Source organism: Argiope bruennichi, chromosome 8, assembly GCF_947563725.1.
Source record: "Argiope bruennichi chromosome 8, qqArgBrue1.1, whole genome shotgun sequence".
Classification (NCBI taxonomy): domain Eukaryota; kingdom Metazoa; phylum Arthropoda; class Arachnida; order Araneae; family Araneidae; genus Argiope; species Argiope bruennichi.
The window spans coordinates 119948324-120080082 of record NC_079158.1 but is presented as its reverse complement, the minus strand read 5'-3'; the positions used below and the strand labels follow the sequence as shown (position 1 = coordinate 120080082).

General features: G+C 30.8%; 3 protein-coding genes across 3 annotated transcripts; 2 read left to right on the top strand and 1 right to left on the bottom strand.

Moving 5' to 3' along the window:
- The first annotated feature begins 8340 nt into the window (after positions 1 to 8340).
- Positions 8341 to 22319, top strand: LOC129980743 (probable glutamate receptor). The gene is made up of 8 exons (XM_056091124.1): positions 8341 to 8370; positions 10813 to 10916; positions 13562 to 13649; positions 16015 to 16170; positions 17975 to 18122; positions 19754 to 19998; positions 22159 to 22267; positions 22306 to 22319. The coding sequence occupies exons 1-8, from the start codon at positions 8341 to 8343 to the stop codon at positions 22317 to 22319; spliced, it is 894 nt and encodes a 297-aa protein (XP_055947099.1).
- A 16691-nt stretch (positions 22320 to 39010) lies between these two features.
- Positions 39011 to 53898, top strand: LOC129981737 (uncharacterized). Its single transcript, XM_056092705.1, has 6 exons — positions 39011 to 39228; positions 43532 to 43584; positions 45175 to 45279; positions 47902 to 47949; positions 49407 to 49463; positions 53717 to 53898. Exons 1-6 carry the CDS (start codon positions 39063 to 39065, stop codon positions 53792 to 53794), a joined length of 507 nt encoding a protein of 168 aa, XP_055948680.1. The 5' UTR covers positions 39011 to 39062; the 3' UTR covers positions 53795 to 53898.
- Positions 53899 to 64289: 10391 nt separating this feature from the next.
- LOC129981503 (nose resistant to fluoxetine protein 6-like) lies at positions 64290 to 105208 on the bottom strand. Its single transcript, XM_056092360.1, has 15 exons — positions 104782 to 105208; positions 99924 to 100096; positions 97914 to 98016; positions 96011 to 96110; positions 91107 to 91315; positions 90805 to 90981; positions 84278 to 84371; positions 82076 to 82168; positions 80071 to 80233; positions 75884 to 75963; positions 72391 to 72537; positions 71811 to 71937; positions 70826 to 71000; positions 68014 to 68156; positions 64290 to 64924 (listed from the first exon to the last, which is right to left on the bottom strand). Exons 1-15 carry the CDS (start codon positions 105119 to 105121, stop codon positions 64805 to 64807), a joined length of 2244 nt encoding a protein of 747 aa, XP_055948335.1. The 5' UTR covers positions 105122 to 105208; the 3' UTR covers positions 64290 to 64804.
- Between the last annotated feature and the right edge of the window lie 26551 nt (positions 105209 to 131759).

Below are 131759 nucleotides of genomic sequence, written 5' to 3'. Positions count from 1 at the left end.
TCCAAAATTTAATATAAGCAGTTTTTTTAAAAGATGACTAATTACTAATTCTAAATTAAACAAATATTTTGAGCTTTTGATTTTCATCTTAATAAGGAATAAAAAATTTAACTTGTAAGAAAGGATAATCTCTGTTGTGATGATTGAGTGTGATTCATGTAAATCAGCTATAGATATTATTTTGTTGAATTATAATTAATTATATTAATTGTAGTTATTATTTCTCATCTAAATTATAACCGAGATTTTCTGCAGATATTAAAAAAGTATAATTCTTATTATGAAATCTTTTTGTTTTGTTTATGGAAAATTGTAATTAACTTTTTAACTTTTGTTCTAATTATTTATTATTATTCTTAATTTTTATTTTATTCCCTTGCTAGACTGTATTTTCCTAAAAGAATATAAGGAAGCTGGCGGGGTAGGAAATTGCTGGTTTGAGCATTTTATATTTTATGACTTTCATTTTTTTTTCTTCTTTTCTTGGTAGTCTCAAGTAAGGAAGAACTTTCAAATACTGCCACCTGATGCCATATCATTTTTTGAGAGTCTTTTTGATGAAAAGGGAATGATTCTGTCCTATCACTCTTGCCATTTCTTTCTAAGAGAATAATTCTGTATTTTAGATAAAGTAGCAGCACACATCAGTGTTTGACTTTAACTTGCACTTATGTGTATGCAATTGTGGTGTATTTGTGAAAGCATTTGAAGAAACTTTTGAGTGATTGTGATCTTTTTTTCTGTTTCAAAATTTTGATATTTCTTTTGAAGTTCATTTCTTTGGAAACATTTTTCTACAGTTTGTCATATTCAAAAGGTGTGGGTGTAATTTTATCAGTTTTATAATGGCAATATTTCTAAGTATCTTATTGCTTGAATAGGAAAAGTTCAGAACTGAGAGGTTCTTAGATAGAAACATTACACTTAATAAAAAATTACTTAATATTTATAATCTGCTATCTAATAAGTATTTATGCTGGACTTTTAAAATTGCAAAAGTGCACATGAAATTGTCTAGATGTAGGAAATTATTAAATTAAAAATAAATTGATTTAAATACTGCAATAATTTTATAATAAATAATTAACTTTTGAATGAAATGCAAAACTTTTTCTTGTGGTCATATTATTGTTTCACGAAACACTGAAAAAGATATTAAAGAAATTTTTGATATGCAATTCTTAAATACATATCCTCAAAAAAATCATATATGATTAATTTATTTTTGATGTCCCAAATGTAATAGTTGTTCAGCATAAATTTTTGATGGCAATACTATTTCGACTTTTAACTGTTTGAATCTTTAATGCAGTTCTTCATTCATGTCAAAGAAAGTGTTGACGCTCTTTGCTAAAGGTATCCAAAAGTAAAATAATTTAAGTAATAAACATTTAATATGAATTTCGGTTGGATTTAAGAAGGAAGGCAACTCCTGAAGTTTTCTTGAAGGTGGAAGAAGTATATTGTGAACATAATTGTTGATATTTTACAGAGTTGATGCAGGGATGTCTTGCGTCTCTAGGCAAATACAATTCAATCTCTATTTTTTAATTTAGAATTACATATTCACATGCAAGCCTTACATAACATATTTGTACATAAATAAATTTGATATTAAAAATGTCTTTTTAAAAAAATTGATTAAACATATATAGTGGAAAAAAATAAAAGCTATTTTTTAATAATATTCATTATTTTATGTTTTAAATATCAATAATACATCAAAGTGATCTTATGTACTTTTTTTTAAAATGGGTGGTGGTGGCTCCATTTTATTTATGTTTAGTTTTTAATGTATAAATAAATCATAATTTATTTAATGTAAAAGTCTGATGAAACAGATAACATTTCCATTTGGTGGACAAGCGCCTTTATGTGGATATCTAATATCTCTAGTCAGTGCTATTTTGAAGCTGTATAAATCTTATTTCAGTCATTAAACAATCTGTTATTAAGCACTGAATAACTTCTGCATTATTACTAAATCAACTTTGTGCAGATGTTTCAGTTTGCAAAGTTTTTGCTGGTTTATAATAGTTTTCATAGACAAGCAAAAAAAGTTCAAAAAATTTTGTCAAAAGTACAATTAGTATGCAATTGCTGTGGTAAGTATTCTGAAGCAACTATCACATTATATATTCTATTTCACCTTGATAGAAAACTTTTGGTGGGGGAAATTGAGAAATTGGAGCAATTTTTCATTGATGGCTTACCATTTTCTTCACTATCCATTCATGGTTTTCTCAGTATTTACTTTTGTATACTTTTAGACTGGAAACCCTGTATTTGAAAATAGGAGTTAAATGTGATATTAGTGCTGTGGTGCACCTTGTAGTCGGGGTCAGATTGAGGGCATTTGATCCTGATTGCACAATAATACATTCAATCATTTTAGATAAATTGATCTGTTGTAGCTTACTGAATATTTGTGTTTATTGCCTTATATTCAATATAGAATATTTTTATATAGTGCAATAATACCCTGTCGTTTCATATTTTTCTGCCATGTATTGAATATTTTATTTTGTCTTCCATTTAATTGTTATTTATTTTAGTTATTTATCATTGTATTTTATCTTACTTTATAAAAATACTGTATTACTGTTTAACAATATTTTTTGATGTTTTGTTTGTCAAATAATTTTATATTCAGTTTGTTTTCTGTATGAATTGTACCAAGATATATTAGGGTTCTTAAATACATAGAGCTTATTTTAAAATTTTTGCATGTATTATTTTTTAAAAATACAGTCATTTTTTTTCCAGTTTATTTTCTGATAACAGTCAGTAATTACTTTATTAGTATTTGCTTGAATTTAAAAAGGCTGAATTTTGCTGAAATTATGGATAAATGAGTATTTACTTGAGTAAGGATTTAATTCAAATGCAAATTTTTGACTTATAAGGAAACTCAATAAGTATTCATTTTGTAAAAAAATAGATTTCTTTTTTTAAAAGGAAACAAATATTTGTCTTAGTTTTGCTTTTAAAAAAATGTAGAGATTCAAGAAAACTCTGATTCACAAACCAGTATACCTGGTTGAAAAGTATTATCAAGGATATGTGAAAAAACTCCTCTTGGATTGATAATTGAGAGTGGTTCTTTACATTATAATTTTTAATGTTTTTTTAGTAATCATATAAAAATGTTATAGCATTTCATGCAATCTTTCATTCTAACACATGTATGAATTTCATAAATTTCATACAGGCCCAATTTCAAAGTCCTTATTTTGCATAATTTTATAATACTCTTGAAATGGTTGGTTCTAGGTTATCAGAATTTCATTCTGTTTGACCAATTTCTTTTACTGTATTTAGATAGAAATCTAAGTCTATGTTTTTATCTTGCCTGTCCATGTTCTGTGCCATCACCATTAAATTCAGATTTCTTGTTATAATTCAATTTTAGAAAAGATATGCTAATTGTGGTTTTGTATTTCCAAAACTGTGAAATATTTGAATTGTTATTCCTTTGATGTATAAAATGCAGTCTGATGATAATAATAATAATAACAATAGTAAAATACAGATGAAAGTCTAATTATTTTACAACAAAAATAAATTTTTGTTGTAAAATAATCAGAATAAAATCTAATACTAGAAATTTTACTGAATTCTGAGCATATTGATTTTGTGTGCTGCATTTAAAATTCTTCATGTTACAGATGGAAATTTCATAGAAAAATGTTAAAAAGTTTTATATTTCAGTTGAGGTAGATTATAAAATTTTATGTTTGTGATTGCTAAAATATTCTAAATTTTTATTTTAATTAATCTTATCTGAATTTAAATTAATTCAAACTAAAAATATTGAACTTTGAATATACATTTATTCCTTGGTATTATTTTAAACATCTAAAAAACTTAAAATTGTAAATGGTTATGATTATTTATTGAATAAAAGGAAAATAATTTGATATAATATTTCATATTTTATAACAGTATTGCTTTATATATTTGTAAAAACATAAATTAAAAAAATATTCAAAATTGGATAAAAGAACTTTGTATGTTAATCTCAATATATTTTTAGATCTGAGACAATTTTTTTTAATACAGTTAATTTTGACTTATTATTATGGATTCCATTTTTATTTTAATGCCAATTTATTATTGTCTTTACTAGTTTTTACTTAATTATAGTGAGTGATTTGAACTGATAATATTTATGAATGCTTTTGAAAAATATTTGTGCCAAGTTTCATTTGGAGTAACAAGCATTGCCACACATTCACAGCTATGATCTGTATTAGGCTTTGCACCACCACAACTAGTCCTGGCTTGAATGTTTACTCAACTTTAAAATTTTACAGATCTCTTCTGATGTCTGCAAAACATTGTAAGACTTTATTCTATTTTGCATTTTGGACTGAAGTAGATAGTTACCTTCAGATTATAAGTTCAGTATACAATTTTTATCTTGAAATGATTATATGGTTAAACTTAAGAACACATGTGCGGTGGAGAAACTTGAATATTTTCAAGTGATTTAATAATGAATTTAACAATGTTAAGAGTTAACAATTAGAGACCATTTTAATGCTTGTCAAAAGTTCCTGGGACTTGGCAATGACACTGTACTGTATTCTTAAGTCTAACTGATTAAATTTTTACTTCTTTGAATATATATATTTTAAAAGCATTTTTCTGTTTGTTGTATTCTGCATTTTCATGCGGCTGCCAAATGTCTTTTGTAAATACTGTAAATAATTTCTATTATTTCTTCTCATTTCTAACAGTTTGTTGTTATGCATTATTTTCTTTTTTGAATTTTATTTCTTGTTGTTAATTTTAGAATATTTTAAAATAGTTTTATTTACACATATTTTTTGTTAATGTATTTGTCTGAAGATTATCTGGTTCTAAAATTTTGCCACAGAGTATTGCACGCATATTTTAAATGCTTATCTATACAAAACTTTTAAATGTTTATTCTTCAAATCTGCCTTGAGGCAGATTACATGGCAATAGCAAGATTTGAAATTGTTAATAAATATTATCACACAATTTTATAATGTGTTATTTTTTCTCTTACTTCTTATTGTGTATACATTCATTTTACAAGGTTGCAGAAAAACATTAATTTTTATAATATACACACAAGTATATGCTTGTGCATGGGGAGAACCAAAGAAACACGTCTGTTTACAATGAGGCGCATGAGAAAAAGTGTGTATTTACTTAGAAATTCTTATAAGGATATCTTTGATGTGTTGATTTAGGAAAAGGGAATCGTGCGTATTTTTGGAATGCCATTGGCATTATGCATCTTTATCTGTTTGCAGCAAGAGAATTATAGAATCAGCAACTTCTTTAGAGAGCATGTTAAAAATAATTAAGTAAAAATGTAGAATTTAGATTAGAAAATAAAAGAATATTTTAGAATAAAGTAATATGGGGTATTTTAAAATAAAAATTAGGAATTAATTAAGATTTAAATAGATTAAGATATATATATTTGTATAATGATATTTTATAGAGGTGTTGATTTTTAATATCTCGCAGTTTTGAGATGCCTGTTGAGTTTGTAATGCCTTGTCATTGGAGATTTAAATTTAAACTCTTAAACTAAAAATTTAAATGAGCATATAAAGTTTTTTTCTTTCTCATAAGCAAAGAAAAAGTTTTTTAATAGTTAAAGAACTTAACCTTCTGATTTTTAATAATCGCCACATTTTAGTCCTCCTTAAATCCCCTTCCCCCTCTTTTTTTTTTTTTTTTTTTTTTTGCCATATCGTTTCTCTGAGCAGAATAATTCAAAAACACAATAAGCTGATAGATTTTACTTCACGCACTCAATATTATAAGCTTTATTCTATTATATTTACATATTCTATTTATAAACTTGCGCTTGTAGTTTACATCTCCCTAGTGTAGTTCAAGATGCTCAGTTTATGTTCAGTTCTGGAGACTCTGCCAGCTAAATCATTTGCACATCTGGTTCTTTGAATGATAAAAGTTCAATAGCTTCGAAATAGCGACAACTGAGACGAAAAATATCTTCTCTATATAACGGAGCCTTAACGGTGCTTTTTGGTACGATGTACATGTCAGTGCAATCAAGTGTGGAAAGAGATATCTTCATACATAGATACACTGGACAGCCAAATGTGTTTCTTCAATAGATATGATTGGAACTACAGAGAGTTTCCGATTCCCGACCAGACCAATAATTTCCTTGTATGATATTGCAAATAAAGCAAGGGCTCGTCTGTTCTCTATTAGCTCAATTTGGCCAAACCACATCGTAAAGATATTGCCCTACGTTCAGAATATATTAACATCATAATATCCCTATTAGCACAAAATACCCAACAAAATTATTAGGATATCAACACGATGTTGATATCATATTCAGAATGTCGGACAACATCGTGGAGATATCTTACAATATCTTGTGCTAACAGGACAAAGAGTATAGACCTAAAAAGAATCGCATCCCATCGACATGTGTGCAAGTCCCAGAAACCTTTTCATTCCGGCGACCTCGTTAAGGGTCCACACTGCCGGACACATCACCCTAATTTGTGAAGAGTTCTATGCAGTGCTGATCTGCTGCGTAGTAGATGTAGACTTTCCAATTGCTATTGCAAGAAAGGATTTGTCGTAGTTTAGATGAGATTATCTAAGTCTCCTTGCGTTTAACTGCAAATAGTGGGCATTTGCTTTACTTTGAGATCTTTCTTTGTTATCCTTCATCAAATTGATTCTATTATTAGAAATATATATACAGTTTATTAATTAGAGAAAGGCCGAATTCAATAATCTTGTTACATAAGATTGACCCTGAACCGCTTCTGTTCTCTCAATAGCAGATCATTGTAATTCTTTAGATTGCTGCTATTGGTTATAAGCGAGGACCGAACTCGCAATGTTTGGGTTTGTAGCCGAGTAACATGACCACAAGACCAAAGAAATTACTCATGTCTCGTAGTTGTTATCTGGCTTATAAAGCGTCACCACAAGATAAACGATGTCGAGTACTTATATCTAAATAAGTGTTATCTCTAAATTTCATTATGCAGTTTATACTTTAAGAAACCACAAATACATTTGGCGCTTAGATTTGGCATGTAATTACTTCTTAAGTTGTAAGCATTCACAAGGAAAAATAATTTTTTAACTAATTAGAATGTTAATATTTTCCATCAATAATTTCGAGCAATTAATTGTATAAAAACCATTTTAACACCATTTTAAAATTTAAAAAATTAACCTTTCACTGTTACCAATTTTCTTTCAGCACAATGTTCTTTCTAATCTTAATAAATTTTTAAAATCATTTTAAAGTAAATATTGAAAAATTGTTTTTAATTTTTTTAGTGATTGCATTCGTTCATATCACACACACTTTTTTTTATACCAAATATATCTTTTTTTATGTGCATTTCTTTACTACTGTGGTTAAGAATTTATATTTTAAAAATAATATGGGAAACCAATGAACCAGCTGCCAACCTCAAACGCCTTTGTTTCACATAACCTTCAGGTGTCCATTGCCTTCCACTATCCTCACTTTTCGAGGGAAATCGAACCCTTATTTTTACAACTCTTTTCTACCCAAAATTAAATTATAACAATTTGTATAGTGATAGGTGTGAACTAAAGGGATAAATATAATCTGGGGAACATCTTTAGAGTGTCATGGAAATAAAATATCGTATTTATGTCAGTTTTTGATGTTGAATATAATAAAGGAAGCGAAAAAGCCATACAATGTCTTTACAATCATATATCCTCTCTAGGCCACTTAATTTAATTACTATTGGTGCTTTCAAAATCAAATTAGAAATCTGTTTCCATTATTTGTTTATAAAAATTGTTCTTAATATGACTTTCATAATTTTTCCGAGTTTTTAATGAAGAACGACTGAAGGATTTCTAATGAAGAACTACTTTTAAAGAGAAATAAGTTCCATTATATCATTTAGTGATAAATGATATAAATGATAAATGGTTTAAAAAAGAATTTTCATTCATCTTCTGACAGATTTTCCATTTAATGCAATCCATTATCATATTTCCAACTGGAAGAATCGATAAGATTAATTGGCAATTTTTATTAATGACCATGTCCATGGTTTAACTAGACTATTGATAAGTCAAAGCAAATATATCTCTTAAAACATATATGAATGATAAAAAAAAAGAAAACCTATTTTTAGGTATTGAGCGAAAATAAATATTATAAATCACTGTTTGTCGATTTAAAATGCTATCCCACGAGCTGTAGGGAAAGATGGAACGCGATTAATCGATTATATTAGTCATATTTTACTGTCCATGCTTTGTTTTATAATAATAGAATAGTCATAGCAATTTTTGAAGAAAAGGAGGATGACGGTTTATCGAATAAGGTATGCGCCGGTAAGTAGTTTATATTCCTAAAGAAATGTCTTTAGAATATTCTTAAATTTAAAGAAATGTCTTTAGAATAATCTTAGATTCTCTAAGAATATGTTATTCATGCATTCTTAAAGAAATGCCTTGAAATATTCTTGTATTCATTAAGAATATTGAAGAAATGTTTTTAGAAATTTTTAAAGATTACACTTAATATTCTTAAATAAGTGTCTTTAGAATATTCTTAATTCTTGAAGAACAGTTTTTAGAATAACCTTATATTCTCTAAGAAATATATTACTCATATATTTTTAAAGAAATGCCCTTAAAATATTCTTATATTCTTTAATAATATATTACTCATATATGAATACATATATTTTTAAAGAAATGTTTAACGAACAATTAGTCAGTTTTAAAATAAAATCCAATCTCTATTTCGTGGAATTTTTTTTAATTGAATTTTTATTGCAGTCAATTAAAAAAAGTATTTAGCTCAGTTAAATTTTTATTGCAGATTTCGATAACTTTGATACAATTTGTAATGCTGAATTCAAAATCCATTATATGCTAATCGATTTTTAAATGTTACATGCTACATTTTCTTAGTGATTGTTTAAAATTTTGATGCCTATAGAGTCGAATCTCAATTTAAATCTTTAACTTATTTTTTTCATTATATAATTGGATTTCACCTCGCGTTTCGGAAATGGTCTCAGTTATTTGAGAATTACCCATTTAAGAATCCATTCAGAGTTTTTGAAGTGCTTATGGATCATGCGTAATTTTTTAATCTAATTATAATGGGTTAAATGTTTTAATTTCATTTTATAGGTTTAAAAAGCGATAATTAGGAGACTCTATGACGTATATGCTCTACTATTAAGGGGTTAAAAATTTATAATTTCACTTTTAAACTTTCCATTATAGAGATAATTCTTTACATAGATTTTTGTGCAAAGCTATAAAAAGGAAAAAAAAAAGCAATAAAAATAGAAAATTACTTATTTTTCTTGTTGATTGTAGCATATATCTTAAATCATGAAAACATTTCTAATTCTGCTTTATTCAGGCACATTTTCTTTTTTTTTTGTGCAGACTTATTTTATACCTATTTAATATAAAGGAAACATCTTTTATAATCTTTTCATATTTTTGTAATGATTGAAGATTTATTATAATAAATTCAATATCAATCCGAATATCGAATTTATTGTAATAAATTCAATATTCGAATTTCGATGTTAATTCGGACTTCGAATTTTGACATTGAATTTTGTAATGAAGTAATGCAACAATTTAGCTTGTACAGCGCCAACTCCTACACACAAACACACAGTCATCTATATTAAATAAAGATAAGGATTGTTTTTTCATATTTGTACATAATTTTCACATGAATTTCATAAAGTGATTGGCTAACATTTTTGTGCCAACGTAGTGTATAGATCTTAGTATGAATCGGATTAACACTTGCTAAACTTATAAGCTGAAATTAAATTATTATCTAAAACTCTATGATTGATAAAAAAATGACACATAATCCGACACCAGAGAACCATCTAATTGGGAAGTAGAAAAAAGAAAGTAGATAAGTCAACCATCTGACTCTCCGACCCCCCACGAAGGCACACGAATTTAAACCATAAGGCTGAATGACCGGAACACCTCAACAGCAACACTGATGGGAACTGTAGTTGAGTTCTAAGGGCCATCACCGGCCACGGTACAACCTTCCCCGAAGGAAGTACATCGCGTCATAGATGAGAGGAGTCAGATTCCCCTCCTATTTGTGTAACCTTCCAGGGTGGCGAAATCCACCATGATGGAAGCATTTCATCATTTCGAGGTGCCTCCCCCCGAGGGATAAGGAAATAGATAAGGAGAAAAACGCTCTTATAATACTTTAAAACAGATATTACGATATAATATTTAAACCGTAGCATGCTATTTTAATAAAAAGGAAAGCAATTTTTGTATATTAAAATTTGGTTTAATAGCACTCTAGGTTTGAGACTATAAGATTGCTTTTCCAGTAACCACCAAGTTTATGCATTTAGTGTTCCTCAAGCTGTTACACGGACGATTTCATGTCGTTGTTTGTCATCATTTACAATTGCTTGTTCAGTCCAAGTATACCTTCCTTTTTAAAAAGTGGGAACTAATGTATTTTCTGTTTCCCATAGTTTTTCAAATTTTTAGATACAGGGGATACTAGACTTTCACATTCGTTAATTAGATTAGTTTCCCGTTTTCTTGTTACGTTAAACGTAATTTGAAATGCACTTCATCTTTTGTAATTGTGTTCCATCGACTAGGATGGAAAATGAATCTTCTAATTCTGGAACTGGGATTCTGTTCCCACAAAATTGTGGCATTACTTGCTATTTTTTGTTATTAATGTCTTACTTCAATATTACTTTTATGAATGTAAAATAATACTAATTTATAACTTTTTTTAAACAGTGGGTTCCATTTGTCGATCCAGTTTTGGGCAAAGACAACAAGTTCCATCTCGGTGGATATGCCAAAGACGCTTACGATGGAATGAAGATGTTTATGGATTTCGAGTCAGTGCAAGCCATATTATCGTTTTATCATTATTTTTTCATTCTTATAAAAGTGAGATCTCGATTTTATTTGAAACTGATGACATTTTAAAAAAAAGCATAAATACCTACAAATACTATAAAGGGTTAAGTATAAATTTTCAATAGTACCTTACCAACTCAAATATTTTGAATAGGAATATACTATTATTTACTCAATGAACAGCGCCGCCGAGTTCTAACTTAGCCTCGGGATGAAGTACCGTTTAACTAGCCCTTCCATCGACATGTAGTCTCTCCCTTCAAATAATGACTATATTGACTAATCACAGGATGTAAGTTTTTCTCGTTTTCCGTCCGAATCACAAATTATTGCCAAAATATTTCTTCTGGCAAGGATCACCGGAAGTAAAATCGAGACAAAATATTGCAATTTGGAGCAACCACGTACTCAACACTTAGTCATTAAACCTTCCATCTCTTTATTTCAGATGATGGACTTTCCTTTTTGGGCTTTGATAATTTCGCCTCCCCCCCTCTTGCAACACCCTCTTTTTGAGACTGCCATTAAATATGCAAAATGAGGTCATAAAAGCTTTATTTTAGAAAATTTAGAATGTATCAATGTTTTTCTCAAACCTTTTTCCCCCGGTAACCATATACTTATCCCGTCTGCTTTTTTAATATCCAAAATATTTCTTAAGTCCAAAGAATTGAGATAACTTAATGCTTTGTCCTTTCAAGTTTTATTGTCACCATATTTTCCCAGTTCTATCTTATCTGAATTTTTGAATAAATCTCAAAACCCAAAAGATATCGCAAGGATTTAAATCTGATGAGTAATAAGGATGATCTAATATAACAATGAAATTAAGACCAACAATTGTCTAAACAGTGAATAGGCAGTCGATAAACACAAAAGACCGCAGAAATTGGATGTTTCAACCAAAGCATGAAACTTATTGTTTTAGTCTTGCAGTCTTGATAGGCCTTTCTGAAATGCTTGATTCTTTTGAAAAGAGTTATCTTCTTCAGAAGGATGTATCCATAATCAGCCTACAGCATTACATAAATTTCCTCAAATTTTCATAAGTTTTATAAAAAAAATGCATATTGAATCATTATTCATAAATTTTTATCATAATCTAGAGCAAGGCTCCGGTTTGAACCAGAACTATTTCCGCCATGATCTATACGCTTGCCAACATGGTCTAATCAATGACGTGCTGTGGTTCGAAAACTATTGAAGCAGCCGAATTATTTTCGCGTTTAACAAGCTACTATCATTTACACAAGCTTAAAAAACTTGTAATAATGTAATTAAATTATTTCAAGTAAAAAGAGGCTGAATGCAAGAATAATTTTTTGAAGAAGTACTGAAAGGAAATATGACGCATATACAACTTAGTTACCGCTGGACTCACTACAGGATTCCAAACTTTAGCAAATGATTACATTCTTATAAAAAAATTTCCAATCAGTAATTACCCTCCCTTTTTTTGTGGATAGACGCCAATGTTTCATATTTCTTAAAGCCTCAAATGTGAGATTCCTCTATTGCATTGACATTTCAAATTTTATCGTTTTGACATTGTCTTTGTTCTACCTCAGTTGAACCTTTTTGAATCTCTATAGTCAAAGGATATCGTAACGAATTAAATTTTATGAGTAGGAGGGCTGATTTAATCTAATGATGAAATTACAACCGGAGACAAAACATAATACATAAAAACCAGATATTGAAGATAATATATAGAATTTTGGGATGATTTTTTGCACATAATTTTCCAAATATCAAATGTCTGGACAGAATCACGCAAAAAGCTGATTTTCCGAGAATCAATTCATCAAACAGCGAATAGGTAATTACATCTAAGCGGGTAATAGGTAATTAGAAAGCTCAAAAGACCACAGATGCTCGATATTTCAACCAAAGTATATGATTGAACATGATAATGTGACCGAGAAAATGATGAATTAAGCGTATGAACGAAATGGAACCTAAAGTGAGACAGAAAATTGAAGTATAAATTGTATAATCACATTACACCACAGATACAAGCGGCTGAAAACTTACAAATACTGAAAGAAAAAGCGATTCACTAGAAATCCGCTTTTACATCCATCCGCAAATACAAAGAAAATATAATCGTATTTTTGAAAGTTTGTAAGAAAAAACAAGTGGAGATCACACAACTAAACAGCGTCTGAGAAAAGAAAATGCTTACTGAAGCTGCGCTTCTCTTGCTTCTGTTAAATGCAAACCACTAGCTCAGATGATTGCTAATATTTCACTAGATTTTGTTCCGACAGAGAAAACGACTGATAATAACGGTAGATTAACATCATTTCAAGATCACTAAATGGTTCAGCTTCATATTTATTCGACAGAAAGCTTCATTTGAAATATATGTCCACATGATTCCAAGATAAACCTTTAAAAATAAACAAACAACAACAAAAGATTCTATACTACTTATAAAGCCATAGGAAAATAGAAATCTTGAGTATTGTTAATTTCTGAAATCAACAATCTGTTTTGAGTGTTTACTTTAAAACTTTAATTTATTTGAATTATAAGTTTGAACATTTAAAAAAAATCCTGATAGATAATGTATAAGTTTTCTTTACTTTCTCGGTTTTTCATGCTATGAATGTATTTACAGTTACCATGCTGAAATTCAACCAGATAACGTTTATGGTGCGAAAGTGAATGGAACTTGGTCTGGTATGATTGGATCCATCGTTGCCAACGTTAGTATATTTATAATTGTTGCTAATTGTTCTTCGTGTGATTCACACAGAGTGTGGCAGAATTCACTGCAATGAAGTCAATTCATGCTCATGCAATTCACAAAAAAGTAACTCTGTTCAAGTTATTTAGTCTTTCTCTGTTCGAGTGTTGAATTTACCACTTTATTAAAGTTCTACTTTTTGAATTGCTAAGAACAATACTTTTGTTGCTTGAAATAGTTGCTTCTTTTGTATTAAACTTTGTGTGCTAATATAATTCCAGTTTTTTCAATAATTGATTTTCTATTAATTTGCTTATGTTTCATTAGTTTCTTAATTTTGTATAATTTAATCAGAATTATTTTTTATTTTATTAGAATAAATTCTTTTTGTTAACGTTGCTAGTATTAGTATAACTTAAATTGAATTGACATTATTAAAATCTATGACATATTTAGTTAATTTAGTTATATTTAGACCATTTATTTATTTAAATTGGCTAATAAACGCTTCCATTAGTGTGTAGGAAAGAAGTAATCTGTAATTAAATACTTTACTATTTCAATTAGTGAAAATATGCCACTTTAAGCTACTTACATAAAGTTTAAACTGAAATCGGTAGAAATATTATTTTTCAAAGTTGAGGGGGAGAAAAGAGGCCCCTAGACTTGTATTGCCTAAGCACCCCTAGAAGGATTAATCGGACCCTGATATTGACTGATATTCACAAGAACGTTGTTGACAATTTTTAGAAGAATAGAATCAAATTGATTAACAAAATTTGTTTGTAACTTACCTAATATTCTGCCAGTAAATATGAGGGTTGCCCAAGTGAAAAGTGGACACTTGTGATTGCATCAGAACGACTGCAGTTATAGCAGCGCCACTGAACAGGGATATAAAGGGCGGCAGGAGGTGTGTACTGAATGCGGCGTTCAACAGTGAAAACTGTTCGCGACAGAGGAAATTGATCGAAAGTAAAGTGATGCTATACATGGATGCGTCAAGATCGGAACATCGCGCGGTATTACGGTTTCTGATTCTTCGATTGCCGTGGAATACTCATGATTAATTTACTGCCCCGAGGGAGCATTATCAATTCAACACAATATTGCAGTACTCTGACGAAACTACGGAAAGCAATTAAAGGCAAACGGCCAGGCCTTCTCACACAACAAGTGATCCTTTTCTATGACTATGTCCGCCCACACGTCTCCCGTGAAACCCAGACGACCTTAAAAAAATTCCTTTAAGAAATGTTTGAATACCCACCGTACATTCCGGATTTGATAACTTGTGACTTCTACATCTTTGGACCACTTAAGAGAGCATTATAGGGAAACGTAGAGAGAGACGAAGTGAAGGAATCTGTGCAGGACTTTCTCGAGAATCAGCCACCATCTCTCTACAGCAAAGACATAGACCTGCTACCTAAACGATGGTACCTAGGTTACAATGCCTATGGCGATTTCGTTTGATTTCGAATAAAGGTATTCTCTTCATTAAATTTGTCCACTTTTCATTTGGGCAACCCTTATAATAGGTGATAATGATCTGTGATATTTACTCAAGTGATAAAAGTGAATAAAATGTTGGCAGATTCAATATACTAGACATTTTAAACGAAATTAATTATTATGGTATTCAACAGTAACTTAGTCATACAAATTCAAAACCGTAGTTCATCATTGTACGGTATTGCAAAGAAAGTTGATGATTTGATTTTCCTGGAGTCTTGAAGCGTATAATTAACAATGATTATTTATCTGAGTACTTCGGAACCGGAGGGTTGCAGGTTCGAGACCCGATTCCACCGAAGAACCGTCGTGTAAGGGGGGTCTGTTGCACGTTAAATCCGTCCTGACCAAACGTCCTCCCGCTGGTGTGGAGTGGAGTGGAGAGGGAGGTGCCAGCTCAGGTGCCGTCCTCGTCATCCGACCGCTGTTCAAAATTACGAGGTCCATCCCAAAATAGCCCTAGTGTTGCTTCAAACAGGACGTTAATATAACTAAACTAAACTATTTATCTGAGTAATTTTAATATCTCATGTTGGTGTTCTCTGAGATGGTGAGCACTAGGTATTTTGTCAATCCCTTCAGTTCATAGTTACGCCACTTGATGTCACTATGATATCACAGAAATTAATTTCGTTTTCATTACAACTTTAAATTAAACAACGACTTCTGTAATCAAATATCAACTTAATAAAGGAAAATTAAATAATTTTAAATAAAAAAGTAGCTTCAGTAAATCTTTTGAATATGTATTTTGTTAATGAGTTGTTTTCAATAAATTATTAAGAAAAATATTTGCATATGACATATTGTACATCATTTTCATGATCTTAAGCTTATATTTAATATTATTTATTTTTACTGTGTTGCAGGAATCGGATATTTCGGGTCCTTTTTTCATAGACGAAGATCGATCTCTTGCAGTAGAATTTTCTGTTCCTTTGGCTTTTTCACAAATGACCATAGTATCAGGAATGGTGTCCAGCAACAGGAATCCATTTATGATTTTAGCTGTTTATTCAATACCGGTAAAATATTTTTACAGCATTATCAGTTGGTATCGTTGGATTTTAAATTATATCGAAATTATTGGTTTTCACTTAATCAAAAGAAATAACCAGTGCTTCAATTAGCAGTTTTCTCTAATGTAGCTAAATTGTATATTATATTTTCTTTTAGTTCGAAAATTTTCAAATGAATCTTGATTCAGTTATCTTTGCCATTATTTGAACTCTCCTTATATTGCGAATGGGCAGTAAGGGATGGGAGTGGGAAGTGTAGGATGAAGGAATATGGCAAAACAGGTCTCGTATTCTCTTAAATATTTTGTCTTTCTAGACGATAAGTACCAAAAGGTGATAATTACGTAATGTCCAATACACAAGCGATTCTTACTTCATATTTCTATTTTTGCTTTCGGCGCCGTTGACCACTACATAATATTCTTCTTCTTCACACCGGTGGTGTAAACTGTAGGTACACATTAGAAAAGTTTAGAAAAATACCTTTTTTTTTTTTTTTTTTTTTTTGTTAAAATTCAATTTGGTTAACTGCAAAAAAGTTGTTTACTTGATGCCAGTAGTTCAATGCGTTTTTAAATCTTTATTTAATTTTTTTTTTTTTTAGTCTAAGCTTTGAGAAGCAGTAAATCTTCTGAAATTTTGATTTATGGATGATCAGCAACAAGCCATTCTAGGAACGGACTTCTTGAAATAACTTACATTTGGCCAATAAAATAGATAAAACCGCATCAAATTTTTTTTTCAAAAAGTATTTTGTTGCTATTAATAGATTTAGGCGCTATTACCAATAATTATTGATAGCAGGTAACACTCAAAACCTAGCTCCTTGGACAGCGTTTTGAAACTAATATAAAATCTCCTACATTTGTCTCCTAAAATGGAGCGAAACATCTTTGATTTTGCTTATAATAAAGATGAATTTTTGCTTATATGTATGTCTAGGTGTTGATACCTCAGAGATTGTTTGAACTAGAACTATCAAATTAGGCACATATATACTATGGGGTATAACTTCCTTTTTCCTTGGTCCTTAGCAGCGAAATAAGAAAATTACAAAAATTAATTTAAAAAAATAAAGGTGAGCGATGAAAATGTTATATCAGAAAAATGCACTCTATACTATGATAAAAACACAGGAAAAAAATGCTTGGAGTTATCTGTAAAATTGGCAGAGATATTTGCAATTAAAATTACAAACGTTCTTTGCCTTGAAAAAAATTTTTTGTCTTAAAATTGAAAACTACATTTTCCGATATTGCCATACAATTTTTTTGAATTAAACAACAACCAAGTGACATTTAAGCTGCGAAAATTGTAGACAATAATAATAATAACAATCAAACTTGAAAATACATTTGGTGAGTGGGGGGAAATTTAGAATACATTTTTCAAATTCATAATTTTATCGTAAATATCTCCGCCAATTTTACAGACAATTCCATGAGATGTTTTCTATGTTTTTATTATGGTATAGCGTACATTTTTTTGACAGGACTTTCTGTACAATCTCTTTTATTTTTTGTAATTTTCTTATTTCGCAGCTAGGGGGCACTGTAACTTGTTTCAATAAATTGAGCATAATCGCTTTACTATTCGTACACGTTAGTCTCCTGTATATCCGAAACGCCGTTTTGAATTTAAAGCGCTAGAAAAGACTTTATTGATCACTCTAATATTCTCCATTTAATTATTTACTTCATTATTTATTTTATATTCTTAATTAATCAGTTTATTATATTATATATTTATAATTTAATTATCTACTTTAATTATTTTGTAATAATTATTCTTTATTCTATCCTTTTCTGAGGTTTGGATTATTTTGTTTGTGACCACACTCGCTATTTCTGCTGCTGCCAGCTTGATCTACAAAACCTTACCAGCTCCAGAGAAACGAGCAGTGCCAGAAATATATTCTAAATATTTATGGGCTTTTCAGACTGGTTTAATAGGAAAAGGTAAGTAAAAAATTACTCTAAAATTACTTAATAAAAATTAAAAATTGTTTAGGATTTTGAATAGTTTGTTATAATACAACTTACTGAGTATTGGAAAAAAATGAATGGAAAATGTGGATGCATTGATATTTTATTTCGTTCAATATTTTAATTATAAGATAAAGAATCCTTAAATTTCTTAAAATTTTTAATACATTAATACAAATTAAAGTAGATCTACCATCATTAAAGCATTTTCAGATTAAAAGTTGATGTATTTTAAAGGGAGACTTCATAATGTTAAAATATAGCATTTTAAACTAATATTAATTAATTATATTCTTAAATAAACATTATAATATGAAATAAATATGTTATATATTGAAATAAATAGTGAGAAAAACTACATAATTATAAACTTTGAGATTTATAATTGATAAGGATGACAAAAGAGCCGATTTTATTATGATTAATTTTGATTTTTGGGCATAAACTTTATTATTTTCTAGCTAAGTCAGGTTCCAGTTGTAACTGAGACCTATATTTATTTTTGATTAAAATTAGTATGATTGAAGTTTTGTAGAGATGCGCTGTGTTAAAAGACATTAAAACATTTATCTCTTTTTCGGAAATATATTTTTTCTCTCTTTTTTTTTCACTAAAAATAATTTAAATTATTTTTGAACTCCTTCATGAAATTTCTGTCGCGGGAAATTTATAATAAAGATTAATATGCCGCATATTAAAAGAAATAGCCTCTTAAATTTATTTTGTTATTTTTTTTAATTTAATGCAAAAATTGTTCCGTCAAAGATAAATCTATTACTTACAATTGTAGAAACCCCTGAGTTTTACAAACTCTGTTCAAGTATTTTAACTATTAAATGTTTTTATTTAACGTGACTTTTTTTATGGTTTGTAGCGATGAAATTTAATTTATTTTCTTTTACTAATGATATAGAGTTTCCAAACATTGTATATTTGTGTATTCTCGATGACAATGCACTATTATAGTGTTTAAAGATCTTAATTTTTAGTTAATCGATTAATATAATTAAATTTTGATTTTATGTAGGGATGCTTCTAGTACCGAACCCGATAAAAATATTTTAAAAATTTTATATTCTTTATAATAATACTTTGCACCATTTTTTAATCTTTAATAATTATAAATCAAGTACTTAAAAATATAAAATAATTAAAACTAAAGATTTAACATTTTAGAACTACACATTTTACTAATTAGAATGCGTTTTTAAAGACTATTTTCATTAAATTTATTCGATAATTTTTGTTTGTTTATTTTATTGGTGAAACTTAGTTTAATTGAAAATCGTTCCTCTTTTCAAATCTCCTTTCAAAAGTTTGTTGTAATCAAAAATGACTTCCAATATTTAAATATGTCATAAAAATATAAAAAAAAATGATTTCCAAAATTTAAATATGTCATAAAAATGTATAAAAATGATTTCCAATATTTAATAATTTAAAAATGGTCTTTTTAAAAATTTATTTCATTTATGGTTTCACTATTTATGTTCGTATGTATAACAATAAAATATGGGGAAAAGTAATAAAACACTTTATAAAATATGGACGAAAAAGAAAATTTATATATTAATAAAAATTTTAAACTTCTGCGCCAATTGCAGGTTTTGGTGAAAACAAAAGATGGTTTCTTAAGCACGTATGGTCGTCACCCAGCTTCCGCCTGCTCCAGTGTTTGTGGTTCATTGCAGTCTGTGTCATCTTCATGTACACTTACCAAGGAGCTGTTATCTCAGCCTTTGCCGCCGACAAACTGAAGCCGAGAATTTCAACTATAGAAGAGTTGCTGGAAGACAAGAAGATGGGCATTAGTACTGTCAATAATGCATATCCTATGGCCCTGTTCAAGGTGTGTATCATTTTAAGCATCTATCTATCTATATAAATCTCTTTTATTACTTAAAGTCAAATGGGAGCAGTCTAATGTAAATAAACCAACATAAAAGAATTTCAAATTGCTTCATTGAAAATTTTTACGGATGCATCGAGTTCAACGATTCGCTTAGTTTATTATTGGAGGTGCAAAATATTACTAAACATGTTCTGGAGAGTTTTCGTCGTATCACCAATAAATCCATTTAGGCAGAGGATAAAAAGAAATCAAGAAAAGGCTTTAAATAGAGAGCTTAATCGGGAGAAAAAATAGGCTTAACTGCCACGAGATGGATAATTGTTATGATTTAATTATGAAATCAGCAATTGCATAATTTAAAAACAGTTAATTTAAAAAGCGATCCCAAAAAAATTATCTTTTTATTGATATCATTTTCATTTCCGCATAGTTTCCTCCTTAAATATATTGTTATTAATCTGTAATGTTGCTTCCCAGCACGAATAGTTCCATCGTAAGAAAGACCGTTTTACGATCAACTCTATTCGATGCTGATGGGATGCCGGATCAGTAACCCCCGGGCGGGGTGACAAACTTGGCGACCGTTTGGCAACTTTTCTTAAACACGATAACAAGAGTACGTATATTCGTAGCAATATTCTTAGCTTAATTTGATACCTAATTGATATGATACAATGTTTCTAAATGTTAATGGAATTCAAATTCGACCATCAAAACATTTCAATAGCGCGCCTTTGCAAATTATCAACTCTGCAATAAGATTTTCAGTTGCACTTTTATTTCTCATTGTATACTCTTTTTTGATTTGCAGTAGAATGCAGGTTCGAAGACACTGAAGAGACATTTAACATTTTTAAATTAATTTTAATATCCATTCCGGGAAAGCATAATTATTTACAAGCAGAGACGCGGACAAGGCACGTCCGCCACAGCGTGGCACAAAAACAGAAGTAAGGAAAGAAAGAAACAAATGATCATTACTCTTATATAACATGGGATTTCCGGCCACGTGGCGATTGAATACACGTGTTGACCTTTGACAAGGGCAACGGAGGGATCATTTTCACTTGATACGTAGAACTGATTGCGCAGTAATTTTTACACAGCTTCATATGTGGAATGGGATCAGAAAACAAGAGAACACTTTAGAATGACCCCGACATGGGCAAAATTAAGCAAAAAATTTAGGAAATTAATTTAGATTAAATTAGATATTAAAATATTATTGCACATATATATATATATATATATATATATATATATATATATATATATATATATATATATGTAATCATATTTTAGCAGATGCGAAGAAGGAACTTTTGAAATTGAAAAACTGCTATTTATTTCAACACGAGTAGCATCATTTACGTATATGTTAGTATACATCGCGATACAAAAGGGCCGCGGTGGCCTGGTGGTAAGGTCTCGGCTTCGGAACCGGAGGGTTTTCAGGTTCGAGACCCGATTCCACCGAAGAACCGTCGTGTAAGGGGGTCTGTTGCACGTTAAATCCGTCATGACCAAACGTCCTCCCGCTGGTGTGGTGAGGGGGATGCCAGCTCAGGTGTCGTCCTCGTCATCTGATCGCGGTTCAAAATTACGAGGTCCGTCCCAAAATAGCTCTAGTGTTGCTTCAAACGGGACGTTAATATAACTAAACCAAACCAAACCAATCGCGATACAAAAGTTGAAGGAAACAAAAATTTTCCCTTCAGTGGCTTTACTATGAGATTTTAATAGGGATTTCATTGATATGTATAGTCTTAGAATGTTATAAACATTAAGGATTTTTATCTCTTCACTCGGAACGTGAGAAAATGCTGAATCTAGCTGTTTTACAGAGCGCGTGTAGAATTAATTCTTTTTTAAAAAAGTGGGAATTAGTTCAGGAAATAAGAGATCATTTTAGAATGAAGTTAACTGGAGCTCTTTTAAAACAAAAATTAGGTAATTAATAAAAATTTAAATTAGATTAAGATATCGGTATCTATATATATGTGTGTATCTATTTTATATGAACCATTTAATAACCTAAAAATTCAATAAACTGACGAACTAGCTGGTCGTCAAAGGCAGCTAGTTCTTTAGTATTATAATAAAATTAATTCAACTGACTTTTCTGCCTGTGATGTTTACCTGTGATGTTTTATATAGAGATTGGCGAATACAAGTTATGAATCTATCTGGTTCAGAATGGAGAATAGCCTGGAAAATCTACCTGGTAAAGGAATAATTCCAGGCTGGCTGGACGCGGTGGAAGAAGGTAAACGTGTCTTCATAGCTGATAAGTTCTGGTCGAAGAATATCATCGGTGAACGATTCGTGAAGACCGGGAAATGTGGCCTCAGAGCAACTGACATTGAATACGGAGCAGCTTACTTGGCTTTTGCCTTCAGGAAAGATCTCCGAATTGAAAGTGTCTTTAAAAATTTTAATAAAATGTAAGTGAAATTATTTATTTCTTTGTGTATAAATTCACATTTTTTGACAATTGTTTAAAATGTCTCTGAGAAAAATTAGAATCTTGTGAACTTGCCCATTCTGAAACCGATTTTAGTATATATTCTCATTCATTTTCTTGATATTACAATTACAATAATTGACAGGAACTGTAAATTACAACTGTAAAATATTATGAAGCAAATTTCTAAATGCTTCAAATAATCAAAATGGTCCGCTTTCTACAATAAGGTTCTCGAAGTTTCAGAGCTCATAAAATTTATTTTAACTTGAAGCCAATAAGTAAACACGAACGTTAAAAGCATCTCAAACAGGAGCAAAGACAAATAAAAAGTATGAAAGAACACATAAATTTATAGTGAAAGTGATTAGCGGGGCAGACGATTCGCAGATGATTAATAATGCCGTTGGGAAGAAGTTTGGATAAACGATCGCAGGGTTTTATATTGACAGAACAAAATAATGGAGAAACTATTCCGTAATGATTTGCTTGTTTCTTCTTTCAAGTGCTAGATAATGGTATCAATAATTATTTTTGCACAGATTTCTTTAAAAAAAATCTAATTATTATACTTTATAGTATTGTTTAAAAGATTTCTAAAGGAAAACTATCGTCCAAAAGTGAATATCGTTCAACGAATTTGATAGGAAAGAGCATACTTTACGGGGAAAAAAATTATAAAAATTCCATTTATTGTATGTACAAGTACTCTGACGGTTTTTTTTAAAAAGATGATTTGAGTCAGTTATTGCTTGAAAGAACTTCGACAAAACGGAAGGATAAACTATGTATACTAAACAAATTATAAAAGCAAATGGATGTGAACATCATGCAGAAGCTCTGGTGTGCTTATTGGTTATAACTTTTAACATTAAACCGGCTACTCAGACCCGCCTGACGGCACACGGAAAAACTTGAATGGCCGGACAGCCGTAACAGCAACACAGGCGGGAACCGTGGTCGAGTCCTAAAGGCCATCACCGGCCACGGTACAACCCTTCCCTTGGGAAGTACGTCCCGTCATTGATGGGATTCAGCCGATCCACACCTTTTTTTGTACCCACAGTGGCGAGAACCAACTAATGCCAGAAGCCTCTCATCTTCAATTATGAGTAGCTTCTCAGTGGGAGGCTGATTGGTTATAAAATGAATTGGGTGATACAAGTACAAATCAAATTCAAATCAAAGATGTAGAGAAAGTAGGGTGAAGTGATACAATTCTGTTGAGGTGATAAATATGTGTTTGGTAGTATATGGTGTAATTTAAGGAAGTAGATGAGCTGTTATGCATTTTAATAGCGAAAGAGTTCTAAGTAGATGTCCATAATCCCGTGAATTGTTGGCACACTTGTATAAAAGGTAGTCGATCTTTCGCAATGAACATTGACCGAGAAAGAGCACTCATAAGTAAGTTTCAGAAAGAGAAAAGTATAGCAGAGTTTTCAATATTTATAAAACAATTTATTGAAAATAGCATCTCGCTATTACTAAAGAGATAGTTTCTACTTTCTCGTATTTGTGGTATAGAGAAAGTATCGCAATTGTAAAAAAAATTCGAGATTTTGACGAATCTCTACGTTTTTGACCGCCTTGAGTTCGAAAAACACATTTTTGGAAAATTTTCGTCTGTCTATTTATCTGTCTATGACAAAGATAACTTAAAAACGATTTCAGTTAGTTTGATGAAATTTGGTATGCGATCTTTATATCAAATTGGCAGATTTCTGTCAAATTTTCAGCAAGATCTGTTCGGAGGAAGTCTGTCTGTCCGGTTGTTCGATTGTAAGTAAACACGATAACTACAAAACAAAGAGAGCTAGATAGATTCAGTGCACATAATTAACATCAGTAGTCTAACCACCTATCGAATTTTGAACCAAATCCATCAAAAGGTTAAACGACTGTCGGTCCGTACTTCCGGAAACATGTAAACACGGTAACTCAAAGCGCAATGACTCAAATATATCAAACATGTTACGTGATTTTATGGCTACAAGTGCAGTTCTGTGTCAAATTTTTGTTTCAATTGGCTGGGAAAAACGCATCTAAAACACAAATTCGATTTTCGGATACTGTTAACCGCATGCCAGGGATTAACGCTAAATATCTCACCAAGCATGATACGATAGACTTAGTAAAAATGCTGTATTCAAGCTAAAGGTTCATACTTCGTAATTATTGTACGCCAAAGCCATGCTCTGGGATAATACCTTTATTAGAGAACACGTGAGAAATTTTTGGGAGATACTGCCACTGGATAATACATGATAAATCCATAATGATTCACATTTACTTCACTGTCCTTATTATATATATATATATATATATATATATATAATTATTTTATGTGAAGCAGGATGCAGTTTTGAAGACATTGAAGATACTTTTCATTTCGTGACGTCGTTTTATTTCATGTTGAAGAAGCAGGCATATGTACAGGCGATGAGCACACAGAACGACACAGAAAAGGAATGAGTAAAAAGCTCTTGGACATTTTATCCCTGGTCTTATATAACCTGAGATTTTGATAGGGAAAATATTTCTTTACAGTGCTAATATATTATTAAGATTCTGATAGGGATTTATGACGCATGTCAATCACATGTAAGGGAAACACAGGGATCTTTTAAAAAAGAATGTGCTTACTGGACATTTTTTACCCCTTCATGCCGAGCGTGCGAAAGTATCGGCGTTTAGCCGATTCAGCAGTTTTATAAAGCTTATCTTGAATTAATTAAGTAGAGAAAGTGGAATTGGATCACGAAATAAGAGGATATTTTTAGACATATACTGCAAATTAAAAAGTTGCGCAAAAAAAGGTGCAAAATGTTATGAAATCGATTAAAATTTTCAAGGGATTAAACTTCAAAAAATACAAATTTAAATTTTTATACGGACCCGGTACAAAAAGATTCCCAGTGAGTAAAATGTGCCCCATCCTCTAATAAGGTCATGTACAAAATTTCAGAATTTTATCATGAAAACTCTCGAAGACATGTTAAAACAAAGTTGGTGAAGGGTCAATCACAAATTAAAATGCAAATGTTTACAGCTTCAGTGCAGATGACGCGACGCAGGAATGCATCATAAGAAAATTAAATATGCTTCATATCTTTATTTTAAATACAGATTTTAAAATCTATGCTTCCTGAAAAATACTTTAAAATTTTATATCATGAATTACAGAGTATAACTTAAAAATAGTATAGTCCGTGAACTTGTAAAAAATCTTACGTAATCTTTCATTAAAGTAATCTTCCCTTATTTCTACAAATTTTTAATACCTTTAAATAAACAAATAGCAAAATTATTATTTATTTATTCAATCATCACTTTATTTGTAAATTTGTGTACGGACCGTAAAACACGAACATCCATGATTTTTTCTCTTTGTGAACTCATATCCATGCATCGAAAAGTGGTTTAAGTCAGCATTTATGTGGTTTCATATCTTTGAGACTTTTTTATGATAAAATGCTGAAATTTCGTACATGACCTTATTAGAGGATGGGGCACATTTTACTCATTGGGAATTTTTTTGTACCGGGTCCGTATAAAAATTTAAATTTTGTAATTTTTAAATTTTAATACCCTGAAAACTTTAATTGATTTTATAGCAATTTGCACCTTTTTTCCCCCAACTTTTTAATTTACAGTATATGTCTACGATCAATATTTCAGGAATAAAAGCCGCGGTCAAGATTTTTGAGACGCCCTGTATATATAGATAACGTCTTTCACTTCTTCCAACAATATATACATATGTTCCAAGTTTTTATTGTACGTTATACCTGCTCGGTGAGACTCATTTTGTGTTGGTGAAAATGAGAAGCCACCTAATTCAGTAAATAAGTTCCCGCCTCTTTTCGAGACATAGTAATGGTGATGAGAACAGTTTACAGCTCAATTGTCTGCAGCGGGACGTACTTAAGAAGGGTATTGTGAATGAGGGACTATTTTCTACAGATTCTATTATCTATATTTTTATGTGATGCAATTTGGCCATTCAACAAATATTAAGACAAGGAAAGGGGAGGGGGTGGGGTAATATTTACGGTTTTATCATTATGAAAGCAATAATCAATAATTATTAGACATTAAGCTTGTTTTTAATATTTATATTTGCAATAATTTGTTTCTGATTCTTTATTATATCATTGGTGTAGTTGTGAAACAATTCCATCTACATGATCCTACGTAAATTTGTTTTGATATGCCTGATCCACTCGTATTTGTTGGAATCTTTTTATAAACACTTTATATAAGGCTAGAAAAAACAACTATATAGAGTTTATTTTCCACCTCCATTGAGTATATTAAGTTCTGCATTAGAATATTGTTCCATTTGATAGGCACAAGAGAGTGTGAGGGTTTGATAGGGGAGAGAATATGGCCTTTGAAAGTATCCTAATTCTTTTCTTTTTTTTTCCCCTTTCAATTTAGCATCCGGAGATTCTCCGAGGCCAACCTTCAGCGCCATCGACTTCTTACATCTACTCTGTACTATGAGATCTGCACAGGCGAAAGCGTTGTAGTAAAGGAACCGCTGAAACTCTTGGATCTTGTTGGAGCATTCATTATATTTGCTCTGGGAAACACATTTGCCTGTATATTTTTTGTCTTTGAAAATTCAAAGTGATCAAGAAGTAAGGATTAAACAAATGCTTTCTAAAAATATAATGTATCCTGAAATTAAAAATAAATAAATAGAAGTAGCACATTGTCTTGTATCGGCTTTCTGTACTGATTAATAAAACTTATCCTGTAAAATGTAAAGTAGCTGCGTGTGTGGTTATTTTTATCCAATGAAAAATTCTTGGTTGCCCTTTGCTTATTTAATTTTGTAATTCGACATCATACACACAGACACAAATACACACACACAAAACGGGGACGAATATCACATAATACTGACTTACGATAACAATAACATTGCCTTTAACCACGAGCTAGCTAACAGTGCCTAATTGCACCATTTTAACACAGAAGTCATGCTCAAATAAGGGAAGAAAACCACTCCCACTCATTTTTTTAATAAGTAGAATACATACAGCGCCATATATAAACAGCATTAATGAATATATTCAGGATATGAATAATTATACAAAAATAGCAATTACATATAACATAATTACATGAATGTATAGAGATGTTTTTCCTTCAGAGAATTTTTCTAGTTTTCGTGTTCCCCCTCCGCCTCATATACACATGACAAATAAAATGTTTCTAGAACCTGGTAAAGAATACTAAAATAATTGTTCAAACAATTTGTCTCTGATGCGCTTATTACTTGTGAAACGTGTTGCCATGCTATTATAATCTGTATTGCATTCTATATTTATAATCTGATGAATCCTTATCTGTAAATTCAATGAAAAAATAATAATGCTTTTAATACTCTATGTTATATTATAAACATGACTTTTTATGTGAAGCTGACCTACGTTTTGGAATATCTAATGTATTCATTAATTATAAAGGACATTTTATATCTTTGCTCGAATCATTCCTTTCGTCTTATCTTTTTAGTTTCAGTCTCGAGGATTCAAGTTTCTAACCACCAATTGTTGATAAGAAAGTCATCAGCAGAAGAAATATAAGAGTCACTTTGGTAGCCTACAATTCAAACGATATTTTAATTCCATTCTTCATCAATTTATAAAAATATAAATTTCAATTTATATTTAATGTTACCTCGAAAGATTAGCTGAGGTTCGTTTTGAATAAAATTTTTTGTAAGTCATTTTAAAATGATAATATTTATAGGTTTGTGTGATATGACCTGCAAGATGAAAGAAGAAAATGTTCAAAACTCTCTAAAGATTCGACCTTTGAACTTTGAGCTACCAAATTTGCCACATAATAATCTCTTGATAAGTTTTTGTATACTGATCATTATTACCAAGATCTGTTTGAAATCTCAAAATAGTATGTTAAATAATCATGAGTGTCAAATTCTTGGAAATGTTACCGGTATAACCGGAAATATTGTCCTAGTTTTGCAAATTTTTGAGTTATCACGACTCTTTTATGTAGTTTCAAAACCAAAAATCCACAAGTATTTAGCAAGTTAGACATGAAGTCTGGGAACTAATTTCACGTTTTTCTGTAAAATGCCTATCATGTTGGTACTATTTAAAGGTAATAGCAATCTTGGAAGCTTCATATTGCATTAAAATGGTTCTGTCACGGTTTCCATGATCTTAAAGAGGCAGGACAATATTATTTATTAGTAATGATGTACAACGCTATTGAGTTACGAAAATTTCATTAGGCCTTTTAGTGTTCATGCTTGACTTAAATAGTTTTCTTTGAATGCAGTGCGTGTACACTTATCATTCTGAAAGATTGTGAAATTTAAATGGGAAAAACCTTGCATTTAGTAATTTAGATTTGATCTAAAGACCATATGAGATGGAAGAATAAATGAAATGAACTTTGCCGCTGGATGATCAACCTTGCAGTGTAGATGAACAAAATGTAAGCTTTAGATAGGAGAACATTATGGCGACATGAGGATGTATAGTGTCCAAAAACTGTTGCTATAGCAATGAAATTTGAAGAAACGAATGCGTATTTTATATGTGAAAATTATGTTTATTTATCGAGATATTATAACGAAAATGTCCTGCATCAGTTTAACCCATATCGATCCCTAAGCAAACGATAATTATAAATTCCAATGAAAATATGAGATTTGTAGGATAGTTAGTGGACAATAATTACCATATGTCAATTTATAGAGATAATATCATAGAATTATCTGAAGAATTTATAAAAAAAACAGTATTCGGTTATCCAATGCTGTTACAACGAACTGAATTATTGAATTATCATAAAGCTGGAAGCTGTTTGTGAAGTTATTGAAAAAACTCGTTAAAATTTCAGTTTTCTAAAATTAAAAATCTTATGAAAAACCTTTTGTTTAGTATACCCATATTATGAAGAAATAACTACAGTACACTCCCGATTATCCGCGGAATCGGGTGGCGCGGCCGCCGCGGATAACAAAAATCGCGGATAATCCGAAAAAAGCTAAAAACGGGTATAGCAAAAGAGAAAACAGTCATTCCAACTTTGAAACATCCTTTTATGTACAATGAAACGTAAAATAAACAGCAGGAAATGTTTAACTAACGCTTAATATTTTAGTATATCACACAAAACTAACCTAAAATGCATTTTGTTAATGAAAACAGAAAAGTGCTTTGTATTTACGAGAGGCGTCAAGGATACACAGAAAAATGAATACATATATACTGTTTTAATACTGTAATGTGTTATGTAATTACAAAAGCATAACTGTAAAACTACACCTTTTTGAAGAAATCAGTCATTTGTGTTTGCTTCTTGCTTTGGAAGCCTTTTCTCTTTGCTTGGAAGCAAAATAGGCGCGGATAATCGGGAGTCTACTGTAATAACTTTTTTGTAAGTGCTTGTTGTTTATTTTGCAGCGCATTTTTGCAGTGCATTTAAATTTTTTTCTGTAGTAGAATACAGTTTTTAAATAAATAAATACATTATATAATTCTAGAGACAAAAAAATGCCCATTAGGACCATTTAATGACTTTCCCCTTATAACCTAAGTTACTTTACAGTATCGATATGATGCTTTAACTATATTGTAAGACTTTTTAAATATCAAATAATACCAATGGAGAAATCGTACAATATGTTGTGCTAATAGAGACTGAATGATTATGAATCGTTTCGTGTGCCGCACGACAATTTTATAGATAGTATGTAATCTATATTAATCATCTTATTAAAATTTTACTCACAAAAATAAAAATTTACACAGATGTAATTTTTATTTTTTAATAGTCATTTTTTTCTCTCATGATTCAATTCAATCTCCTTATTTTCTAGTTAATTTTTGGGGAATCTGCCCACGTTGTAAACAAAGCAACGTAGAATAGACTGGGTGGTTGCTCTATTATTGATCTAACAATGGTTGCGTGTCAAATAGAGGAAGTTCTCTACATAAACGGATGCTTTAAAACCATAATCCTTTGTTAAATATTTGTTATCGAAAGACAATATATTTTTTTTTGTTATAGCCTTAAATTCCACTAACATGAAAAACAAACTGTGCGCATAATTTTCTTTTTAAAGTATAACATTATCTCTTTTCGTAATCAATGACGACTGACAATGGAATAATAGCTCACAGTATCTCTGATTATCTTAGCCATTTGGGGGGGGGGGGGGAGTCGGGAGATTCGCTTGATATTTGCCAACACGTGGTAAAAGTTATTGATGATTATATTACATTTATTGAAGATTACATTACATTGCTTTGTAATCTGAAGTCTTTTCTTCTTGTTTAAAGGATATTTTAAGGATAAAGGACCCCAAAATAGGCGCACAACATTTGCATGCATCACGTGATCCCATGAACAGTCCCATTACCATATATTAAAAGAATTTGTGCGATAAATGGTTCGTTTCATGTATTCTATTCCATTTTTTATTTTTTTAAATTTCCATGGCTTTTTTTAGAAATCCTAACATGATCAGAAAGATGTTCTTTCCGTAATTTTCAATTTTATAATTTATAGATAATTTCACAGAATATTTATTCATTTTAGTGTTATCTTTTTATTATAAATTTTTATAGTTTTAAATCATAACATGAAACTGCACTAAAGAGCAGGAAAACTGGCATGCATATGCTAATAAAAAAACCATGCAACCAATCAGCGTAGCATGATGTGGTCGGCAGTGCCTACACAAGACAATAAGTGTTTAGCAAAGCTGTTAGATCGGTTCTTGTTGCTATAATGGTAGGTTATCAAGATTTAAGTTAAAGTTGACGCACTAGAGATGGGACAAAGCTTTATAGTGGTAGTGATGAAATTTGAATTTTCGAGTATGACAATTTCACGAATGTACCGTGAATATCGAATATCTTGTAAATCCTCAAATCTCCGACATCGTCGAGGCCGGGAAAAAAATTTGGAAAAACGGGATCATCCACGACTGGAGAGAACTCTTTAACTAGATACATTTCCAGTTCTTCTTCAAATTACAGCGGATTTCAATGCTGGGATCATCCACGACTGGAGAGAACTCTTTAACTAGATACATTTCCAGTTCTTCTTCAAATTACAGCGGATTTCAATGCTGGGATCATCCACGACTGGAGAGAACTCTTTAACTAGATACATTTCCAGTTCTTCTTCAAATTACAGCGGATTTCAATGCTGGGATCATCCACGACTGGAGAGAACTCTTTAACTAGATACATTTCCAGTTCTTCTTCAAATTACAGCGGATTTCAATGCTGGGATCATCCACGACTGGAGAGAACTCTTTAACTAGATACATTTCCAGTTCTTCTTCAAATTACAGCGGATTTCAATGCTGGGATCATCCACAACTGGAGAGAACTCTTTAACTAGATACATTTCCAGTTCTTCTTCAAATTACAGCGGATTTCAATGCTGGGATCATCCACGACTGGAGAGAACTCTTTAACTAGATACATTTCCAGTTCTTCTTCAAATTACAGCGGATTTCAATGCTGGGATCATCCACGACTGGAGAGAACTCTTTAACTAGATACATTTCCAGTTCTTCTTCAAATTACAGCGGATTTCAATGCTGGGATCATCCACGACTGGAGAGAACTCTTTAACTAGATACATTTCCAGTTCTTCTTCAAATTACAGCGGATTTCAATGCTGGGATCATCCACGACTGGAGAGAACTCTTTAACTAGATACATTTCCAGTTCTTCTTCAAATTACAGCGGATTTCAATGCTGGGATCATCCACGACTGGAGAGAACTCTTTAACTAGATACATTTCCAGTTCTTCTTCAAATTACAGCGGATTTCAATGCTGGGATCATCCACGACTGGAGAGAACTCTTTAACTAGATACATTTCCAGTTCTTCTTCAAATTACAGCGGATTTCAATGCTGGGATCATCCACGACTGGAGAGAACTCTTTAACTAGATACATTTCCAGTTCTTCTTCAAATTACAGCGGATTTCAATGCTGGGATCATCCACGACTGGAGAGAACTCTTTAACTAGATACATTTCCAGTTCTTCTTCAAATTACAGCGGATTTCAATGCTGGGATCATCCACGACTGGAGAGAACTCTTTAACTAGATACATTTCCAGTTCTTCTTCAAATTACAGCGGATTTCAATGCTGGGATCATCCACGACTGGAGAGAACTCTTTAACTAGATACATTTCCAGTTCTTCTTCAAATTACAGTGGATTTCAATGCTGGGATCATCCACGACTGGAGAGAACTCTTTAACTAGATACATTTCCAGTTCTTCTTCAAATTACAGCGGATTTCAATGCTGGGATCATCCACGACTGGAGAGAACTCTTTAACTAGATACATTTCCAGTTCTTCTTCAAATTACAGCGGATTTCAATGCTGGGATCATCCACGACTGGAGAGAACTCTTTAACTAGATACATTTCCAGTTCTTCTTCAAATTACAGCGGATTTCAATGCTGGGATCATCCACGACTGGAGAGAACTCTTTAACTAGATACATTTCCAGTTCTTCTTCAAATTACAGCGGATTTCAATGCTGGGATCATCCACGACTGGAGAGAACTCTTTAACTAGATACATTTCCAGTTCTTCTTCAAATTACAGCGGATTTCAATGCTGGGATCATCCACGACTGGAGAGAACTCTTTAACTAGATACATTTCCAGTTCTTCTTCAAATTACAGCGGATTTCAATGCTGGGATATCAACAAATATCAACATGCGAACTGTTCACGGAACCATTACTGACATGGGCTTTTGGAGTCGAAAGCCGACTGGTATACCATTTTGATTGAACCGCATAAAACTTTACTGGGGCAGCCACCACCTCCTTTAGACTGTTTGAGAACTTGAAATATGTCACCTTTTCTGAGGAATCTCCTTTATCGTTGTATTGGGACAAACTCATAAATATATGGATTTTAAAAGCCAGCCACCAGGGAATTTTTCAAACTATTGGAGTCTCTGGGAGGATATGGGGCATGTACAGTTAGCGCGATATGGAAGTCTTGATATGCCAAGAGACAAATATGATGAGAGATATGTAAACATCCTATCCATTTACCTACACCCATTCATGTTGGTTTCGCATTCCATTAGATTACGACAATTCCAACAGGACACTGCGACACCACACAGTCTTGAATTGGTGATGAGTGGTTCCAAGAACATTCTTTTGACTTTCATCAGTTACCTATATCCCTAACCGGCATCCTGACCTAGGGGGTAGCGCACATTTTCCCCTTGATCTGAGCGTCCCGGGTTCGAGTCCTGGTTCCGGAATGGTGGTTCTTTATCCTATGTTCTATCTGTGAGGTGGGTGAAAGAGCCCCCCACCCCACCCCTGTAAAATGGGGTTGTGCAATCGAGTGTGTGAGTGTCGTCTTCATGAAGGCTGATGTCTGGGTCACCCCCTAGACATCAGCCTTCTGCCCTCAGGTGCTCAGGGTCTTTACCCTCAGAAGCTACTGCACAAAACTTGGCTTAAAATCGCTGACTTATTCAGCGGCCTTGTTTATTACAGCAACAACCTAAATAACAACAAGTAGTAAAAGCAACAACTTAAATCCCTAGACTGGAACGTTATTGAATATATCTGAGAAGTCTTACAATGTATTGTTCCGAAGATATCTTCACCACATCCTACTCCTATTTGTATATTGTCTTGCGGAATTCATGATATTAATTGCCTACTAGATATCTTCAGACGTTAATAGAGTCCATGCTAAGTCGCTTTGTGACTCTTCTGGGTGTTTATGGGGGCACTATGCGCTCTTAGGCAGGTGTATCAGTATTTCTGGTTCTTCATTTCACGGACTGATTATTCAGTGTAAGACATAGTTTTATTAGGATATCAGTTTGTTTTTTCTTCCTGTACGGCTATATCTTGCTTTTGTATCATTTAAAGCCTATATACATATAAACCTACTTACCAATAAATGGAATGCTACTATTTTATACAAAATATCATTGCCAGATACTTTTTAACTTAAGTTATCACTTAAAAAAAATATTTATCATCACAATAGATTCTTGTACAACAAGATCAAAATGCCATGCGAAGTTATTGAGGCAAAACGGCAAACTTTCGGTTGCTGTGCAATTAACAGAATATTTAATTTACATTCACTTCCAAAAGTTGGCAGTATTCTTTCTCTTGTCTTCTATATCTATACTTATAACAATGTAGAATGTGTGTGTCTGTGTTGATGCTCTACAGGCCATACTGTTTGACCTATTGTTACTGAATCTGGCCCATGCATACCTTAGAGATCGGGAATGTGCACCTCAGAGCGATATTTTTGAATTTTTAATTAGAATTTTAATTAATAAAAAGTTAAGCGAAATTTCGGGGTTTATTCACGGTAACTTCCAAAATTATTATCCCACAAAAATGATGCTTATATCAATCTGAAGCTCAAAAAATTATCTTTTAAATAAAACTAAATTTTTAAACTATAACTTAAGTTCTTTTTTAAGGTTTACGTACACACTAGAAGATTTTCTTTAAAATTTTAACTTTAAAAATCCAGTTTTTTAACAGTAGGTCATTAATATATGTTTAAACTCCTTTCAGTGAGAAAAGAACCATATTACACTCATTATTAATTAATTAAATAATATTTAATGAGCTAATTAGCCTATTTTTTTAAAATATGATATCTTAAATTCTAATTTGTACAGACACACAATTCTAGTTGGAAATGATGCCTAATATTAGTCTTCATGTTGTCTGTCTCAATCAAGTTATAAAAATATATAGTTTTTTTAACAATTTTTTTCATCAACGATGAATAGAAAAAGCAAAATTTTTTCTGTCATTTTAACTTTTAAATAGATATTAAAAATTTATTTCTATAAATATAACTTTGATTGAGGCACAAAACATCCGCTTCCATTATTTCATACAGATTATTTTGATATATAAATCATTGCATTTCGTAAATTTCTTGTGGAGTTATGATTGTTTGAATGAAGCAACAGAGTGGAAAAATATCATTCTTCATAAAATGAGTTTAAAAAAAACCGTAACTAGAGTTTTTAAAGAAAGCACCTCAAGAAAAATAATTGTAACTCGAGAAATATTTCGAATATTGACAATATCTTGGTATCGTTTGAAAGCTAAAGGAGCAGAGGACATTATTAAGCAATAAAAAAAAAAAATTCGATATTTTGAACGATTTTCGAAGTTTCCAGTGTGTACATACACCTTAAATGAATTAAAAAATATCTTAAACATATTTTTCAACAATTTATTTCGGGCACAATAAATATAAAATTTAACTTGCACGTGCTCGTTACGCATGCATAGAAAAAAAAATTAGCTTTTATCCACCAGCATATTGATGAAACTCAAGTTAAAATGTAATTTAAATATTACTGCAAACATAGAAAAGTGTCATTTTCAGCACGTATATGTATAAAATGAAATAAATAAAAAATACGATATTTTTTAAAAAATAAATGCAAGACAAAGTTTTCTATAATATTTTACAGTATCTACGTTATTAATAAAATAAATCAGCTCTTTTTAAGGTAAACATGGTTTAATATATAGCCTTTCCATTCAGGGCCCAACGGCTAATTTGTAAACCTTTAATAATAGAAATACATGTGTTAAAATAGTCTAAATGAAGTAAATAATTATATTTTATAAAACTGAATGCTCTAATAAATTATATTTGTTTAGCTTTTATCTAGATCCTCTGTTCTTGAATCATATTTCACGAAATATTCTTGAGACATCAATATCTATACTTATATAAAGATCAGGCCATTATAAAAGATGTGTGTGTGTGTGTGTGTGTGTATTGGCGCTCTACATGCCAGACCATTTGACCTACAGCTACCAAATTTGGTACATGTATATCTTAGAGGTCGGGAATGTGCACCTGGGGCCCCTTTTTTGAATTTTTAATTAGAATTTCACTTACTAATTATAAACTAACTTTCCCGCCAAAAAAACTTCCATTTTCCCCACCGCCAAATGAGTAAGGCTTCAGTATTTTTTTTTCCAACAGTAATGAGGCTAGGGTTAACATTTTTCGGCTGACTATTTCAAACGATTCTATTTATTTTCTTAATGTTTGATGCATTTAAAATTAAACATTGTTAATAAATCGATCTTTCTGATTCATTCTGAAGTATTTTTGAATTAAAATAACACAGAATAAAGGAAATTAAAAATGTCTAATCTGCATAGCGTTACTCCAACCGGCGTAGAAAAATTCACGCATTTGCGTTACCGTAACTGGCGTTGAAAATTCACGCATGCTCATTGTGTTCTGATTGTTGACAATATTATCAACGGATGATTCTTGATTTAAATTATTTTTAGGTTAGTTGCATTCTTTTGTAATTAAATTGTATATATGTTAGTTATATATTTTTTGTATATGCTTATAGTTTTAAATACATCGTTTTTAAGTAGTTTTTTTAAACCTCTTTTCGACCTATTATTTTACACAATTCGTTTTATTTTCTTAGTGTTTGATGCATTTAAAATTAAATATTGTTAATGAATCGATCTGTTCATGATGAATCTGAGAAAATTTTGTTGACAAATTCTTGAGATATTACATAAATTAAGAAAGATATTCTTTAGTGCCCATAAAGTTTAAACGCTCAGTGACTCTGTTATCAGTAATCATATTATAAAAAAGTGCTTTGTTTCAGTAAAAAATATTATTATATTAATTGCAGATTAATTCTTCCCACTTTAATTTAAAGCATAAATTCTACGGGAGCTAACAGAAAATTAGAGAGATACATATTACGTTATGACTGAAGGCCTTTATAATATTATGAGTGAATTATATGACTATCAAAATTTGAAGTTTTAAAATATTTTGATGAAGAATCTATTAAAGTAGGAATTGCGTAAAATATTTAATTATTAAAATTTAAACGAACATTAAGATTGGCGAATCAGCTGGTCGCTAAAGGCGGCTAGTTTTAAATAAAAAGAGATGCACTCAAATCAACTAAATTCAGTCACTAACTGATTGATTTCTGAAAATTTGAATATCACTACTCAATAAAGACTGGCAATTGTAGACCACGGTATCGACCGTTTCAAAAATGATACAACAATCAGCGCCCAGAGGTTCTCAAGACTGATTTACCTAAGATTATAAAAATATTAATTGTTCTAAATTATTCTATTCAAAACTTCATAAACCATCAGATTTGATAGCAGAAGATAGAAAGGTTAATTAATTTATTTAAAATTTGAAAAATATTTCACAGAATATGATTCCTTAGGAACAAGGGACTGTTTAATAATTAATAATTCATAATTTTCTTCATAACTTTCTGAATTATTTATAGACTTCATAATTTTCTGAAATAATTTATAGACCGAAACAAAATAAAACATTGTTACTCACGCCATTTAAATCCTTTTAAAAGTTAAACTAAAACTGGATTTTATGAAGAATCTGAGGGGTTTTTGTTGAATAATTCTAGATATATTACATAAATTATAAAAGTTATTCTGTAGTGGTTTGCACAAAACCGTTCAACTTAAATGTTGAACGGTTTTGTTTTCATTTTCATACTTTTTTTTTAAAAGCTTGGTTTCAGTAAAAAAATATTTTTTATATTAATTGCAGTTTAATCATTTCCACTTTAATTTAAAGTTGAAATTTTAAGGGAGTTGACAAAAAATGAGAGAGATACATTGTACATTATGACTTAAGGCCTTTATAATAGTATGAGTGAATTATAAGAATATCAAAATTTGAAGCTTAAAAATATTTTGATGAAGACGCTATTAAAAGACGTAAAGTATTTAATTGAAAATTTTAACGAACATTAAGATTGGCGAATCGGCTGGTCGCAAAAGGCGGCTTGCAAATAAGTGTGCTATGTTTGGATCATTTTGGCTCAGCTATTTGAAGGCGGTGGCAAATGTATTAAAATAATTCAGTTTTCGGCCTCTCAGAATATTTTGATATTAAAAGGACAAGAAACGCTGTGCAACTTACCAGTAAATGAAAGAGATTCTGAAAATAACAAGTTATTATAAACATATTTTAAAAGAAACATTTTCGATCATGTTGCATTCAATACTTGTGATTTAAGTAAAACTAGATGCATTCTGTCACTTAATATAAGTTTGTATCACATTGATTTAAAACTATTTTATTTACAATTCTATTCGAATTAGAGTGTTTTTTTTTTCTAGTTCTTCTGTTACTTTAGTGAAGGAAGTACCATGAAATAGTTATAACTTTTGTTAGAATTTAAAAGATACTGTTTTGATAGCAAACTCACGTAATTGCATTGTAGGTCATACAAACTTTTGATTTCAAAAGTGATTTGTTTCAAATCGGCATCTCATTAAACAAAGCATTTCTGGACTTCCTGCAGATGCTCCTATTGTTTTCGACAAAATAAAAGTTAATCGATTGTTCGACCACTTTTGTCCAATGATTGCAATTACAAAGCAAACTTATATTTAGAACACGAAAGCCTATATATTTGCATTGCAAGTTAATAAAAATGTTCAAAAACTGAATTTTGACCCGAATTTGATATAGAATTACGGAAGAAAAAGCGTGACATGATGAAGCTTCTTGCGTTAACCTGCCTATTTACGATTTCAACGGCATTTGGCCCTGGCCCCATGATGTCGCCGCCAGCATCTCCTGAAATTCCTGCAGAATTAGAAGATTTTGATGAAGATGATGTTTATTTTTGTTGGTTCTATATAAATTGTCTCCAGTTTGGTATGGAATATGTTACAATAGTCTTTTCAAATACTTGCATTTGATTTTATTATATTGCAGATCGTCATTCTTTAAGATGGATAGTCTATCTTTGTAGTTCTGAAAATCTCATCTGTTGTAACCTTCAACTTCCGTCTACCAATAGGACTTTTTTTAAGTATTTACATAACGGATAAATGCTTAGAATTTTAGATGGGTTTAAATAAATATTGATTGAATAATATTTTTTCATCAAGTACTCGCTTATTTCCAAGAAAAATGCAATGCTTAGATAATGAATAACCACTGTAATGTAAGGCATGAGCTTTGGCGAAGGATCACGACTCATAAAACAACACGTATTTTAATTCTATACAGTATCGGGGCTACTAATAGATTACTTCTTTGGAATTGCACCTTATATTTTTATGAGAAAATGATTCATTAATATTAATGGAATATCTATGCAATAGTTGTGCAGGGACAAACTCAAAGGAAAAGAGTGATAAGTTTTCCGAAAGTTAGAACATCTGATATTTACTAACATAGCCCCCAGTTCAACATTGTCACGATATCTCACGATATTACCAGGTGTTTAGAATATGGAGCAACATCTTGGAAATATCGTGGAATATCTTGTACTAACAGACATATAATGTGAGATTAAGAAACGTTTCATGCTGTATTGTAGTAGCAGCTGTTAAACGGTCTGCTTTAAATGCAAATTATTGGGGACAAAACAAAGGATTAGACTCTTTAATTATATGCTACAGGTGTTGTCCGTAAAGTAAATATAAAATGGGGTGGAGAGCGTGTGAAAAGCTTGACAAATTTATGGATTTCATCTGTCCGAAATCAGGCAATTCATTAAAATCTGATGTAACCTAACCCTGTGGTTTTTAACCTCGTCTATCGAAGGTCTCTGCTACTCAACCATATGGTTTTAGCTAGAGTTAATTATTTATTTACTAGCTATTTATTCTTCCTTAAACGAAATTTTAATTTCAATACGTCACACAAACTTAATCACTTTCTAATTTAAGAAATAGATTTTAATTAAAATTATTCACTTTCTAATTAATAAACCGATTTTAATTAGAATTATTCACTTTCTAATTAATAAACCGATTTTAATTAGAATTATTCACTTTCTAATTTAAGAAATAGATTTTAATTAGAATTATTCACTTTCTAATTAAGAAACAGATTTTAATTAGAATTATTCACTTTCTAATTTATAAAATAGATTTTAATTAGAATTATTCACTTTCTAATTTAAAAAAATAGATTTTAATAAGAATTATTCACTTTCTAATTTAAAAAATAGATTTTAATTAGAATTATTCATTTTCTAATCTAAAAAATAGATTTTAATAAGAATTATTCACTTTCTAATTAAGAAACCGATTTTAATTAGAATTATTCACTTTCTAATTTAAAAAATAGATTTTAATTAGAATTATTCACTTTCTAATTTAAGAAACCGATTTTAATTAGAATTATTCACTTTCTAATTTAAGAAATAGATTTTAATTAGAATTATTCACTTTCTAATTAAGAAACTGATTTTAATTAGAATAATTCACTTTCTAATTTAAAAAATAGATTTTAATTAGAAGATATATTTATTTTTAGGAGTGTTTCGTTCTGTTAAAAATCTGACATGCAAATGTTTAGAGATTTTTAAAAATTAATGCGCACTATTGACTCATTTCAGTCTTTAAGCTTTCAATTTCAAATCTTTTTCTAGGAATTCTGTCTAAAATCCTTGAAACAATGTCATTTGTTCGAAATTTGTGATAGTTGCGAAATGCATGAAATTATTCAGAATTTTCAACTAAATTGTCTGCTGCTACATATTCTTATAAAACGAGAAATTTATTAGCTTTGCATTTATGATAAAATATTTATAAATGCTTTAAACTGGGTTCCTATATGCTCTAATAATAAAGCATAATATAGTGTGTATTTGAGTCTATATATGTTTTAGTGCTCTACAGGAAAGACCATTTGATCTAAAACTAGTAAATGTTTCACCTATATCCTGTAGAGTTTGGGAATGTTCTTCTTAGAGCGATTATTTTAAAATTTTAATTAATTAAGAACAAAGCTGAATTGAGAAATTTTTCCGCAATAATTTCTCAAAATATTGTTACTTAAAAATGATTTTTACATTGTTTCAAAATTAAAAATAAATTATCCTTTAATGAAAGTTATTTAATAGTGGTTCAAGTTTTTCAGGAATTTTGATGTTTTTCTAAAAACGTTTATTTTCCTAATTTCCAACGATACATTACATTGTTGTCCTGCCATTCAAATCGCTTTCATTTTTTTTCTTCAATTCCTACTATTAGTTCATACTCTCCCTATATATATTTGTCTATCTTCTTCAAATTTTCAATCGTTGATAAAATACTTTTTATTCATCCACTCAAGTTCAAATACATTTTTTTACATACTTGTAGTTACATACTTGATGTTAACACAGTTTTTTTTCAAATATTAATTCATTAATTATTAAATTTAATTCATTTTTAATACTTTAAACAGAGTTTTAGCAGTTTGTAATGAAAATTGAAATCTATAGGCAGTAGCTCAATCGGTAAAATGCAAGGGTTTTCTGTATTTTTCACGTGAAGGTGAAGAATGCGAGTTCAATTCTTGCGAACGTAGGAATTGAATTAAAAAATTTTTCTTATATTACTTGTTCATTAAATATTTAATCGCGTGATACTCTTCCATTGGAGGATTTTATTTAATATCTGTGTATTTTACAAGTGAAGTTTGATATTGCTAAATTTAGGAAGTAGGTGAATCACACATTTATGTTTCTAATAGCGCTTTGATGTGATGGAGTTGATCTCCATTAGAATGCTTTTAAACACAATGAATAGAACACATGTAAAAATTATGATAATTAAAAATAACACGGATTTAATGTCTAATTATTTGGCGATTCTAGAAGCTATATTTAAATGATTTAACTGAAATGAAATATAACCAATATTTCCAGATAATCGATCGTTCGCCAAAAGTGCTAGTATATTGACAAGAGGAAAGTAATGTTGGAAATCTTACAGTTTCAGTAAAAATGTAGATTTGTTGGAAGTCCACAGAGCTAAAAAAGAACAAGTACAACCGATCGTTTACTTATAGAACCATGCAGGCACTTTTCTATACTTTTCTATTTCGTACAAAATCTTATTCGAATTGAATTAGTGACTCTCAATGTATTCTCTGGTGAATGCTAATCATTATGGGTCTTGGAATTTTTAACTGCTAATTAATACATAACAAAGAGAATATACAAATGAAAGCTTAATTTTACCTTTTCAATTTTGCATTTTCTAAAGTCTGGAAATCTGCCAGGAACTATACGTAAAGTTTAAATACAAAAAACTTCTATAATTAGATTCTATGTTAATGAAGGAAATCTGTGATAATGAAATTTTTTTATACTGATTTGTGTATTAAATATTTAAATATCTGAAAAATATGTTTCAAAGTGATTTTTAAGTATCTTTAAATATCATACTCAAATAAAAAATAATCAACGATAATTCACGAAAAAAGAAATAAAAAATAAACGGACAAAATTTTACAGTTTAATTATTGTTGCATTCTGTTTTATTAACATGTTTGACATTCATGAAATAAAAATATTTAAAAAATATTCGGACCTCTAGTCTAAAGCATTGCTGCATGATTGCCTATTAAGTCTGATTCGTCTATCTTTATTTTATTTTTAAAATTTCATTCTTAATTACAGCATCGATCATGTCAACACCCAGAAACCTAAAATATGGTCGCAACGTACACGAGTATAAATTCATGCCCCAAAATAAAGAGAAATATTTTTCAAAATAAATTTGAAAATAATTTTAACATTTTATTAATATTATAGAAAAGAACGGAAATAAAAAAAAATATTTTTTGAATCTTTTAGTGGCGTAAAAGTAAATTTGTGCAATAATATGTTCCGAAGCTTCTGATGAAAAATGTTAAAATTTATATTGATTTTTTTCATTAAAAATTTAATAAGGATTTTGCAAAAAGAAAAAAAAAACAATGTAAGCACTTAATACACAGAAAAAATAGTTACGTGTCAGATTTGATAAATTTAGACTCCATGGTGTCTCCTCTGTAGAATGCTTAGAATGTTTTTTCTTCTTTTTTTTTCATTATAAATTTCGCATTACTCCATTCTCAGATATAATCGCAATTCATAAATAGTATATAAGCATTATTAAGCTATAGTTAAAAATGTAAATTAATGTTTGTTTACTATCTTTATTTTTGTAACAATAAATTATTTTCTTAACAGGTAAAGAGGAACATAAAAGAATTGAAACTTGTTTTGATCATCTTGATGAAGCGGTAATTTTTTTTTGTATTGAACACAGTTTTTAATTTGAAATAAAATATTGTAATTTTGCTTTGAAGTGCAAGAAGGATTAACAAAGTATTAGTATTTATCTTACGGTTGAAAAAAAAAATTAGAGGTTAAATTACTTTAAAAGAAGTTTGGGAAGAACGCATAATAACTATGCAACATTAACTTCTTTGATTTTTTAGTGTGTTGGCGATGTAAAATGAACTGCTAGTCTCTTCAAGAACACAACGAAATTATCTGAGAGTAAAAATTTAGTTAAAAGTTTTAAATTTAAAAGATCTGGTGAGAGAGGAAAATAGCAATTAGAGAAAACTTCAGAAATACTTTTCTCTAATATTGTGTCAAGACAACACATAAATTCTATATATCGGGATGTGTGTTCATATAAACTCGAGGCGACAGAGAGATTTAATTCTAAAAATATTTATGTGCTTTTTGGTTGCTGAAAGGATTAAAATGGCGAAACTCCTCTAACTTTTCATGATTAAATACTTTTATTTCTAAAATGATTCCTGTAAATATTAAATCCTATACCAAAATTATTAAGAAAGAATAAGGAAATGTATAATTTTTTGTATCTCTGTAATATACTAGATTATTTCGATAGTTTTTCTTTGAATTAACGAAATTTGAGGGTACTTATATTATTAAGTTAATTAAAAAATCTCAAGCACTCAAAACAGCCGTTATGATCTTATTGAATTTATTATATACTAACCTCCTACAACTACAACCCGTTTATCCATCATACTAATAGTACTTATTTGTCTCTTTAATTAACTTCAATAAAGGACAACTTATCTCAACAAAGGAAATTATTTTTTAAAATTATATTTATACAAGTATTCTTAGAGCATTCTGATTGGCTAATTGTGATTTCAATATGATAAAATAAATGAGTGCTATCTATTCAGTTTTTGCAGCTGGAGGTTTACGCTATCTCTCGATGTAGTAATATCGTGTGGTAGAATATTTAAAGGTCATGAACTTTCATAAGCAATTAAAATGTATAAATCTATATAATATTTTTGACAAGATTCAACTCTGTCAAAACTGACTCCTCTGTCAAGATTTTTCCCTTAGGGAATACAGAGAGAAATAATGTTGCGGAGATTTTTTTTTCTAAAATATAGAGGATATGAAAGACTGGTAATTAATGATGACGTAACTGAGATGCATGAGTTTTCATATAAAATATTGTCAGAACCGGTTCAAAAGTTGAGTGAACTGGTTCTAAAATATTGTCAGAACTACTTCAAAAGCTGAGACTGGTGAAATGGTTCTAAAATTTGCCAATTATTTTTAATACATAGATGCGTTTTCGAATGACAGAATTTCAACTTATCGATCTTTTAGAGTATATAAATATATACGAAATAAACTGAGGATTAATAAAGATATAAACTGAGGGTTAAGTGTATTACTATATGTGAACAGCAATTTTTTAAATATGTATTGAAAATCGTAAGATTATTCGCCTATGATAATTGAAAGCTAATGAAGTGAAATTCTTGTTTTCTGTCTCATAATTGTATTAGTAATTTTTATTCATAATTTTTTTATTTCTTTTGCAGGATTCAAAATTAATTTATTCATGGTATGATGGTGCTCTTCAAAATTATACAACACTCTATGATGGATTGTGGGATATCATTTGCATGGCGGAAAGGAACAGAAGGGTATACGATATTATATATATATATATATATATATATATATATATATATACACACATACACTAATATATCCACAATACTAGTTTGTAAAATAATGTATTGATTCTTAACAATTTTTTTACGCTTGATACAAACACAGAAACAGAATTCTACATTTTGTATATGAACAAATATTTTTTCATAAAAGTAAAAGTATTAGTATTTAAATCAAGATGCACTAGAAATTCCAATTACTCTGCAGATTCTTTATCTCCTATTAAACCTTATATGATGATTGAATTTTTTGCTAAATATGGCAATAAAATTGGATACGTACGAAGTATAGCAAATAATTAATAATTTCCCCTGTGAACTAAAACACTAAGTTTTTATTTTAGAATTCATATCTAAGAAGATATCTTGTATTTTTGTCTCACAGTAGCAGTAACTTAAACAATAATTTAAATATTTATAACCATGATTATTAGCTAAAAATGAGACATAACTAACAAATACATCCTACTGGATCAGTAGTTTTGTAAGCTCACCGCCATCTGTTATATAAATTTCATTCGTGTTGTGTTTAAAAATATCCGAAGCAGCAGCCGAAATTTTACACATAATAAACGTAATATTATAGATGCCAGATTTACGTACACGTAACTATAATGATATCACATATCTAGCAGATGTATGATATTATATCTAGATTATGGTCAACATATTATTACATATTATGCTGCATAATTCTCTAGAAACTGTATCACTTTATTGCATAAGAAAGGAGAATATTAAGCTGCTTCATAGATAATATGAATTTTATTTACCAAGCTGGTAAACTGGTAAGAGGAAGCGATATTTACTTTTTTTTTCTCTTTTAAATGCGTATTTTTTATTTTACATTTCCTAATTGATTCTGAAATGAAACGCGATTTACAGTGACAACCATTCTACAGCTTCTCCACCATTTAACATTTATTTTCAATTTGCGTAATAAACGCATTTGCACGCATGGACAGCGAAAACGAAAACGTTCTTCATCTGATAGTTTTCAAAAGAAAAACATTTGTAAGACATACCAAGATAGATAAAAAAAAAGAACTAATTGGTTACTAATGCTTTGCTTCAGTTGAAAATACGTCATTATCTCTTTATGGCATAATACTATGGCGATATTTTTTAATAAATATTGTTACGAAATTTCTGGGTTCGTTTGGATAGTGGAAGTTATATGGTGTGGAGAACGCTCAGTCAGCAGAGTGCAGTAGAAAAAAAAACAACGTTTATTTTCATGAAGACACACAGGACAGCAAAAAGACGACAACTATATACAGCACACAATTATCTTCAACCGAGACGTGCATACAACAAGATTCTACTGCAGACAGTAACGCACAGCTTTGTTCCGCACTAGCTTGACTCCGTCGCTGCTCTGCTAATCTCTGGAAGACTCCTTCTTCACCGTCGATTCCAACTACTCTCCACCTCAGCAGCTGCAGACTGACTCCTTTTATAAGTCTCAAGAGGCGGGGCTAGAAGCCTCTCAACCAATCAGGAACTTTCGAGGCGTATCTCGGTTCCTACTGGCCGGATCGGGAAAATTCTCGATGTTTCGGGTATAATCTATTTTGACGCCAAAGTCGCCAAATTTGTCGCCAATTCGCCAAATGGTCGCTAAGTTTGTCGCCAAGCTCTGGGACCTCCGACGCGACACTCGGACTCCGTCCAATACAGATGACTGTAAAACGATCCTTCTGATGATGGAACCAACTATGCTGGGAAACAGCATCACAGATTCGTAACAGTATCATAATATGACTCTTTTCCTTTCAAATATCAGATATCGCTTTGTTTTATGTTACCTTATAAACTTTTTATTTTAATGAAAAACTCTTTTCCTATTTTACTACGTATAGAAAGTAACACTTTCGAAATACTTTAGGTACTTTCTATAAACAGTAGTATATAGAAAGTACCGTTATCGTCAGAAAAGAAATCAAATTCAAGATTTTGTCGAATCTCTACGTTTTAGATCTCCCTGATTTCGAAAAACACATTTTTGGAAAATATTCGTCTAAAAATCTTTGTCTATGACAAAGATAACTCAAAACCGCTTTGAGCTAGAGGGACGACATTTGATATGGGGTCTTTATTTGTAGATTTGCTCATATTTGTAGATTTATATCAAATTTGGAGCAAATGAGCAGAGGACGTTGATCTATCCAATTGTTCGAGTATAAGTTAACACGATAACTTCAAAGCAAAGAGAGCTAGGTAAATAAAATTCGGGACACATATTTCACGTCTATAAAGTAGACACATCAAAGTTTGAGACAAATCGAACAAGATATTGACCGTCTGTCGATCTGTATTTTCAAAAATACTTAAACGCGTTAACTAAACAATGGTAATTTTTTTTAATAATATTTTAGAAACTGTTCATCATTGGTTTAATATGCACATATATTTTAGTGATAGATTCTATTTGCAGAAATTTTTCATTACTCTTACTTCAAACTGATTGCAGCTTATTAATTCTAGAAATCAAGATTCTATTCTTTGAAAAATATAATTCTTGCATTACTAATTATAATTATTCTAGAACGAAAGTTATTGATTTGATTATTTTTAATCATATTTTTTCAGGATGAAGGATTTAAGACTGTTGCAATGAAAAGCATTGAAGTCCCGTCAGTAAGTTAATATTCTCTATCTCTATCTATCTATCTATATATTATTTCGAATAAAAATTGAGAAAATGCTTGGTTTTAAAGATTAAAGAAAAAAAGAGGACAAAAAGAAACACTCATAAGGAGATTTTTTTAGAAGAAAATTAAATATATAAATCAAAAGAAGAAAAATACCTGCAATTTTTAAAACTTCAGATGAATCTCGGCACTATGTTGTCAAGGAATGTTACTATTTCTTTATTTTCATTCATTCTGATTACCTTTTTAGTTTGCAATCATCAAGTTCAAGTGCTTATTTTAAAAAAGTCTTAATTGTTACCTGACATGTTGATTTTGGGTATTAAATTAGCATTTTAAATCAAATTAATTTCATTTATTGCTTTTTCACCACTTGTGGATTCTAGCACAGCCCACCTCTTGGCGCCTTTTTGAATTCTTGGATAACGAGTGGTGATAACGTCGCCAATGTGGCAACCTAGACGGATTTTTTAAATTTATTTTTAATTAATTTATTTTATTTTTTATTATTTTTATTTTATTTATTTATTATTTTATTTCATTAATAAATAATCAACCTAGACGGATTTATTTTATTTCATTTTTTATTATATTTATTTTATTTTATTATTATTATTTCTGGTCTTCAAGTATCGTTTTTTAATTGAAAAATATTAATAATAATAACAAATATTCAATTAGTAGTCAACTTGGCGAGATTTCAAATAAGTCGCCAAGAGGTGGGCACATCTAGGATTTTACCTTTCACCAATATTTTAACTGACAAATTCAAAGTTCATTACATTTTTAAAGAAAAGTGGTAAAACGTCTTATCTACTTAATTTTCATCGCTGAAATGAACAGCTAATAATTTGTCTCCTATTAAACATCGTTTGTAAATAATTCCTAATCATGTAATATATATCACATTTCACATATTCCTTTGAAGTTTTCTTCTATACTGGAAACAATGTATAATAGTATCTTTCCATCCTTTGCGGGCCCCGGTGGCCTGGTGGTAAGGTTTCGGCTTCGGAACCGGAGGGCTTCAGGTTCTAGACCCGATTCCCCCGAAGAACCGGCGTGTAAGGGGGTCTGTTGCGCGTTAAATCCGTCATGACCAAACGTCCTCCCGCTGGTGGAGGGTGCCAGTTCAGGTGTCGTCATCTGACCGCGGTTCAAAATTACGAGGTCCGTCCCAAAATAGCCCTAGTGTTGCTTTAAAATGGGACGTTAATATAACTAAACTTCCGTCCTTTGCATCATGCGAACGTAATATCTTATCAATACAATGGTTAAAAATGAGTCAGGAAATGCCGTATAAACGAGTAACTTATAAATGTTGCTTTATTGTCTTTTTTACATTTAATTTTTTTATATCTATACGATTGCAATGTCTGATGGCACTATTGATCCGGTTATTTTGTCCAACTTCTTTTGAATCTCATTTTTTTCTTTTTGTAGGTTGGCTGTGAGCAGAGATACAACATGGACACTTGTGAACATTTTCGTCTCATGATGGTAAGCACGAAGTTATTATATTCAATGATTTTTTGATTCTTGTCATAGGTTTCATAAAATAATAATGATAAAGCATGCAATTGTAAATTTCTAAACTGTCTGAGGTAGGCGTGGATTTGAAAACGAAATAACCGAAAAAATGTTCTAAATGATATAATTAATTATATTTTATTTTGTTTAAATCAACATAAAATTTCGTGCACTATTTCTATTCTGTTAGTAGAATGTTCTTGCCCCACTAACAAAATAGTGAAAAAAAGAAAGAAAGAAAGAAAGAAAAGTTGTTACATTTTCCCACTGCATCATTCATCTCTTTCTAGAGCTTGCATGGCTTCTATACAATCCGTTATAGATAAAGGTGGATTGCATTCAAATTAGTTTTCATACAAAAGAGGAAAACTTCAATACCTTATGTGCGGTGATAGAGGGAATAAATTACAGGGTTATATAAAATGAGGATTACTTGGATATGCTATTCTAAGATACCAGTACTTCTGGTCAAAAATAGATAGGAAGGCTCCTAGTAGCTACAGAGTCCTGTCATAGCATCTGAAGTAGAGTGACCTTGTTGTTTCAAAAGGTACTCTATCAGAAACTGTCGTTGTAGTTGAGTTCTAATGACAATCACTAACCACGGTACAATCCATATCTTAGGTTATGTGTCCCGTCATCGTAGTGGAGGTTGCCCTATGTTGTAGCTACGATACCGGAGATTTTTCATCGCCATTTTTGGTGTGCCCATGGTGGGAGATGGAGCTCTTAATAAATAGAAAAGACTTACTGTTTGATCATTGCTATTTCTCAATGAAAACAACAACAACAATATATCGATGTATGGATTATTTTTCCAACCAAAAAATTATTTATTATGGCATAAAGGAATTAAAAACTCTTTTAAAGATTAAACTAAATGGGTACAGCTTTAGTCACGGTCGAGATATTCAAAATGATTAAAATATTTTTCCTTTTGTTACATAGACATTTTATCCTTTTTGTTACAACTTAATATTTATTTTTAGAGAGACAGACTGAAGTTGAAGCTCAGAAAATAAAAATAGCAGCACTCATGGCATTGCCAAAGTTCACAATTCTATGCAGGGGGGGGGGATGGAAAATACTCTTATTAGAGCGTATGCAAAAATGCTTCGGGAAAACCACTCCAGCTGGTTTTGAGAAAAATTCGAATAGATATTTCTGCGTTGCTTTCTCATGTATCACATTCGATGGGTTCTTATGAAACAAATAACGATCATCGCCATATGCCATTGCAAATGTCCGCGTATAACCTGATCTTCTAAAGACATTTACAGAAATTCAAAATCGATTTTAAAGTTAACAAATTTTAATTTGAAGCATAAGGAAAAAATTATTATTAGTTTTTGTAATGCACCTTTTTTCCAGTTGATTAATTCTTTAAGACGCTATTGATTTTGGCATTTCTTAACTTTGAGATATTGTTTGGAATCCTACAAAAAAATATTCTAACAAACTTAAAATTGTTCATGTCAAATAGCATAATCTGCCATCCTTAAACTATGGAGAATTTTCCGGAATTATAAAATGACACGTTTTGAAGTCATTAGTGATATTTGGAGTAAAGAATTTTCTTTAAATATGTCTAAAGAGCAATATCAAAATACAGTAGATTTTAATTGGCTTTTACACATTGAATGAAAAGAATGTTACGAAAATAAGATGTTTCCTTAACTTATTTTTAAGCTGTGTATAATGGATATTTAAACTACGAATGTAATTCGAAAAATAGGGTAACAAATCCTCTGACAGAAAACTTTTATTCATGAAATCAAACAGATTGACAAAGGTAGAAAAGTACTGGCATATATTATTTTTTCACAAAATCATTATAGTTGTTGTAGCATTTGTGCAATCGGTAAACCAATATATCGAAGGATCACGGATCCATATAATCACGGATTGCTGAACTTCAGATCGATTATAAAATAGTGATCTACTAAATGCTTCCTCATCTATCCAAAAAAAAAAAAAAATCACTTGGTGCAAGATGCGGGTTATAAAAATGATGTTCCAGCACACTCCATTGACAACACTGCTCCAAATTACATGCAACAAATCATATGTGGTTAGGTGTTATGCACCAATGATAAGACATCCTCCGAGAGTATTTCTAGTCGTTTCCTGCGAATTACCTTATTACACATCGTATTTTATTCCTTGACTAACCAAGGATATTTACCAATCGTATCCTTTATCCTTAATAAGAATTTTGGAGCTATATCTGAGAGTTAGCTGAATGTTGAGATCATATATTGTTAACTGAATGTTAAGATCATCTTCTCTATTTAGATATACAGGTTTTAAACTGACGGTACTGACGATACTCTGTAGCTCGAACTATCAGCCACAAAGCCACCAAATTTTGTAAGGGGACTATTGACACCATGAAAAAAGAAAGCCACGAAAAAAGATTTTAGTTCGAAAAGTTGCCGATAGGGGGAATGTGGCGCTTCTGATCTAAATTTTAAGTTTAACTGCACAATAAAATTTTAAAAAGCTACAGTAAACAGATAAATGAATAACAAAGAATTAATTTTTCCACAAATGGGCTTTATTCGAAAAAAATAACTTCTGTAAATGGTAGAAATTAAAAGAGGAGATTCTATTCGAATCATTTATTCTTTGTTCTTTTGTTTTTATTCAGAAAGAATTGCTTTCCCTGGGAAGACATCGGCTATTTTCAATATTACCTCCATTTTCTTGGACTAAGCATTGCATTCTGTACATCGTATTCTCTACAGCTGAATGCAACATTTCAGGAGGCATGTTCATAACAGTCCGTGTTATGTTTTCCTTTAAAACTGATAAGTTCGAGACTCCACCAAGATAAACCTTCGATAACCTCACAGAAAAAAGTCACATGAGGTTAGATCCGAGGAACGAGGTGGCCATGCAATACGCAAACAGTGACTAATGACTCTTTCTTCTGTAAAGTGATGGCGCAACAGCTGTTGTACGGATGTACCAATATGTGGTGGTGTTCCATCCTGCATAAAGACAATTTTATCTAAGCACTGCCTTTGCTGAAGTTGTGGGATAACAAAACTACTCAGCATATCATGAGATCTTAGAGCGTTTACGGAACAGGTCTGCAGTCCTGCTTGGGTAATAGTCTCAAAAATGTATGGCCCGATGATAAAATCTGCTGTAAAACCACACCAAACAGTTACTTTTTGAGAATGGGGTGGGATTTCTTGAAATACATGGGGTTGTTCAGATGCCCAAATTCTAGAATTTTGAGTGTTAATAGTCCCAATCAAATAAAAATGGGCCTCATCACTCAAAGAATTGTCGAAGGCCAAGCCTCGCCGACTTCGGCAAGAAATATCAAAGCAAAGGTTAATCGAAGATCATAATCTGTAGGTTTTAATTTATGCAAAAGGCTACTTTTATATGGATAAAAATGAAGAATTTTTATTAAAATTTTCCATACTGTTGAAGCACTAACATCCGGTTGTCGGACAACTCCATTTATGCTGCTATTACCAGCAGTGCTCGTCTAATTTCTTTCAACGATTGCAGTCGCAACATCTGTGATCGTATCCTCCGATACCGGTTTCCGTTCTCTACCAGACCGAGTTGCCAGAGAACCTGTTTTTTCAAATTTTTTTAACCTTGCTTTCACTGCATTAATTGATAGAGATTCTTTACGTAAATTGTTTCGACTTCTAAATTCGCGAAGAGCGGCCGCTGCATTGGACTGGTTAAGATAAAAGAGCTTCACAAGTAATGCAGGCTAAAGTGATACGCATTTTACAAATCCACTGATACTTTTTTCGATTTTCAATTATCCGCTTCTTTTTTCATACCTCAAAATACTGGCGCTGGTGTCGACTACGTAATCGGGATTTTGCATTTTGCAATTTTTCCCCGTATTTTATGCAAAATTTTAGCTGTCTTAAAGTGTATAGCGCCACATTTTCCCCTATCGGCAACTTTTGGAACTAAATTTTTTTTTTCGAGGATTTATTTTTCTTATGTCGTTAATAGTCCCCTTACAAAATTTGGTGGCTTTGCGGCTGATAGTTCAAGCTATAGAAGTCTCTGAGTACCATCAGTTTAAAAAAACACCCTGTAATTGGATTCTTACAGGGAATTTGTGAATTTATGACAGCTTTTGTCACTTTACTTTTTGAGCTACCCACGTATAATTTAATGCACTTATGTTTAATAAATAAAAAAAAAATATTTTTTATATTTTCTATTTGCATTTATAGGAGTGCACGACGGAGTTGTTCGCAGTTTTGAAAAAGGAAGGCAAATGCGAGCAAGGAGAATTCGAGGATGGAAGCTAGAGGCGAAAAAGAAGATCTCTGATCAAAGAAAGATGAGAACACGCCTACATCAGTGAATGTGAAGAAAAAAAAAATATGTTGCAATAAAATTTCTGCCCAACGTTTCTAATTTTTAAAAATATCTTATGTTGTCTCACATCTTGAAACTTTCGTAAAACATTAAATAATATGTTAAGATCTGGGTTGAAATTTACTTCAAAGTACCCCTTTACATCACCAAGCGAGTCAATAACGCCAAGTTTTCACATTAGCAAGTGAATTATTGGTCAGACAGTAGAATCGGATACATGGCGGACATTCACACAAAGTTGTAACTTTTTGTTGGCGATAAGTCTCCGAATGTGACAACCTTCTTTATCAATTTCTAATAACCCTAAAAGTGAAAAATTGATGCCTCAAAAGCGATAAAAGCCAATTTTCTGCCCGGGCATTTTGTGACTTCAGATACTTCAAACTAAAACAACACTACGTTATCAGCTGATGAAACAAACATTCGAAATTGGGTTGCTAGAAAAAAAATACTCAGCTTGCTTGTTTGGGTTACCATATTGGCGAGAAACTCAACGTGCACATTAATGTCAATTTAATACATATATTTTATTAAACCATGATATAAACAGATGCATATAAATTTGTCCGTCCAATTTCGTTTAATTGGTTATCTTCTTCCGTCGGAAGAAATGTAGGCAATACTATAAGGACGTAAATTTATCTTCTGGGCAATTCGAGATTTCCACAAATCTTCTCCTTCCCATAAAAAATGAAATCTTAATGCTTTCATAATATGACAACAAACGTGTTAAAAATGGAACCCCTAATAGTAATGATAATAAATAATAAAAACTCCAGATAGGAAAGTATGCCATTTTTAATAACACAGCTTAATTAATATATAATTTTTTACTGTAAAAAATCTTCCATTAAACAACTACTCTGTTCAAATATTCACTGTATATCTGTTGATAATTTTTCCTATATGCTTCGCTTTTTATTCTTATGAATACATCATTGTTGTTTAATATTTAAAAAAACTCAATGTTTGCAAAAGTATTGGTTTATTACCATTATTTATGAAGTGTGCAAAGAGAAAACATTCTAATCATGAAAAAATTTGAACTCGAGACTTTGACGAATTTTGACATACATTTTAACAGTCTCCCCTTACCTGAAAAACACATTTTTGGTACTATGTCTGCCTGTAAAAGCGATAACTCAACAATGATTTGAGCTAGAAAGATGAAATTTGACATGTCGCCTTTACACCAAATTTGTATATTTCCACCAAATTTTGTACAAAATCCAGTTACAGAAATTATGTACGACAGCGAATGAATACCATAATTATAAAAATGAAGAGCTAGACATATGAAATTTGGTTTACAATTTTAGCATCTGAAATATAGATTTATATCAAATTTTGAAGCTAGCGGTTTGATCAACTATCTATTTTTACATTTGTATGCATATAAACTTAAAGCAATAGTTATGTCAATAGTGGTACGCGGTAATTAAAAAACCCAACGACCTTGATAAATGAAATTTGATGCATGATTTTTTATTATAATTGCATTTCAGTGTCAAAGTTTGATTAAAATTATTATAAAAGAAAGGCGTTCCAGATATATTGTGGCTTTCTCCATTATAATTCGAAACACAAAACTAACTTATTCTGAAAATAAAAATTCGAAAAGTAATTGTGGTATACACAGCTTGTTCAAGATTCGCAATTTTTATGCTTACATTAACATCTGTGGAGTTTACAAGACAAAAATGTGAAATTACAATATCTTAAAAATAAAATTATAATTTTAATAACGCTATGATGTCATGGAAATGGTCTCCAGGTTGAAAGGTTCATGTACATATTGAACATAAATTAAGAAAATTAGTAGAACATGGCTTTAATGTTGGAAAATTTGGAGGAATCACAGATATTAAGTTATATCTGAAAACGCATGTAATCAATACTTCTGGCAAACCAACTAGTCGCCACAAAGTAACAGTTTAAAATAATTTATCTACCACTTTCAATGACTTAATAACTGACAAATGAAAGCAGCTAAGTAAGAAAATTACTAACTCACAATTAATAACAGTTTGGTTTACTTAAATTAACGTTTCGTTTTAAAGCAATTCTAGGGATATTTTGGCTTGGTCCTCGTCATTTTGAACGGCAGCCAGTTTCTGAAAACGACACATGAGCTGGCAGCCGTCTCTTCAACTTCCACACCATACCAGTGGGAGGATCTTTGGCCCCGATGGATTTAACATGCACCATACCCGCTTATACGGCAATATTTCAGTGGAATTGGGTCTCCAACCTGAAATCCTCTGCTTCCGAAGCCGAGACCTTATCTCCATGCCACCACAGTCAAAACTAATAACAAAGACAAAAATTTGACTTAAGTTCCAATATATGGAGACCAGTTTTCATTCTGTAGGATGTTGCGCAGAATTGTTCAAATTTTGTATCCTTTAGATACCTTCAGAAAAGAGCTGTTTCTTATTAAAGGTTCTTACCTGTTAAATAACGCTGGTGTCGATGCAAGTTCTTCGTATCCGGCAATTTAACTCACACAATCACTGGTGAGATTACGGCAAACATGGTTACATACATATCTACACCTAACTGAAGGCATAAATAAGCAGAGGTGAAAGTTTTTGAACTTTTCAGATTTTGTATGAATAACACCTGGAAAACAATAATTTCCTTTTCATTTGAGCTGATTTTTGAATTTTTAAAGTATCAATATCTGGGAAACAAAACTTCGTACATTTTTTTTGGTGTGGGGAAATCCTGTTTTCTAAAAGGAAACGTTTAGATATGAAACATACTGATTATGCATGAATATTTTTCAATCTTACCTACTTATAAACTGGTCATTTAAACAAACAAACAAAAAAAAATCATGAATGCACCGTTTTCTAGATACACGTGATAAATTTATATACAACGGTTTATAAAGTATATGGTTTAATACTTACGGCAATATCATGCTGAAAAAATATTTGTTGAAGAAATTATGATCATAAAGTTATTTCTGAGATTTAATTGAATGAAATACAACCAATATCTCGGCAAGAAAGCTGGTTATCAATAGAGGATATTATATCACAATAATTAATGAAACCGGTTCAGTATTTACAAGTGTGCTGTTTTCTGTGTACGTCTCCGCATTGTTTTTCTACCTGTGCTTCCTATTTTTCGAGGAGTAAAGAGGCGTTTTCCATGATCCGATTTGTTTTCCATCGTAAAACCATCGGATCATTTTGAAACAATATCCAGATTTTACCCATTTGTACTGTTCCTGAGGAAACCTATTACAATTCCATAGGATAACAAAGTTCCCAAGCTAGTGACTGTGAGCGAGCGATCTATCAACAATGTAAAGGTTCCATAAAGTTAGATTCACTTTGGGTTTAAATTCTTTTTTAAAAATATTTTTCAGCTCCTGCTTGTGTGCAAGATTTTGATGTGCCAAACTTTGAAAAGTATCTCATGCCTTTTCTGATGTTTCATTGACGAACGCTGCAGATGCCATAATCAATGATTGAGAAGACAAAGTCATAGATGCACAAACAACAAGGATAAAATAATACACAAGTGATACGTTCACTTGGAATGCTATTTTGTATTTAGCCCAAACAAATGACGTCATGCCGGAAAGAACGATGATAAATGAAGGAAACGAAAAATTTCTATTAAGATTTTTTTTTTTTTTGACATTTTCAGCTATGACATAAATGGTAAAAAAATTTTTGGCATCACTCACTGATTGATACTTATCAGCTTGATCAAGCAAATTCTCATAAAGAATTAGAATAAATCGACATGCGGGGATGTAATAAACTACGAACAAAACAAAGAGGGTGATTACGCTTAAGAAAAATATTTGAGAAATGGAAACAGCAAGAAAAAAGTGCAGTGGTAGCACCTTACATAATTTCAAAATCCAACTGTTCTCATAAAAAAAATTTTTCTTGCGAGTTCGAACCCCGGCGGCCGAAGATTCCCCGCGTGCTTGGTGGCTGACGCGCGTTAAATCTGTCGTGGTCACAAAGTCCTCCATGTCGAGAGTAATACCACTGGGGGTACTGGATCAGGGGTGATCGTTCTCTGATTCAGGTCTAAATTACGATCTGTGAATGAAATGCGTGAATGAAGTCCGCCCCGTAAAAAGGGTTGTGACGTGTGTGTAGCTAAGTCGTTCTCTTGGCCCTAGATGGCGCTACTATAGAAACAAGAGGCGCTCCCCCTCAGGCTTAAATCGACGGTCTTCGAACAGCGGGCTTGCCCATGGCAAGTGACATAAGAAACAACAACAACAACAACAAATTTTTTTTCATCATGACACAATTACAATTTGATTGAGGAAAAAATAAACTAAGTATGGAGGTTTTAGTTTTTTGAGATTCACAGTTGGCAACATTATAAATGCGTCGTTCAAATAGATAATAGCTAATAAAATCGCTCGACATTTTCTACTCATTAATAAAAATATCATAGAACTTACCATTTCCAAAATTAGTTGAGAATGCTTATCTTTTTTATCTGGCAAAAATGTCAGCCGAAAAATTTGTGAAGTAATTTTTGTAAATGTGATCGCAAACACAAAATTCCTGGTAAATCTTCTTATATTTCGAATTATACTCTGCCTTTTTTCAATTTCTGGCGAGTTGTTTTCTTCATTTCTAAGATCGTATACTTCTATTCCAAAAAGTTGAAAAAGAGTAAATATCAGCTTAAATTCTTGCAAAACACAATTTTTGGAAGTGTTATTTCTGTTAGGTTTTTTCGCAAATCTTTTCTTGAACAATACTGAAGCAATCCACTTTAACGTCTTCATTTATTTCACAAACAATTTCTTTTTTGTTCCTGAAAAGCACATTCAGCATTCAGCACTTTCTCAGGTTATTTTTATTATATATCCGGTTTTCACTTTCGCAAAAAATACCATTGATACCTGCTTGCTTAATCTTTCTAATTATGTAATATCATCGTGTCTTTCAAAGAAATTTCTTTTAACAACAGAAGCAAGGAATGAAAATATTTGCAATTTATGCACTTCTAAAACTTTTAACTACGCCAAAAAAAAAAAAAAAAAAAAAAAAAAAAAACGTGAGTTAATCCATAAATGGCGTCACTAGTCTGAGCCGAGGATATTGTTCATAAATCATACCAACACTTTCTAAACAACTTCAAGTAAAATGTTTGCTAAGCAATTTATACTACCTTTCTAGTTTATATCTTAATATTGACAATATATATGAATTAATGCTGCTTTGCTAAAATAGCTAATCGAAAAACCACTGTTTTTTCTTAAATCGATGTGTTCATATAGATTCAGTCAACACTTTTATGACTGATAATGTTTCCATTTTTGAGATTACATGATAGATTATTTCAAATGTTTCTTAAAAGTTCAATTGGGAAAAATATTAACTTAAATTGCTTGCAGTTTTAAAATGATTATATTCATTATAATAATATTGTTACGGAATTTCCGGGTTCGTTTGGATAGTGGAAGTTATATGGTGTGAAGAACGCTCAATCACCAGGCGGCAGTAAAAAATAAAACAACGACGTTTATTTACACGAAGACACACAGGACAGCACAAAGACGACAACTATATACAGCACAGAAGACGATTATCTTCAGCCGAGACGTGCAGCAACAACAGCATATAACAAGACAGACAAACAGTAGCGCACAGCTTAGTTCAGCACTAGCTTCACTCCGTCGCTGCTCCGCTTATCTCTGGAAGGCCAGTTTTTTTTACTGTCGATTCCGACTACTCTTCGACTCCACTGGTCCACGACTCAATTCACTGTCGGTTCACAACTACGACGACTCCACTGGTCCACGACTACTCTTCTCTGTCGCTTCCGACTACTCAATTCACCACTGGTTCACCACTCGACTCACCACCGCCCGGCAGCTGCGGGTGCTTCCTTTTATAGGTCTCAGGAGGCGGGGCTAGAAGCCTCTCAACCAATCAGGAACGTTCGAGGCGTATCTCCGTTCCTACTGGACGGGTCGGGAAAATTCTCCATGTTTCGGGTATAATCTATTTTGGCGCCAATGTCGCAAAACTCGTCGCCAAGTCGCCACAGGGTCGCCAAGCTCTGGAACCTCCTATGGAACCAACTATGCTGGGAAGCCGCATTACAGATTCGTAACAATATATAAGTAAAATGCGTCTTGCAACATACATGAATAAAATAGTTTTGTAAGGTAAATCGGTAGATCTACAGCTACCAAATATGGCAGACGGTTAATATTCTTAAGTAGTAGGTTGCTCTATTAATTGATTTGCAAACATTTTAATTATATTTTTAGTTAAAATTAAATCAAAATGTTAACATTTTCAGGGTTACTAATTGGAAAAAAATGATTCCCACATTAAATTAAAAAACACAAGCACAAAAAAAAAAAAAAAAAAAACTTTTCTGGATACTGATTTTATTTTTGTAAAATTTATTTCTCTATTTTTAATTAATTTAAAGAATCTTTTCTACAAAAATATTGTGCACTGTTTTAATTACTGCAATTCTGATCAAGGAGTAAGGATTATATAAATAAATAGAGGTTAATTTTTACTTCCTCGAATATGTAATATAGATAAAATATAATAATCGCAAAAAATTCGAGATTTTGACGAATCTGCACTTTTTATCTTTCTGAAGTTCGAAAAAACACATTTTTGGAAAATGTCTGTCTGTGACAAAGATAACTCAATAAAAATTTGATTGAGATGGTTGAAATGTGGTATACGATCTTTGCATCAAAATTGCAGATTTCTATTAAATTTTGGGCAAAATCTGTTCAGAACAACTCCATTTGTCCGACTCTTCAAATATAAGATAACACAATAATTACAAAGCGAAGAGAACTAGATAGATAACATTAAGTACACGGATTTAACATCTATAAGTGTAGACACCTGTCACATTTTGCGCCATATCCAAATACGAGGTGACTCTCTGTCGGTCAGTCATTTCAAAAAAATGTAAATGCAATAATTTAAAAGCGCAAAGACTGAAGTATCAAATTTGGTATGATTTTTTGTGACAACAAATGCCATTTTGTGTAATTCCCCCCCCCCCAATCAGTTGAGGAAAACGCGCCTAAAATACAAATTCGATTTTTGGATACTAATAATGCATGCCAAGCATTCATCGCCAAATAATTCGCCAATGATAGATATAATGAAAATGCCACATTCTCTCCAAAAGTGTTAATATTTCGTAACAATGGTGCGCCAATGGCATTCTCTGGCATGAAAAGTTTATTAGAGAGAATGGGAGGGAGTTTTGTTGAGACCCCTTCCACTGGATTGTTAAAGTGTTCACTAGTACTCAGACAGGCAGACAGACAATTTTTCTGAATGGATTTTGTTGAAAATTTAATAGAAATCTAGAAGCTTGGCTACAATTGCCACATACCACATTTCGTCTATCTGGCTTAAACTTTTAGAATTATCATGTTGACGGACTGCAGATATAATTTTTTTTCTAATTATGTTTTACGAGTTCATGGAAGTCTGAAAAGTTGTAATTCGTCAAAGTCTCAAGATCAAATGTTTTGCCGGTTACAGTACTTTTTTATATACTGCAAAGTAAAAATGTGTTTTTAACAGAATTTAAAAATTATTTAATGACTTTGCAAATATTATGTTCTGATAAAATGTAACAATATCCATAAGACAATTATTGATTATCATCTTTTAATGGATGAAACATTTAAATTTATCCCTTGTATCTTAGAATCAAAACATAATGGAAACAGAAATAATAGGACTTTCTTATACTTTTTTTCTTCATTGTGTTAAAATCTCAGTCATAAACAACAAATATCCGCAAAGTCGTATGCATGTAGTATCATCAGTCTTGTAAATAGACAAAATGACCAGTGGGTCAGAAAATTTGCATAAATTATTGTTTCAAACCTTTTATATCAAATGCTAGTCGCTGGTTAGCAGGAAGTATTGATTACATGCGTTTTCAGATAAATCATGTTCTATAACTCTATGCTTATGATTCTACCAAATTGCCTGACATTAAGGCCTCAAAGTGTCTTAGTTATGTTCTGTTTATCTTGTGCATGAACCTGTCTAATGGATAGAACCACGCAAGATGATATCGCTATTAAAAAGGTAAATATCTGGTTCATTTATCATCTAACTTCCGTGATAGTGTAACTTCACTTTTTTATTTGCTTCGTAAACTAATCAGATATTAAACAGAAATTTCCTTCTTTAGCTTTTAACAATGGAACAAAATTATGAGATTAAGTATTTGATATTATTAGTAAAATCATAATTTTGTATCAAATTTTCTATTTTAACAGGGCGGACAAAAAAAAACAACTTTTAAATTACATATTCGGTTACCTTTAATTTATTAGGAATCAAAACTCTAAATTACGGAAATTAAAAGTCTGAGAATTCGTGGCGCTCATGATCTCACTCAAGGGCCTCAATTTTATTGGGGAGGGGGGAAGGTAAGGGGGAGAATAATAACTTCACATGAAAGTAGGCGAGAAAGTTTTACTGCTTAGATATGTTATATTAATGTCCCATTTTAAAGCAATACCAGAGATATTTTAAGACGGAACTCGTAATTTTGAACCGGGAGCTCAAATGGCTCAGACGATGAGGGCGACATCTGAGCTAGCACCCACTTCCCAAGCTTCCACACCTCACCAACTGGAGGAAGCTCGACCGCAACGGATTTAGCGTGCACCAAAACCCTCTTACACGACGGTTCTGTGGTGGAATCGGCTCTCGAATCTGAAACCCACCGGTTCCGATCCGAGACCTTAATACCAGACTACAGCGGTTCTGAAAGTAGGGAAGAAAGTTTTGTTGAAACTACTTCAGCTGATTATTCTTCCGAAAGTTTTCGCCGTTACCAAAGTTGTACAATTTCAATACTTCTTATAGTATATGTTTCTGCATTCGCATTCATGATGAGTTTCTAGGCATGCGATAATGATTTATTTTTAACCTAATTTAACAGAACAGATTTATAAAAACCTCATTACAAATTCTTTGACGGTTATAATATTTTCTCTTTGTACGAGGAAAAGTCAAAAAGCAAATTGACAATTGAGAAAATGTACATTTATTCTAATGATAGAAAACTGAAAGATTCAGCATTTTCTCAGCATAACCACCTTGGACTTCAACGCACTTTTTACAATGTTTCACAAGTTTTTTGATTCCCTCGGAAAAGGGTTTTTCAATTGGATCTGTAACCAATTTTGCACCGAATTAAATGACTTTTTCATCGGTTTCAAATCCTCGTCCCGTAAGTGCTTTCTTCAAGGGTTCAAACATGCAAATCGTTTGGGGCCAGGTCTGGATTGTGTGGCGGGTGTTCCAGCACTTTGAATCCCATCTCCTGTATTGTTTCTGCAGGCCGTTGGGAAGAATGTGGCCGAACGTTATCTTGCTGCAGGTTGATAGTTTTTTGCAGTTTTCCCGTGGCGTTTGGATCTGATTGCAGGTTTAAATTTAATTCGCAACGCATCACAATAGTTCTCACTGTTCACAGTTTCGACTCTTGGAGTGAAATGAACGGCTAGTACATCTTCCATGTCCCAAAATAGTGTTAGCGTAAACTTCACCGCTGATGGTTGACGTTTAAATTTTAAACTTCTGTTGATGATTGGAATTATCAAACAAGCCTCCTAGCAAATAAAATGAATCATTGCCCTCATTTCCTTGATGCAGTTCAAAAAGGGAGCTGCCATATTTAATTGTTTTCTGTACTCCAACGAGTAACGCAAGATTAAGAGTAAGTAACTTGTTGCACGGAATTGTTGCCGACTACACTAATTCAGCGCTGGTTGTTAACAGTGTTACCAAACCTTAGAAAGAGAAATTGCAGATGTCCCATTACTTTCTGACTTTCCGTCGTATATGAGAAAAAAAAGGTTTAATTATTTCAACAAATGTTTCATTGAAGAAAGAGTTATCGTATATGAAACGAAGCCAATCTTCATTAAGACTAAGAAAAAATAGTCTTTGAAAGAAAATGCAATTGCAGCGATGCAAACGGTTTTAATTAATAATTGAAACAAAAACCTGAAAAAAATATATCTATTTGGTAATTTTTTTAAAGTTTTTTTGTAAGATTTATTTTCCACTTTGAAGCTATGCAAGAATTATTATGAAACGGATATTGTAATTTTGAACTGAACCCAAAATTAGAATATCCAACAGACGACGAAAGGAATGGATATCGTAATTTTGTGATATGGTCAGACGATGAGAGAGACACCTGAGCTATTACAACTATTCAAATTTGAATGCTACGCCATTGAGAAGAAGTTTGAATATACGGTGGAAATTTGAATGCTCTTTTAATCTCGCTGGATACTTTGTGGAATCGGGATTGCTAACTTGAAGTCTTGAAATCAAGGCTATGAATTGTAAAGCTTGAATTGTAAAATTGTTGATATGTATAAGTTATTAAAAGAACTTTATTACAAACAATCAATTTTATTGCAATAAAAACAAAATATTTACAAATGGAAAATAAATAAAACATGAAAGACATCAAAGCTTCATGTTCTTATTTTCATTTACAATTCCTTCTATATAAAAAGTGGTAAACTATAAATAAAAATTAAAAGAATATTCATTACAAAATAAAATAATATATGTAGACATTTTTTTTTAAATAGGAACCATTCGGGATTTGGAATGTGACCAAATGGAATAATGACCTATACAAACAAGTTTTAACATTCTGTCTTAACTATGATGTTATAAAAACAGTTATACATATCTATTTTAAGAAATTAATATTTTTTCATGCTTTTTACTTGGACGGTATAACATGAAACACTTTCGAGTAACACACAAAGTTCAAACAATAATTATACGTAAGTATAATTACAATAAGTATCACGCTTAATTATTTAATGCCAGTAAAAAAAGATTCCATGATATATATGATTTCAACACAAAAAGTCTTAAAATAAGTAGATTTGATGAACTTCAGGATGCAAACTTATTTCTGACATATTTTTCCAACCTTATCACAGGAGATTCAAACAACAAAGTTGTTATCAGAGCAGCAGTGTATGCAATTATAAGGAAACCTAGATAAAATAATATCTGAAAAAAAAAGAATTAAAATATTTATTAAAAATCGAGAAATAATAATTTTACCAAAATAAATTGCAGAAAACAGTAAAAAATTTCTGAAATTATTTCTTGAGACACAAACACGCACGCACGCACACGCACACACGTAATCTTTCCCATTTCATGCAGATATTTATGATGATAAAAAAGAATACAAAAGCATAGAATGATTTATTTTTTAATGTAAGAAATTTTAAGATTTACAAAAATATATTATTTAAATTTGTATAAATCAAAAATTCTGATCGAGTTCAAAGAGATTGTACGAGATAATACTGTTTTAATGCACCATAGAAGACAGAAAAATTTTAAACTGTAATTCAAAGCATTTGTTGTTGCCTGTGAATTTTTTTCAGTTTTAGTTACTAAAAACGTAGAAACATTTACATGATGAATAGAGATTAAGTGACAATGAATCTCTGATGTAAATGGTATAATAGCATCAATGATTTGATATGGTTTGTATTTAAAGTTTTTAATTATGAACATCAATTAATGTACAAAGCAGAAAGCGATCTCATACCTCCATATATAGGGATTGCAATACCGGTAGACCGGGATACCGAATACCGGTATTTTGAGCTATTTGTACGATTTTGTAATACCGGTATTCACAAGTTTAAATACCGGTTTTTCGGTATTTACTAGAAATTTTTAAAATTGTCTCCACTAAATGTTCAGGAATCGCCAACATAGCAAAATAGTATACGTTTTTGTCTTTATGTCTCCCTAACGGGAGAAATTAATGGCTTAATTAATTGCTTAAATCTAAATGAGCGAAACATGGATTATCCCTGAAAGAAAATATTGTATCCATAACGACTGATGGAGCAACAGTTATGAACAAAGTTAGAAAGTTGATTGGTGCAAATCAGCAATTGTGTTATGCTGATGGAATTCAATTAGGAGTAATAGATATCAAAAAATAAAGAACAGAAGAATCCAAATACGGTGAATATAGAAACTTCGGATTCCAACTTTGAAGAGAGTAAGAGTGAGAGTGAGTGATATTGACAATGAAAATAATGATAATCTCATTGCTGAAGATGATATTTCTAATGAGGATGAAATATTAACCAATCACGAATTGCTTCCTATAGTTTATAAAGTTCAAAAAATTGTTAAGATATTTAAACGTTCCCCTAAAAAAAATGACATATTACAAAAATATATACTAACTGAAAATAAAACAGAATATATGCTAATATTAGATTCTAAAACACGTTGAAACAGTTTACTCCTAATGATGGAACGATTTTTGAAACTGAGAAATTCAATCCAAAAAGCAATAATCGACTTCAACTCGTAAATTAATTTTTCAGATAGTGAATTCGACTCAATATCCAGAACTGCATCAGCTCTACTTCGAATAAAACTGACTGTTGAGGCATTATGTCAGAGAGATTCTAATTTATTAACAGCTAATGCAACAATAAATTTCATGTTGCAGTCACTGAAAGAACAGCACACATCACTATCTGAAGAATTATATATTACATTGAAAAATCACACAGTTGAAAGGCATACCGAAATAGAAAATGTCTGATGGTATTTACTTAATTATAATGATTTTAAAAATGAAAATGGAAAAGAAGAAAAGAAAATAACCAATTCAAATCTGATTAAGTTTATAGTAAATTTTCTTAAATGTTTTTACCCACAAACCTATACACATTCAGAAGAATACGGTTCACTTATCGAAGATTATGATGACATCAATGTCGATAGTGAAAATGAGTTGTCTCTTGAACAAAAATTAGAATTAGCGATAGATAAAAAAAATTTCAAAGAACCAAACTACAATACAGAAAACAGCTATATCAAAAACCACCCGACGAGAAATCGATTTAGTTGAAGATGAGGGATATATAGGTAAATACTTGGAAAAAGTATATCGCTCATTCCTAACAGTACCACCAACTAGCGTAGATGCCGAAAGAGCGTTTTCGACAGCTGGTAATTTTTGCACAAAATTACTTTTTAGGCTTAATGACAGTACAATTGATGCATTATGTTTTTTATTATCAAATTTCAAAAAAATTTAATAGTACCACAGACTGAATAGTGATATTTACACTTTTTTTATGATTTAAATAAATAAGATGTTCCTTTACTTTTTTGAGACTCTTTATATACCGTTATATTTTATAAGTTACAAATTATTTTTTGTAACATTTACACTCTCTAATGAAACTGGCAAATAAAACAAAGAAACACCTGTGTTTTCTTTATTTTTCTAAAATTTCTAATACCGGTATTAAAACCGGTATCCCGGTATTAAGATCTGAAAAATACCGAATACCGGTATTGAAATTTTGGTCCGGTATTGCAATCCCTATCCATATATGTACCCATTTCGGTCACTCAACGTTTCGACGGGTATGGCACATAAATTTTATTCGAAATAAAATGCAAGGATATTCATATTAAACGATTATGACATATTAAACATCTCTTGATTATGTTACATAAATGTTCGATAGGATTCATGTCGGGCGATCTAAGAGGTCAAGTCATTTGCTGGAATTGTACAGAAAGTCATGTCCACGAATATGACTCATAGTATAATGTAATCACACTAATATGACTCATAAGAATAATGTTGTATGAACTATAATATTATCACTTTTGCATGATAGATGAATATGATGCTACATAAAAAACACAGATATGACTCATAGTGTAATGTAATCACACTAATATGACTCATAAGAATAATGTTGTATGAACTATAATATTATCACTTTTGCATGATAGATGAATATGATGCTACATAAAAAACACTGATATGACTCATAGTGTAATGTAATCACACTAATATGACTCATAAGAATAATGTTGTATGAACTATAATATTATCACTTTTGCATGATAGATGAATATGATGCTACATAAAAAACACTGATATGACTCATAGGTATAATGTAACTACACTAATATGATTCCTTAATATAACAACTATTCTAATATGACTCATAGATAATGTCAGTACACCAATATGACTCGCAGACACAATGTAATCACAGTAATATGACAGATGAGAATAACATTATACGAACCACACTGGTATGACTGAATTCTACCATTCTTCGCACAGAGGTGTAATATCCATTCTGGACAATCGGGTGGACCAGGTAAGCACAATAAGTAAGACGACTCAGAGGAATCCAAACCTTCCATGACAAGAGGCTGTTAACGACACCTAGAAAGAAAAGTTTCCAATAAGATTTTTAAGATGTAAAAACAAATTACATATCATAAGTTATTTAAATCCTTTCGTAACTTTTATGCTCTATTTAAATCCCTTCTTTTATAATCAACTTTCTGATTATTACTTCAAGAAATTGCATTTTAAGAAAAAATAAAAATAATAGAAATGTTGTACAAATTTCTGAAATTTAATCATTTTAGAATTGAAAGATATCAACTTTCAAAAAGAATTTAGTAAATGCATCGTATGTGCTTGCTTTCCCCAAAATATATTTAAAATGATCAATACGTGTCGGTCGTAACGGCGACCAAAATACGCCAAGAAAAAATTTCGTCAAGTTGGCGAATTTAAGCGTCAATCTATATAGCATTTGATATACGAATTCAAAAATTTTCATAATAAATAATAATGCACTTGAATATATTTTTATAATTTGGCGTTATTTTTTCTTGGCGCTTTTCTTTTTCTTTTTTGGTTTCTTGGTTTCTTGGCGGTCGCCGTGAAAACCGAATTGTACCAGATTATCTTTTAGTCTATAAATAAGTTATCCATATATGAATCTGCTATTTGAAAAAAATATTTACCGTCAAGTCAAGACTATTGAAAACAAATGTCATGGTGAGATGTTGCCATGGAGTTTTGAGAAAAATCTGTACTTAATTACAATAAATTGTCCATTTTTATCTCATTTGTGAAGAAACTCATGAGTGACAAGCCCTTGTTTTGTCATTGTAATTCTAAATCTTTACAAAATTCGTTTAAATATAATATGTGTATCGAAGCTTAGTTACTTATACTTTTACTGCTATTTTAACAATTGAATAATTGGCATTTCCTTTGATATTTGCAAATGCATGCTTAAAATTACACAATATTGATTAAATTAGATACAAATGATTGATTAAATTCAATATTAAATTTCGAAAATTCAAATGTTCGTTTCCCTTCCTTTCTATTCCCTTCCTTTCTATTCCCTTTATCTTTACAATTCTATCCTACCTGAGTTAGAGAGAGTGGTGTTCTCCAGTATTTCTTGCATGCCCTCTCATAAATGTTTTATCACAGAGAACGCCTAGCATGGCACTGTCGTATAATACTTTCGAAATATTAATCTTTGTCGTGAATTTAGTAGTATGTCTGAATTCATCGTCTGATCATTGGTGAATTATTTGGCGATTAAACCCTGGCATGCAGTAAATAATATTCGAAAATCAAATTCTTCTTTTAGACCGTTTCTCCTAACGAATTGATAAAAAATATTGGTACTTGTAGTCATGTTATTGTTTTTAATGGCACTTATCATAGACAAGCCCACCGACTTAAGAAGTCATTGATTTTAAGTCAAGGGTGCGTCTTGTTTTTTCAGCAGCGCCATCTAGGACCAAGAATATGACTTAGCCACACACACGCCACAACCCTTTTTAAGGTGCGGTCTTCATTCATGCATTTCATTCACTCATCCACAAATCGTAATTTGGACCTGAACCAGAGAACGATCACTCTTGATCCAGTACCCCCAGTGGTATTACTCTCGACATAGAGGACTTTGTGACCACGACAGATTTATGCGTGTGCCTGTCACCACACACACGGAGAGTCTTCGGCCGGTGGGGTTCGAATTCGCAATCCCAGGGACGCGAATCCAACGCCCTACCAATCAGGCTATCCCGGTCCCACTTGGAGTCATAAAATCACACATCGAATTTGATATATTTAATTATTCGCATTTTTGAAAAATTGTATTTACTAGTCAATTCCTTGTTGAATTTGGCTCAAAATTTAATAAGTGTCTGCACCATATATGTAAAATGGGATTATTGAATTTTATAGATTTAGTTTTTTCGTTTTGTAGGTATCGTGTTAACTTATATTCGAACCACCAGAGTGAAATATGAAATATTCTGAATGAAATTTGCTCAAAATTTGATAGAAATCTACAAGTATCTTGTAGAGAATCACACACAGATAGATAAACGAATAGGCATAGTACGAAAAACGTGTTTTTCGAACTCAAAAATGTCTGAAACGTGTGGATTCATCAAAAACTCGAGTTCGAATTTTTTGACAATTACAATACTTTCTTTACAATTCGTATACGAGAAAATTATTAGATGAACTTCGGAAGGAGCGAAAGGGCCGCGGTGGCAAGGTTCTGAATTCGCGAATGGAGGGTTCTAGGTTCGATACTCAATTCCACGAAAGATCCGTTGTGTACGCGGCTCTAGTACACGCTAAATCGGTCGGGGCCAAATATTCTCCCGTTGGTGTGGCGTAGAAGTTTGGATGAGAAGCGCCAGCTCAGGTGTCGCCTCCGTCATCCAACCGCGGTTGAAAATTACGAAGTCTGGCCCCAAAATAGCTCTAGTGTTGCTTTAAAACGGGATGTTAAAATGACTGAAAAATCGAAAGGAATGACATTTAAAGGAAACTGCCCTGAATATACGGGTTGTCGACACGACATATATATTTAATTTTTGTTTGCCTATTGTATTTTAAGAGGCAATATACGATATATTGTCAATTTATTATTTTGCCCAACAAAATCTATAAAGAAGCTAAATAACAAAAGAGTTCTGCTCCACCCTATCTAATAAGCATATACAAATGGAATGAATGCAGTTGACAGCACAGAGAATCATAATAATATATAGGGATATTACCTCCTTGTCCAGTGACGCACACAAAAATAACCCAAGACAGTCCCAGTGCAAATCCTATGCGATTCAATCCATTATAAAATCCAGCCCCAACAGTAGAGAGATTTTGATGATAAAGTCCAAACAAACAAGCCAATGCAATTGCAGATGCAATAGCCCATCCAGCTGCTAGAGTTGTCTGCAAAAATTAAAATAAATTTAAAATTAATAAAAAAACCCAACTATCATGAATAGACATTTATTAATAAACTAAAAAAATTAACTTAATCTTTTTCCACTTTTCGAGTTTCAATTTATTATTCGCTGTTACAAATATTGAAGTAACTTGAAATCCATTTCTCTTTTTCAAATTCACTACTAGATGGCGCCAATAGTAAAGTACCAATATTTAGTAACATAAATCGTTGATACTTGAAAGTTGTAACGGCGCCAAGGAGCGCCAAGAAAAAATGTTGCCAATTTGGCGATTTATATTTATTTGTACTAGAGTATATTTTTATAATTTGGCGAAATTTTTTCTTGGCGCTTTTTGGTCGCGGTTAAAACCGAATTGCACCAAATAGTTTAATTGATATTTGCGTTCCAAAAATATATAAGTAGTACATTGTCATCAAGAACATCAGTGTATAAAATTTCAAAAAGCAGCATATCAAGAAGTAGGTCGAATATCAAACACACTTTCGTTTTTGCTAATATGAAATGAATCAAGTTAAGTAAATAAAAATATTAAATCTTTCTGGTGTTGATCTTTCAAATATTAAATCCTTCATTTTGGCTTTTGTAGATTCATACAAATGTCAATGCTTTCTTTTTTGTTTCATCCCATGAATAAAAAGTAACGGAGGAAAGAAATGTTGAGCATTCTTTTTGGTAATTTAGCTGCTTGCTGGAAGACTGCAAGATTACATTCATTTGGCATTAATGGCTGATCGTTTTATTTCAGTTCAATTCTGATAAATTATATAAAAATGAAAAAAAAAAGTCTTACCGATTTCAATTTTTGGGGGTTATTTTGCTTCCACTTGTACAAATAATAGGCCAAAACAAGACCCAACAAATAAGGTCCCACTCTGGTGTAAGGTTTGGTGTAGATCTTATCGAAGAAATCACTCCATCTAAAATGAATAAAATCTAATTAAGAACAAAAACATATACTTAAATTAAGGATGTTATTAAAACGGACGATGAAACGATAGTATTAGTGCATTGGCAATAATTTTAACAATTTTTATAAAAATTAATTGGATTTTAAAGAAAAGAATCTCTAGTTTGAAATATTATGATATGTTAATATTTTACAATTTATTCTAATGTTTAAGAAATTGTATTTTTTTATTTTTTTTAAATTATGTAGCAACAATAACGTGTACCAAACATTATATTATATTACATTATATACAAAAATTACATTGTTGGCAAACTGCCAATTGAAGTTTTCGGACTTGTAAGCTGCACATCAGTTAAAAAAAAAAATTCTTACGCATGTCTTTAAGTTGTGTTCGAAATTTTTCCATTCTACCGAGAAATGTTCAGATCTGATATTAAAAAAAAATTATGAACACACTTACCGAACTAAAAAGCCTTGAAGATCAACAGCTGCCTCCACCACATTACCTAATCCAGTAAATGAATCGTACACGAAAGTAATAGTAAAGGTTGTTACAAATGTAGCAACAAGGCCGATTCCAATGAGTGAATATCCTACTTTAGGCCATCTGTAGAGACAAGAAAAAAAAAAGCCTTTTAGTTGCTGACATTATTTTACATGTATAAGTTATTTAAAAATTATTGGTATTAAATTACATTTTATAAGCATGAAACTTTGCACTATGAATCACATTTCAATCTATAAAATATTGAAAAGAGCTTTGTAGTCAATGCACCAATGCAAACAGAATGCTAAGTCCAAAGACATTTTTTTTTTATTTTTCTGTAAAATAACATTTGCTATAAATTTATGGGAAGCAAATAAATATATATAACTTGTAATATATATATATATAACTTGTTGCAGATAAGGTTTTTTACTCAAATTAAATATTTAATAGTTTTGATATAGAATTTTATTAGTTTTTTTTTCTTCTTCTTTCAACATTCGTATCTTATAAAGTCATTTCCGGAAGTTACTCTAAACATTCTCTCTATTATATATATATATATATATATATATATATATATATTTAAGTTGGTAAATTCTCGTAAGCAACCAGAAGGAAAAACTGAGCCATCTATACTAGTGGCAGCATTTTTCAAGATTTTCTGAAATCTCGAAAATAGATTCAACAATTTCTCTGTGCCATACTCATGTTACATTATTTCAGAAAATTATTATTATTTTACCTTACGGTTTACTGTATGAACAACAATTTATGACTTACTATTACTTACAGTTTATGACTGTGCTTGTTTAGAGCAGCTATTTAAAATCTTTATTTCCACTATTACTGTTTGATTCATTTTTTCAAAATTTTATATTTCAGTATCACTTAATATCATATTTTCTCACCCCCTAATTTGTTCAAAAAAATTCTTTTTCTTTTGTAATTTTTTTTAAATTAAAATTGCAGTCAAAACCCACGCTTAACGAGCATCTCGCATAATAAGTGATTCGCATAATGAGCAAATAAAAAAAAAGTGACTCGCGTAATGAGTGATGATTCGCAGAACGAGTGATGAGGAGACACATGATAGATTAGCTTGATAGATTAACAATAATCTTCCAGAGAAATAGGGGTTGAAAGCGTGTAAGATTATTACTTCGTACTTTGAGAAGCATCACCCTGATACGGCAGTAGCTATGTGTGCTACAAATGTATATAGAGAAAATGATGTGTCAGTTTTGGCAAATTTTGAAACTCAGTCAAAAACAAATGCCTTTATACATATTTTTGAAAATAATAAATGTGCATTATAAATAATTAATTACGTTATTCTAAATTTAGATGATTATTTCCCCCCCAATAGAACGTATTGTCCTGTTTCTCATGGATTCCTATGGAAGAAATTGCTTCGTTTAGCAAGTGTTTTGCATTATAAGTTGCGGAAATGTATTATACTCGTTAATTGAGGTTTCTCTGTATTGATTCGGTTTGCTTGATTGTCAAACGACTCGAATTTACTTAATAGCTTTTCCAGATTTAATCCCTGTTTTACATTTTAATTCATTTTTTATAGTATGATTGCTATCAATTTATATTTATATATGAAATAAATGTTATTCATGAACATTCCGACTATTATTCTAAGATTCTTGTGTTGGTTTGGTTTAGTTATATTAACGTCTCGTTTGAAGCAACACTAGGGCTATTTTGGGACGGACCTCGTAATTTTGAACCGTGGTCAGATGACGAGGACGACACCTGAGCTGGCACCCCCTCTCCACACCACACCACAGCAGCGGGAGGACGTATGGTCATGACGGATTTAACGTGCAACAGACCCTCTTACACGACGGTTCTTCGATGGAATCGGGTCTCGAACCTGAAACCCTCCGGTTCTGTAGCCGAGACCTTACCACCGGGCCACCGCGGCCCATAAGATGCTTAATTGGGGGAAAAAATAGAAACACGTTAATGTTAATGAATCTTAACCCATCAGCTGCCACGATCCCTGTTGGGGGATTTTGGAATTTTACGTACACCATTAGGCGCCAAAAATATATTTGGTATGCCTGCAGTTTAGTTTCTTTGCAATCTATACAATATCAGTCAATATAGTTTATATACAATATATCAATATTGTGTTTAGCAGAAAATGTGTATTCTGTGCTTCGTTTCTTTACAGCAACCGAACAAATTTGAAGTTCTTCTATAAGTTGAACGAAACAGAATTGCCACAATTGAAACATTATAATTTTTGTTTCGTTTTGATATTATAATGAAATACCGTGCATAAACAGGTAATTTAGAGATCATAGTATTTGTTATTTACTCAGTCTTTTGTTTTTTTTTATTAAAATGATTTTAATAATCATTTTATTCCACACATTTTCAAAAATATCAAAAAACAATTTCAAAACAAAACACAATTTGAATACAGTTAGATTGTTACACAACTTTTTGTGCATATAACTTTTCCGGCCAAAAATTTAAAAAAAAATGTCAGTTAAGTGGTTAATAGAAATTTAATGAATCAAATCTCTTATTCAAAATATAGTAGCAAGCAAATTTATAGGGTTGAATCATTGGTTTTTATTTCATTTTTAAAATTCGATCTCATTTGATATGAGCTATGATAATGCACAAACAAAAAATGTATCTAACATCATCGCAACAGGCGTATGTGCAAATATATTTATTAAACTAATGAAAAGTAATGTAATTAAAAGTAATTATAAAAATTTAAACATTAAAATTAGAAAAAAATTACTGTTATAAAGTTGGTATCACTGAAAAGCAATTCCTTTCATTTTAAAATAATGTAACGTTAAATTTTGTTGAATCATAAACTTTGAAATTAAAAACTAAAAATGTACTAATGAATAATTTATTTTTAAAATTCATTCTTCTTTATAAGAATGAGTTTTAATGTAGAAAATAGTATTTAAAAAAATTAAATGTAGAAAATAGTATTTAATATCATTAAATATCATGTATGTAAATACATGTTATGTGTGTAAATACTTGTACTAAAATAACGGAAAGTATTGCCATTAAAAGTAATTTTAAATATTTATTAAATCCTTAGAATTAGAAGAAAACTTTTCACGGAAATAAAGTTGGCATCATTAAAAAGCTAATGCTTTTGGTTTTAATGTAAAGACAAATTTTGTGCAATGATAAACTTTGAAATTAAGAACTAAAATTATTACAATTTTTATCACTTTTTAAATTGAAAATATCAATAAATTTTGAAAAACGCTTTTTTTAATGGGTACTTATTACGCAAGAAGTAACTTTGTTCCAGGCTTGGTAGCGAGAAGTCTAACGGCCTGCCATGTACACTATTTTGAAAGATTATTAAATCATGAATGTCCCAATTTATCAATATTATTCTGGTTACAAACTTTACCGCATTGAAATGATAAGGAAATTTTTTTAAAAAAATGCACTGATTACATACCTCCATAGAGTAATTAGAAACAGGGGACTGATGATATAAAATTGCATATCGTTTGCCAGATACCATGACCAACTCATACACTATAAAGTAAAAAAAATAATAATAAATTTAATAATAATAAATAAATTTAAGGATTTTCAAAATGTATGATTCAAAAAAATTTTGTAAGTTTGCTTTTTCACACTTGCATTCGTTTAAAATGTGCATTAGCTGAAATAAAAATATTTAAATGGCTATATTTTTTTATTAAATAATATCATTTAGGAAAACATATCAGTTTCTCAACATAAATTTGATGTAAAAAGCTTATAGATTTTCAACTCAGTGCGTTGATGCCTGAAAATTTTTATATGAAGTATGATAAGAAAAAAAGTAACCATATAAGGACATTTTTAGCGGAAAAAGCTAGAACCCTAGTTATGATACAATAATTTGCATTTTCCACCAGTCTTTTAAGCTAATTTATTATTTTTTTTTTAAATTTTTGTTGAGGCATTGGAACAAAATGTTTGAATTGCATGCGCAGGATAACAAAACCCAAGCAATCAGAAAACTAAATGATTGGTCAGTGATCGCATTGCTGTGTTAGAACTCGCCCATAGTTTCGAGACGTATATATCGTGCTGGCGCGGCATCGAATTCTGACTATATTTTCTTCTCTCGCTTCTGAAGATTGTTTTTTTTTTTTTTTATCAGGGCGATCTCTTACTGCGATTTTGTGCAAACGATAGCTTTAAGTAATTTAGCCGAAGGGATGTTTCAAAATTTTCAACCCAGGTGGCACTAAGCGAATATATTTTAGGAATTTCCCATGAATCCGAATCCCCAATTCGACCTAGCCTGTGTTATAAATAAATGCCATGATTGCACGTTTGTGAGCCGATAGTGCCATATGACAGGCAGTGAACAATTACTTCCATTTAAATTCAGCTGTGACTAATGATAAAAAGCAATTTAAATGCTGTTGATTTGCAGTACAATATTCGGCATTATTCCGATGTCAATGGCTCTGAAAATCAAACAAAATGGTGTAGACTTGAAAACTGAATTTGAATCGGAAAATTCCTCTAATGAGCTCTCTTTGGCGACCACCTTCTTCGTCTAGATTATTAACTTTCTGGGCTGTTAAATATTAATGTGGAATGTATATTTTAAAATTTCAACATATTATTTGACCATGTTATTTCACCATGTTAAGATCAAAAACATGAATTTAATTGAAGGAATCAAAATAAATTATCATGCATACAGGTTAAAAACAAAAAATGAAGTAAAAATTTTTCATCAAAATTAATATCCAAAAAAAAAGCAATTAAGAAAATTTCATAGTATTAAAATATTTTACAAAATGTGTATAGATTTAAAACATTTATTAATAACAAAGAAAATACAGTAAATATACATACTGATATCATTAGAAAGATACATTGTTGACTAATTGATACAAAAACCATTTTTTCTTTCTCGTATATATAGTATAGAGAAAGAGTAATAATCGCCAAAAAATTCCACCTCGAGATTCTGACGAATTTTCATGCTTTTGACCTCAGAGAATTCCGTGAAGAAAAAAACATTTTTAGAGAATGTCCGTCTGTTTGTCTGTGACAAAGATAACTCGAAAACGCTTTGAGCTGGATGGTTCAAATTCGATACACAGTCTTTACATCTGTCAAATGTTGAGTAAAATCTGCCAACAGGAATCCTGTCTCTTTGGCTGTTCGAATATAAGTTAACACGATAATTACAAAACCAAGAGAGCTAGATAGATAAAATTTAGTTACATAGATTTAACATCTATAACGTAGAACCGTACCAAATTTATAGCCAAATCCAACCGGTCGGTCTGCACTTTCAGAAAAACGTGTAAACATTATTGCTCAAATTATTCAAACACGCAATGACTTAAATATGTCAAATTTGTTAAGGCATTTTGTGACTACAAGACCTGTTTTGTGTCAAATTTTCGGTTTCAGCTGGTTGATACAAACGTGTTTAAAACATAAATTCGATTTTTGGTTACTATTAACCGCACGCGAGTGATTAATAGCTAAAACACTCACCAAGGATGATACGAAAGATTCAGTCAAAATTCTACATTCGAGCCAAAAGTTAATATTTCGTAACTATAGTACGCAAATGCCATGGTATGCACTCTCAGGGTTGACATCTTTATGAGAAAATATACGAGAAAGTTTTGGAGTGACCACTCCTGATGATTAATAAATAGTAACTTTGGAAGATTTGATTATCATTTTCCATAAGTAAATCATAATGATTTTCCACCTAACAATGGTCAAGGCTATTTCCGCTTTTTAAACTTTGACGCCTATTTCTTGAATTATTTTTACATCTTTTTTCCGCTGAATGTACAGAAAATTTGGCGAGCCATGTTCAGAACAATTCTTATAATATTTTTCAGCTTCATTCATTAGCGAAGCGGTGAATTAAGTGCAGTTATAACAACGTTAAAAGAATTAGTGTGTATGTTCGTATAGTGATTTGCCGTATGTCCGTGTTTGTTCGTATAGACAGTTGCCATTAGGCAATATGTAATAAGGGCGATTTCTGTTCAATGTGCTTTAGCTTTTTAAATATATATGTAATGATATTTTAAAATTTAATATAAATAATAGTTAATAATTTCCAAATTTTTATCTTAATCTAGTCCATATAAACTTCATTTTAAAATTTCATTTTTTTCTTTTTTCCTGGTCTAATTTCTATTTTTTATTTAATTATTTTTAACACGCGCTCTAGAAAACTGACAGCTTTAGCATTTTCACACGCTGAGATTGAAGAGATAAAAATCCCTAATGCTTTGAACATTCTTTTAAAGATACCTAAGATTCCCCTTAATAATATATATATGTCAAAGAAATCCCTATCAAAATCTTATAGTACAATCATTGAAGGGAAGAATTTCTGTCTCTTTTTCTCTTGTGTCGCGATGTAGACTGACGCATCTTTTATGATTTTTTATTTCTTGTACAAATTATGCATCCCGATATGAAATAAAGTGATGTGATATATATATATATATATATATATATATATATATATATATATATATATATATATACCGGGTACGGCATAAATTCGTGCAAATTCAAAAAACATAATAAAAAAAGTAATGCTCGAAACAAATTGCGGTTTGCGGGAATATGTTCAGAGAGCCTTTGGATTTTGTTATTTACATTAAAAAAAGTGTATTTAGAAAGTGACCGATAGATGGTTCTCACACATCATACCGAGACGGTTTATGCAAATCAGGAAAACAGAGCATAGTAACGTTATAGTACATTTTATTTTAAAGCGTTCCATTTATACAAGCACCCATATTGCAAAGGCTTGTCTTTTCTCGCAATCTGCTGGCAACAACTAGTGAAATGCCTCTATTTTGTACGGATGCAGTTCCAAGATTTCGAGCAGAATGAGTCAGATCGACCTTCCCGGAATTCCTGTTACTTTACCTGCTCCACGTGCACTGCAACTCCCCGTTGAAGTCTCGGCTGCCACATTTCTCATGACCCTTTGGATAACAAGGATGCGGTCAGCTCGGACGGATGGTCTGCCACTTCGTGCACGATCCTCTAATCTTCCCGTTTCCTCAAAACGGCGAACTGAATTCTATATCCCATTCAATGAAATTGGGTTTTTCTTCGCCTTAATTCCTTTCACCGTCCGTAACTGTCGCCATGCTTTAGTCGTGGATTCACCGTTCTTATATAGCAGTTTCACCACTAATGCTCGACCCGGTAGCGATAGCATGCTACTCGCGTCGAATGACAGATCCATTTCCAGCCTTATGTTTTATAGCTATGCTGATTTGCATAAACCGTGTCGGTATGACGTGTGAGCGCCATCTATCCGTCATTTTTAAATACATTTTTTTAATGGAAATAACAAAATACGAGGGCTCTCTGAACATATTCCCGCAAACCGCAATTTGTTTCGAGCATTACTTTTTTTATTATGATTTTTTGAAGTTTGCTCGAATTTATGCCGCACCTGGTATATATATATATATATATATATATATATATATATATATATATATATATATATATATATATATATATATATATATATATATATATATATATAGTTCTAGATCAGAATCCATGACGAAGTATAAAAAATGATCATAATCAAGTTGTATTTATGATTGAAAAAAGTCTCAATTTTACCTGACCAGCTATAGCTTGAAAGTTGTTGATGTACAGCAAATTATACCACCAATTATCGTAACAGTTCTGATCATGATCGACGTCAGGCCAAAGAGGACCATCAGCGATGTACGGATTAACGAAGGTGTAAAACAGCATCACAATTGCGTACACAGGCGTGAGCCTGAAAAAAAAATAACAGGAGCAAATGATGAGATGGCATTAATGTAAGAAAAGACACGTTATTTTTAATCGTAAGAGACAGAGAATATATAATCATCAAGTGTTTTTAAATAAAAATTATGCAATTAATTATTTAAATGTACATTTCACATCGATATTGGAGCGCCATAATACTTTTTGCCCTTTTAATTTATATTTTTTATATCTCTGTACATTTTTAAAATTAATTTTACTCTTTTTCTTGTGTGAAAAGGTGAAATTTTTTAATGCATTCATTTAATTAAATTTAAATTCGAAACGTGTGAAGACACCTGGTAGAGAATGTAGCAATAAATTGATTTTAAGTTACCGTAATATTTATATTAATAAATTAGGAAATAATTTAAAAATTAAATGTAGAAAACAATTTGTTTCTAAATAAAATGATAAAGAAACCTTTAAAATGAAACTTGACAAAGAAATAACAACGTGATAAAGAAACTGAGAGTTTAATATTTGCTTTTTTAAGAGCAATAACTATTTGAATTACCCCAGGAAAAGAATCTTTTTAAACAATAGGAAGTTTTTTTAACCTCCCATTTAGTGAGAGTATACAAGATTTGAAGAGTTCAACACAAATATTTACTTGATGAATTCTTTCCTCACAAAGTGATCTTTCTTATTTATCATCATTCATAAGGTTTAATTAGATCAATGTTTTTTAAATATTCCATTGAATGAGAGGTTCACAAGATTTGAATTGTTCAATATAAATATTTGCTATATGAATTCAAGTAAGCTCTTTTATTTTGCGTCATTCATATGGTTTAGTTAGATGAATAATTGGACGGTCTTTGAACGCCATTCAATTGGAGTATACTACATTTGAACTACTCAATACATTTATTTGTTATATAAATTCATTATATAACAAATAAATGCTATGCAAAAGGAATTCGTTCTTTATTCCTATTTTGCGTCATTTATATAATTTAATTAAATGAACAGTTGAACCATTTTTTTTAATCTGTCATTAAATGGGAGTATACAAGATTTGAACTGTCCAAAGCATTTATTTGCTACATGATTTTATTCCTCACAAATTTTACAAATTACAAATCTCCTATTTTGTATCATTAATATAGTTTAATTAAATGAAAAATGCTTTTTGAAGTTGTGTGAGATTCATTTGGAAAGGACTTTGTAATGTTTAACATGGTCAGATGATGAGGGTACAAACCGATACCCTAAACTGCAAACTTCTATTTAGACATTTAATACACTGCTGGCAGCCATTACGCATTTTATGTGAGCAGAGAAAATATTCATTTTGAGAAAATAGCGCACCCAATGACTTCTTCAGCAATGTTTGATTGACGAAGGCAATCATTCTACGCAGTTTATCCTCTTAGTGGTTAATTTATCTCTTTTAGTTTATCTCTGTTATTACGTTAGATGGTAACCATTTAGATAACTTGAAACTGAGGATTTATTGAAAACCGTAATTTTGAGAAGTCCTTGAAACAATTTAGATTTTTATGAATACCACATAATTTGTATTACTGTGATGCACTTATTACTAAAAAATATGAATGCAGTAATAAAAATGATTCAATTTACTGCTTGTGATATATATATTATATATATATATATATATATATATATATATATATCCAGTTCAATCCTAGATTTTTAATTAAATATATATATATGACAACTCCCCGTGGAGATGTTTTTAATTAACCAGTGTCACAAATGAAGATATGTAACTAAATGTATGAAATATACAATTAAAAAGCAAATATTGAGCCATTTTGAGCTAGTAATGGATTCTATATGTCTGGAATCAGGCGATAATACTTACCTTAGATATCGGTGGACATAGAAATAAACCCATGGAATTTTTCCATTACTTTTAGCACATTGTTGAAAGAATAAATATGCAACTAAGAATCCACTGAAAGGAAAGATTATTTATTATTTTTTTATATATTCGAAACAATGAAATAGAAAATTAACTTACTGCTAGATTAAGCAAAAATTTTGATAAAATATTCAATTTACAAATTAAAAAAAATAATATATTTGCCATTAAAAATCCTCAATCTATACACTATAATTTTTCAAAAATGCAAACTTACATCTTCAACCTTTAAAATATACTTAAAAAAATATCTTTAAAAGCTTTAACTTAAATAAAACGAGGAATAACTTAATCGCTGAGAAAGGTTTGCAAATATAACTAATTTACGGAAAATGGAACCAAATTATATTTTAGAATTATTTGTAATAAATGCAACAGGTATTATTTTAAAGAATGTTTGGCTTTTTTTCAGGTGTAATAATCAATATTAATTCGCTTAAAATGTTTACATCGTATTATTAATGACATATGCTAGTTCTCAGTTATCAAGAAATGGTTATCAACAAATATAACGTGTTCCCGAGTTGCTTTGGATGAGACCAGATTCCACTTCAATTAAAATCGTTTCTGAGTTTGGATTTTATGAATAAATGCATCATTACATTTAACTTGCGCAATTCAAGTAGCAAATTCGGCTAAATGTTTATCATATTTTGAGCAAAAAATAATATTGATATTATAATCATATTTTCTTAGGTATTCTGAATATACAGATTATGTATTGTATTGATTATTTATTTGTAATTCAATGATCCTCCCATGTATTTTAATAGAAGTATTACACAAATCTGTCAGATGGAATATTATTTATGATTCATTTTCCAACTATTTTAATACATTACACTCCCGAGTATCCTGATCCTCCCGCTGGTGTAAGTGGAAATTTGGAGAGGGGGTTGCCTGCTCAAGTGTCGTCCTCGTCATCTGACGACGGTTCAAAATTACGAGGTCCGTCCTAAAATAGCCCTAGTGTTGTTTTAAACTGGGACGCTAATATAACTAAATTAAACTAAACCCGAGTATCCGGGCTAATGTGGCGGAAGGACTGGCCGGAAAACAAAAAGGCCGGATAGGGCAGTGCTCTATGAATTCCTTTATTTGCCTACCAATACCAGTAGACAAAATTTTTTATCCAAAACTCTCTGTTATAATACGTATTTTTTTAACTTCTTAGTGAGTACTAAGCCCTCTATTTATCTCAATGTGAATGCGACCGCGACCCGGTGAATCATAAAACTTGTCGAATTAAAATAGAAGGCTCTGTACTGGCAGTTTATGTATGTTTACATACTGCACTGCACGTTTCATGAATTTATTAGAGAAAAAGTGAGTTAAAGAATATAAACTTTTCACATTTTAACATAAACACTGTAATGCCCAACTTAAATGCAAGGAACATAAAGAAAACATTAACGTAAATCGTAGGCGTAATTTTAAAGAAAATTGACTCAAACTGACTTTATTTTACACTGATAAATGATTACACAGATACGAAAAAGTAATCCTACCATAAGAGTCAAAACTTACAGTTTTTAGGTTTTGAAAAATCCTTAAAAGATGACTTAATAGAGGCTTTGCCTTCCTCATTTAATTAAGATAAAAGAAAACTAGGCTGAATAGTATGGAAGCCGGATATTTAGGAATGTACTCTATTATTAATTAAACTATAACTCATTTCTTCATTAAATCTTATTTCAAGTATGAGATTAAATGCGTTATGAAATATCAAGCGTTCTCACCAAACTGGCATTCGAAGTGTACACAAAAGAGAGGGGTTTTCTCGTTGTAAAGACATTTAAAAATAAAAGGATCGAAACATTAAGGTTTGGTTAAGCCCAGTTTTAAAATAACATTAGACCTATTTTGAAACGAATATCATAATTTTGAGCTCCAGTCAGATGACCAGGACGACATCTGAGCTGGCATAACCCCCTCCAAACTTTCACACCAATGAGGTTAAGATACGATTAAGAATGCATTTTGCAATTTTGCCCAGTCATCTGTTTCAATGTTCTAAAGCTATTGAGGAGTGAACAGACTGAATTTTCATATCAAAAAGATAAATTTCCTAGATTAGTAGCCGATATTTCTGAAGAAAAACTGTAATTACTGACTAGAATGTAAAAGAAGATAATCTCTCACCTGAGCAGGAAGAAAGAATCAACCGAATAGAAACCATTCAAAATTATTTGAAAGAACCAGTGATCAACAAACTGAATAGTTTCAGCTAAATTTCCTAAGAGATAAAAGTAGATACATTTGGTAAGTTATGCATATACATAGAGAAAATAATGACACATAACATTTTGAAATGTTTTAAAATTTAAGAAATATTTTAATGTATTCGAAATACTATATAAATTATTATTAGTAATTTTATGCCTAAATAATAGTGCTTAAGTTTCAAACTAAGTAGAACCATAAACCGTAACTCCAGACGGGAGTCAAAATGATTCCACGCTGTTCACAAACTCTGATTATCACGGGTTTTTTTATGATTATTATTATGATTGTTATTATTATTATTATTTTGTTCTTGAATGCAATGATCTTGAATACAATCTCTTCAACTTGTTCTTTCGGCAATATGTTGGCAAAAATTTAAGTACGAACACGTGCATATAAACTAGTTATTCTTTTTCAAAGTTTATGTTGTTATTTATGGAGTCATTGACTCCATATCTCTGAAACTACTTTTATTTTGAATAATGCAAAAATAATAAAGAAATATTCTTAAAATAATGTTTTAAAATATCGTATAGTTCATTTTTATTTTAAGTTCCAACAGTTATTAACATTAGTGTCATTCCATAATATCTAAACGAAGTAAATAGAAGATTGTTTAAGTTTTTCTTATAACATCTTTCCAACATTTAATATTATGACATTTAACATTTTTAATAATAATATTTTTGGTAAGTACATCATTTCCAGAATGTATTGTGTTTCCAAAATAAATTCCACTGCTGTTTACAAAATACAAAAAAGAAAAATAACGATGGATTCTGTAGGGGCTCGCCACTAGAGCTGAAAAAATGCCAACGCGGCGGGAAGAAGAGAAACCGGTTCCACCGGAGATAAGGCGAAGAACACGACCTTCGACCCTTCACTTCATCTGTGGAAATCGAGCGGTGAGCGACTTCCTGCATCCCGATATTGGTGACCCGGACGTGATGGAGTATTGTGGTGGTAACTTCATAAGCCAGATAACAACCTCCGGAAAGGAATGTGCACTTTTGTCTAGAGGCTTTGTTACTCGGCTATAACCCTAACGTTGCGAGTTCGAATCTCAAACTTCCACATTGGTGACCCTGGTTCTGAACAACCGCATCCTTCGCTCAGCTGTCGTGGCTCCATCTACCGGCAGCAACCACCCACACACGCTCGCCGCCGCCTGCCATAACTTTTGGCTCGGTAATAACGTTCGTCGCCCACCATAACGCTTGGCACGATAATGACGATCGTCCCACGCCATAACTGACGCGATAAAACTCCATCGACTCACTGGTGGGGGAGTATTGTGGTAGTAACTTCATAAGCCAGATAACAACGTCCGGTGAGGAGTGTACACTTTTGTCTAGTGGCTTTGTTACTCGGCTATGAACCCTAACTTTGCGAGTTCGAACCTAAAACTTGCACAAGTCATTTTGACTCCATGTCTCTGGCCATATGAGGAAATTCATGTCTTCAGTTACGGGTTAACTTAGGTGGTATAGCGGAGAAGAGGGACCGAATGGGATGCAGGTAGAGACGGTAGCAACAAGAATTCTAGCTATCCCGATCTATCTTAACGTATGGGCTGATGTAACTAACAGAGTTGATACGACGTTTTAAAGAATGCTCAGTGGTTAACGTGATGGGCGGAAGCATGGGACACGCTGCAGTGGCCCAAGCTTCCACCCTTAATTTAAGAGGTATGACTCGTCAACAGAGTGGAAGTTACTGAATCCCACATCAATACTGTTCACAGAAAATAACGTGTTATCTCTTATCTAGCAGCTTCCGTTCGGATTGATAGGTAGGGTTAGCAATCCCTTTGCAATATTTATTAAATATAAAATTTATGAGATATGGATGTCTAGAAATAATGAAATGCCAAAAAGGAAACACTACATGTTTTGAAGTGATTATTTGGTATTTTCTTTCAAATTAAGCATAACATGATGCGTAGTGTATTTGAAACTTAAATCTTACTTAATCATCTAATTTAATTAAAATACACTAAAATTAAGTAATTTCAGCTCAAAATTTCGACATGGTTAGTGATACAAAATTGAATTTCAGAACTGATATTGATTTTCCTATTTAAATACATTTGAAAATTAAAATGTGAGTAGTTTTAATGCTTTAAATTTTTTCTCGCTAAAACCTTCGCAGTGGGTAATTATTTTCAAAACTTTGAACTGTTATTCATATTTTAATTGCTCTTCATCTTTTTGAGAGAAGGCGAGATAAAATTTGTGCTGAAGTTTCTTCAGAATTGTATACAAGTTTGAAATCAGTTTACCAGTTCGTATAAATTATTTATAATTACAAAGGTGATACTCCCCATTCTGCTTTAGCGTTGTGGGAAACCTGAGAGATCGAGTCGTTGTGGAAATTAAAATGGATTATTGTCATAAACGTAAGATAGCCCATAATACTACACTGAGCATGCTTTCAACCATCACATGAAGTGACAACCCATCATCGGAATGCAGTTAACTCAACTTTACATTTTTTTTATTTTACCCACAATGAAGCAAGAACCAATAACGAAATCAGGAATTTATCACCTTTACGTATGAGGTACTCTTATGTAGGAAAAGGCTATATCTTAAGCCCTTTTGGTCAATTTCCAAAAGTATTCAAATTGCATGGTACTTTTTACATTCTACTGCGTACTATTCTCAATTATTTAAGAACTTCTGCTATTTATTTTATTGTAAGAACAAACGAAATAGAAAATCTTCATAAAATAACAGAAAGACTGAAATGCAAAATGATAACATTAATATCACAATCATGCGGTAATTTGTGATAGTCGCTTGTCGCTTCTAGCACACTTGATAGTTGCATGCTTTAACATTTAACAGTACATTATATGTTTTCCTATGAAATTACGCTCTTTTTCATGCTAAAAGATATGTAAACCGAATTTTACAATTATATTTCAAATTTGAATGGAACGAACCTTTCTAGCCTTCATTAAACTATCAAGAGTAATATTTTTTAAGATCATAGTGTTTTCTCTTTGTACACTCCATATATCAGAACGCAAACAAAAGAATTAATATATGAACAGCGTTTTTTAAAGATTAAATATAGTAGTACTGGCCTAGATTTCTTATATCTAATTGTTACACAAATTTGTTATATACTTTTACTTTCTCGTACGCCGGTGTCCAGGCATAGGGGTAGCGCGTCTTCCCCGTATTCTGGGCGTCCTGGGAACGGGCATGGTTGTTCTTCCTCCGTTCTATCTGTGAAATGTGTGAATGTGCCCCCCTGTAAAAAGGGGTTGTGCAAGCGAATGAGATGTGTGAGTAGCTAAGACGTACTCTTGGCCCTAGTTGGCGCTACTAAAACAAGAGACGCTCCCTTGGCTTAAAATCGCTGACTTCGTCAGCGAGCTTGTACATGGCAAGTGCCATTATAAACAACAACAACTTTCTCGTACACAAAGTATTAAGAAAGCAGTTCAATCGTCATAAAATTCGTACTCGAGATTTTGATGAATTCCCAAATATACCTTTGGGTAAACCTCCTCGATTTCCAAAAATACTGTTACAAATCTGTAATTTTGCTATCCGACACGGCGTGCTGAGCTTGGCGACCATTTGGCGGCTTGGCGATAAATTTGGCGAGTTTGGCGACTACATGGATAATACCGGAAAGTTCGAGAACTTTCACGATCCATCCACTAATAACAGAGATACACCCAGGTACGCACTGATTGGTCTGCAGTTTCTAGCCCCGCCTCCCGGAACTATAAAAGACGGCCACTCTGAAGCTGCGAAGAAGAAGTGGTATGGATCTTCAGAAGTTGCGTGTGTGAAAGTCGGAGTCGCCGACCAGTAGAGAAACTGAAGGATTAGACAGCAAGCAAGAAAGCTGCTGAGCTATAGCAATTAAATGTGCTGCGCTATTACGATTAATTGACGGTATTTATTGTAGAAGAAAAATTTTGTAACAATACATTTTGGGGATTATGTCTGTATATCTCTCGGTTTGAATGTAAAAAAGATAACTCAAAAATGCTTTGAATTAGACAGATGAAATATGACATGCAGAATTAACATTTATATTGAAGACAGTTATCAAATTTTGAGCCAAATCCAACAAGGAGTTGATCGTCTGCCGTCAACCCCTTGTTAGATAACTTTCTTTGTAATCTCAGGAATTTGTAAACGTAATTTCAGAAATATGTCAAAATGATAACTCAAAAAGCACATTGACTTAAATGTATTAAATCTGCCATGTGGTTTTGTGATTACAGTTGTTCTTTTGTGTCAAATTGTAGTTCCAATTAGTTGGAAAAGTTGCGATAGACACACAAATTCAAATTTTGGATATTATAACCGTATGCTAGGAATTAATTGTCAAATATCAAATCATAAAAATGTTAAATTCACGTCAAAAATTAATACTTCGTAGATATTCTGCTCCTACAAAGCATTCTTTGATATAACACTTTTATTAGAATGTTTGACGAGAGTTTGGGGAGATTACTTTTACCAGTTATAATTGTTATTTACTTTATGTATAATGAAAGAAAATATTTCATATTCTATCCGAGAAGAAATCACGGTAATGGAACTAAGGTAAATATTCTGCTCCAATGTCCTGTAAAGCATTCTTTGATATAACACTTTTATTAGAATGTTTGACGAGAGTTTGGGGAGATTACTTTTACCAGTTATAATTGTTATTTACTTTATGTATAATGAAAGAAAATATTTCATATTCTATCCGAGAAGAAATCACGGTAATGGAACTAAGGTAAATATTCTGCTCCAATGTCCTGTAAAGCATTCTTTGATATAACACTTTTATTAGAATGTTTGACGAGAGTTTGGGGAGATTACTTTTACCAGTTATAATTGTTATTTACTTTATGTATAATGAAAGAAAATATTTCATATTCTATCCGAGAAGAAATCACGGTAATGGAACTAAGGTAAATATTCTGCTCCAATGTCCTGTAAAGCATTCTTTGATATAACACTTTTATTAGAATGTTTGACGAGAGTTTGGGGAGATTACTTTTACCAGTTATAATTGTTATTTACTTTATGTATAATGAAAGAAAATATTTCATATTCTATCCGAGAAGAAATCACGGTAATGGAACTAAGGTAAATATTCTGCTCCAATGTCCTGTAAAGCATTCTTTGATATAACACTTTTATTAGAATGTTTGACGAGAGTTTGGGGAGATTACTTTTACCAGTTATAATTGTTATTTACTTTATGTATAATGAAAGAAAATATTTCATATTCTATCCGAGAAGAAATCACGGTAATGGAACTAAGGTAAATATTCTGCTCCAATGTCCTGTAAAGCATTCTTTGATATAACACTTTTATTAGAATGTTTGACGAGAGTTTGGGGAGATTACTTTTACCAGTTATAATTGTTATTTACTTTATGTATAATGAAAGAAAATATTTCATATTCTATCCGAGAAGAAATCACGGTAATGGAACTAAGGTAAATATTCTGCTCCAATGTCCTGTAAAGCATTCTTTGATATAACACTTTTATTAGAATGTTTGACGAGAGTTTGGGGAGATTACTTTTACCAGTTATAATTGTTATTTACTTTATGTATAATGAAAGAAAATATTTCATATTCTATCCGAGAAGAAATCACGGTAATGGAACTAAGGTAAATATTCTGCTCCAATGTCCTGTAAAGCATTCTTTGATATAACACTTTTATTAGAATGTTTGACGAGAGTTTGGGGAGATTACTTTTACCAGTTATAATTGTTATTTACTTTATGTATAATGAAAGAAAATATTTCATATTCTATCCGAGAAGAAATCACGGTAATGGAACTAAGGTAAATATTCTGCTCCAATGTCCTGTAAAGCATTCTTTGATATAACACTTTTATTAGAATGTTTGACGAGAGTTTGGGGAGATTACTTTTACCAGTTATAATTGTTATTTACTTTATGTATAATGAAAGAAAATATTTCACATTCTATCCGAGAAGAAATCACGGTAATGGAACTAAGGTAAATATTCTGCTCCAATGTCCTGTAAAGCATTCTTTGATATAACACTTTTATTAGAATGTTTGACGAGAGTTTGGGGAGATTACTTTTACCAGTTATAATTGTTATTTACTTTATGTATAATGAAAGAAAATATTTCACATTCTATCCGAGAAGAAATCACGGTAATGGAACTAAGGTAAATATTCTGCTCCAATGTCCTGTAAAGCATTCTTTGATATAACACTTTTATTAGAATGTTTGACGAGAGTTTGGGGAGATTACTTTTACCAGTTATAATTGTTATTTACTTTATGTATAATGAAAGAAAATATCTCGCATTCTATCCGAGAAGAAATCATGTTAATGGAACTAAGCCTTTTCAACATCAGATGAATGATTTTTTTTTTTTTTTTTTTTTGTATTTGCTGAAATAAGTAAATTATAGAATTTAGCTACTCACTTGTAAGCATTCCGCAAAAGGCATAGGAGTGACAAAGAATAACCCAAGTCATGCTCAAAAATCGTATTCCATGAAGGGAAGGAAGTTGGCCTTCAGAACTTTCAACATTCAGTATTTTTTCGCCATTAGTAAAGACACAGAAACAGTTGAAAAAGGATTTGCAATTTTCTAACCATGCTGTAAAACAGAAAAAATTTATTTCCCACTCCGCATTAGTCATTGTAAAAAACTGATTTATTTTCAAGAATCTAATCTGTTATAAATGATTTTAATACATAATTTAAAAAAACACGTATATTAACCTGGCAATTTAGTTTCTTGCCTTGAATCATCAACCAAAATCTCAACAGAGTCCTTCCTAACCAAACCTGAATCGCCATTTATAGTCGGTTTACCATTGACACTTGCTGAATGTGCAGGCTCGTCGACTGGATCAGCTTTCGTATAATATTCGACGACAGTTATTGAACTTCCAATGAGAGCCAGAAGAGCAAAGAGCGAGAGGAAAGATCTGAAAAGAGCGGAAAGTAGCGGGTAAAATGCATAGAACTGAAAGAATACCGAAAGTTTTGTTGAAGTTATGCAATGAATACAAATACAAAAATAGAGAAAAAAAATGAAAGCATCCAAGATGCCCAGAAGCTTAAAGAAATTCTTGAAATTATCTAAATGAAAAATACTGCCACATTTATCATTATAACCAAGTTAAAAAAAAATAATGTTATCACTGTGCTTCACCAACTATGTCTTCAGAAACAATTTCTTCCCAAAAACTTAAATATGGATTTGGCGAATTTTATTATATCTTCATACTTGGCATGTAATACATTAAAAATGCGCCAATGATTGCTCTTCACAAGATGGTCTAAATTCATGGTTCAAATTTGGCGGTGAAGTAAAAAACAAAGACACGAATAATATTCACATAAGAAATCCAGGTCGCAATCTATTTCTTTAGGCATTGATGCCGAGTATTTTAATTCAATCGTAGCAAAATGTTTAGTTTTTAACTTCTACGCAAGTTAAGATATTTTAATCAAAATTTCATTAATGGTACATTCATTTAAAACAATCACAGGAATACTTGGTGGATCAGTCACGTGGCCACGCCGATCTTCCGATGTATCTAACATCGATTACTTTCTTTAGGGGACATCTGAAAATTCTTATTTACGAGACTGCAGTTGAGTCAGCTGAGAATCACATGGTCAAAATATTAATAGGTGCTGCACGTTATATTTTGCAGTCGTTCCATTGACGCTGCCAAGCATGTATCGCTGTTGATGGAAGCAATTTTAAACAGTTCTTGTAAACATTGCACTTGTCAACGAAGGCATGATTAAACATTTTGTGTTTCTTTTCATCTCTTATTTGTGTCACTTGCGCCCATACATTCCTATTACAATAAACAGTTGCTTTAAATAAATGTACCACTGTTGGAAACTTCATTAAAATATCTTCACTAGTGTAGAAGTTAGAAACAAGATATTTTGCTTCCTTTGAATGGAGTTCCTCAGAATTTATGACTGAGAAAAGGATTTCGACCTTGGTTTCTTATGTGAATATTATTCAAATCCTTATTCCCTACCTCCCCTCTAAGTTTGTACAATGAATGTGAAATCACCTTGTATAAATATAAACACACTGAGAAATTGATTCAGTTAATATACAGGGTGTTTATAAAGTCCCGGACCCATTTTGATGTTTAATAACTCATAAAATAATAAAGATATAAACAAACTTATGACATTTATTGATGGAATAACTCATATATTTTCCTTTTCAGGTTTGAATATTTTTACTTTTGTAAATATCGTCTGCGCGTGTGGTTAATTTCAGATAATTTCATTTTCCAGTCTAAATATCTGTACTTTTCTAAATATCGTCTGCTTATTAATTGCATTTTTCTCTCTTTTGTTTTTGTCAACTATTGCAATGTTATGTTTACTTCTGATGTGTTTGTTCTATGTAGTACTTTTGTATGTGATGTTTTATTCAAGCGGATATTAAGGAGAATGCATACACCACAAGAGAAAGCACAGATTTTATGGTGGTTCATAGAAACGAAATCGATAGTGCAAGCACAGAGAAATTTCAGAAGAATTTACCAAAAAGATCCTCCATCCAAAAACAGCATCTTGCGGTGGAAAAAGAATTTTCTAGAAATTGGAAGTATCGAAGATAAGAAACGTTCCAGACGTCCTTGCACAAGTGGTTTTGATGTTGAGCGTGTCAGAGAGACATTTTTACACAATCCTAGAATATCTGTGAGATCAGCGGCAACAGAATTGGATATGCCAATTTCGACGGTGTACAAGGTTATTAAGAAAAAATTAAGACTGCGTGCATACAAAGTTCAAATTGTTCAAGTTTTGGAGCCGAACGATAGACCTAGGAGGATGGCCTTTGCAACAGATATGCTAAGGAGGATAGAAGATGCTGCTGATTTTTTGAAGAGCGTAATGTTCTCCGATGAAGCATCCTTTCATGTTTCTGGCATTGTTAATCGCCATAAAGTGCGCAAATGGCTCAGTGGATGCCGACATGCTTGCCGCTACCTGGCGTGAAATTGACTATCGACTTGATATTCTCCGTGCGACGAAGGGGGCACACGTGGAAGTTCATTGACAAGGGTCATGAAACTTTTTGAGTCTATTTAACCATTTATGTTATTAATTTAAATCTATCTTTATTATTTTATGAGTTATTAAACATCAAAATGGGTCCGGGACTTTATAAACACCCTGTACTATTCTGATATATCCCATAATATGAATCAATGTAATTCTTAATCTAGATAATAAACATAACATTGACTCTTTTTTATGCAATATGCCAGAATATTTCATGCCTCTAACTTCATAAGTAGTAAATTTGAAGGAGTTAACTCCCTTCAATAGCCCATAGAAGAGGAAAATTCTGAAGGTGAATTAAGGGAGGGTATCCTTTGTGCACCCCCTAAAACATTTCTGAGTTCAACAAAAATTATAAAAGCATATCGTGAAGCATATAAAAGCATACCGTTATCATATACAAAGCCATCTTTGTGTCTCACCATTTTAGTCGGGGCTTCGTTATTACTTAAATAACTAATGTGCATGTATCAAAACATTCTTGATGGGCTATTTCTCAGTAGTTCTCACCGCATTATCTAAATGCTTCTCACTGACTCCATTTCGATAGCTCATAAACAAAGTACGGCATTATTGTATGTCCAGTATGGCATTACTTAATTTAGATCAAATATTAATGAAAATCATGCTGGAACATCCATATAGCTGACTTCTATGTAAAATGTACATCAAGCATAAAAATAAATAGACCTCATTATGGAATCATATATGCATTAAATATTCTTTTTCAAGCGTTTTAATACTTCCTCATGTTACCTAAGCCAAAGAAATTTAAAATCTAGCAATTCATTTAGGTATAATTTCTGTCTGATATGTTCGTTTAACCACTTTTCGGTGACAATAGAATTCAACCCCAGAACATAGAAACACGAAATTGCATAAATCGATCAATTTTGACAGTAAAGGAGTTGATTTTTAAAAAATATATAATGGTGTGTCAATTTTAAATATAACTTTTACGTAGTAATCTATCAACATTCAACCACCGTAAATATTTTATTAATATATTTCCTGATTCAAACAACATAAAAATATTTTTTAACATTTAAAATATTTTACCAATTGGAAATATTCACCCATCTTCAATTATTTTAAAAATGACTATTGGGCACGATGAGAATGGGTAGCCTAGACAGCTGTCACGGTAAATAATAACTGTAATAAACTGGTACTTATATATAATTATCGAAGATTACTCATAATTATTTTTAAAAAAATTGCGATGAAAGCTATTATCAATAAACACTGGTAATTATAGATAATCATCAATTTCTTATAGATAATCAGCGAGGTGGGGATATTATAAACTAATCGATAGATTTGATAAATATTCAATGATTTATTACATTTACCAAGTTTAGTGATTATTACGAATAATCACAGGATTAATTACATTTACCGTAACATTTATATTTGTGGTGAATAGCATATACGCCAGTTAACAACTACGCTACACTAGCAATTGCTTTTGTATATTGGTTATGTTACTGGACAGCGAACCACAAGATCCCAGGTTCTATCCTCGATCAATTCAATCCGCTAAATTGGTGACCTCGAACGATGAACCTTCAACCTTCGAAACAGCTGTTGTGACGCCATCTACCCATAGCAAACTAAAGTCGTCAGATTCACTTGACGCAGCAACAAAAATTGTCGTCACACTCACGTGACGCAGCATCAACACCCACACACGCTCGCCATAACGCTTGGCGCTAATCAACTGGGTACAGGCCCTTTAGACTACAGCTAAAATACATCACCACACAACAACCATATCGTTCATCTCACCTCCGACTCACTGGAAGGAGAGTCTGTGGTGAATAGCATATAAACCTGTTAACAACTACGCTACACGAGCATATGCTTTTGTATCCTGGTTATGTTACTGGACTGCGAACCACAAGGTCCCAGGTTCTATCCTCGCGCATCTCAATCCCCTAAATATTTTTATTTAAATTGCTTTGAGTTTCGCCTGCGATAACGTTTTAAACACTTCTTAACTTCTTTAATTAGACGGCAAAATATAATTAGAAATTTAAGAAGATCGTTTGATGTAAAAATCATAGATAATATTTGGTAAGAAACAAATATTAATGTTAAAAGGAAATGCACATTAAAAAAGAAAAAGAAAAAAAAATGTTTAAAACATATTCAAATAAGTTTACTGAGATACCATCCTTAAAATATTTATATGACATTAAGTTGTATAAAAAAGGATCTATTATTTCTATATGCAATGCCAGAGTCAACAAATTAAAATTAGAACTGCACAAGAAATCTAAAATACAAGGGAATAACAATGTATTAATATATATGAATTCCAAATACAAAAGATTATGAAAACAAGAAATCACACAAAAAAGCTTGTATGGGATGTTCTAACAGGCATAAGGCCACTTACCTTAACAGGATATTTAGCAAAATTTTTGTAATATTAATATCGTCAAAACACAATTAAATAATCTTAAAAAGATGAAAATAACCCGCAAAAATCTATACACATGCTTAATTAAACATTAAAGGTTATTAATAAGCAAAATAACATAATAAATAAGAATAAAAATGTAAATTACATTACGGAAATGGCTCCTGTACTCAGTTTTCTTGTAATTGGTTTGCAGGTTAGAGTCATATTACCGAATGCTGCCTCCATTAACTCTTCGGATGTGAAATCTAAAACAGAAAAATATACACACATCATTAATATATCAAGTATTGTTTTAAAATACGAGTATGAAAATTTTTTACAATTAAAAATTGTGTTAGTGAAAGACTAAAAGAAATCTTTTGGTTGATCAAAAAATAATTCACTTCCACATTTAATGAAATAATTGCTTCTTTGAATATAATTTAGATTTATATTTTGATCAAATTATAAGAAATAAGAATTTATACCACTGAACTCAATTTAATATATGAATTAAAATGAGAAAATTTATTAGATTTAGAAATCATATTTATTTTTTTGCCATTTAGAACTCATGATAAAATACTTAAATATTTTCAGATAAATTTATGATACTATTATAAATTAGACACATTTTAAACTTTTTTAAAGTTATAATTTAAACCGATTCTTATAAAAATATTTTGAAGTCTCAGTAAAAATTTTGTTGCATAAAAAAGTTCTGGCCCTTTGCAGAAAAAAAAGAGGGGGTGGGGAGAATAACAAGACATTAAACTCTTTCTAGAATTTTTATTATTTAAGTACATTTTCTCAAGATTAAATTTTTCCTATTCAAATTATCCATGCCTTATATCATATTTCATTGTAAAAAAAGTTTTAAAAATTTAAAACGCTTCATTTTCCTGAACTTTTTGATTACGATTAAGTCTCCATTATTTTATTTCAAAAATTGGTTTGTAACCAACTTCTTAAACAAAAAAATAAAACAGAATTAATTTTAAGAGTATTTCATGCTTTTCTCTTCAATATGGCTAAAGAAAAATGAAGGAAAAAGAAAATATGATTTATCCCCCCCCTTTTTTTTTTTTTTTTGGTTGATGGTAACTTTACAAATATTTTATAGTTATTTTAAAGCCAAATTCTATAAAACATAAACAACAAGAATTGAAATTTCAAGAATTCTACTTCATATTTATTAAAATTTAATGATCTAATTTAATTTACTCTTTAAAAAAAGAGATTTAAATATTTTTTGTCAAAATTCTTTTGAAGGCAACAATTTTTAAGTAGAAAATTCCATTTATATTATACTGACATAACCTAAGGCTTAAAACATGGAGAAAGTTATTCACTCAAATTACAAATCATTCATGCAGCACATGCTTTGTTGTAACTAATTATATTCACTTTTAAAAATATTTTTCTTGGAAAAAAACACCGGTAGATGTTAAATTTGCCTTGTATGGCGAAGCAAAATTTTGATTGATCTGGAATAGGGCAAGACTGCTCGTGTCATTCGATATAGTTACATTATTTCTAAAACTTCATATCGTTTTAGAGTTTCTTGTTTTAGAGTTTAGCATTACTTGACCTTCAAATAATGGCAATTAAAGAGAAGAGCAATCGGCCTGAATGGTTCCCCGGTAAAATTAGCAATATGCATCTTAGGAGCCAAGATCAGGATCCTTCTAGTTCTTTGGTTTCTGTATTGGAGACTATAAAAAACGAGGAACTGGTCTAAAGAGAGCAGTTGAGTGAGTGGGTTTTTTGAATGCTTATCTCAAGCAGTAATTCGTGTTGCTGTGATTGGTAAATAAAGATTAGTTGCTTACATTGATACTATTAATTTCTCGAAGTAGAGTCTTTATGTATACTTCGGCTGTCTTTTCGTGCTTTCTTTTGGAATATCCGTAGTAACTTGGACTTTTTTCGTAACAATATATACCAAATTTGTGATAGCAATAAGATCTCAAAGTCCTCATGGATACTCAAGTCTGTCTGATATTCAGTATAAGTATTTGAATCATTATATGAAATGTCTTTGAAAATTATTTATAGCGAATACTTACTTTTAAATTTAAAGTCTTTGAATATGCTTCCGAAGGTGTTGGCAATGGTTCCATTTGGATTGCAAGAATCTGGCAAGCAGACTGCATTAGATATAGGGAGTGACTGAAAATAAATCATAAAAGTGGTGTAATGATTCCTCGGATTATGGATGTGTTAAAAGCCAGTAGATCGAATATATGAAACTCCATTCAAGAGAAATAAACAAAATTTTAATCTGATGTGAGGTGAAAATAATATTAATTTATAACGGCGAATAATAATAGTTTCCTCATAGGGTGAAAATAATATTAATTTATAACGGCGAATAATAATAGTTTCCTCATAGGGTGAAAATAATAACAGGAATTTAATAATAGTGCAATTTTTTATCAATGTTGCACTATTTTGTAAAATGTATAACCCAAGAAGGATACTATTATCTTCAAAGAGAAACAGTTATTTATAAAAGAAGTTCTTCTACTATTCCATTTAATTAGAATCACATTAGACGCTAATGCTCCATTTGCTTATATTAGGGGGAATGAGGAACATTGAAGAATACTTTTTAGGCTCTATTTGTCTGTCTTTATATTACTAATAAAAATTAACTTAATAACAGGAATATATAAACATATTTGCCCCCAAAATATAAATATATTTGCATTATGTTATAAAAATTATGTATTGCAAAAAATATAGTTAACATAAATTTAGCAACTACAGAAATGAAAAGTAATCATATAAAATATGTATAAAATTAGTTTTAAAATTAAAAAAATAAGGAAAAACTATATCTGTAGAAGGACGAGACTCTTTATAATTTCATTATTATAATAATTGACGAGCAGGATAGGGTGATAATTGTAATTATTTTCTAAATTCCCCATTTCACAAGACAAAACAAACACGAACACGAAAATACACGACACTCACTTAGAATACAATCTAATAATGACCCCCAAGAAGGATAATGGGCAATATATCTTGATGTTGATAAGATAACGCCATCTATTGTATCAGAAGAGAAGGTAGTAGACTTATGAAACTGATACACATGGGAATAAAAAGGGCGTCACTAGAAACATTTTTTAAGATGATACTGGATAGTTTACTTGCGATAATATGTTCTAAAGTTATTAAGAAAGAGTGTTAAAATTTCTACTATATTGTCACGTAGATACTCTAGTGCGGAACTCAATGACACACACGAGAAATAGAGCTAAACCAATTTATTAACTGAACTCAGAACACAGTGACTGACAAATCTTCTGCTTTTATACTAGCAGGGAAAGTTCCAGAATACTTTCCTGGAGACAGTAAGAAAAGTCCAGAACACTTGTCTGGTAAACTAAAGAAAGGTCCAGTATCTTCTGGAACATGAAATAAAGGAAAACATAAAATCAAGGAATTAAATATTTACATATACTGTGAATCGCATTGTCTCTAGCGGGATTCGAACCCACGGTCTCTTGACCCTGAGACCAGCGCCATGACCATTAGGCCATGGAGGTTTGACTGCCTGTCTTCAATGCGGCAATATTCTAATTAAAAATATAAAGACTGAAAATTCCTATCATAATAAGTGTAAGTGTAAGTAAATGTTATTTCTCATATTTGGGTGATTTAGGTACAACTAAATTTTGAATAATTTTTTTAAATCATACATGTCACATTATGTATAACCCTTATTACAGAAAGCATGGCAATACATTATCAAATTACGAAGAACACTTTTTTTTAATAGTATATAGACCACTCCGATAGGTCAACTCTAAAAATAGATAAGCTTAAAGAATAGGACTAAACTTTTGTTAACTTTGTACTTCAAAATTTAGAAAAAAATATGCAACCAATTATCATAAAAAGAATATTTCTTCCAATATCGGCGAAGTTTTGGTACTGCTAATTAAATAGAGAATTTTAATTTGGTTCCGCTTTATTACGGTCATTGTTTAAAAATAGAACAACTTGGAGTTTGCAAAACACAAGTTTATCATGATTTCATTTAATTACGAAAAGAAGTTACTCACCATGTTATTCAAATTCACTGGAATTTGAAGAGTGCAGTATTTTCCACGGAAACCTCCAATCGTTGTACCTTCAAAGTTAGGAGCCTCAACGCCGAGGCATTCGTCATACTCTCCAAGCCACTTCAAATTGCCCAGCAAAATACCGCTTTCGGGTTTTCCAAAGGAATCCAACACTGAAAATGGTAATAAAAATGTATTAAAAATGTGTAAGAACATTTGGTTGTAAATTTTAAAATATGGTAAAGTTAGATTAAAATATCTGAAATTGTATTCCTAAAATTTTACCACGACTTATATCTAATTTAAATGTAGTTCCTTAAGAAAAATTTTCCCAACATATACTTTCTAAGGAATATTTCTAACTATTGCAAGTTGCCATATAATTTAAATACTAATTGCATCGTTCAAATTACAGTAATTTTAATTGAAAATAATATTATTTATAACATAAATTTCTTATTTTTCTCGTTAATATATATATTTTTTAATGCAAAGCTAAATACAATAGTTATGGGACATTAGCATTTATTACTGAGATAAAGACTCAAGTTCGTTTAGAAGCGATTACAAGATATTAATATTAACAAAAAAATCATAGAAGATCATATGTTATCGATTTTTGTATGAAAATGTCAGCACATACCAGTAAAAGTTGTGTACGTTTCAGCGTTGAATACCAGTTTATATGCGCACTGTTGATAAAAATTTCCATAATCAAAAAGATGCTCAGTTACTGTAAATAAGCGAAATTCTGACCGAAATATTTATTAATATTAGTATTATGTTCAAACATGAAATTAACATTCTGTTTTATATTTGCAATTCCAGTTATGACGCTTCGTACACAAAACAAGAGGAATGTTACCAATGTTAAAGCAGATCATAAATTTCAAACGATTTTCTTATTTCTATAAATTGAATTAAGTCTTGTTGAATTAATCTCGTTTGACCTCGTGCATGAAGATCAAAATAGTTATAAAAGTGACTGATTAGCATGAGGAAATAATGAAACCATAGGAATAATTGATATGGAGTTATAATGGATTTATAGTTTTTTTTATAAATCCATTTAAAATAAATTAAATCATTCAAGCAATAAAGAAAACAAAGCAAAGAACGTAAAAAGACAAATAAAATGGAAGTTAATAATTACTTAGCAGATAATGCTCAATGAAATATTCGAAATTCAATAAATTATATTTATTTGCCATAAGTAAATTAAAAGCTTGCGCTTGAAACTAAAATTTATCAGCTGATACGAAGCGATATAAGGTACGCATTTTTATGAATGTTAAGAGATAAAAAAAAATGGTATCCAATGTTTTGTTTTGCGAATGTTTTAGAAACAAAGCATTAATAAAAATATTCCGAATGTGCTAGATGGCATTCATTTCATTTTTAACCATAGTTCAACTTCAGTATTTTATCTGAATAAAAGAAAATAAATTTCATAGTGGTTGTGCATTGAATGGGTGGTGGATAGTAAAATATTTTTCAACAACAACGAACACGGTGTACGTTATTATAATTAAAAATAAAGGGTATACTCAATGAAGAAACCCACTTTGTATTCCTGCCATTACACAAATGATACAGTAATGTATTAGAATTTCAGCAAAAATTTGTTTGATCAATATAGATGGTCTAACAGTTTTCATGCGTGTCAAAAAATCAATATTTGAACAATTATTATTAATATTTAAATTATTAATTATTATTATTACTATTCCAACGGTATCCCATTTCTGCTCAGGAAATCTGTCGGCATTGTAAGAAAGAGATATTTCGGATGGTTCATTCAGGAGGGCCCCCATTTCCCACCGCGAATTTCAATGAAGTCATTTCTTTTGGACACTTTAGAGAAGACCAAGTAAGAAATTAATTTTATAAAATCATATAATTCTTATTATGAGTTGTTGTTATTCTTATTTGAAGTTGCGTGTATAATCAATATGTCTTTGTCACAGTGACAGAACTCAAACTATTTGGCAGCATATTGTGAAAATCGATCCACAAATGCTGCTGTCAACTGTGATAGGATGGCTTGCAATACTTGTGCCACATCATATAATGGAATTCAGGTTCTGCATTTATTGCTGAAAACAAATCTATATGTTGCAAATATTTCTATTATTACTTTTGGTGATATTTAAAGTTGCTTTTTTTGAAAAAAAGAATAAAATTATTACCTAACAAGAAAATTCGGAGAAACAATATTAGTTTCAGAATATTTGTTCTTTTCAAACGAATTTTTAAAATGTTAAAAGAGTTACAAATTTTGATCCCAACGCGGTATATTAAGTAACTTTAAACTGGTTTATCAGAAATAAAAACATCTTAAAAGATCTCGAACTAACAACAATAGAAGAGCATTTTAAAAAATTAAGTACCAAATACTACCAAAAACTAGATAGCAATAGCAATACTGCAATAAAAGAAATTCCAGTATACGACCCCAAAATAACAGAAATAGAAGAAGACCTAGGACGCTACTCCACTAAGTGACACACCAACCCAACACCTCGTCAGCATGAAAGTTCCCTGCCATTGTCCAAAGCACACTTTCTAATACATAGATATTAGCAACGCTAGGTAATATATTAATACCTAACAATTAATACAATTAATTCTTCTTATTTTTTTATCAAAATATTCCTCATAATTATTAAAAAAAATTATAATAACACCCTCAAAGTTACGTCCAATATATATTGTCTGTTACTTATCTATCAATTTAGCCGAATAGAAGATAAAAGGCCATCGAGCCTAGGAGCTTCTCTAAAAACCCCATATCATTTGCATTGGAAAGGACATTGCTCAGGAAGAAAATATTTTGTTTTCATTAATAAAATATATTTAATCATTGTCACGAAATCTTTATAAAACCTCCCTTATGACTTAATATCGGGCTAATCATTTAGATTTAATGGATAACTCAGGTTAAGGGGAGTCTCTGTCTCTATTCAGAGTGATTTTAAACTCGTGGTACAGACTTAAAGGAGAGATAAGGAATCAGTATATAAGGAATACGAATAACATTCACATATTAAATCTAGGCTGTAATCCATTTCATTAATTATGAATACAGGGTATCTAAATTCAACTGAAATAAAATGTCTTTTTTTTAACTTCTACACAAGTGAAGCCGGCGTCCTGGCATAGGGGTAGCGCGTCTTCCCCCGTGATCAGGGCGTCCTGGGTACGAGTCCCGATTCGGGCATGGTTGTTCTTCATCTGTTCTACATGTGAGATATGTGAATGTGCCCCCCCCATGTAAAAAGGGGTTGTGCAAGCGAATGTGATGCGTGAGTAGCTAAGACGTACTCTTGGCCCTAGTTGACGCTACTGAAACACGAGACGCTACCTTGGCTTAAGATCGCTGACTTCGTTAGCGAGCTTCTCCATGGCAAGTGCCGTTATAAACAACAATACCAATGAAGATATTTTAATGAAATTTTCAACAATGATATGGTGAGACAGTCCCTTGGTCCACCCCTGTCATCCGATTTATCGAACATCATTTTTTTTCCTATTAGTTTGAATAAACAAAAATGAAATGAAAGAAAAAACGATCAGAATATCTATTGGGAAAATAATTATTGACTCTGCTCGATTTTGATTGAAAACGGTACTAAAGACGCGAGAACTACCGATGAAAGCATTTGTATAAATACTATAAAATAAACGCATATTTTAATCCGCAAAAACAGTTTTATTGTTTTGGGCAATAAATATATAATGTTCAATATACGAATTTCTAATTGGTGAGAATCGTTTTCATTTGAAATGATCCGATTGAACAAGCTTTTAAGATAGTTCTTGAATAAATTAATTTGGAATAAATTAAATATTTTACAGATATCAATTTCTGTTCTTTCAAGATATTTGAATAAATTATTAAGAAAATCAATCAGAAACGTTTTATTGAATACTCAGCATCAACGAGTGGGAAAAAAAAATTATGCTGCTAAAGGCAAAATCCCATCTCGTTTCTATAATTAATATATTTAAAACTTTTACTTCAATTTAAATAACAGGATTTGTCATTAAAAAATAAATACTATGAAAATTTTCTTAAATAAATTTAAAAATTAAGAAAAAATAATTTTTTTTAAATTTTATTTTTAAATTATGGCAATGGAATGTTTGAAATATGACAAGATCAGAATTCGAAATTTCCGAACATAGTTCTATAGATGAGAATATGAAAAGAAAAAATTTTATAAATGGAAAATGATAGTTTAATTTTTTCTTATTCTTTAATAGCTTTCATAAATTCCATATAATTTAAATAAAAAATAAGTAAAATGCTAATAAAAAATAAAAATTATAACAATTATTATTTTAGAAATTTAATTTATTTTAGTAATAATAGCATACATCAGTCTTAATATTACAATTGTATTATAAAAATTCAAAATAAGCAATATAGTTCATAAATTAATTTTTTTACTTAAATTTGAATTACAATTTTTAAAATTATATTCTTGAATGAAAGCATTGGAAAATAATAAAATTCTAGAATGGAATAAGAGTTTTCAGAACTTTATCTCATCCCTTTTTAATAAAATCAAATCAATAAAGTCAAAGTATAAATGCTTTAGAGGGAAAAAAAATTGAATTCGAGTTTTAAAAAATGTAATTATTTTAGTTCCACATGATTCAAAACATTTACAAGCTAAGGTAAATATTTCTAAATAAAGCATTTTCCCAATTTAAATTTAATATTCGCAAATAGTTAGTACTAACATTTATTTGATTATTTAGCCTTGAAATAAGGCATAAATGGAAATTTTTAATACATCAATTACTGAACTGTTTAAGATCAAGTTAAATTCTGAATTGGCTATGTACTTACTTTTCAAAGACCATTGAGATCGTTTTTGCAAGCCATCATACACATTCTGTAAATCTCTTAAACACTTGCTTGATGAAAGCTGGAGAAATAATTGCAGCAATTTTGTTTTGAGTTCGCTCGGAACAATGTCATTGATTCCATTCAACAATTCTTTCTCCTCTTCCGAAACTGATTTCAAATTTTCAGATGTTTTAATATTCTCGGCGTAGTTATTAATCAATTTAACAAAATCATAATTTTGTGATGGATTATCAGTCTCAATATTTTGGCAGAGAACATAAGAAGAACTGCAAATGGCAAATATAAAACAAAGTAGAAATTTCTTAATGTTCCAATCCATTATGGGAATACGTGTTATAAGTTAAAGTTAAATAGAGTTAGGAGTTCCTTGCCTAAAATCAATATCCAAAAGACTTTACGTATTGGAAAACTGTTATTTAAGTAGTTATTCGAAAGTGTCAAAGAGTGATAAGATAGTGCATCACATGTAAATTGCAAACAATGAAATTTCAATTATCACTCCTTCGTTTCGCAGATAATAAAAAGACCTTGATTAAGTTCGATGGATTGTGAACGCAGAAATTCCTACAAAAGGATTACAAACGGCATTCTTTTACAATTTTGGAAGACAGGGAAAGATAGGTGTTCATATTAAATTGCGTGTTTAATTTTTGATTTTCTTGATTTACGTTTAATTAGATTAGACACTCCTTTGGAAATTATTTGAAAGGGAGTTTGAAATATACTTCGTCATTTCGACTTAACATCAGAGAAGGAACTTCACTTCACTTCGCTATTTGATTTTTTATATATCAAACTTAATTAATTTAAATTGCTAAAAATATTTTTTAATTATTATTAATAATTAATTTAAACATAAGACGAACACAGTTAACTATAAGTCGATTTTTTATTTCAATTTTTACATCACTTAGCTATGAGAAGAAAAATTTTCATAAAATCCTTATATAAAAATGTTAAAATTTAAATAGAGTTAAAGTTATATAGTTTTCTCCAATTCTAAAATATTTTCTTACAAACTTTTTTGAAGTTTGTATTCATAATTATTGCATCAATAAGAATAAATGAAATTTAAGATTTTTATAAAATGATATAAATTTGAATTTAAATTTATTATCTTAATTTTCGTATAATATGTGTATTAGATCCAATATTATTTAATGTAATTAATTTTCACCAGTTTCAACACTATTAAAATTAAATGCCAGCAAAAAGGTTCATTTATAGGTTAATTATCTTTCTAATATTCACTAAATGTTTTATCATATGCATGGATTTTAAAATATGAAATTGATATTAAATTATGCATATTTAATTACATGCTTTATACAAAATATAGAAGTACTGAGGTCAATTATGGAAAAATTGTGAATATGATCACTTCGACAAAATTAATAAAAAATGTAATCATTATTTCATTTGAAGCATCATATTCTTAAAATTTCAAAATTGACTTAACAGGATATAGAAAAAATAATGTATACACCAATAACAACTAAAAACATTGCGTACATTATCAAGTTTCAGTTTTTAATGTGTACCATTTAAGAAAAAACAAGCATTCTACAACAGAAAAAACATTCTACGACAGAAAAAGGAAAATTTCACAGTGAAAGCTATACAATTAAAAGGGCGTTACCATATGAGTAGAAGCTTTAAATTGTTATATTCCTTCAATACTATTACCGTCTTTGTTCACCAAGTGCGTCCAACGATGTCAATGTCGAAAAATATTTAAAGCAGTACACGCCTATTGAAGATTTGAAAGGAGAGAATAATTATTTTAAGAATCAACTCGATAGCAATCGATGAGTGACTTATTTGCTCGGCGAGGATGGGAGTTACTCTGTTTTGCTCCCCTTCTTTATGCCTGGATTTAACGCATTTGCAGTGTTCAACGTTTGAAAAGTGCAGAATTGCTCAATACCATAAAAAAATTTTATTTTATAAAAATCGAAATATTTCAAAATGATAAGAAACTCAAAAACAAAATGGTGTACGCTACGAATTTATAATTTTATTCAGTTCAATAAAATACACATTGAAAATAATTTGCGAAATTAAATTATTAAATTTAATAGTTTGAAGCGGCATGATACAGCTTGATAGAACATGCAATACACACATACACACACACACATACACACAGACAGACAAACACACACAGACAAACAGACACACACACAGAGAGAGAGACAAACAGACACACACAGAGAGAGAGAGACAAACAGACACACACACACAGAGAAAGACAAACAGACACACACACAGAGAGAGAGAGACAAGCAGACACACACAGAGAGAGAGAGAGAGACAAACAGACACACACACAGAGAGAGAGAGAGATTGAGTCAAAAAGAAATTATCACACTGGAATGCAATTTGTAAAAAAAATATATAGTAAACTTTATTCCAAAATCCAACGTATAACGAGACGAAAAAAAATGTACCTTACGTAGTTCAGATGAAAACAAGAATTATTTGAAAATGGCTAAATTCACATAAAAATATGATGCATGTGCAGGAAAAACATGAGAGATACAGTTACAGGTATTCAAGTCACATTACAACACTGATAGAATGTCTTTTCCTTTTTATTTGTGATAAATGTACAACATAATATTTACAAGTTTTCTGTATCGGCTTTACTTCAATGGGTATTAAAAATGTTGACCAATAAACTTAGTCGGTAATGATGGAAATTTTATTATTTTTCATGTTGCTAATATTTATTTTTGATCTAATTTGCTCACTTTTTTTCTTCTACTAATTTTTGCTTGAAGATGCAAAATGCTCTGTCTTTATGAACAACTTTGAAAATAACATAATTGTTTTAAAAGATTATGTAGAGTCAAATAGAAAATATTTTTGTAAACATACTGAAATCGTCGAATAATATCAAATTAACTAAAAATTTGGTTCTATTTCGCAATCATCTCTTTCTATTAACATTGTATACATGAGTGTTGTGGTTGCGTACACTAATGTTTTGTTCTTATGCTCAAACACTTAGCACGCATATCTGCGCTTTGATGATAATGGTCAGGAAAATTCCTGTTCTTATATTTGCCAATGCTGTAAATGGGTTAAGATCAAATGATTGTGATTCGATACTAAAGATCATTATGAGGTAAACTTGGAAGGGACATTTCAAAACAATCGCTACGGTACTGATCCAGAGATTCTCTAAATGATAGATATCTCCATTCGAATCCTCATTAAAAAAATACTGGTACTAGCTCGAATATTCTACAGTTTCGGAAGGACTGACTTTAAAATCTTCGAATTCTCATGAAATTCGAATCCTATATTCGAATCCTCATCAAAAGCAATATTGGCTCGAATATTCTAGAACTTTTATATCAATACAAACAATTTGTTCACAACTCTGGTGAACGACATCGAAAGTTTTAAATGTTTTAACCTAATATTGATGATAAATCGCTGTTGTTGTATACCTGACTTTATTGAATTTTTGTGCCTAGTAGATTGGTCAAAACTGCTTGACAGTTTTGAAAATGAACCATTTTGTGAAACTTCCAATTTAAGGAATGGATTGACACTGAAAATTGTTGAAATTTCGGTTGTAATTAAAGGGGACATTTTCTCAAGGGAAATTAAATATTTAATAGAAAATTTAAGACACATTGAACGAAAAGTTTATTTTAATTATAAAACAATACAATTTTGTTTCTGTTTTTGAAGCAATATTTATTTTTTAATTGCAGTACTGTTATATACAGTATTTTTTTTTAGTCTATACCGACTACTATTCTGATGCGATAGATTTCAAATTCATAACTCCTAATCGGTAATCTCAGAACAATTAATTCTTTGTTAAATCACTCCAAAATTAACATAATATGTATGATAATAGTTAGACATGAACAAATTCATGTCAAATCGTCAGTTATGTACAAAATACCAATTTTTTGTACATTTTTTTGAACAGATTCATTAATTTGGATAGAACACAAGCATTATTGTAGATGTTGTAACGATGTAAGGAATTTATTATTAAAGCAGATTCTCATAAGAAAAACATTCAAAGAAATTTCATTTTCTTTTGATTTATATCCATTTAGAGTTCTCAAAAAAATTTCATAAAAATATTTGAGAAAGGAAAAACTTGTATCAAATGATTGATTGAGTTTTTAATGAATAAAAGAAAGACCTTTCCCGAAGGTTCGTGGAGGCAATTTGATACTTGATGTGAATGAACTTGATGTGATACCTGATGTGAATGAACTTGATGTGATACTTGATGTGAATGAACTTGATGTGATACTTGATGTGAATGAACTTGATGTGAATGAATTTAATGTGAATGAATTTAATGTGATACTTGATGTGATACCTGATGTGAATAAACTTGATGTGATACTTGATGTGATACCTGATGTGAATGAACTTGATGTGAATGAATTTAATGTGATACTTGATGTGATACCTGATGTGAATGAATTTAATGTGATACTGATGTGAATAAACTTGATGTGAATGAATTTAATGTGATACTTGATGTGAATGAACCTGATGTGAATGAACTTGATGTGATACCTGATGTGAATGAACTTGATGTGAAGGAATTTAATGGGATAATTGATGTGAATGAAAACCAAAATAAATAAAAAAAATATAAAGAAAGAATCGGTATAGTATGGCGGTCAAAAGTATACTAATTTGATGTTACCCAGAGTTTATTGCCCTGCCTTTAATGCATAAAATGATAATTCTTAACAATTACAGTATTACAGAAGTTGTAAGAAAATTTATCAAACGTTTCCAAGAATTTAGATACAGATGTGCTGAATGAAGCACGTAACGTGGTGTAACACTCACCTTCAATATCAGCAAAAAGATAAAAAGGGAAGAAGACGTCGTCTCCTACGTTTTATTTTATTATCATTGCTAAAAGATATGAAATCCATTCAATTTGTTAGCTAATAACAACTACAAAAAAAATCTGATTTTGTTTGGGCGAAGACAAAAAAGCAAACAAAAAAAAAACGTAACTTCGGATGAAAGAATCCTTTTAAGACAAATTGTAATTTATTTTGTTATTGAAAAAAAAAAAGAATAGGTCTCACCCATCAAAAAGGAATTCTATTTTGATTTAGAAGAGTTTGATATTTCAAATACTTTTGCAAGATATTTAAAGTAATTCATTGAGTTGATTCTTTTGGAAAATGAATTGAAGTATAGAGCTCATAAATTTATATGGTCTTAAATTCCACGAATTTAACTGTTATTGAAAGGCGAAATGAAATTGAAAATTTTATGCGTCAAAGCTTAACTTGTGCTGGCTTTAAAATTTTTTTTAATCAGATACGCAGTTATCTCTATTTATACTAGTAATGTAGAAAAATGTGTGTGTGTGCGTGCTTGCGTGTGTGTGTATATGTGCGTTAGGCCTCTACAGAATACTTTGATTTACCTAAAGTTAAGAAATTTGAAATAACTATACATTGGAAGGATCGAATGTGCACCTGTTGGAGATTTCTTATATTAAATTTTAAATAGAATCATTAATAGTTGCGGAAATCTGAGGATTTTGTTTGATAATTTTTAGAGAATTTTGTAATTTCTGCACCATTTTCAAATTCAAAACCTACATTTTCTTAACAATTACCATAAAGGGTTTCCAGTCGTTTTAATAAAAATGAATATATTTGGTGAATTTAACAGACTTTATCATTATTATAATAGTATTTAAATCATTTTTATTATCGCAAGAAATATCTTACTTTAGGTTTTTTTTTTCATTTTTGAAAGCCAAGATATGAAGATTAGGCTTTGTTGCATATTTGTTTTCTTTTTAGAATACAGTTTTAATAAAATTTGGGAATTTTAGTTTTATTTCTGAGAAAATAACACAGTTTATATTTAAAAAATAAGCAGTGAGGAAAATGTAACATAGTGTATAAACATTACCTACAATCTCTCTAACTGAATGTATAAAAATCATTCTTTACCGCTAACAAAAGTTCTCTGCAATATTCTTTCTTTCGCCACAGAATATCCCCGAACTTGGAATCTCTAGGATTCCCTGTCGGTTGAAAGGATATACGTGGGAGTATTTATTAAGATAAAAGAAATACACATAAAAAGACAAAAAATATCAATATACACAAAAAAAGACATAAAATATGAATATACACATAAAAAGACATAAAATATCATCAATATACATAAAAAGTAACTATATACAATATTATAATGATGAGGGAGGTGTTCGGTGGGGAGTATGAGTAGATGAAATCTATTGAAGGTAATATATTCTGGAGAAGAGCTTGGTTGAAAAATGAAACGAAAATTTATACTGGGCTTGGGTCTGGAGAAATCAATTCCTCGTTCTCTTGTAGAAATAACATCTAAGGGATTAAACAAAAAGCTCTGATACTGGATATTTCACTCATTCACTTGTAATATATACTTTGAGATTCTGAGCAATAAAGATTCAAGTATTATTACTGGCTCCAGGATTGCTCATTTTTCAGGCTTGGGTATGAAATATGCATTACAGAGAATGCTAAAAAGTCTAAGGGAAAAAATGTTCGCGCCGGTCGTCTCTTTAAATCATCGTCAGATCTTTGAAATCAATTTACAAAAATAACCAACATCCTAATGTTTTCTTTAATTACATAACGTTAAGAATATTTAAAAAATATTTCGGCTTCTTGGTTTCAATTTCATAGATAATAATGCATTTTAAAGGCACTTCATTTTCTGGGGTTTTTTTTCAATGACAAGCGGTACTTCTCTTTTCTAAATCATCAAGTTTAATAGATAATGTATTTTAAAAGAAATTCGGTCTTTTAATTTTTCCCATCGCAAATCTGTCCTCTTTTCCAGACTATAAAGTTTAATAAATAACAGTATATCTTCTTCCATAATCACTTCGAGTTTTTTCGTTATTTTCAATGGCAAGTCATGTACTCTCTTCTAGACTAATAATAACAGAATAACAAGTTTAATAAATAACAGAATATATTAAAAACACTTAAGATTCTTAGTTTTTTTTTCAATGGCAAGCGATATCGTCTATTCTAGATGATCAAGTTTAGAGTTTAATATAGTAATATTGCCAGGGGATCTCTTCCTTTTTACTTACATTTAATATTAATCTTTATCTTAATGCACACGTTTCTCTGAAAATGAAATGGCAGAGCATCTTCATCTCGTCTTTAAACATGCTAATAAATTCACATTTTTCTATCTCGAGCAGTAGACTGATCTCCCATTCATCTGCAGCTTTACTGAAAGAGCTTTTGATTCGCCCTTAAATATTTCTTGTCAAGTTTTAAAGTTTTAGAAAGATTCAAATAAAAATTCCACTTGCTTTACGTTCAATTTTTTTTTTCTTATAATTTTTCCTTTAAAATTAACCAAATAATGGAGTATATGATTCCGACAATGGCTAATTTTTATTTTATTATTTGGATAAATTTGTTAATTTTACAAATAATAATTAATAGTTAATAATGGTTAATTTTACAGGCATAATTTTACAAAATATAATGAAGAAACAACTGTTCAAAAAAGAAGATAAAAAGGGATTATAAGAAAAAATTATTAATCAATATTCATGGCGATTTTCTTGCAGCATCTATTAATTATCATTAGATTTTTATAGATTTGATGTAATGCTGGTATCCACGAATGTTCATTCAATGTAATCGAAAAACATTTTGTATAAATTGTTATGGGAATGGAAAAATCTTTAACAAGTTCACAGCTACGACTCTCGCTTGATAATCGTACCATCTGTCTAATTAGATGACCTCTTTCTTTACTATCTCTTAACTATAATGGAGAAGGGCTATATAATAGATAGATGGTTCGTTGAAATTAGATAGCAAGTATGAATCACAGGTGATTCATGCGATAGTCAAGATTTTAAGAGTAGATCAGGTATTCAGAAGAAAGTCATTTTCACTACAGAGGATGAGATCAAATGCATCAATAGGGTTTTTTTTACAGTGAAATAAAATGAAACAAAGCCAAGCACTAGAAGAAGTAAATGCGTACATAGATTTAAAGGAATATAAATTTAAAATAGCGCAACAACGTTTTGTTAATGTTAAAAATGTTAAGAGCCATAATAACAGCATGGCAGATAAGTTGATGATAATTAAGACATCAGTATCAAAAGTGAATCTTTGGAGAGATTAATTTCCGTAATGCTCAAATTACTTACTATTTGATGTGATACACGTTTTGCGACGGGCTATTACTGATACAGCTGTATTATATGGCTGTTGAAAATATTTATTCCATTAAACCTGCTTTATATATTTAACCAAACTTATTTGTTTATTTTATTTATTCAGTATCATATAGACCCCATAGGGGCCTCCCTTTGAGTGTAGGATTTCATATTTTATTGAGAAAGAAAATATAATCTATGCCTGGTATATCATGAAATATGTCCATTAATTTTAAAATCATCCTTTATAAATATATCTGATTTAGAGAAGTCTTATTCTTCTCAGATTCTTGTATATAAAGTATGCAAACAGACAGTATCGTCAAAAAATTCGAACGCTGAGTTTGATGAATTTTCATGTTTCAGACTTCTCTGAGACCGAAAATACATTTTTGAAATTCTGTCTGTCTGTCTGTGAATACGATAACTCAGAAACCCTTTAAGCTAGATGGTTGAAATGTGTCATACTGCGTTTTACTTCACAGCTGCATATTTCTATCAAGTTGTATACAAAATCCATTCAGAGGGAGTCTATCTGGATGTCTGAATACAAGAAAAAAAGATAATTACAAAACACAACAAATTAGATTGATCAAATTTGATAGGCAGGCTTAGCATCTAAAATATAAATTCTTATCAAAATTAGAGACAAATGTGTGAAGAGTTGATGTCTGTTGGTTTATAGTTTTGCAAGCATGAAAATGAAATAACTCAAAAACGAGATGATTCAAATAAATGAAATATGATATATGATTTTCTAATTGTAATTTTATGTTGAGTATTGATTTCAAACGATTGGATAAAAGTCTCCAAAATTTATACTAGATTTTCTGATATTTATTTATTAATCGCAGCCCATTGACTAATTGTTAAAGCCAAAATCGACAAAGATCATACATTAGTTTAGTAAAACCGTTGGATTCACGCTAAAAAATTGATATTTTATAATTATTTTTTGATATTTACGTGTAATTAGGGCATATGAACGAGTTTCCTCCACTATATTAAAAAACATACAATTCTCATGTCTTTTTTTTTATAATTTCTGTAAAAGAAACTCTGCTGGACTTCACAACCTTTCTCAAGATCATTTCAAGTAGATTCATTTTCATGTAGATTCATTCATTTCATGTAGATTCATTCATTTCATGTAGATTCATCATTCATATAGATTTCATTCATTTTATGTAGATTTCCTCATTTTCATGTAGATTCATTCATTTCATGTAGATTCATCATTCATGTAGATTTCATTGATTTCATGTAGATTTCCTCATTTTCATGTAGATTTCCTCATTTTCATGTAGATTCATTCATTTATTCATTTTCATGTAGATTCATCATTCATGTAGATTTCATGTAAATTCATCATTCATGTAGATTTCATGTAGATTCAACCATTTCATTCATTTTCATGTAGATTCATTCATTTCATGTAGATTCATCATTCATGTAGATTTCATGTAGATTCAACCATTTCATTCATTTTCATGTAGATTCATTCATTTCATGTAGATTCATCATTCATGTAGATTTCATGAAGATTCATCATTCATGTAGGTTTCATGTAGATTCATCATTCATGTAGATTCATCATTCATGTAGATTCATCATTTATGTAGGTTTCATGTAGATTCATCATTCATGTAGACTCCTCATTCATGTAGATTCATCATTTATGTAGATTTCATGTAGATTCATCATTTATGAAGATTTCATTTAGATTCATTTATTTCATTCATTTTTATGTAGATTCATTCATTTCATGTAGATTCATCATTCATGTAGATTTCATTCATTTCATGTAGATTTCCTCATTTTCATGTAGATTTCCTCATTTTCATGTAGATTCATTCATTTTATTCATTTTCATGTAGATTCATCATTTATGTGGATTTCATGTAAATTCATCATTCATGTAGATTTCATGTAGATTCATTCATTTCATTCATTTTCATGTAAATTCATCATTCATGTAGATTTCATGTAGATTCATTCATTTCATGTAGATTCATTCATTTCATTCATTTTCATGTAGATTCATTCATTTCATGTAGATTTCATTCATTTCATTCATTTTCATGTAGATTCATTCATTTCATATAGATTCATCATTCATGAAGATTCATCATTTATGTAGATTCATCATTTATGTAGATTTCATGTAGATTCCTCATTCATGTAGATTCCTCATTCATGTAGATTCATCATTTATGTAGATTTCATGTGGATTCATCATTTATGAAGATTTCATGTAGATTCATTTATTTCATTCATTTTCATGTAGATTCATTCATTTCATGTAGATTCATCATTCATGTAGATTTCATTCATTTCATGTAGATTTCATCATTTCATGTAGATTCATTTTCAAGTAGATTTCATCATTTCTTGTAGATTCATTTTCAAGTAGATTCATTCATTTCATTCATTTTCATGTAGATTCATTTTCATGTAGAGGCTGTGATTGAAATTATTGGGAGGGGGGATTACTCCTGTTGATTTATTTCTATAATAATCTTATAACAATGAAGAATGCGTGTGCGTGTGTTGGCGTTCAAAAGGCGCAATCGTTTGTCCTAAAAATGCCAAATTTCGCCAAGATATGCTTTTAAAGATGAGAATTTGTGCCTCTAAGCGTTGTTTTAATTTTTATTAGTATTCTAATTAATTAAAAATAATCTGATTTTTGAGTTGTTTCGCGATAACTTCTGAAAATATTCCGGCACAAAAATATATTTAGTTAAGGCCTAAAACATTCTTTCTAATAATTCCAAATGAGTTGTTATGAAATTCTTTAGTTTAGATTTACAAAACTTTTAAACAAGTTTTTAAGAACAATTCACTACACAACATTCATTGTAGTGAATGAAACCGAAATCCTTTTCATCATTTCCTTAAATATCTGACTTCTTTCTATTGTTGAAAGCTAAAGAAGGATTCTATTGAATAGTTATGCAGTTTACAGGGCGAAAAAAAAATAAAGTTAACAATACTGCTAAATTCAGAAAAACAGATGAATTAAACATTTACGCTTTTAATAACGCCACAATATCATTCGCATTTTTAATAACTGCCGCCATTAGAAAAATTCCTCCACACATTAAACAGACTATATATAAGACAATTAAAAAATTATGGCTGTAAAGACAGTTAAAAAAGGATGCCAAACGCATGATTTTAATGTTTGATGTATCACAGATATGAAATGGCATCAAGCAATGTAACTGAAATTAATAGGGTGTCCCAAAAGCGGTTCTGAAATTATTAGGGTTTTTTTCTCATCGCGCTATAAATGGCCTTATCTAGCTCTGCTTGTGCAAACATGCAGGCTTATATATTAGCCTTCTATGTCATCGGTTTCAGTCGTCTCTACTACACCTCAAGCCGGGACAACACCCCAAAAAAGTTCTTTTGTCCCTTTGGTGGGATTGGAAAGGGGTAATTTTATACGAGCTCCTTCCTCAAGATGAAACAATAAATTCTACGAAATGCTGTCATTAGCTGGATCAATTGAAAGCTTCTATAACAAAAGAAACGGCCAAAATGAATGAACCAACCAGGCTTTGTTTTTCATCATGACAACGCAAGACTACCTATTGCATTAGTCGTAAGAGAGAAACTCTTACAGTTTGATTGGGATGTTTCACCGCATCTGCATACTTTCCAGATCTCGCTCCATCTGATGATTACTTCTTTATGTCCTTAAAAAAATATCTTCGCGATAAGCGCTTTAAATACGCAAAATAAAATACTGGTAGCCCAAAGTGGCTTGTATTTAAAATAGAAGAATTCTTAATGGAGTAAATTATCTATTTACCATATTAAAATGTTAACCAGGAGAAGGTCTAACCAACGTCGCACCGAGCGAATCAGATGATCAGAAATCACCAATGTCGATCACACAATATAAACTCTTCATAATATTGTATTCAATACTTTTGCATAATTTACATTACCCTAATTTTGCAAGCTCAAATACTTCCAGGAAACGAAGCCACTTTTGTCTGAACAGACCAGACAGGGATGTATGATAAGCATTATGAAGTTTGACAGATCTGATGACATCACCATTCGGCCATCCTGGGATGAAAGCCTGTCAAAAGTTAATGTAGATAATGATTATAATTTGCATATTTATTTTCAGTTTCTGCTGCAAGTTATTTTGGATTTTATCTGATGCATAGGGCTGCGGTTACCTGGTGGTAAGGTCATGGCTTTGAAACCTGAGGGTTTCAGGTTCGAGACCGGATTCCAGCGAAGAACCATCGTGCAAGCGGGTCGGGTGCATGTTGAATCCGTTGGGGCTAAACGTCCTCCCGCTGTTATGGTAGGAAAGTTTGAGGAAGGAAGTGCCAGCTCAGGTGTCGTCCTCGTCATCTGACCGCCGTTCATAATTACGAGGTCTATCCCAAAATAGCCCTAGTGTTGCATCAAAACGGGGCGTTTATATAACTAAACTAAAGTTGTCCGGTGCATTTTTACAAGAACGGAAAATAATTAATAATGGTTCAATTTCCAAACTTTTAATATGATTTTTCTAATAAAAATTATTATGGATTTGGCCAATGCCTTTTTACTACAAAGAATAATGATTACAATTCCCGTATTTTTTTATAATCTGTTTCGACTGCAAATTATTATAAATTTGTAATAAATAATTTTGTCAAAAAAATAATATCGGTGTAAAATATTTTTAGATGAACCAATTATTTAAATGAAGGTACTTCTTCCTGAAAAGATTAAAATAACAATTTAGTTAAAGGAAGAAAATAACAATTCGTAATGATTTTCGCTTCGGATATCTACAAAAAGTTCGCGCAGTTTGGCTAAGATATTATTATTTCACATTTATCCTTATCAGGATAAAAACCTTTTGGTCAAAACCTATTCTGATCTTATCATAGAATTGAACAAAGACTTTATAAGTGTAGCGACGTATGATATTAGAAAAATACCTAGATAAAATATTATCTTCAAATATTTATATAATATTTTTATATCAAACACATATTTATCATTACAATACACATGTACAAATTCATTAAATAGAAGACTTAGTGACCGTTACAGTATTCATCCAAGTTTCATGACTGATTTGACGTCACAATAATATGTTCAGTTCAGATTAGACAGTATTTCGAGTCAATCGATATAAAACAACTGTTACAGTTTATAGGATCAAGCTTGAAAACTGCAATTTAATAAATATAAGACTTTTTAAGACACAATAAAAAATTAGAAATTGTTAATTTAGATTTAATTTAAAGGAACTAAAATTTTTAATTCCATTTTTACATTTATCATTTAATAAATATTAATTATTTCGTTTTTTGTTTCACCTAGTAACTAACTGATTTTCCTTCCTTTATATTAATTGATTTTATATCTACTAAAGATAAAATCTAAGTTCTAAATTTCTAAGTCTTTTTAGCTCTTTTTGATCAAGTTCAAAAATGCAAATCAAAATCATTCAGGTTTCTATAAAACATTAAGACGGGGTTATTTTAAATCCTATATTTATAAATTTCATGTATATTTTTTTAAGAATTAGTTTTCATTAAAATTTCAAAATGGGAAAATGGCATTTTAAAACAAATGTATAAATAAAACATTTATTTTTCGAAAACCATTTACATTTCAAAAATACTGAACATTTTTTGAAAAAAACATTTGTATTTCAAAATATATTCTGAACAAATAATTAATTCAATTCTCTATGTTACTTTCAAAAACAAGAAGTAAGTCTTTTCTGCAAAATACGGAACTGTGATAAATAATTGAGAATTTTTATACAAGTTCGTTAATAATGTCTTCTTAAAAGGTATATCAAGACCAAAACAGTGCATGACAAAAAAAAAATGAAGCGGCACTTAAAAATAACTTTTTTTGAATTCGGTATGTCATTTCTAAGATAAGAAAGCATTAAATGGAGTTACGTTTTCTCAATTTACAGATATCATTCTTCAAGATGTTTACCACAGAATTTAAAAATCATTTGCAATATCTCTTTCATTGTCATAAAATTGATTTATTTGGTTGATTTGTAACCAGAATTTCTTTCTACCTAACTGATAGTATATAAAAATTTTAACTTACAGTATGAAGTCATTTCAAATTGAAGTGTTCAAAGGCTGTTTGATGTCTGAATTGAACTTTGAAAGGATTATATAATAGCAGTTATTTAATCACAATAAACTGAGATTGTCTGATATTCGAAATATTTGTTCTTGCTTTTTCTTTATTGGAAATTTTGTACCAATATTTGTCTCATAGAATTTTCTTACAGACTCATAGTCAAGCTGTAAGTTTACAAGTCATTTAGAGTTGTGATTAAGGATGCGATGATGAACTGGAGAAGCGTGAATAAATAAGAAGCAATGAGATTGTCTGATATTCGAAATGTTTGTTCTTGCTTTTACTTTATCGGAAATTTCGTATCAATATTTGTTTCATAGAATTTTCTTGCTGACTCATAGTCAAACTGTAAGTTTACAGGTCATTTAGAGTTGTGAAAAGAATGCGATGATGAACCGGAGAAGCGTGAAGGAATAAGAAGCGATGAGATTGTCTGATATTCGAAATGTTTGTTCTTGTTTTTACTTTATCGGAAATTTCGTATCAATATTTGTCTCATAGAATTTTCTTGCTGACTCATAATCAAGCTGTAAGTTTACAAGTCGTTTCGAGTCGTGATAAGAATGCGATGTAGAACCAACTGACAATTTATTGCTTTATTTTGATTTTAAAATGAGTTCAAATGTTTATAAATTATATATTTTACTACTTGATGCGTATCTTTATCCTGAATTTTGCAAAAGGATAGAAAAAAAATTTCAAAAAAAGTAATGATTAATTAAATCTCATTGCAAATGCAGAAGAATATATTATGAGCAGTACACATTTGAAAATTATCTTAAATTATCAAAAAATATTATTAAAAAACCTAAACTTTTCTTTCTAAATAAATGAATAATTTGTGTTGTATTTGTTTGCTGAGACTATTTCTAATAAGGGCATTCAAGACCTGAAATATTTCCTTGAGAGTATTCATTTTGAATGTTCAATGAAAAGGGGAGTATAATATGTTTATTAGTATTTTGCTATCAACTGTATTGAAATTTTAATTTAGTAGATAGAAAAATTTCAAAGACATTTGATTAAGTTTTACAAAAAAATTGATATTCTTTTCTTGTTATTGAACTTTTTCTGAAGGCAAATTTGTTAAATGTAAAACGGTTTCGATAGAGTTTAAAAATTTTTGGCAATAACTGCAATTCATCGACGATATTTTGGAAACTTTTTAACGCTGTTGACACTAAAATCAACATTTTTTTTTATTGTTTCGAAATATTATTAGCGTCTTAAAGAATTTTATCAGCATACTGACTTTGATGATAAATGTGTGACTGAAAATGCTATTCGACTTAATTCCATTCCATTCTTTTCTTTCTTTCTTACTTAATCTAATAATAAAGAATGCGTGTCTTTCTATGTGAATGCGTATGCGTCTATTAGCGCTTCACAGTAGAAGGTTTTGGTCTAGAGCTAGACAAAAGTATATTTTGACTGGCAAAAAGATGTCCTTTACAGAGATTTTTTAGAAATTAATAAGATATTTAATTTATAAAAATTAAAGAGATTTGGTGCAAAAATTCCGAAAATATTACTTCAAAATAAAAAATTTCAAAAGATTTTAAAATTCAAAAAAATTACATGTAAATCTTTATCTTATTTGTATTAAAAGACTATAGTATAAAAAAATTGCCGTAAATTTTTTTATTCTGTACTGAAATATTTTAAAAATGTTTTTTATGTTCAATTTGTGACACTGTTTTTCATGATGAAATGGAATACAAATCGTTTCCGTCATTCCGTAAAATATTTAATTGTATTTTTTTCCCTTCAAGTCAAGAAATGAAGATTGCAGTGATATTTTATTATAGCTGCCTTAGGCGACTAGTTGATAATAGTTGCCTGCTTCGAAATCTTTGAGGAAAAAATTTCAAAATTTCGATAAATATTTATTTAAGAGTTGATTCAAAAAATTCTTTCTTAGTGAAATCCTTTTATGGAAGTTAACTTTATACTCAGTTTGGTATTTCTAAACCCACTAATATACTAGTAGAATTCTTTGCATATCGTATCCCAAATGACACAGCGATATTATGTCGGGACACAAAATTTATCATGCTTTAACAAATCTTTCATAACAAACTTCTGAATCCATTTTCTAGCTTCTAGGAATCCTAGTAATTCAAGACACGAAATAACTAAATCTATCCGAAATAACCAGCTTATGCATAAAATTTAGGAGCTTTATTCCTTTGTAAAAACTTGCTGATTCGGTTCCAATTGTAATCCTGTGTGCACTTGAATTGATACGATTTTAAATTTGCATGTCCTGTTAATATACGGAATAGCAAAAATTGTTTGTATTCCAATTCTTATTCTGGACTCTCTAAGTAAAACAGAATCTGAAGAATACATTTTTTTTAAATGTATTCGTCAGACTCTATTCTGCCAGTTGTATTCTTCAAATACAACTGGCATAAAAAAACCTACAGTTGTATTTAAAGATTTAAACATTTGTAATCAAGACATCTTTTGGACAGATGCAGAAAAACAATTCCACCTGATGCAGCTTTCACAGAACATCGAAGACGTCACGAACCTGAAAATTTTCATTTTGCTTATGAGTAAAAATGGAATGCACTCTCATATTTATTTGTATAAAAATATATGAAACGGAATTTTAATACATAATATCTTTCTGGAACATCAAGAGACCAAAAATTTGGCCCTATTCCTGCATTTTAGAAGGAAAAAATTAATTGCCTCCGCCTCTTTTAAATAACTACTACGCATTTTATCGAAAAGATCCGATAACATCTCCCACTTAGCCAATTTTTCTGACACGTTGAGATGACATCCATTAATAGAAGTGAAGAAGAAATATTAACCTGTTCATCGTCCGTAACGCGTCAAACGAAACTTCGGCAGGGTGGCGCTTCAAGCGTTCTTCTACATTTTCAAACTTTTAAACGTTTAAAACGCTTCGTAAATGTTTACTGGTTTGAGTTTTAATTTTTGTTTGTTCTAATGCGGCGAAAAACAGACATTTTAGCGGACAGGAGAGGACGGCGAAAGGGTTAATACAAAAAGGAGTGGCAAACAGTAAAGAGTGCTAGATTGGTGAAGCATAAAAGCGAATAACTGAATATTTGGTTTACTGTGCTACGAGCTATTGATATCCCGATGGATAAAGAGCGGTTAGTTGAATCATCGCGTGCATGAGTTAGGTGCTGTACGCACTGATTAGGTAACTGGATTGGTTATTGTGCATTGAAATAGGTACCACTGTTGGAGAAGAAGCATCTGTAAGTGAACCCGCAAATTCGGTTCAAAACTGTGTTGTTTTTTCTTCTCAGTAATCCTAATATGTAAGGCATTTTTAAATGGGCATTTTATATAGAAAAAAACCTTTTTATTCTTCTTAATAAACTCCTTGTGAAATAATTTTATAATATATTTCTTGTACATAAAATTATTTTCATGTATTTTCTAAATAAATGTCTCCTTATATTATTTATGAAATTAATCACTAATTTTTTTTTAATTCTATGTTTAAGCTTTCAAAATGGCTTTGTAACACAACGATAGTAAACAGTCTTTCATTTTCTTTTTAAAAAGAAAAAGGGAAATGAGCTACGTTGGAAGATCGAATTTTTATAAAAATGGTGATTGCGGAATTCAAAAAGTTATAACCAGCGAAATTTATTTTCATCTCATGCATGTCAATTCGTATTTGGTTTAAATATATGAAATTATAGATAGAAAGAAATTAAAGAAATCAAAACAAAGCCTTGTCTGTAATTGTTTCTTTTTTATTACAAAAATACATAACTTGAATTTCCCTTAACAATAATATAATATGAATCAACATTTATGTATAAAAATTTTAGAAGTAATGCCTCCAAGTACAGATTCCTTTGGGGTATTAGCACCCATGAAATATTCCAAAGTAGTAATAGGGCTTCCAATTACAGTCAGAAGAACAATCAAGAAAAGAAAAGTTTGAAAGAAAAAAAAAGAAAAGAAAAGTTTGAAAGAAAAAAAAAGAAAAGAAAAACTCATTATTCTTGATAAGCTATAAAATATTATAATGGGCTTTGAAATATACTGTGAAATATCAGAGAATGATTGAAATAAATGTGTTCTGTGCATGTATTCTTCTCACCTTCAGATAGAACTACTAATTTATCATTTGGTTTCTTCATTTTAACTAATTAAGAATTTCAGATGACACAATTAATTTATTGTTTAGTTTCTTACTTTTAAGTAATTAATCTCGCAGCAAAATTAATTGCTAGAATATTGTTTGGTGTTTTCTTTACTTTTTAATATTTCAGTTACCACACTCTTGTAATGTCCCTATTACCTCAAAAGGCCAAAAAATATTGTTGCGATATCTTTATGATATTGGCCAATATTTAGAATATTGAACGATATCGTTGATACATCTTGCGCTAGTAAGAATGCAACTTGTGTTTATTCTTTAACGACTTTTTTATACTTTAAAATCACACTCTTACGAATTATAAGTGTTTATCAAAAAATCTGTAAATATGTTGTAAATTTAGAATTTATTTATTTTTATTTTTATTAACTCTAATTACATTTAACTTAACCCCATTTACAACAACTTCCACAATATTCCATTATGGAGAAAATGGGTTCGAATTATTTGATACTACTTATTTGTTACTTTCAACTATTGCAACGCATTATAATCGAGAGAATACTTATTCTTTATTTTTTGTCAATATTCCTTTGTCTTAACTATTATAAATTCAATGAGTGGAAATTATTAAGGACTTAATGACAAAACACTGGGGAAAGGCCATGCCTCAGTCAGCTCTCGGTACATCTGTGCAAGTTTGAGGTTCGAACTCGCAACGTTAGGGTTCATAGTCGAGTAACAAAGCCGCTAGACAAAAGTGTACACTCCTCTCCGAAAGTTGTTGTCTGGCTTATGATGTTACCACAACAATACTCCCCCAACAGTGAGTCAGTGGAGTGTATCGCGCCAGGCGTTATGGCGAGCCTGTGTGAGCGATTGCTGCCGGTACAGAACGAAGGATGCGGTTGTTCAGAACCAGGGTCACCAATGTGCAAGTTTGAGGTTCGAACTCGCAACGTTAGGGTTCATAGTCGAGTAACAAAGCCGCTAGACAAAAGTGTACACTCCTCCCCGGAAGTTTTTATCTGGCTTATGATGTTACCACCATACATCAAAAGAGAGTAGAGATATCTCATTTCTTTTACAAAATGTACAATTTACAGTGGAAATATTGTCACTTTGTACATGGTTATTTTGTCTTTGCAATTTTTAAATTAAATCTGGATACAGTCAGTGTTCGGAATAAATTGCAGAGAAGGTTAAGGCCTGCTATTCCAGTGTGATGGCGCTTCAGTTCATTTTACACATGGCATTCATGACAATCTAAATGTCATATTTGGAAATTGTGGGCATCGTAGACAGGTATATAAACTTGCTCCATAGCCGAAATCGATTGTTTCCTTTCACTGCATTCCATATATGAACATGCATTGATAACTGCAGAATTACTTTCATGCACTGCAGAAATATTTTAAGAACTCTGAAACAAGCACAGAATTTACAAGAAAATTCAAAATTCCATGCTCGGGAGATGAGAGAAATACTATTTCGGCGAGTGAATGATGGGATATATTTAATTTCTACTTTCTCATCAACGAAATAGGATCAGATAAAAATACCACAATTGTCAAAAAATTTAAGATTTTCACAAATATCTACATTTTTGAGTCTCCCGGTCAAAAAAATACAGTTTTGGAATTTCGTCTGTTCGTTGGTCTAATGAACACTATGATTCAATAAATACAACAGCTACGGATATGAAATTGAAAAAAACTATTTGTCACTTGCATTTGCACATTTCTATCAAATTGTGAACAAAAACCATTTGCAGGAAGTCTATCTAATAATTTTTTCAAGTTCTGTAAAAACTCAAAAATGCAAATATTTTGACAAAAAAAAAGTTTAGTAAATAATTTTGTCATCAGTACTGCCTAACTATGTCAAAATTGGGACAAAATCTTTCAAAATGTTGATTTGGACAAAATCGCTCTGTATATTTTCAAATGCGATAACTTGAAAAAAATTAACAGATCAAACTAAAGAAATTCAGCTTGTGATTTTTGTCTCCTTTATCAAGTTTTTTTTTTACCTAAACGGTACGAAAAAAAGACAAAATTCATATTCAGTTTTTTCCTTTATGCTTTCTAGTACAAAACTTGCCATATTAGGTTAGTATTGTAATCAGGGATAACTTTGCCAGTTTTTGAAAAAAAAATGATATTTAGTTCTCTACTAAGTTCATAAACCGAACAACAAAGTTGCAAATGATTCGACGGACAGAGTAGATATTTATCGATATTTGTTTTACATGGTTTAGTCCTTATAATTTGCTCAAGCTTTAATCAGTACTTTTGTTTTCTACCTTATTAACAAGTGTTTTTGATATCAGTTAAAGGGACTTGTTCTCTTATTCATTGAAATGTTAATAAAAAAAACATACGTTGTGCTTAGATCAGCATATTTCTTCATTTCTTTTTTACAACATTTTTTTTTAATTTTGAAGTTGGTGAATTTCAAGCATTCCAGTTTTAGAGGTTTAAACAATTTTCATACCTTTTTTTAAATAAAGAGTTGTATATTAATGTGTGAAGTATTTATACAGTTAAAGATTTTTCTCTTTGTTTTTTGGGGGAAATTTTTACTTAACAAACGTTTTTTTACCAACGTTGGTTTTTATTTTTTGAACATACAGATTTTTATTTAAAATGACATGTTTTCATTGAATTTAAAACTAACATTCGAGACATGTTTATAATGGTTTAGTAATATTTTTTTATATTGCTATTTTGAAGTTGACAGAAAAGAAAGTTCTCAAAGGTACTGTATTCTAAATCATACTGCAAAGCCGAGAGGAGCGAACTCCTTTGCTTCTGTATATGCAGAGTGTTGATATATAGAGCATGAATATGCAGATTCTGTCCTCTGTATCATATATGAATTATTTGTGACTACCAATTATTGTGAGACTTACAGTTATCACACTTATTCTCCGTCGGTTTGAATATCCTGCTTTGCTTGTCAGATTATCAGATTGTGTTGTCTTCTTCCGGCTATGCTTCTTGTTTCAGCTGATGTAACAATTGTTGTGTTGATCAGGAAATGTTATTACAGTCCAACTTCGCTTTACCAGCACATCGCATGACGAATGACTTGCATAACGATCAAAATAAAATGTAAAAAAGTGACTCACTTTGCGGACAATGTTTCGCAGTAAGAACGATGAGGAAACATCGTAACTAGGGATTGCAATACCGGACCAAAATTTCAATACCGGTATTCGGTATTTTTTAAATCTTAATACCGGGATACCGGTTTTAATACCGGTATTAGAAATTTTGGAAAAAGAAAGAAAACACAGGTGTTTGTTTGTTTTATTTGCCAGTTTTGTTAGAGAGTGTAAATATCACAAAAAATTATTTGTAACTTATAAATTATAACAGTATATAATCACAAAAAAAGAAAAGAAACATCTTTTTTATTTAAATCACAAAAAAAGTGTAAATATCACTATTCAATCTATGGTACTATTACAAATTTTTGAAATGTGATGTCAAAAAAACATAATGCATCCATTGTACTGTCATTAAGCCTGAAAAGTAATTTTGTGTAAAAATGACCAGCTGTCGAAAACGCGCTTTCGGCATCTGCGCTAGTTGGTGGTACTGTTAGCAATGCGAGATATACTTTTTCCAAGTATTTACCTCTAAATCCCTCATCTTCAAATAAATCGATTTCTCGTCGGATGGTTGTTTTGGGTATAGCTAATTTCTGTATTGTATTTTGGTTCGTTGAATTTTTTTCTTTTTTATTTATCGCTAATTCTAATTTTTGTTCAAGAGACAATTCCTTTTCACTATCGACAATAGTGACATCATAATCTTCGATAATTGAACCGAATTCTTCTGAATGTGGATAGGTTTGTGGGTAAAAAATTTTAAGAAAATTTACTCTAAACTTAATCAGATTTGAATTGATCATTTTCTTTTCTTCTTTTTCATTTTAATTTTTAAAATCATCATAATTATGTAAATACCATAAGACATTTTCTATTTCGGTATGCCTTTTTTCTGTGCGATTTTTCAATGTAATATATAATTCTTCAGATAGTGATGAGTGCTGTTCTTTCAGTGACTGCAACATGAAATTTATTGTTGCATTAGCTGTTCATAAATTAGAATCTCTCCGACATAATGCCTCAATAGTCAGTTTTATTCGAAGTAGAGCTGATATAGTTCTGGATATTAAGTCCAATTCATTATCTGAAAAATTAATCGATTATTGCTTTTTGAATTGGATTTCTCAGTTTCAAAAATCGTTCCATCATTAGGAGTAAACTGTTCCAACGTATTTTAGAATCTAATATTAATATATATTCTGTTTTATTTTCAGTTAGTATATATTTTAGTAATATATCCTTTTTATAGCGGAACGTTTAAATATCTTAAAAATTTTTCGAACTTTATAAATTATAGGAAGCAATTCTTGATGGGTTAATATTTCATCCTCATTAACAATATCTTCTTCAACAATTACATTGTCATTATCATTATCACTCTCACTCTTACTCTTTTCAAAGTTGGAATCCGAAATTTCTATATCCACAGTATTTGGATTCTTCTGTTCTTTATATTTTTGGTATAATACATCTATTACTCCTAATTGAATTCCATGTGCATAGCACAACTGCTGATTTGCACCAATCAACTTTCCAACTTTTTTCATAATTGTTGCTCTATCAGTCTTTATGGATACAATATATTCTTTCAGGGATAATCCATGTTTCGCTAATTTAGATTTAAGCAATTAATTAAGCCATTTATTAGCTAATTAATTTCACCCGTTATGGAGATATAAAAACAAAAACGTATACTATTTTGCTATGTTCGCGATCCCTGAACATATAGTGGAGACCATTTTAAAAATTTCTAGTAAATACCGAAAAACCGGTATTTAAACTTGTGAATACCGGTATTACAAAATTGTACAAAAGGCTCTAAATACCGGTATTCGGTATTCCGGTATACCGGTATTGCAATCCCTAATCGTAACGTTACACGCTGGATTAGCTTCCATCATTCTATGTTGAGGATTAGTTTGAAGAAAACTCTGATATTTATATTGAAGAAATTTTGTTCGGATAGCATTGTTGAATGCTATTCTGAGGGTTTTGAACAAGTTTCTGTGGAGTCGAGTTTTTGTCTCAGGTGAAGATTATGGGACTAGAGATGAGTAGCAATGACATGGTGAGCTGGTGGATGAACATAACCGGAAATACAGAACAGCTTATGGAGCTGCATTCTGTGTCACAGTCAAAAGCCATGGAGGAGATTTGATTAGGGGAGGAAGAAATAGCAAACGCAGCAGAGCAACAATCGTCTAGTGAAAATAGGGAAATGGTGAAAGCATGAAAAATTATTATACCTTGAGAAACATTATCCTGGAAAGCAGTAGCTATGCAGGTGAAAAATTCATTTAATAGTAATGATGTGTTTCATATTCGCCAAATTTAGAAGTGTCACCAAATATAAATGTCTTTAAACAAATTTCTTGTTAAAAAAATCATGCACTATAAATAATAAATTGCATTAATATACATTTGTTTAAGTATTTTTTTAATGGAACGTATTGTCCTATTTCACATGGACTCTTATGGAAAAATGGCTGTTTTAAATGACTGTTTCGCATTAATATGCAAGTTCTTGTGTAAGATTCAGGAACGGCTCGTTAAGCCAGGTTCCCTTCTATATTCATGCAATAGTTCTTCTATATGCTTACTTGCAGGGAAACAATAAAATATTTGCCAGTTTGACAGCAATCGGAAGACCAAGGTGAGTCTTTCGGTCTGGGAGGGACTTGCTACTTTTTTCACACAGCCATCTGTATGTCCTGTTCCTTTTGCTAATTCGACAATTTTTTTTCCTCTATTTCTTTCAATTTTTAACCAAGTACATGTGTTCTAAATCTAACCTGTTTCCTACTCACATGCCACAAAATTAACCATTTGATACTAATTAACTATTGATCGGTGTGACAGCACTGAAGCACACGCCAGTTCTCAGTCAGATGTATTCTTGCTACAAAATTTACTATTTGGTGCTGAAATTCCTTATATATTCATCAGCTCAAACGTGCATTTTAAACTTTCTGAAAATGTTTGTATTCACACATTAATGGTATATGACACAAATAATTTTGAAAGAAAGAAAAATATCATTACATTATAACAATGGCTCCAGCATTTAACTTTCTTGTTGCAGATTTACAAATCAATGTTGCATTGGAGAAGATTGCTTCGATACATTCACCAAAAGCTGGCAAATTAATTGAAATGACAAAATTTTGATATTCGATATAAGAAAAAGGTAAATACATGATTCATTTCCAAGGCATTTTAATATACATTTATTTGAACCAGCCTTTATTGAATACAAATCAATATTTTATAAATAAAATAAAAACTAATGATTCAGTCACACATCCCCAACATGCTGCTATCCAGTTATCCCCCGATGGGATTCTCAAAAATAGGGATGTTTATGGTAAATATATTTAGGTATGTGTGTGCGTTTACGGCATGTATATCGAGATATGTATGTTTATGTACGTATATCGAAGTATTTATGTATGTTTATAATATGTAAATCGAGGTTATGAGACATCATCGGTTTATTTATTTATTTCTCATGTATTTTAAAAAAATACAAAAGAAAATGCTACAGATCATACATACCATATCTTTCTAATATGCTACCAAAAGTGTTTACTATGGCAGAGAATGAAGATCCGTTTATCTTGCAAGAATCAGGTAAACACACGGCGGTAGACCGAGGCAATGACTGGAAATAAATAATTCATTAAATATAGAATGTCTATTGAATTTGATAAAAAGTTCCCAACACCGTAATTCTTTAAAATGTTTGCCTTGTATAATGAAATATTTTAATGTGAAACAAGGTGAATGTAAAATAGTTACACAGTTAATACTTTATTGATATCTTAATTGATATTATTCATATCAAATATTAATATCATAAAATAATTCATGCAATTTTATTTAATGGGTTTGTTTATGTATTCCAAATCAAAATTCAGCATAGGTCAAAAGAACCAAATCTAACAACAAAAGAGTCATAAAATTGAAAAAAAGGGTCTTCATTTTTTTGCAATTAATAAATTTTATAAAAATAATTTTTAAAAACATATTTGTATTTGTGCTCTAAATAATAGAATTCTTTTTTAGTTTAATTCATTTTTCTCTTTTTTGTTTTGCATTTGTAATTTATTTTTATAATTATTACGAAATTCAGAAAGAAATTTTTTGTCAAACTCAACTCTAAATTGCGCCATTGACTTGAAATCAAAATTAAATTTAATTAACTTATTCACAGACAAATGCATTCTGAAAAAATTCAAATAGTGTATTATCATCGATGATGCACAAGTATATAAAATTTCAAAACTACAGCACATTACAGAGTATAAACGATTATTTGAGCGCAAAATTTGACTTCAATTGACATGAAAAAATAAAGTTAAATAAGAATGTTTAAAAGTAATATATATTCAAAATTTCAATAAAAACCCCGATCCACTCTAGGCACTTAAATAAATTGAATAAACGGCAAAGTGTAGACGATAATAGGTGTTTGATACTCTTGCAAAATAAACACCATTTACGATAGTCTCACGCATGAAACAGACACATGGAAGTACATGCCGTCATCAGCAGTAGAGTTGTAGCATTAGTCAATAAGCACCATTATTGTTCCGAAATGGATCCTAGGTTTTGCTTATTTATGTAACAAGTTCCCACCTGCATGTTGCATGATATATATAAAATAGAACCTCTCAAAAATGAAATTAATATTTTGTTCCTCTCTCTCTCTCTCATCATGTCTTGTGGTGTAAAAATTTTTCTTTTTAATATTTTAAAGAACTATAGTTTATAACAAAACCACTTTTTCAAGATTCTTAATTAAGCGCTGCTCAGTTGGTAAAAATACATCTTCTAATAGGTAATAATAACAACAGTGGGCAGCACAAGATCTAGCAATTTGTTTCCTTGTGGAATAATTTCTTTTCTCATAAAAACTCACCTAACCGTGGATATTTCCTTGCAATTGTCCAAATAAATGTTAATTATTTTGGATTTTATTTGTTAAGTGTTTGTTGAACGGAAATGCTTTATGCCGATTTTATTTTATGAAATTGAAGTATATATTTTTTTTTGTCCATATTAGAAGTATTGTACAATGGATCTTTTATACTTTTATGTATTATAATCCTCAGTGACAGAACAACACAAATATACTCAACGACATTTATGCAATATTTACAGTTATTTAGTAATACCTTTGGCAGACTTTTCCTAATATTGATCACAATTTCTGATGCTGTGGCAGAATACATGCAAAAGAAATATTATTCAGTGCTGCGAAAATGTGTCATTCAGCATAGATTCTCAAACGGACATACTTCTGAAACATTTCGAAAAACAATACAAACGCAGACGAATCAAATCTTAAGCTTCATGCTACGACGTACGAGACTAGAGCTTCGAATTTC

Excerpts from the sequence above, each read along its gene's own strand:
- LOC129980743 (XM_056091124.1), top strand. The coding sequence starts at position 8,341 with ATGACGGTTTATCGAATAAGGTATGCGCCG. Across the intron at positions 10,917-13,561 it reads AAGATGTTTATGGATTTCGA|TTACCATGCTGAAATTCAAC; the intron begins GTCAGTGCAAGC and ends ATGTATTTACAG. Across the intron at positions 16,171-17,974 it reads TAGCTGTTTATTCAATACCG|GTTTGGATTATTTTGTTTGT; the intron begins GTAAAATATTTT and ends TCCTTTTCTGAG.
- LOC129981737 (XM_056092705.1), top strand. The coding sequence starts at position 39,063 with ATGATGAAGCTTCTTGCGTTAACCTGCCTATTTACGATTTCAACGGCA. Across the intron at positions 47,950-49,406 it reads AAAGCATTGAAGTCCCGTCA|GTTGGCTGTGAGCAGAGATA; the intron begins GTAAGTTAATAT and ends TTCTTTTTGTAG. Across the intron at positions 49,464-53,716 it reads AACATTTTCGTCTCATGATG|GAGTGCACGACGGAGTTGTT; the intron begins GTAAGCACGAAG and ends TTGCATTTATAG.
- LOC129981503 (XM_056092360.1), bottom strand. The coding sequence starts at position 105,121 with ATGGATTGGAACATTAAGAAATTTCTACTTTGTTTTATATTTGCCATT. Across the intron at positions 80,234-82,075 it reads TATGTCCACCGATATCTAAG|GCTCACGCCTGTGTACGCAA; the intron begins GTAAGTATTATC and ends TTTTTTTTTCAG. Across the intron at positions 71,001-71,810 it reads ACCCCCAAAAATTGAAATCG|ACAACTCTAGCAGCTGGATG; the intron begins GTAAGACTTTTT and ends TAATTTTTGCAG.